The 144,179-nt window shown below is 35.4% G+C and overlaps 3 protein-coding genes and 2 non-coding genes across 5 annotated transcripts; all 5 read right to left on the bottom strand.

The window, feature by feature from the left end:
• Window positions 1-20,375: 20,375 nt before the first annotated feature.
• Window positions 20,376-30,170, bottom strand: LOC145611121 (pescadillo homolog). Its single transcript, XM_081666364.1, has 12 exons — window positions 30,030-30,170; window positions 29,864-29,949; window positions 29,043-29,291; window positions 28,839-28,964; window positions 28,638-28,722; window positions 28,229-28,339; window positions 27,840-27,933; window positions 25,883-26,124; window positions 25,237-25,344; window positions 23,972-24,093; window positions 22,262-22,481; window positions 20,376-20,876 (listed from the first exon to the last, which is right to left on the bottom strand). The coding sequence occupies exons 1-12, from the start codon at window positions 30,051-30,053 to the stop codon at window positions 20,610-20,612; spliced, it is 1,734 nt and encodes a 577-aa protein (XP_081522490.1). The 5' UTR covers window positions 30,054-30,170; the 3' UTR covers window positions 20,376-20,609.
• Window positions 30,171-39,242: 9,072 nt separating this feature from the next.
• LOC145612790 (small nucleolar RNA R71) lies at window positions 39,243-39,349 on the bottom strand. The gene has a single exon (XR_014106713.1). It is a non-coding gene; the product is annotated as a small nucleolar RNA R71 (small nucleolar RNA).
• Window positions 39,350-60,982: 21,633 nt separating this feature from the next.
• On the bottom strand, window positions 60,983-74,170 carry LOC145612111 (protein POLLEN DEFECTIVE IN GUIDANCE 1-like). The gene is made up of 11 exons (XM_081667481.1): window positions 73,421-74,170; window positions 69,351-69,502; window positions 68,737-68,840; window positions 67,728-67,816; window positions 67,480-67,553; window positions 63,680-63,830; window positions 63,425-63,592; window positions 63,013-63,110; window positions 62,797-62,919; window positions 61,897-61,965; window positions 60,983-61,715 (listed from the first exon to the last, which is right to left on the bottom strand). Exons 1-11 carry the CDS (start codon window positions 73,932-73,934, stop codon window positions 61,515-61,517), a joined length of 1,743 nt encoding a protein of 580 aa, XP_081523607.1. The 5' UTR covers window positions 73,935-74,170; the 3' UTR covers window positions 60,983-61,514.
• Window positions 74,171-77,013: 2,843 nt separating this feature from the next.
• Window positions 77,014-107,699, bottom strand: LOC145611538 (alpha N-terminal protein methyltransferase 1-like). Its single transcript, XM_081666877.1, has 8 exons — window positions 107,369-107,699; window positions 107,135-107,276; window positions 102,599-102,657; window positions 100,784-100,903; window positions 93,313-93,414; window positions 80,208-80,262; window positions 78,683-78,780; window positions 77,014-77,317 (listed from the first exon to the last, which is right to left on the bottom strand). The coding sequence occupies exons 1-8, from the start codon at window positions 107,501-107,503 to the stop codon at window positions 77,192-77,194; spliced, it is 837 nt and encodes a 278-aa protein (XP_081523003.1). The 5' UTR covers window positions 107,504-107,699; the 3' UTR covers window positions 77,014-77,191.
• A 4,284-nt stretch (window positions 107,700-111,983) lies between these two features.
• On the bottom strand, window positions 111,984-112,089 carry LOC145612903 (small nucleolar RNA R71). Its single transcript, XR_014106808.1, has one exon. It is a non-coding gene; the product is annotated as a small nucleolar RNA R71 (small nucleolar RNA).
• Between the last annotated feature and the right edge of the window lie 32,090 nt (window positions 112,090-144,179).

Genomic DNA, 144,179 nt, shown 5'->3' with positions numbered 1-144,179 from the left:
TATACAATCAATAGCTAGAATTGATTAGATGTGACAGTAATACCCTATTGATTCTCATTTTTATGATGTCATGCGCCAATTAGAATTGATTAGATATGACAGTAATACCCTTTTTGATTCTCATTTTTATGATGTCATGCGCCAAATTAAGTTTATGAATATGATATTACAAAAACATAAATGATTTTTGTGTAAATTAAACATAATTAGCAAGGTACACTAAATCACTAATTTAGTAATGATTTTTGTGTTTTAAAAACTAATGTTCTATATTAAAATTTACTGCAAAACATATATTGTAAAAACAATTTGACTTCCATGCCAATTTATAACACTTACTATTTCATATTATAATGGAAAAATTGCTCCCATTAATTTGAACTTTGCCTCGTCCGCCGAAAATAATCCCAACTTTCATTTATTATCTATTGCACCCAACTTTAGGGGGTATTAATTTCTATTGCACTCAAATGACCTGCAACCAGTAAATTAGGTAAACATTTCTGATTTTTTTTTTTGCACACGTGTCAACATGTAATTGGTTGAAATAAATAGAAAAAAAATTAAAAACAGAATTAAAAAAAAAACCCAACAGCCACCTCCCCTTAGCTTCTCTCAGCCACCGTCCACCACCGCCACCTCCCTTAGCTTCTCTCATCCCCAACCTCCACGCCGGAACCCCTGGCCCACCTCGGCGTCGCAACCCCTGGCCTACCTCGACGCCGGATGCACCCCCAGATACGGCCAAAAACCACCAGAAACGCACCCCCATTTCTCCTCGAAAACGGCCATAAAAATGGGTGAAAACGGCCGAAATTGGCCGATTTCGGGCTGAATGGTTGGAGTTAGCCCTAAATCGGCCGATTTCTACCATTTTCGGCCAATTTCGTGGCCTCCTTGCTTGTGATTTGGGAAACTATGGTGGGGGAAGGGAATGGGTGGGGGAGGGGTTTTCGGGGGTGGAGGAAGGGAAGGGGTGGGTTTCGAGGGAGGGGGAAAGCTGGGCGGTGGTTGCCGGCAGTAGGGGAGGGGGTTTTCGTGGGTGAGGGAGGGGATTTCAGGGGTGGGGAGGGGTTTTCTGGGTTGGGGGAAGGGAAGGGGTGGGTTTCGAGGGAGGGGGAAAGCTGGGCGGTGGTTTCCGGCAGCAGGGGAGGGGTTTTTCGTGGGTGGGGGTGATTTCCCGGCGGGGTGGGCGTGGGGGTGTGGTAGCAGCCGCTGGGTATGGGTGGTTTGTGGGGTTTTTATTTATTTATTTATTTATTCATTTATTTTTATTAAAAAAAATTTAAGCCAATCATACGCTGACACGTGGCTAGGTAACCTGCTACATCAGGTTAGATGACCTGTTGGGTGCAACGAAAATTAATAACCCCAAAGTTGGGTGCAATAGATAATAAACGAAAGTTGGGATTTTTTTCGGCGGACGAGGTAAAGTTCAAATTAATGGGAGCAATTTTTCCTATTATAATAGTATGTAGAAGAAATTATTATAAAATATATAAACAAAAGTGATACATCTAAAAGAACAAGAATTCTATGTAGATTTTTTTTAATACATACATATGAACTTACGGCTTGTTCACTTCAGCATAATTTCAGTTCAATTCAGCTCCAATCAGTTAAGTTCAGTTCAGTTCAACTCCAATCAGTTCAGTTCTGTTCAACTCCTAATTTCCTTCTCTCATAATATATTTCAGCTCTATTGAGTTCAGTTCAGCTCAGCTCCTAACAGTTCAGTTCAGTTTAGTTTAGTTCACCTCCAATCAGTTCATTTTAGTTTACTTCAGTTCAGTTCAGCTAGGTTCAGTAAATGTGAACAGGCCCTTATTACACGTGAAATAAGTTATAAGATGAATTGAAAAGACCATTATTAGACTTGATTATAACTTATTGAAACTTATTAGATCTTATTTAACTTGATGAAACTTATTATGCCTTATTTAACTTAATTAGTGAGGGTTTTATTCACCTGATTTTTACTTATCTTAACTTATTTGAACTTTTTTGATATTATCATAACTTATTAGCCCTTATTAAAACTTATTATAGTTTTAAATTTGGGTAACCCTAATTAACCCTTATCACAACTTATTTTTCCTAAACTTATCTTATTTGAATTTATCTGAACTTATCAACCCTTATATGAACTTATTAACCCTGAAATAACTGGAAATAAGGTAAATGGAACAAGAACTTAACCTAATTATAACTTATTATATGAACTGATTCAAACTCATCTGTACTTGTTAGACTTGAAGTTTTTTTTTTTTAAGTGAAGAGAACAAACCCTTTAGTGAACGACGGTGTGCAATTGAAATAGTTTTAAATTTGACCGCCTTTTAAAATATCTCACTCTGATTAATGTAGCTAATTCATGAAAAATGAATTCAGGATTGTAACACTTTTATTAGTATCAAATTATATTCCAATCCTAAACTCTTAACACTAAACCTACATAATTTCGCATAAACGAAAGATCATATTATATTTTACGGTGTCATATTGTGTTTAAAAACATCATGAAATTCATTTGACATCTACACGTCATACAAAATAATATATATTTCATTTATGAACGTGTTGATACCCCCTGCTTGGTTGGTTTACAGAATATACCTCACCCAAGTTCGAATCCAATACAAAGCTATTTTGAAAACAAATTCCCAAGCCAACTAATTTGGGAAAGAACAAATGTACATAATTATGAATTATGATAATGTAACATTTACATTATTTAAAAAAATTTAATGTATCAAACTCGTATTTGCAAAATCATAAATAAAATTCATACACAATATATATTTAGTTACAAACGAACAAGTGTTTTGATACGTCCTATCTTTTGTACTCATATCTTACAAACCAATTTAATCCAAGACATCATATGAGTCTTCAGCTCCTTACCTACGTACACGGCTACACCTACTCTTTTATTACGATACTCTTTCATTAACGATTATACTTGGAAAGAAAAAAAAAGTTGGTGTATGATTTAGAGAAAGTTAGTGAGAGAAAGTTAGTGCTCTGTTTTCTTGCTCTGTTTTTAGTCCTTTTCCAAATCCCCTCCAATGGAGGGGGATCCCTCTTCTACTGCACCTAGTAATAAGATAGATACTACAAATGTTGTTAAAGAAATGAAAAGTTTTAGGGAGGTGGTGGCCACCTCTTCAGAATGGTTTGATCAAGCTCGGAAAATTGTCATTGCCTCAAAGGAATGGGACGATCATGAAGATATTGCTCCTGATGGTAACTTGGCGGTTCAATTCAGCACAGAAACTTTATCCAGGCTCCGTCAACCATGGAATCTAACTCTTATGGGTAAGGCGGTGGGTATCAATATCAGACAAGAATTTATGGCTAAGCGTGCGAATATAATGTGGAAAATCAAGGGTACTCTTGAAACAATTGATCTAGGCAAAAGCATCTTCTTGTTCAGGTTTTCATTACAGGACGATTATGAGCGTGCACTTTTCGGTAGTCCTTGATTTATATTTGATCACTCAATAGAAGCCAAATTTTCGTCCAAATCAATCCTCTTTTGAAAAAATGGCGGTGTGGATTCGATTCCCTGAATTACCCGTTGAGTACTATGACAAGGCTGCCTTGTTTGAGATAGCTAGTGTTGTAGAATAACCGATTAGAGTGGACTATGCGACGGATAAGCTAACTAGAGGGAGGTATGTCAAAGTTTGTGTGGAAGTGGATTTGCAAACACCTTTAGTCACAAGGGGTGTGGGTTGGTGGCGCGTGGCAACAAGTGATCTATGAGAATTTGACTTCCTTGTGTTTCAATTGTGGAAAAATTGGACACAACTTTTCCATGTGTTCTGATATTATCAGTGGAAGCAAGGGGAAGCAACAGCAAGCTTACCCTATTTTAAATCGAATGACACCTATTAATGCTAATGGGGGTAATTTGGATAAAATATTGGAAGGTAATGTTTTCAGGGAATTGGGTCAATCTTCAAAATCTGCTGAGTTGGGCAATGCTGATGAGTTTGAAGTAGCCTATTTGTCTGTAGCCCAATTGCCAAATCAGAAAACAATTCAGCAGGCTTAGCCCAACTTGGAGGATTATGGACCTTGGACCATAGTGTCCAATATAAGGAAACCCAAAAGATCCTATGTTAACCATAATTCTAATAATAATGCTGTGAAAATTAATTCTGTTAAGACTCCTAGAATAGAGAATAGGAGTGGTCCCCCAATTTCAAAATGGTTTAAAAAATCATCAGTCCATGAAACTACTAGTGAATCAGCAAAAAAAACCTTCCAACTCCTCTTCGAATGTCGTGCTTGCCCCTATTTCTAGCTCTGTTTCTACTCCTCTGTAAGCAAAAAATCTTTTGGATTCTTCAACTTCCAAAATTTCAACATGCAGAAGAATTTGCTGAACAAGTGTCACAAATGGTGGTTGATGACACCTCTCTTCCTTCTGATCTTGAGCCTTCTAATTGTTCTCCTATTATACATATTCCTTCTTCTTGTCTTGAGCAAGGTCAAGTCTCTTTCAAAGAAAACCCTATCACTGCTTTGCATGAAAAAACTGCCAAAAATGGAGTCGAACAACAACACAAACAGCCATTCCAGCAATCAGAATCCGCAAATTCCCACCTCTCAAACCCCAACCTTGAAACCGTGGGAGATCAGGAACATAATGCCGGTGACGAGGTATCAGCGATGGAATTCACTATCTCCAGCATCATCCTCGTTGATGAATTTCGTTGAGGAGGGTGACCCTCGGCCTTCCGAATTTCGGTGCGATCGAACCAGAATTGATGAATTATGCTTGAAAGCGCAAACCGGACAGCAATCCGACGCTGCTCAACTTGTTTCCAGAGACACGGGTGTCTCACTTCATTCCACCACCGATGCAGACTCGTCGTTACCCATCCCCCCCCCCCCCCGACGGAGCTAGAGGGGGCATTGAAGCTGCTAGACTCACTTCGCCGGAGGGAGGTGATGTGTGTCATAAATGGCACACATTTGACGAGCATTTAGGTCCTTTCTATTCTCTTTTCATAGCTTTCATGCTTAATAAGTGCTTAGTTTTATGCTTTGTTGCTTAGTTTTACCTTTCTTCTCTTATTTTGTAGCTTTTGTGCATTTCGTTGGTTGTCTAGCCTTTTCTTCTTTATTTGCTCTATTTTCGTGGTTGTAGGTATTGGACGAGGTTCGGGTCTTGATTTTGGTGATCCACTATGGTGGAAGAAGCTTTTGGATCAAGTTCATGGAATTTGGGAAGCTCAAGATGCAAAGAAGTGGAAGTTCCAAGTCTTGGCTCTTCTCTTGTGCTCCCTTCAAAGGAAGTGTGTGCCCTCAATATTAAGCCTTAGCTACTGCCTACCTTGTCCTCCATCACCATCATAAATCATGTGTGCACCCCTTGAGATTGAAGAGTTGAAGATTCGAAGGAACCCAGCTGAGTGCGGCCGCACGCGCAGAAGGTGCGGGCGCACACGAAGGATGTGCGGCCGCACACGAAGGATGTGCGGCCGCACACCATGGTGGTGTGGGCGCACATCATCGTGGTGCGGGCGCACATCCTCTGTTGTGCGGCCGCACCGACGTGGGTCTTTTCCGATCGGATTTCGACGATTTTCTCTCTCTTCTTATACCTATTTGAACCCAATTTTTGTAAGAAGTTTCATAATAGAATTAGATCATATTCTTAGCTTAGTTGAGAGCTTCTCTCTCTAGATTTAGGGGTTAGTTTTAGGAGTAGATTTTAGAGAGAGAAAGTGAAGAATTTCAATGGTGATTGAGAGATTGAAGATCCAATGGTGACAATTGTATTGGAGATCTACTCTATTATCAATGAGCATTTCTAAACTCTATCTCATTTATTGTTTTGTTTAGTATTCATGTTTAGATTGTTGATTTTGGTTGGATTTTGATGATTTAATGATTGATGTTTGATTAGAGTAATTGTTCCTCTTTGATTGATTGGTTCTTGATTGTTGATTGTTGATTACTTTAGTTGTTTGTTGAATTGATGATGTTGCTAGAGTAGTTGTTTGGTTAGGGATTTGGTGAAGCTTGTATTATGTAATGGATTGATGTAGATTGGGGATTTTGATGGAGTTGATGATGTGATTAAATTGGTTAATTGATTATGTGCATGTGTGTGTTTGATTTAGGCTTGATCACCCTAGTTATTCACACTAGATTGCATTGTAAGTTCACATTGATACGGACCATTGATTTGTGGCTTGCATTTACACGATTGAGGTGTCTTGTGATGATTCCTAGCTAGAGTTTATCGTAGTTGACGCTAGTTAGACCTCTAGGAGAATAGCTTGATATGCTCTTTTGGTTGCATAATTGATCTTCCCTCACATTTCTTGACTTAGTCAACTTCCTAAACCAATTTGCATTGTTCATTGCTATTATAAGTGAATCCTAATCCCTAGCATTTTACTTGTTTGGTTTCTTTGTCTTAGTAGTTGTTAGTGTCCTCTTTTACCCTTTGTCTTCGACCTAGCTTAGGCACATAATTGGAAGCACTTAGACATTACCGTTCCTTTGGGTTCGACCTTTGACTTACCTCTATACTTGTATTTAGGTTTGTTGAGTGTTTATAAATTTTGTTTGGCTTAGGAGGATTAGTCCAACGACCTAGTTTTCCCTACGTCAGGAGGAGACATTGATTCAAACTCCACCAAGGAATCTAGTGCACGGGGGTCTTCCACTTCAAAAAAGAATGGAGGTCGTGCCCTTGGTGTTCATCACGCGAGGTCACAACATAGAAGTATCGTGTCGCCGTATTGCAATGTTCGTTACCAAGGAGGAGGTAGTCGGGGTTCAGCTTCAAGTGAGTTATTTCCCCCGTCCGAACGGTTGCCCGGAGATTCCAGTGTTACTAACACCGATCATATTGGAGGATGTTGGTCCCATGCAAGCAATGGAGTATTGGGGGGATTGGAAGAACTTCTTCCTCCCAACTCCGGTTCAAACATTTCCAACTAGCTCATCTTATTCAACCCTTGTTCGTTCGGTACCTGCTCTTAATATGAAGATTATAATCTGGAATGTTCGAGGGGCGAATAATGAGGAATTTGTTCCTCATGCAAAAGATATTGTAGACTCTCGTCACCCAAATATTTTTGTTTTCTCAGAAACAAAAGCAAATTCGTTACGTGGTGCTCAAGTTTTTAAGCAATTAGGGTTTGATAATTATAAAGCTATCGAACCAAATGCAAGCAGGGAAGGTGTTTGGCTTTTTTGGAAGGATGGGGTGGATCTTCTCTTTTTTACTGACAAAGGGAATTTGTTTCATGGACTTTCCATTTTCGTAATGACACTCTGGAGGTTGTCATCACCGGTATGCATGCTTCTAGTGTGCCTAAGGAAAGGCATTTAGATTGGCAAAAATTGAAGGAGTCGATCCCACCCAAAGATACCCCTTGGCTTCTTTTAGGTGATCTTAATGAGGTAACAAAAGAATCTGAAAAATCGGGTGGTAGGCCGTTTAGACAAAGTCAATGTAAGGATTTCAAGGAGTTTTCTAATAAAGCTGGAATGGTGGATCTTGGGTTTAATGGAGCGCCGTTCACTTGGACGAATACTAGGCAGGAAGGGGCTTGCATTCGACAAAGGCTTGACAGAGCTCTTGGGAATCTTTCTTGGTTGGACATTTTTCCACATACAAAGGTTTATCATCTCACTCACACTAATTATTCCAATCACTGTCCTCTTCTAATTGATTTATCTAATCCTACTGTAAAAGGCCCTTTTCCCTTGAGATGCAAAGAGGTGTGGCTCGAGCACCCTAATTTTGCTTCTTTTTTTTTCAATAATTGGAATTCGGTTGATAATAATTTTTTAGAGGGACTAGGTAATTTTACTAGTAATATTTGATCTTGGAATCATAATATTTTTGGTTGCATCAAAAAAGAAAAAAAGAAAATAATTGCTAGATTGGATGGTATTCAACGTTTTTTAGGATATAATAAATATACTTTCCTTGAAAATCTAGAGAAATCGTTATTAAAAAATTTAGAAGATATTCATAGGAAGGAAAGGGTAATTTGGGCGCAAAAAGCTGGTATTAATTGGAGAAAATATGCGGATCACAATACAAAATATTTTCATATTTTAGCCAAAATTAAAAAAAGTCAAGGCAAAATCTTAGCGCTTAAGGATAATAATGATGTGTGGGTAAAAGATAATGCTCAATTAAAGATCTTAGCAACAGAATATTTTAGGGATATTTTTTGTACAAAGTTACAGCCGTGTATATCTTAGTATAATCATGTCCCTAATTTTCGCATAACTGATTCTAATCGTATAGCAATGTCTAGAATTCCTTGTTTAGATGAGGTTAAGGAGTGCTTATTTAGGATGAATCCTATGAAATGTCTTGGTCCTGATGGTGTTCAACCACGATTTTATCAAGCTTTTTGGTCAGAGTTGGGTGCTTCTATTCATCAATTTGTGTGTGATTGTTTTAATTCATGTGAAGTGCCTTCAAGTGTGAATCAATCTTATATTGCCTTAATTCCTAAAATTGATAATCCTTCGAAAATTTCTAAATTTAGGCCCATAGGATTGTGTAACACTAGCTATAAATTAATAACCAAACTGATTTCGGATAGAATTAAACATTTTTTGTCAAATATCATTAATCCCTTGCAATCAAGTTTTATTCCAGGAAGGGGTATTGAGGATAACATGCATAATAGTGGTTAAGGAGGTAGCTTACGTTTTTAAAAAGGCAAAAAAAGGAAAGAATGTTTGTGCTCTTAAGTTGGACCTTACCAAAGCCTATGATAGTTTGGAGTGGAAGTTCATTGAGGAAACTCTGTATTTTTTTTTAAGTTTCCACCCTCTCTTATCAAACTAATTCTTAATTGCATTTGCTCCCCTAATATTGCAGTCTTGTGGAATGGTGAGATTTGTGAGTCCTTTAGTCCTTCTAGGGGTATAAGGCAAGGTGATCCCTTGTCTTCATACATTTTTGTGCTTTGCCTAGAAAGACTTTCAATTATGATTGAGAATCAAGTTAAGGTTGGAGTGTGGAAACCGCTTAAAATCACCCCTTCCATTTTCTTATCTCATATTTTTTATTCAGATGATGTTTTTCTTTTTGGGAATTCTTCAAAAGAAAACATCAAAGAGATGTTAGCAGTCATCAATGTTTTTAGAGATATTTCAGGATTGAGAGTGAATCAAGGAAAATCCTCTATCATTTTTCCTTCTAAGATGAATCATGTAGTTCGATCTAGCACTGCCTTATTTTTTGGCTTTAGATGTACAACTTCTTTTGGTAAGTATCTAGGTATTGAGATTAGTCCTAATAAGCTTAAAGTTTCACATTATTTGGGACTCCTAGATAAGACCATGGATCGAATCAAAGGGTGGCAGGCTAAGCTCCTAAATCTAGCTGGAAGATGCACCTTGATTAAATCAGTTTTAAGTTCCTATCCTGTTTATAACATGCAGACTAATCTAATTCCCTTTTCAGTTTTGGATAAGATAGAGCAGGGTTGTAGAAATTTTCTTTGGAACAAGGTAGATGACATTCATTATAGCCCTAGACTGTCACAATGCCTTTAGCAGCGAGTGGTCTTGGTATAAGAAGGCTTAGGGAGTGGAACTTGTGTTTTATGGCTAAATTGGGTTGGACTATTTTGAGTAATCCTTCAAAGCTTTGGGTTAGAATTTTCAATGAGAAATATTTAAAGAATTCTACTTTGTTTGATTGTGTTCCCAAGGCTTCCCATTCTCAATTACGGAAGGATATTCTTAAGGGTAGAATGCTTCTTACTTCGGGGCTTAAGGTTGGAATTGGTAATGGTGCTACTACATCTTTGTGGTATCACCATTGGGTGGGTAGAGGTCCTATTTTTTCACGGGTTATAGGAATCATTCCCCCTCTTATGGCTAATTGGTTTGTTAGTAATATCATTGTTAATGGAGTGTGGCATTTACAAGATATTGCACATCTTTTGCCTAATGATTTAATTGCTGAAATTTTAGCCACTCCTATCTCAATTGTCTCGAATACTGAGGATTTCATTCATTGGACTGCTTCAAAAACAGGTGACTTTACTATCAAATCGGCATATCATTCACTTATCTCTCCCTCTTACTCTCCCTTCTCTTATTTCTCAGCTTGGAAATCTCTTTGGAAAATTACTGTGCCTTCGAAATATAAGATGCTAGCATGGAATGTAGTACATAGCATTCTTCCAGTGGCTGAGAAATTAGCTCTTTTCCTCCCTCACATATCTCCCTTGTGTGCTAGATTTAGTTTAAGCAATGAATCTCATATGCATTTGTTTAGGGACTGTATTTCCTCGGCAATTTTGTGGAAGGATATTTTTCGCAAAATTCATCTTCATGTTTCATGTAATTTTCATCTTTTCTATGATATGGATTGGTATGAGTGGATTAATTATAATCTCAGTTTGGATGGTCATTGGAGGATGACTTTTTTAATCGCTTTGTGGCATATTTGGAAGCAAAAGAACACTACTATTTTTGATTTGAAGATGTATAATTCTAGAGTAGTGTTTAGTCGATTAATCATTGATTACCAATGCACTAACCATATTATGCAGGGCAAAGCTTTAGCTACATCTGTTGCAAGTAGCTCCAATCAAAGAAAGCCTTAGAATCCACCACCAAAAGGATGGGTGAAGATTAACACGGATGGAGCTTGGGTGAGAATCAATGTTGCTGCAGGTGGAGGAGTGGTGAGGAGGGATGATCATTCATGGATCATGGGGTTCTCGAGCAAATATAATGCGATCTCAGCTTTTGAAGCAGAGATTCTTGCTGTCAGGGAAGGACTAGAGATGGTAAAAAGGCTTGAAATGAAGGAGGTAGAGCTTGAGGTGGATGCCTTGTCAATTGCTGCCATGATTCGTTCTGCAGGGAACAATCTTCATCACGAGCTTGCTGCCGTGGTAAAGGATATTGAGAAGACAATAGAGAACTTTGATGTTTTTGAAATCATTCATGTGCAAAAAAAATCATAATGCTGTGGCACATGAGTTGGTTGCTATTGGGCTGGAAATGAGTGTCACCGTCTTCACATGGCTTGCCCCGAGAATATTCGATCCATCTATAATGTTGAGTTGGCTGCCATTGCTGCTGCACAAGAGGAAGCTCAGGAAGTGCAGGTGGATGACTAACTCCCCTGCCAAGCTAAATCACAAATGTACTCCAATTACTTGGTATAAGTTTAAGTTTAAGTTTAAGTGTTTTAATGCTTTAAGGAGGGGCACTAGTATTTCAGAAGAAACGTTCACTAATTTTCAGTGGCATAGGTTTTCGTTTGCTTCTGCTGATTTAGCCTCAGATTTTGTTTTCGGATTGAGGCTTTACTTTGTTAATTTGGATATTTGTGTTGTAAACGTTATTATTAAATAATATATTGTCTTTTATGTGTTTTTTTTTACTCTTTCATTAACACTTGTTCACAATACTCTTTCACGCATACTTATGGCATGACCTAGCAAAATCTTCACCGATTGCAAAAACATACCAACTGTTGGAGTAGAACTAGATTGTCCTTCATTTGAGCCATTTTCTAACCATCTGCTCGATCGGAGACATTTTAACCATATTTATTTATATCATCCATACTGCCATTACAATTAACTTCTTCATTAAGATTGAAATGCGAAGGTGGTTCTTCTTCTATTATATATTGTTTGATTCTATATTTCCCAATCTCCAATTGAAAGCATATCATCCTTCACCATTTCATTAAGGTCAATGTTGACACGTGGGGTTTGGTTCTCGCTGGCCATTTAACTGCCACAATTTCGTCTCTTTTAAATAATGTATTTTCAAATGCTATTAAAAACATTAAAAGCCTATAAATAAATTAAATACCAGTTGTTTTTTTTTTAATAACATTATTAATCATAATTTCATTTACAAATCAATTTCATTAAAAATAACTAGAATGTTGAAAAAAATATATAACCAAAACAATCTAAAAAAAAAAACAAAACAAAACACTTCTTCCTTTAATTAACCAGAACACGTCAAATCAAAACCACTCTAGTGATCAACACCAATCCTGCAAGCCACTCTGATGATAAAAAATCAAACCAAATAAAAACCCAAATTTAAAGGATGTGATAATCAATCGGTGGTGGATCAAACCTCAATCAACCTAAACCTTTTTATTCAGCCAACTTGAGCACCAATTATTCAACAGCTCTTAAATTTCAAAACAATATGAAATGGGTCTGGGCTACCCGAACAAGGAGGAGGAGAGTTAGGTCCACAAACAAGGCTTTAGAGCTTCCATACTAAAACCAATTGGCAATAGTAGGAGTTACTCCTCTACCTTATAAAGTAGAACCACGTCTCCTCTTTCTCCAATGTGGGACACTCATAAGTGGGCTACAATGGGATTCAACACTCCCCCTCACTTATGAGTGTCCTTAGAACTTTAGAGCTAACTGGATAAGGCCAGATCAATAATACTCTTAGGGGCTGGACATCTTGTCGAGGTAAATCATTATCCAGTAGCGATTAAATACCTAGTTTAGAAGAGACCCGTAACCTGGCTCTAATACCATGCTAAATTAGAGAGAATATGTTAAATTGAACAAACTCATTTGCTTGGTTTTCATTGATACAACCATAGCCAATATATAATACAAGGTTTCACTAATTTGATAAAATTAGGAAATATCACAAAGATCTCAAAAGATTATATTCTAGGCACAAAATGTAGCAACTAAATATTACCATATAATTTCCTAAAATATAATATCCTCAATACCCCCCCCCCCCCCCAAGTTGGAGCATGGGGATTGTAAATGCCCAAATTGGAAAGAAGATTATCAAACTGAGACTTCCCAAGCGCCTTAGTGAAAATATCTGCAAGTTGCTGCTTAGTGGAAACATAGGAAGGATCAATTAAGCCCTCTGTAATGGCATCACGAACAATGTGACAATCAATCTCAATGTGCTTCGTACGTTCATGAAAAACTGGATTTCGAGCTATACATAAAGCAGATTGATTATCATAAAACAACTTGATCGCCTTAGGGTGTTCAACACCGAAACTCAAAAGCAATGCCTTCAACCATTTCAACTCATGTGTGGTTGAAGACATGCAACGATACTCAGCCTCAGAAGAGGATGTGGCAACTGTGGGCTATTTCTTGGTCTTCCAAGAAATAGGTGATTTACCAAGGAACACAAGCCAACCTGTCAACGAACGACGAGTAAGAGGACACGCCGCCCAATCTGAATCACACCATCCCTGCAAAGTCAAGTCACTATCTGCACTCAACAAAATACCTTGTCCTGGGGTACCTTTTAAATAATGAACCGCCCTAAGAGCTGCTTCCCAATGCTCAATCTGAGGCTAGTGCATAAACTGTGAAAGAATATGAATCAAATATGCCAAATCCGGTCTAGTCACCGAGAGATAAATCAACCGCCCTACTAGTCTACGATAAGACTCAGGATTTTGAAGTAACTCACCACTAGCAAGACTTAGCTTGTGGTTCTGCTCAATCGGAAAACCACTTGGTTTCGCACCTAAGAGCCCTGCTTCAGAAACAATATCTGAGGTGTATTTTCGTTGACACAAAAACAAACCTGATTTACTACGAGCAACTTCAATGCCCAAAAAATATTTCAAAGGACCAAGATCCTTCATCTTGAAACAATCACCAAGAAAGCTTTAAACACATTTAATGCAGCGGAATCATTCCCAGAAATAATAAGATCATCAACATAAACTAAGACATTAATCTGAACATTGCCTTTAGTGTATGTGAAAAGAGAACAATCAGAGTAAGACTGAATAAAACCGTACCCTTTTAGAGCCGTAGTGAGTTTTGCAAACCAACATCTCGGAGCTTGTTTCAAACCATACAAAGACTTTCTCAAACGACACACCAAACTCAAATTCGAGCTCTCAAAACCTGGGGGTAATTTCATGTACACTTCCTCTTCTAGATCACCATGTAGGAAAGCATTATGAACATCCATCTGCTTAATCTCCCAGTTTTTTGAAAATGCTATTGCAAGAAAAGCACGAATAGTAGTCATTTTTGCAACTGGAGCAAAGGTCTCGCCATATTCAATGCCTTCTCTTTGATGATTACCAAAAATAACCAAACGAGACTTGAGACGTTCAATATCACCATCAGACAAAAATTTCGTCTTATACACCCATTGACAACCTAGAGATTTCTTGCCGAGAGGAAGATGCTTCAATGTCCAAGTCCCATTATCTTCCAATGCCCTTATTTCTTCTTTCATAAAACGTCACCAACCTTCAGATTTCATCGCTTCTTTAAAGGATTTTGGATCCTTCCCAAAACAACGGCTGCAAGAAATTTGCGATAATTCACAGAAAACATGTCACAATTTATATAGTGTGCTAGAGGGTAAGGCGTACCTGAAGGAGGGATTGGAGACAGAGTGGATGGAGACGGACTTTTAACAAAAACTGAGCGAGTCACATAGTCACGATGACGAACATTGGGAATTTTTTGTCGAAATCCACGACCCAATTGATGATCATTGGAGCCACTTAAATTATCTAACCCAAGTGAAGTGGGCTGATTTGGAGATGCTGAAACGGGCTGCCCAAGAGGCCCAACATGCGCTGTGTTGTCAGCGTGAGCAATGGGTTGCGTTGGATCAGAGGCAGCGTTGGGCTGCGTATGAGAAGGCCCAGCGACCGATGGGTTTCCAGCGGCCTGAGCAAACTCCAACTCGGGCTGTTGGTTTGGAGATACATTGGGCGCTGGTGATGATGGTGGGCCTGTCATTGGGTCTTGACTTGGGCCTAGTTCGTTGGACGACCTGGTCTTCAAAATTAACTCTAACATTTAATTCCTCCGCAAATGTAATGTCAGAAAAATCCTCATGAATTTGTTGAGCATCATACTGACTATGTGAAATGTTCACAGCTTCAGGATTTTCAAAAGGGAAAACCTCTTCAATAAATTTGACATCCCTCGAAACAAAAAATTCTTTCGTAGTCAAATCAAACAACCTCCATCCCTTTTTACCAAACGAATATCCTACAAACACACACTTTCTACTACGTCTAGTAAATTTGTCTCCATTTGTTTTCTGATTATGACCAAAGCACAGACATCCAAAAGTACGAAGGGCATCAAATAAGGGTGGTTAATTGAACAAAATTTCAAATGGAGATTTATTTTGTAACAAGGGAGTGGGTGTACGATTAATTAGGTGAGCAGCGGCAAGAACACATTCCCCCCAAAAATAAATAGGCAAATTAGCTTGAAACCTCAAAGCTCTCCCAACTTCAAGAATGTGTTTATGTTTTCTCTCAACCCTTCAATTTTGTTGTGGATTCCCCACACAAGAGGTTTGAAAAATAATACCGGTAGCACTAAAATAATCACACAAGCAATTAAATTCCGTGCCATTATCACTTTGCACAACTTTAATGGTCTGAGAAAATTGTCTATCAACCATTGCAACAAATGCTAAAAACATTCTAAAAACCTCAGTTTTATCAAACAATAAATAAATCCAAACTGCTCGGAAATAGTCATCAACAATAGTCAAGAAATAACGAGCTCCGCACGACGAGACATGTCGATATGGACCCCACAAATCACAATGTATTTTCTCAAAAATCCTAGAAGCTCTACCATCACTCAAAGGAAATTTATCTCTAGGATGTTTAGCACGCATACATACCTCACACCCTTTAGCAAGATTTTGTTTATTGCCACTAACATGAGGAAGTAACTTAACTACTTTTTCGGAGGGATGACCCATTCGACGATGCCACAACTCCAAGGTTGAGGTTGCTTCACCCACATCAACATGATTCACCGAATCTGAATTGCTAAAATAGTATAGTCCGTCTCTCCTAGCTCCCGTTCCAATCAGCTCCTTCGTTTGATCCTGTATAGCACACATATAAGAGTTAAATTGGACAATACAATTAATCTCATCGGTAAGTTGTGACACGGAAAGCAAATTACAACTCAAGTGATACCATAAGTGGGACACTCATAAGTTGTGACCACCTTTCTCCAATGTGGAACACTCATAAGTGGGCTACAATGGGATTCAACAACAGCCAACAAGCAATTGCATGCTTAATAAGAATCCAAAAAAATAAAATAAAAAAAAACTTGGTAAAACTTTTATATTCAGCCAACTTTATTGTTTTCAACCAAAAAAATTTATTGTTGATGAATCAAACTGATTAATGGAAGTTTCAATTTAATCAAATATAAAATTCATTGACAAGGGATTAATGTTAAAATAAGATAGTGGCCTTGTTTGGCAATTGGCTGTTGGCTGCTGGCTGTTTAACTTGGCTTGTTTGACTGGCTGTTAGTATTGGCTGTTTGTAGTGGTTGTTTGACTATTTATTGTATGTAAACATGTTTGGTAAAATCAGTTGTTAGATATTGGCTATAACTATGCAAAACAACCTTAAAGGGCATTATTATGTATTCTTATACATTTATTATCAGTATTATTAATTATTAATTATTAATTACTGATACAAAATATTAACTACTAATTTATAATTACTTATTATTAATTATAAACTACTAGTTATTAAGTACTAATTACTAATTACTAATTATTAAGCACCTATTATTAATTACATATTACTAACAATTGTTAATTACTAGTTATTAATAATTAAGTACTAATAATTACTAATTACGGAGTACTAACTATTAATTTTTAAGTACTTATAACTACTAATTTTCTAATTATTAAATAATAATTATTAATTATTAAATAATAATTATTAATTATTAATTACTAATAATAGATTATTAATTACTAATTGTAAATTATTAATTAATAAGTATTGTTTATGAATTACTAATTATAAATTATTAACTATTGATTATTGATTATTAATTACTAATTATAAATTATTAATTACTAATTATTAATTACTGATTACTTATTATTAATTACTAATTACTAATAATTATTAATTATTAATAATTAATTATTAATTACTGATTATTAATTATTAATTATACATTAATAATTAATAATTATTAATTACTAATTATTAATTATCAATTATCAATTACTAATTACAAATTAATAATTAATTATCAATTACTAATTACTGATTATTAGTTATTAATTACTAATTATTGATTGATAACTATTAATTATTAATTATTAATTATTAATTATTAATTAAGGATAAAAAGTAATTTGTTTAATGAAAAGCCAAAAGCCAAAACCAAAAAGCTAGTAACAGTAGCTTTTTGTTTTTGGCGGAAAAGCCGGCTTTTTCACCTAGCTGAAAAGCCATTTTACCAAACAAGTATTTTGGCTGTTTGACCAAAAGAAAAAGCCAAAAGCCAAAAGCCAACCAAAAAGCCAACTAAAAGCCAATTACCAAACAAGGCCAGTATCTTTAGGGAATATATCTTATATATCTATGTGATTATATTGTATTATCTTTATGTAGGATAGGATTTTCCCTAAGCTAGATTAATTAGAATCCTACGTTGATTAGGTTTCTATGTCATTGTATAAATATTTGATTGATGATGAATGAGAAAATCACGACTTTGTGATTAATTTGACAATTAATTACCTACAAATCCTTACTGCTTGATGGATGTACTTATTCACAACACTTTCTTCACGCTTTGTATACGTAGTATTTGATATTCAAATAGCTATATATGTTCATTGCAAATATTTTTGGGGGAGAAGATAAATATTGCCTAAGAATTAATAATATTGTCTGGGAAATGAATTCTGAATTATACATAAATTGTCTACCTATAGTTGGAGCCCAAGTGAAAAGAATCCCGCCAAGTCCCCTCCTAGGCGCTAAATGGCGAAAAATTTTCCCGCCTACGCTTCCCTCCTCTATATTGAGGAATTTTAAAGGGAGGAAAATTAGGCATTTGTAAATGCATAATATTGATTAAAATATTTTTAAGACACATGATAGAGAGAGAAAATAGGAGAGAGATAGGAAGAAAGAGGTCTGTAGGTGGACCCCACCGAATTTTTGGTCAGATTGTATCACGTGATGAGGGACCACATGTTGATTATTCCACTGAAAGTTTATATAGTACCATTGAATCATCAATAGTACTATTTATGCATAAATTTAGTACAACTAAATGCATATATAATACGGCTATTTCACCAAATGCCACTGAGTAATTTAAAAATTCACCAAATGCCATCGGACTTTTCAGAATTCACCAAATGCCACCCGGTTTTTTAAAAATTCACCGAGTGCCATTAATGACCAACGGCCGTTAACTCCGTTAGTCATTAGGGGTTAATCATGACACATGTCATGATATAATTGGTCAATTTATCTTAATTCATAAAAATTAAAAAAAAAACAAAAAATAAAAAAAAATAAAAAAACAAAACCCCAAAATTTTCCCAGCCACCCTCACCACCACCAAACCCTAGCCCCACCCTTATCTCGCCGGAAAACGGCCGACCACCACCTTAACCATCAAAAATCGGCCGGCCGACACTTAAGCGCCCCACCTAACCCACCGCCGACCCCCAAAACCACCCACACAAGGTGGTGGTTAAATCCCAGTCCCAATCCCCTTCCCCTGCGCGCAACGCTACCCACCGCCAAATCCCAATCGCCGGCGACCCTAAACTGGCCCCCAACCCCTCCCTGTCCCGACTCTTTCTCCACCTCGACCACCACCTGAAATCACATCCCCCATTCCGCTTGAAAATCGTAACCCATCCTATCCCCTTTTGTTGAAACCCGTAACACCCAAAATTAGCCATTTACATGGGTTTTAATCCAATTTCAACAAAAAAAACAATCTTTACACAAATTAATTCATGGGAGAGGGGGTGGTCGAATTTTGCAAGGGACGAGGAGGGATGGTCTGATTTTGTAGGGGAAGGGGTTAGGGTGGTCGATTTGGGGATTAGGGTGGTCGGTTTTTCATGGGATAGGGGGTTGGGGTGGTCGGTTTTCATGGGATAGGGGTTAGGGTGGCTCTAATTTTGGGGGGGGAGGGGTTAGGGTGTGAGTTCTGGGTGGTCGTGGTGGTTAAGGTGGTGGCGAGGGTGGCTGGGAAAATTTTGGGGTTTTTTTTTTAAAATTTTTATTTTTTTGTTTTTTTTAAAAAAATTTTTGTTTTTTTTTTTAAATTTTTTTTGTTTTTGTTTTTTTTTTTTTAATTTTTATGAATTAAGATAAATTGACCAATTATATCATGACATGTGTCATGATTAACCCCTAATGACTAACGGAGTTAACGGCCGTTGGTCATTAATGGCACTCGGTGAATTTTTAAAAAACTGGGTGGCATTTGGTGAATTCTGAAAAGTCCGATGGCATTTGGTGAATTTTTATATTACTCAGTGGCATTTGGTGAAATAGCCGTATATAATACCATTATGTGCATATATAGTATCATTGTATGAATAGTGGTACCATTTGATCATCCAATGATACCAGAATATGCATTCGTTTGTACATATGCATAATTACATGAATAACCCTTGTTATGCTTATGCATTTGTAAATGCCTAACTTTCCTCCATTTCTAGTTGCTCTTCTATATTTATTTTCCCTCTAGTTGAGTTGGCATGATTTTATTGGTGGTGTACAAAAGACTATTGTACACTAAGTGTACCCCTAGCCTTTTACAACATTTTGAGACACCCAAATAGTATATTTGCTTTAATTATGGGACGGAGGGAGGAAAACATTAACAACGTAAGTGTCATACCACTACTTGGTTGTTAGGTCCAGCGCTCACAACCACAACGATAAACGAAGGTAGATGATTGTATGTCTTCATTCCTACACAGGTTTGAGCACAAAAAATTGCAGCCTAAAACCCAGCCTGAGGAGTGGGCCATTTTTCATCCTCAACCCAGCCCAGCCCGGCCCGTCCAATAATGACCTCTACTTTAAAGCATTCATTTGCAATTGTCTTAATATTCTGCAACCCAAGCAATCCATGTATATTATTCCACACCCCCATATAAACGAAACATGTTATTATTCCATATTAACATGTATTTTCTCGTCTGTTGTCCAAGTAGGTTCAGAGTGAACATATGTTCTTTTTATTTTTGAAGGGTTAAACTGCTATCCAATAGTGGTTAAACTTAGTAAAACCGGTTTTATGGTGGTGGCCTTACCTTGTACTAATTTTCGCAATTTTACTAGATAAATCTGCTATTTTCAGAGGTAAAATTACTTTCATGACTCACGAGTAGCAGTTTTGCTACGCAAAAGCAGTTAGTGATGAATCATGAGTTGCAGTTAGTGATGAATCATGAGTTGCAGTTAGTGATGAATGAGTAGCAGTTTTGCTTGGTAGGTTATGCAGGGATCAACATCTACATTCGCCTTATTCTATTGACATCGCTAATAACGAGCATACACAAAGAGATCTGGAAACAACCTTAGCAATAAAAAAAAGGTGAAATAAACAGCTACTAGAAAATTAAGAAATGATTTGTCTCAAGTAAAACTGCTACCAAAATTTCAGGACAATAACATAGAATGCATCCCTCTGTCAAACCACAAACTATACTACATTTTCCAAACAGATTTACTTAATTTCCAGTACCAGAAATGCAAAGCCTCAGTAATAATGCATTTTGGAGCTGCTTCAATCTTCTCCTCACTTTTGGTTTTTTGCAATACTTCGTTTTCTAGACTCAAGATGGTCAACCTTAGCCTTCCTTCGTTGCTTACTGATACGTATCGATTCATAAAGCCCTCTTTTACGTCGAGACATTGTCAATTCTGACATGTCAGGCTCCTCAGATATCTGATCATCTTGATCTTGATCTGGAGCCTGAACATTCTGAATAGTACCAGTTGCAGGGCTGACACCCTGAAGTTCCATTTTCATCTCTTCGTGATGCTGTTTCTCTTGTTTTGACATCTGCACCCATCAATCAGGAGCTTTAAGATCACATAGAGCAAAGCAACACAAAGACAACTAAAAAAGATATAATTTTCAGATTTTGTCCCTTAATGGACATTAAAGTTATGAATAGGATTATAAAGTGAGTAGCACAAGTCATCCGGTCATTTTCTGCCCCGCCCATTGTTAATAGTAAATACGCAATCACCAAAAAAAACAAAAAAAATAAAAAATTACTCAATATGAATCCCATGTTAAATAAAGAAATTAGGTTTCGACACAAATGACAGTATAATAATGTCACCAAATAGGCCCTTTTCAGCAATAGCCGTAATAATGCTCATTAGTATTTGTATCAGGCTAGTGATAAAATGTCAAAATCACTGATCAACCCATATTTAGTTAAATCAATTATCGCTCATGAACATAACAAGGCAAAATATAAGTGAAGTGGTACATATATGGCCTAATTTTACAAATTAGGAAGCACTGTACCCCCTTTTGTAGCTTTCTTATAAACTGCTATAGTCTAGCCTCTAACCGCCAATTGCCAAAATTGACACCACGCATTTTTTTTTTTTTTGAGAAAGACACCACACATTTTAAAACAATTGATAAAGACTTCCTCCATTTCTTTTTAATTGACATATTTTGACTTATGCATTGTTCACCTTCCCTTTTAACTGCCATTTGTGAGTTATACACAAAGACAACATTATCACGTAGGATCTTGTTATATTCATCTTGATACATGAATTCAAAAAATGACCTTCATAATTTTTCAAGTTTTGATAATTATAGATATTAATGGTTAAAGGTATACATTAGCAAGTGTAACTAAGGTAGTGTCAACTAAAGAGAAACATAGGCAGATAAAAGAATATCAAACATTTCCTCTTTTTTTTTTTAAGTGAACCATTTGGGTTGGGCACAAAGTTTAAGAAAGAAATAAAATAACCAAAATGCCCATGTGAGTGAGGTGACTAAAATAAAGGAGAGAGAGTAAAGGTCAGGTAACAAGGATAAATATCAAATGTGAGTAAGGGTGAAATAGGAATTTGGTGTGTGAACACAAACAAAAAGTAAATGAAAGTACACCCATTATAGAATTGGTGCAATTATTATGCAACATCCCTATAAGAAAAATGGTGCAAATATAAAACGGAGGAAGTATGGAGTACAATTTGCAGCCAACCAATAAAGCTTAGTCAGATCTCAAGTGCAGGCTAATCTTTATAAATGGGACAAAGGATTGAAGGAAAAGAGAATTTAGCTAAGACTAGCCATTAATAGCATGCCATCCACGGTTAAAACTTTTAAACCACAAAACCTTCAATGGAATTGAATTAAGTGGAAGTCAATTTAGCTGTAAGCAAACAAACAAACTGCCAAAAGAAATGTACCTGTTTCTTTCTCTCAGCTGCCTTGTTAGCTTCTACACGACCCGCAACACCCTCCAACAATAGATTCTGAGTGTCATTCTGATCTTCATTCCCAATTGCTGGTACTGGCAATACTTGTTTTCTAGCAGCAGCCTGAAGCTGCTTAATTTTCTGTGCATAATCAGGGGTGTACCCCTCTGCATCGTTGTCAACAAAGGGAGAGAGATGTGGTGGCGGGACCCTGCACATAATTTGCATTAATCTACAGCAAACCTAAAGTTTCTTCCAGTCTTATATTAACTTACTGCAACATCCCAAGTCTGCAGATTAGATTTTCATGATATAAAAATATGGACATTACTCATTTTTACTCATCCCTTGGATCATGAGGCTTAGCACTAACAACTAATAAACAAACACATAAGACAGTCTTATAGGCAACATCAGCTTTCACAAGTTAACTTTATGCCCTTCTTTCTCTACAATCTCCACGTACAAAATAGAATATTTGGGTTTTTCTACACTATACAGCTGTAGTATTGCACTTTCTAAGCAGCACCCAATGTTTTTAAAAGTTGCATGTAGTACCATTTAGATTCAAAAAGTGAACACACCATATTATTTGCAATAATTCGTATAAAAAAATACAATAAAACTTAACCACCCTCACTACACTCCCACAGCAACAAGCACCACCACCACCCCCTCACTCCTTTCAATCTCTTCCTCAAACCCACCACCACAATCCTCTCCCACTCTGACTATTAAAAGCCCCACTTTCTCTTTCCTCAACTACCCAACTCACCTTTCTTGCACCAAAAAAAACATGTCCCACCTAAAAAACTCTAGGATTCCATCCCTCCTTGAAAAATTGACGAGCCACCATTTGAGCGATGGATAGCCTACAAAGAGGGAATGCTGATTTTGTTTAATCGTAATTGAGTATCATTTTTTGTCATTTTCTCAGTTAATTATTGGGTTAATGCTTAATGGAGATGTAGATGTGTGTATTAATTAAGAATGCCATTTCATAGAGGTGGATTTTTATTGGGAATTCATAGGAATTGTATGTGCATATCAGCAATTGTAGAGTGGCGACAATTCTGTGACCGTCGAGTTGATAAGTCGTACGATAGAATAGCCATTGAGGTGCTAGTTGCGGCGGCGGATGCAATTAAGGGAGAGGGTGTTAGTGACTCTACTAGTTGTGCTAGAAGTGGTTTGGAGGTTGGAGTTTATTGAAAGAGGGGGATAGGAGTGAGAAGAGGGATGGAGGAAGAACGGATGTTATAAACTTATGATGATGCTTTCCAGCAAATTGGAGTAATTAGAGGAAGATGATAATGAATAATGAACAAAACAATGGAACCTAATGTCGATGTGACCGCAAGGTTATGTTGTGTTCACTTATTGGACCTAAGGCACAGCATGTAACTTTCAAAAACATTGGGTATAGCTTAGAAAATTCAATACTAGAGGGGTATAATGTAGAAAAACCCTAGATATTTTATATCCAAATATGCTTTCATTTTTTTTAGAATAGTATGTGCCAAGGCCTCTAAGGCCCTTGAAATGAGGACCAAACATGCCTTTTTATGTTGATTGCAAAGTCAAAATAAGTGAGAAATCCACAAGATAGGTCAAAATTATTGCAAAAAAATAGCAGCCATAAAGCATTCTTGGAATCAACGGAGACACAAGGAGGGTGGGGGGAACTATTTTAGTACATACCTTCCCACCAGATAATCCTCAGTAGGCAGTATTATACGAGCGTTTACAGAATCAAAGACCCATTGAGGCTGAATATATTCTCTAGAGAGAAACAAATGACTTTGAGTCGGACGATCAACAATCTACAGGAACAAAATATGATATTATAGTAAAGTCCATTCAAAAGTACGAACAGCAATATGAAGGAAAAAACAAGAGAAGGGGGCACGTGAGACCACAAGATACAATCATCATAAACCCATGTACATTTTAGGCAAGTCCTACAGCCTAAAACACAATCTATGATGAAATGGCATGCCAGCGATCCTACTTAAAAGAAAATCGATAGACCAGCAAGGACCATGATATGTGGTAATGAAAATGTTCTTTAGGATTATTAAGTATTTACAGCAAAATTATTTATATCCTGATGGTAATGCAATCTTATCTAGTGAACAAATGCATACCAGTTTCCTAGTTTTAACTTAATAAAGAGAAGCGAGAGTTGCAGGAGTAACCAAAAAAGAAAAGAACTTGATGGCATTCTTTATTCAGCAATCAATCCAGAACTTCCACCATAATACACTTGTAACCCTTTATGAACTTTACAATAATCACAGATGCAAGATGCCGGCCTAAAAAATTCAATTATTTAAACAGATTCACCATTATTATCACTATCAATCTAGAAATACTGAATAAACTATGTGGTTCCACCATTTTAATAGTTCTCAAAACTTTACTATTGTCCATTTTAGAAAGTTCAAAGCACTTCCCTTTTATTCCATTTTTGGCAAACCTTTTTTATTACCTTACCCCTCTGACCCTCACAATATTTACATCTTTTCACTGAATCGCTCCTACAATATCCATGTTTTACTTGCAACCCACCCACCTTTTTACACTCTTTTATTTTATCCACCTTCATCTTACACTCATTCACTACATCAACACTTTCTCCAATTGCATTAATTTGTGAGCAAACAATAATCATGTACTTCTGAAATGAAGAGTATTTAATGGAGTTCTTCACCACTAAAGGCACTAAATGAGGACCCGAAAAACACACAAAAAGAATCCCTTCTGTTATTCCGTGCTTTATATCCCTTTTCACATAGTTATTTCTTTTCTTATTATTTTCACACTTTTGTTAGCTGGGTCCGAATAACGTTATATAATTCAACATTCTACATTTAGAAACACAAATTGTAAACCATAGGACACAACTACCCTTCATGTGCCAATATCACTACACTAAACATGGGAAATCAGGCTTGCCAGCTTACCTGATGAGTGATGCTTGTGTCAGACTCCTCAAATGGAGCTCCATCTCCCTCCCAAGAGACCATTCCACCAAAGGCAGAGATCACAAAAAGTAACGGCTCCCGGGGAACCTGTGATCAAATAGTTAGACATACGCAAAGTGAATCCGCTTTGATGCAATTACATAAGATAAAGAAAAGTAAAGCAAAAACTTGGAATACATGAGCAGGAGAGGGAAAAAAAAAAAAAAAAAAAAAAAAAAAAAAAAAAAAAACCCTTTTACCAAAAGCAATTAGTAATACTAAGAATATATACAAGAAAACATACAAAGCAAACAAGTAGTAACATAAAAATAGACCATGCCTTAATAAAGCCAGGACACTTAAATAATCAGCGCCTCCCCTTGGGGGAGGCCTAACACACGGCCACAAATTTTATAAAATAATTCATATCTACAATCTACAGAAGCTGAAAAGCACACAAGGATGCAATTACACAGTCAGAATTAGTGGCCGAGTAATTCATCAGTAGTTAGCTAAGGGTAGTAAACTTGTAATTCTGGTAGCCACTTCAGGTTATTTTGGCATACATGTGACGCATGAATGGAAATGAATATTCAATTGCATCGATTCTAGGACTAGAAAAATATTGCTAATATGGATTTTGTACCTCTCGCCCCAAGAAGAATCTCATGTTCTTAAAAAGTGATCTGCACTCCTTCGTTTCTTCATCCGCATCATCCTCAATCTCAGTTTCTTCAACAAGATGCATTAACGCTCCAGGCTCACAAGGGACCAGCTGATGTTGAAGTTGTGCAAGCGTTAGCTGCGATTCATCTAATTTACTTGATATTTCATTGCCTCCTTGCTCCTTGGATCTATTGGCAATGTACCTTGAAAGTGCATATAGATCTGTAGCAGAAAGGAAAATAAATATTAAAAAAAAGATTATAAAATTAGATACATATTAGCCTTTAAGAAACCTTATGTACATGAAGCATCCTGCAATATCATATTTGTCAATTTGATTGTGGATTTTGCAACAATATGTTTGGTAGATATCTGTGATTTCACAGCCTTTTTACCAGATTCAGCAATGAAACAATATTCCCTGGTCATGCCTAATCACAAAAAATTATCCCTGTATTATAAGGCAAATGATAATCCCATGAAAAATTTAAGCCTAAAACTACTTTCCAAGAAGATCAATTGTAATTACCAATAGCAAGGCAGAGTTCCATATCTAAATTGTATTCTACCATGCAGTATTGAGAATTTACATAATTCAATTTTCTAAAAACACTCATCTCCCACTCAACATGTCAGCAACATATTTCCCACACTTATAATCTCCCAATAAATGAAAGCAAGTCATCATTGGGATGTGATATCTGTTTGAGTGAACAACATGAAAAAGGAAGTTGATCACCAGTTTTTAGTAATTCTCAGTTTCACTGCTTCATCACCATATCTACTCAGGGTGATTCATATGAAAAACATTTCCTCAATGACTTCCTCTACTAAAGTCTCCCATAACAAAGGTACTAAGAGAGGATTACTTTCAATGTAGAATAGACATAGTTAAAAGTTAAAAATGAGATATTAAATATATATATATATATATATATATATATATATATATATATATATATATATATATGCAACCTCATAGCATTGGTATATAGTTTCAATTATTTTAAGAAAATAAAAGAAACACTCTCACCCAAGTATACACCAAATTAAGCAATACAATTAATAGTCTCCCCTGATTAATAATTAGCTTCCATGAAGGGACTTATGGACTCTCTCTTCTTTAAAAAAAATAAATAAATAAAATCATAAAGGTATTGTTGCCTTTCTCAACTTCACCACCAGCTATGAATGGTTATTCATGTTTCAACAGCAACAACTAACCCATAAACCCTCAGCTTTATTCATGTCAAATCCAAGGCTAGGAAGCAATTACAAGAGTATACATCAATTATTTGATATTGAATGGTTAATTTTTTAAAATTAACTAATTAAGGTTTTTTGATATTACATACAGCTATAGAAGTAATAAAACACATGAAAACTAACAACTTCACATGTTGAGTTAAAAGTGGATAAGCCACAGAGTCACACACAAACAAGCAAAAAAAAAAAAAACAAAACAAAACCCTTAGGCAAACAGAAAGGTTTCTCTTAGCTGCCTATAATATTACATCAAGATAGGTGGGAATAAAGAGGAATGCTAGAACCTCTATCATAAAGCCATATCACTAGCTGAAATTTTCAAAGGATTCTCTTGCAAATCAGCAAAACTAACAGCTTTACTACTCCTTAAAGCCCCACACATCGGTACTTTACATGGTTTCACTTAATCCAAATTTAAGTTACTCCATCCCTGTCTTAAAAAAAAAGACTAAGTTACTCACTTAATCCAAATTTAATACCATATTAACCCAGGTTAAGACTCCATATAACTATCTCAGGCCATGAAATATTTAATACGATTGCAGATTCAACAAAGGCGTATTTACCACTGGCTCAATTCTGGAAATTTTAACACTACTTGTCTTGAGAATGTCCAATTAAGTGAAAGGGGAGGAGCCGAAGAGGGGAGAGAGCTCAGAAGGGGTTGTTACCTGCTGCTAATGCTTCCAATCGAGGATCAAGAATTGGTGGATACTTCACATCTATGGAGTGGTAAAGTTTGTAGTTCACAAAAGCAAGAAGAGTCTGCAGAAATAATAATAAAAATAATGATTACAAGCACAGAGAGGCCGGAATTATTTTTTAGAATGCCAAATCCCAATAAATTCCACAAACAGCCAAAATCTATAGAAATAATGTTTACTTGATGCAAGTCATGGAGTAAATCAATCAATAGCAGTACAATCAGATATTACAGGAAAAAATCATACCACCCTTTTTACTTTTGGCACAGTAAGATATTTTTTGTCCAATTAGCTAAAATAAAAACCATAAACCCAAAATAGGAAAGAGAGAGAAAAGAAAATTGAAGCATTGTTACCTCATAGTATTCCAGAAAGGTTAGCATGACATTAAAATCAACATCATCAGTCACAACTTGTTGAATTGAATGAGGGGCAATCCATGTTATTTTTTGTCCATCCACCTCAACCTAACACATAAATATGTTAATTATAACATGATTAGCAGATATAATGTATGTAGGACTTAAAAATATGGCGTAAAATCAAATTTGTCAATGTTGGATCTATTCGCACCAAGATATTAAATCTCAGATTCAATAACAATTGCAATAATACAGACAGTGCAAATGTTTCAAGTTTTTCCAGCCTAAAATTACAGCTAAGGTAAGCTCCACATTTACACTACAGTAGCAGTGCAGTAATGTGGCTGAAATTCAATACCCTGATTAAGACTGGAAATAGATATTGTCAAGGCATGCTAAGTACCTGATAATAGATGCCTTTCACTGAAATGAAAGTCTTGCGTAACTTGTTGGTCCGAGCAATGAATGCTTGCCATTCATGACTCAACCTAAACAAAGCCAACAAAACATGAGTATGAAAGTCAACAATGAGTCGATGACAAGCTAAGCAGTGAGAAGGTAAATGTTATGAGCAAACAAAGAAAAATAAATAACCATTACTCACCTACGGCAATTATGGATACGTTTTACATCAACTTTTTCATTTTGTAATGTTGGCAAAGAAGCAAACAGGTGGATCATAGTAAGACAGTCATCCAAATCCCCAAGTGCGTCAATAAACCTTGGGTACCTAATCACCACACAGCACAAGAAATTTAGATCGATGAAAACACTATAAACCAAACAAGGTCAAAACACAAATACATACCTCTCTAAGATGAGCCTATCTAGAGTGTAAGAAGGTTTATGTTCTTCAAGACGAACAGCACGGGGTTTATTCTTCTTTGACAAAGCCTTTTTAATTTTCTTGTCATGCGCCCTAATATCACGGTGTATATCCACAAGTGGATCATGATGAAGGAAAGATATGTCCTTAGTATGATAATAAGTCTGATGATTCCCTTTTATTTTCTTCTTCGGATCACGAGGGAAAATACCCTTCCAAATGCATATTTTCCTGGAGAAAACAAAGAACCATGCATAAATCAAATTAAAAACCCAACACCCTGTTCCACAATGTGACAGAAACAGCTACAAAATCAATCATTCCTCGGACGAATCGAGGAATACCCATTTCCCTAATTCCCTCCACAATCATTCCCATTATCAATGAATAACTATAACCAAGGGTTTTTTTTTTAAACAATTTTAGTGAAATTCTGGGAACTTATAGTATACTAGCTCTCAAATAAAAGAAATTTCATAGCAATTGAAATAAACCCAATATTATAAATTGCGAAAAACATTAAAATCCAGGTTTTTAACAAATAACACAAAGCAGATAATAATTTCTCGTGTTAGCAAATAAGATATACAATATTATAAATTGCGAAAAACATTAAAATCCAGGTTTTTAACAAATAACACAAAGCAGATAATAATTTCTCGTGTTAGCAAATAAGATATACAATATTATAAATTGCGAAAAACATTAAAATCCAGGTTTTTAACAAATAACACAAAGCAGATAATAATTTCTCGTGTTAGCAAATAAGATATAGAAACTCAAATTCAACAAAAATTGAATACCTAAAAAGAGGGAGAGTGACTTGGAGACTTTTGACAGCCTGAGAACGAGTAACGTATTTGGCGGCGTTACCTTCCTTTTTCTTGCCCTGAAAAAATGGTGAGAATAATATGAGGCATTCGAAGAAGAATGTCAACAAAGAATCAAGAATAGAGAGATGAAACTGACCGCTGGTCTGTAATGCTTCGGCATGGTAGCTTTGAATGTCGAAGACTGCAACTAAGGGAGGAAGGAGAGAGTAGGAAACTGATGAAATATCAACAGCTTTACAAAAACCCCCTAAACCCTAAACCTGATTTTTTTATTTATTTTTTTTTTTTTTTTGCATTTTGTTTTTTTATTTATTTATTTTTTTTATATATATAAATTGGGATGAGAGGAGAAAGAAAGAGGTGGACATCGGTTGCCGATGAGCTTTCTGAGCTTGCTCTTTTTCCTTATTTGAAAATCTTTTATAATATGAATATTTAATTAATTTCTCTCATCTAGTGGAACATAAATTATATGAAGTAATTTATTAATTTTATACTCCCTCTATCCCAGTTTACCTGCAACATTTTAACTAGCACGCTTGCTGGTGTATATGTTTGACCGTTAATATATTTTATTATGTACTTATATAAGCCATAGAAAGTTTATATTAAAATACTATGCATTAAAATAGATTTAAGAGCATCTTATATAATTACATTGACTTTCATATAATAGCTAAAAAGGATGATGAAAGGGATATATGTGAATAGTACAAAAAGTCAAAACGTTGCAAGTAATTTGGGACGGAAGGAGTATCCTATCCTTCAATTATCTCAACTACTTTTGCTTTTTTACAATTTTTATTCATTCTCCTACCCTAATGTCTCAATATTTTATTACAATCTCCAAATTCTCCTAAAGCTCCGCGCATTGAGAAATGAAGCAAGTATTCAAAAACGGAGGAATAGTTGTCAAAGTAACGGTTGATAGTATGAGTGTTTGGAAAAATTAGCGGTTGTAATATTAAACTATTAATTAATAATCTTAAATTGTTTTTTTTTTTAAAAAAAAAAAAAAAAAAAAAAAAAAGGTAAGCAAACATTAACAATCGCTACCAACTACTCTTAAACCCTACTATGTTTAACGTTTGAGAAAAGTTATTCAAAAGTTACCTCTACCGCTAGCCGCTACTCACACCGCTACCTTGCCAAACACTTTTTTTTCTAGTAGTGTTTTTGGTTGGTCCAAATACTAATCTCCACCTCAAACGCTACCACCAAACAAGGCCTATGTTTTTGTTTTTTACCCTACTTTACCCCCTTAAACTTTTCTAATTTCATTTACCTTTTCTTTTTGTTTGGAAATTAATATTATACTAGGTTAGTTCCCGTGTCTTGCACGGAAATTTTCAATAATCATTCTTAAACTATCATTATAATTAATTTTTTATTAATAATATAAAATCTAAAAGAAAGTTGATAAATTTTGATCAAAACAAAGGATTACGAAAGATTGTTATAAAATGATGTAAATAAATTATTAAACTTATGTTAAGAATTTTTGTTATAGCTATCTAGATATTTGTGTTAAAGATAGGTTAATTCTTTTTTTTTTTATTTAAAGTAATTATATTGTATAAGTTTAGGGAAATAATTTTGTACTTTCTCCGTTCTTTTAATATAGTCTGTCTTGCATGGACCCGGTCCATATTAACTTAATCTGGATCGAAACCCATTACTCCATTACTAACATATACCCAACCATAAATCAGTCGTTCTTCTTTACTTCTTCCCTCTCGTTCTGCTCTCTATCAGTATTAGGGTAAAATTTTCTCTCTTCTCAAACAATTTATGGGATTTTTACTCTCTCTTATCACTATTTTTTTGCAAAAACAAGTCAAATTCTGTATTACAATTTACAAGAGATCTAAATCATTATATATACGAAGACCATGTACAATTACAATCATTATTCAACTTCAATTTGATGCAATCGGAAGCAATTACAAAGGTAAAAATCAATATATTTGTTAAAATTCGTTCTAATTATACACAATCTGTTGATAATTATTACTATTTGTAATGTAGAAAACTTAAATAATATATCATCTAATTGAATCTGTAATTCAACAAGAAGATAAAATTGTAGAAGATGCAGAACAAGGTGTAATAATGATGTATTTAATTGTAAATCAGGTTGAGAAGGAAAATCAACCTATAATACAAGCTCATGCAGAGATTTGTTATAATTAGGTTTTTTTAGATTTTAACACCTGCTAAAAACCCGAAAATGGTTTTTAACACCTCCAAAAAAAATGGGTATTAACACCATACAAATTTCCAAAAAATTGGTATTACCACCACTTAACGGTTTCCGTTAAAAAATTCCGTTAAATGTGGTCCACAGTGACACGTGTCACTGTTTTATTTGTTTAAAAAAAAATAAAAAAATAATAAAATTAAAAACCTAAAACTACCCCCAGCCACCCCAGCCCCACCAACCGCACCACCACCGCCGTCCCCAAACCCACCCCCTGCCGGCGTCCCAGAGAATCGCCCGGCGCCGGCGACCCCACCCCCACCATTCTTTCCTCCACCTACGCACCCCACCCCTTCCCCTTCCCCATTTTCGTTTCCCGCCCCACAACCCCGAAACCACCCTAAACGGGTTTTAGGGTTTCGTTTGGGGTGGTAGGGAATCGATTAAGGGAGGGGAAAAATAGAGGGAGGGCGTTTTTGGGGGAGGAGGAAGGGGAGGAGGGGCGTTTTCCAGGGGATGGGGGGTTTAGGGTGGTTTCGGGGTGGTGGGTCGAGAAACGAAAATGGGGAAAGGGAAGGGCTGGGGTGCATAGGTGGAGGAAAGGGGAGTGGGGGTGGGGTCGACGGCGCCAAGCGATTCTTTGGGACGCCGGCAGTGGGTGGATTGGGGGACGATGCTTGTGGCGCGGTGGTGGGGCTGGGGTGGCTGGGGGTAGTTTTAGGATTTTTTATTTTATTTTTAAATTTTTATTTTTTGTTTTGTAAATTTTTATTATTTTTTTTATTTTTTGGCCAATAATAAAGCGACACGTGTCTATATGGCCCTACTTAACGGATTTGTAAACGGAATCAGTTACGTGGTGGTAATACCAAAGTTTTTGAAATTTGGGTGGTGTTAAAATCAATTTTTTTTTGGGAGGTGTTAAAAACCATTTTCGGGTTTTTAGCAGGTGTTAAAATCTAAAATAACCTTATAATTAGTTTTGATTTAGCATAATCAATTTTGTATCAGTACAATCAGTTTTACAACACAATCAGTTTGATATGATATAATCACTTTTTATTTCTTATAATCACATTTATTTTGATATAAGCACTTTTCATTTTTTTTTATAATCACATTTAGTTTAATATAATCACTTTTTATTTTTTTCATAATCACATTTAGTTTAATATAATCACTTTTTATTTCCAATAATCACATTTAGCTTGATATAATCACGTTTTATTTCTTATAATCACATTTGGTTTGATATATTCAATTTTCATTTGGTTTACTCCAATTGATGATCGTAATCCTCTTCGTTTACTCTAATTTTATGAACTTTCATTTATAGTTTTGATCGCCATTATTGATTTTGATGAATTTCCTCCTCTCGTCTTCACCAATGTTGAAGAGTAATAATACAGAGAACATCAAAGGAGGAGAAAGAAAAAAAAAAGTAAGAAAAGATTAAAAAAAAAAAAACTAATAATTTATCAAAGAGGAGAGAGAAAATGAAAAGGAAAGACAGAAGATAGAATGAGCGTGTGATTAAAGCTTCCAAAAAAGCGCGTGATAAATTATATGATATTTACTCAGTCCACATTAATATTAATGTGGACTAGGTTTATATTAATGTAGACCGGGTTTATTATAGTCTTTGTCCTTTTTATATTGCACCACTTGCCTTTTAAGGGTGTTTCACAAATATTGCACCATTTCTATTTTAAGACAAAAAAAAAATATCTCTGTTCACATTGTAAATACCCAACATACCCTTACTTTTTTCGCACTTGTTATTTAGTCTATGTTACATCACATGGACACTTTTGTATTTTTACATTTCTCTCTCTTTCTTTTTTCCACTACCAAAATTATTGCTACCAACTTGTATGCACTTGGCGAAAAAACTAATTGGCCACCGGTTCAAAACCCCCCTATGCCACCGGTTTTGAACCGGTGGTCAGTTGGGGGGTGGCAAATCCTAGAACAAAAGGCCACCGGTTCAAAACCGGTGGCAAAATAACTAATTGCTACCGGTTAACCGGTGGTATTAATTATTTTGACCACCGGTTAACCGGTGGCAATTATCCTTTGGCGCCTTTTTTTTTGGAGGGATGGCAGGTAATTGCCACCGGTTAACCGGTGGCAATTAGAGGATAAAATATTTTTTTTCCCTGCAATAGTTCCTGTAATTCCTGCTATATTCCCTGCATGTATTGCTGCTATTATTTCTGTTGTAATATAATTATATATAACAAGATTTATAAATATATATTTAGACATTAATTATTAAAAACCAAATGCAATACAATAAATAAAGTATCATATACATAAGTACAAATTTGCACCATACTAACTTACTAACAATAAATAAAGTAGTCTAAAGTTTAATCAACAAAGTTTAAATTCAAAATGATGTAACATTTACAAATTGAAAGTGATGAAAGATGCCAACATGTCTCGTACTTCATTAAGGTCCTTGCTTGTTAACGGATCACCCTTTAGCACCTTGCAAAACTTAGAATATATAAACATTATGTTAGAATAAATTAGTTAAGTTAAACATGTGTAAATAAATATGCAAAAAATTAAATCACATAAAAAGAGCAACTTACTAATTAAGTTTTAGGACGCATTTTTAAAACATGTTTTCTACCTTGCCCATTTTCAACATTTTTTAACTAATGAGCTAGTTCTTTCTCATAACATGTCAATTATACTTAGTTTTAGGTGGCTAAGCCTTTTAATCACATAAAAAAGCAACTTACTAAGTTTAAGGGCGCATTTTAATCCTAATTGGCCTATATAAGGCCTAAATGACTTCTACCTTGCCCATTTTCTACATTTTTTAACTAATGAGCAAGTTATTTCTCATAACATGTCAATTATACTTAGTTTTAGGTGGCTAAGCTTTGAAATCACATAAAAAAGCAACTTACAAAGTTTGAGGACGCATTTTCATCCTAAATGGCCTAAAAAAGGCCTAAATGACTTCAACTTTGCCCATTTTCTACATTTTTTAACTAATGAGCTAATTCTTTCTCATAACATGTCAATTATACTTAATTTTAGGTGGCTAAGCTTTGAGATCACATAAAAAGAGCAACTTACTAAGTTTTAGGACGCATTTTTGTACTAAATGGCCTAAATAAGGCCTAAATGACTTCTACCTTGCCCATTTTCTACATTTTTTAACTAATGAGCTAGTTATTTCTCATAACATGTCAATTATACTTAGTTTTAGGTGGCTAAGCTTTGAAATCAGATAAAAAGAGCAACTAATTAAGTTTTAGGACGCATTTTGGTACTAAATGGCCTAAATAAGGCCTAAATGACTTCTACCTTGCCCATTTTCTACATTTTTTCACTAATGAGCTAGTTATTTCTCATAACATGTCAATTATACTTAGTTTTAGGTGGCTAAGCTTTGAAATCAGATAAAAAGAGCAACTTATTAAGTTTTAGGACGCATTTTGGTACTAAATGGCCTAAATAAGGCCTAAATGACTTCTACCTTGCCCATTTTCTACATTTTTTAACTAATGAGCTAGTTATTTCTCATAACATGTCAATTATACTTAGTTTTAGGTGGATAAGCTTTGAAATCACATAAAAAGAGCAACTTACTAAGTTTTAGGACGCATTTTCTTCCTAAATGGCCTAAATAAGGCCTAAATGACTTCTACCTTGCCCATTTTCTACTTTTTTTTAACTAATGAGTTAGTTATTTCTCATAACATGTCAATTATACTTATTTTTAGGTGGAAAAGCTTTAAAATCACATAAAAAGAGCAACTTACTAAGTTTAAGGGCGCATTTTAATCCTAAATGGCCTATATAAGGCCTAAATGACTTCTACCTTGCCCATTTTCTACATTTTTTAACTAATGAGCAAGTTATTTCTCATAACATGTCAATTATACTTAGTTTTAGGTGGCTAAGCTTTGAAATCACATAAAAAAGCAACTTACAAAGTTTGAGGACGCATTTTCATCCTAAATGGCCTAAATGACTTCAACTTTGCCCATTTTCTACATTATTTAACTAATGAGCTAATTCTTTCTCATAACATGTCAATTATACTTAGTTTTAGGTGGAAAAGCTATGAAATCACATAAAAAAGCAACTTACTAAGTTTTAGGACGCATTTTGGTTCTAAATGGCCTAAATGACTTCTACCTTGCCCATTTTCTACATTTTTTAACTAATGAGCTAGTTATTTCTCATAACATGTCAATTCTACTTATTTTTAGGTGGCTAAGCTTTGAAATCAGATAAAAAGAGCAACTAATTAAGTTTTAGGACGCATTTTGGTACTAAATGGCCTAAATAAGTCCTAAATGACTTCTACCTTGCCCATTTTCTACATTTTTTAACTAATGAGCTAGTTATTTCTCATAACATGTCAATTATACTTAGTTTTAGGTGGCTAAGCTTTGAAATCAAATAAAAAGAGCAACTTATTAAGTTTTAGGACGTATTTTGGTACTAAATGGCCTAAATAAGGCCTAAATGACTTCTACCTTGCCCATTTTCTACATTTTTTAACTAATGAGCTAGTTCTTTCTCATAACATGTCAATTATACTTAGTTTTAGGTGGCTAAGCTTTGAAATCACATAAAAAGAGCAACTTACTAAGTTTTAGGACGCATTTTCTTCCTAAATGGCCTAAATAAGGCCTAAATGACTTCTACCTTGCCCATTTTCTACTTTTTTTTAACTAATGAGGTAGTTATTTCTCATAAAATGTCAATTATACTTAGTTTTAGGTGGAAAAGCTTTAAAATCACATAAAAAGAGCAACTTACTATGTTTTAGGACGCATTTTCTTCCTAAATGGCCTAAATAATGCCTAAATGACTTCTACCTTGCCCATTTTCTACATTTTTTAACTAATGAGCTAGTTCTTTCTCATAACATGTCAATTATACTTAGTTTTAGGTGGCTAAGCTTTGAAATCACATAAAAAGAGCAACTTACTAAGTTTTAAGACGCATTTTGGTACTAAATGGCCTAAATAAGGCCTAAATGACTTCTACCGCGGCATAGATTAAATAAGAACAAGAAAGATTAAATTTTTTTTTTCGTGAGCCAACCACGGCAGCAGTAGCCACTGCGGCAAGGCTGGGCTGCTGCCGCCTGCCGCTGAAGCTGCTGGCCGTGCGCCGGCGGCTGTGGTGGTGTGCGGTGGTGGTCCGGCCACGTGTGTGGCTGAGGTGGTGGCCGGCCGTGAGAAAGGGGAAGGGGAAGAGGAGGAAAAAAAAGAAAGAAAAGTAAGGAGAAAAGGGGAGAAGCTTACCTTGGGTTTTCTCCACTCTGGGCAAAGTTGATTTGCCTCATAAGTGGGATATTTATACCCCTTCTCTATCAACCCTTTTACCCTAAATTTTCCTCTTTTAATTCTCCTAATCCCTTCCCAAATAAAACTTGTTAAAAATAAACTTTCTTAAATTAAAACCCCATCTTTTAAAATAAAAATAATTAAATAAACTTTCCTTTTATAAAAATATTAATAAAATGCTTTAATTAAAGTGATTATAACTAATTAAATATTTCATTAAATACATACTTTAAATAAAATACGTATAAAAATACGGGGTATTACATTATATTCCTTGGGCCTAACTCTTGTTATTTTGCTGAAGTCGGTTTCGTGACGAGGGAATCTTGGGTTTATAAATACCCAAGATTCACGCAGCTTGATGGGATTTTTTTTATGTAGGCTTTTCTTTAGTTTTAGTTTAAGTGGGATTTCATAGTTTTATTCTTGAGAGTTGACTTTTGTTTCTTTTAGTTTTCATGTTATCACGCAACTTTTGGGATTAGCTTTCAGAATTTAGCTTATTTAGTTTTCTTAACTTTGCTTTTATTTTCTAGTTCTCTTTGTTGTTATTAGTTTTAAAATTGTTATTTACTTTATTTTAATTCTTGTTTTTATATGTTTGTTTTAATTGCTTTGTTTAGTTTAGTTTTAATTATGCACGAGTAGTTTAATTTCTAGGGTTTGTGGGGATCCATAAATAATATGAAGAGGTAATTTATTATTGTTGATTGTCAATGCTAGATTAATTTCCTATTGATTGATTTAATACTATGCAATTAGATTAGCGCTGGTTTAATTGTATGAGTTACGCAATATTGATTCGAGATTCGAGAGATGAGAATTAATATTAAGGCCTAGTTTCAATAGGCAGTTTAATTTATAAATGGTTAAGTCGAGATTCGAGAGATGAGATTTAATACCAATAAATTAACTCTGTGATTGTAATACGTAGCGAAAGCCCTTTATGATCTGATTAATTGATACATTGATGATTGATTAATATGTTTTACCCTGGAGTATTATTTATTGGTGAACCTATGCCCTAGGCCTTTTAATATTTGTTTTTTCTCCTACTTTAATTTCTCCCTAATTTTATTCTTCGTAGTATAGACTTTAATTATAACAACATTGGTTACCTTGATAATTTAGATTATAATAATTAATTAGGAATAAAAAGACTTGTTTCCCTATGGATTCGACCCTACTTCCCTATCTACTTTAGTTAGAGGACCTAGGTATTACTTTTGATGAGGGGATACGATTTTACCTTGTCAAAAATTTGGCGCCGTTGCCGGGGAAACGGTTTTATTTTTATTTCTGATTATTTTTGTAGTCTAGATTATTATTTTTATTTTATTTTTTTTTTCTCGTCTCAGAGAACGCAAGTTCTTTAAGATAGTTTCTCATATTTGTTTGTTTAGTACAAATCAGGAATGAATCAAGCATGAATCCACCGCCACCACCTCCACCTCGCAAGCTTAGCGATTATTCGCAGCCGTCCCTGACATATTTTCCACATCTTTCTCCTACACCAAATCTAGAGGGAGTACAATTCGAGATCAAACCCCAGTTTATTACTATGATCGAAAGGAAGCAATTTAGCGGAGCTAAGGGTGAAGACCCAAATCTTCATATTGCAGATTTATGTCAATATTGCAACACCATTAGGCAAGCTGGGGTCACACAAGACCAAATCAGGGAGATTCTTTTTCCTTTTTCTTTGTGTGGTAAGGCTAAATTATGGTATAATGGATTGAATAGAACTGCACTTGGTATTACTGACTGGGATACTCTTGTTTTGAATTTCTATAATAAATATTACCCTGCAGAGAGGACAGCTTTGTTAAGGAGTTCAATCCTAAATTTTTCCCAAGAAGCGGATGAATCTTTATATGAAGCTTGGGAAAGATTTAAGGATTTGCAGAGAGAATGTCCCCATCATAAACTAGAACAGTGGCAGATAATCCAAGCTTTCTACAATGGGCTTGGATATAATTCAAGAATGATTTTGGACTCTGCAGCTAACGGAAGATTTATGAATTTGGATGTGAATATATCGAGTAATGTTGTCGAAGAGATGGCTATTCATAATTCCCAATATGGGAATCCCAGAGGATTTGCAAATAAGGGAAAACATCAAGTCGATTCTATATCCTTTTTGCAAGCACAATTGACTTCTATTAGCCAGAAATTAGACAATATTAATAATTCTAATTCATCTTCCGTTGCTAATGTTTCTGCTATTGGTACTAACCCTGTAATATTTTGTGAAAATTGTGGTCTTGTAGGTCATTGGGCGCAGAATTGTAGGAGCTCACTTGAGAAGGTTAATGCTTTTCAGGCATATAAGCAAATTAGTCCATACTCCAACACCTACAATGCAGGGTTGAAAAATAACCAAAATATGTCGTACAATAGTACGAATGTGCCTAACCCCCCACCACAGGTACAACAACCACAGCAGAGGTACTACCAACCTCCACATCAGAGACCACAACAGGTTGTTACTCCTCCATTTGATTCTGACCTATCATATTTCAAAACGATGTTAGGTACTATGCAGAAGCAGATGCAGAGTAGAGATGCGCAAATTGACTCATTGATAGCACATAATAAAATGATAGATACTCAGATTGCGCAACTTTCGGCTACTCTGCAAACTCGCCAGCAGGGAGCCCTACCATCACAGCCAGTACAACCTACAGAATATGCGAATGCAATTATCCTGAGGAGTGGTTCACACTATGATGAGCCTCCTATGCCCAAAGATGATGAACCTGTTATAACAAAAATTGCTAATCCTGATTCCGTTATACCAAATGATGTTGTTAATAGCCCTGCAGGGCTCCAGGGTAGCACTAATATTTCTGATAATTCTTTGCAGGGTAGACTCCATGACAAGAGTGGAGATGTACAGAAACCAGTTATCAAACTTCCATTCCCTAATAGGCATTTAAAGAGTAAGTTGGATAAGCAGTTTGGTAAGTTTTTGGAGGTTGTGAAAAATTTGCAGGTAACGGTTCCTTTCACAGATTTAATTACTCAAGTTCCTGCATATTCTAAATTTATGAAAGAAATTTTAACTAGAAAAAGATCTATTAGTGAGGTAGAGACAGTTGCTTTTACCGCAGAATGTAGTGCTATATTACAGAATAAATCTCCACCTAAACTAAAAGATCCGGGTAGTTTTTCTATTCCATGTCATATTGGTAATCTGATGATTGATAAAGCTTTATGTGATTTGGGTGCTAGCGTAAGTGTTATGCCATTATCTGTGAGCTCTAAATTAAATATAGGTAAATTAAAATCTACCAATATTACTCTACAAATGGCCGACCGTTCTGTTAAATATGTAACACCCCAATAATTCTCTCTTTAAACCTCTGAGGACCCTGAACAATATTCAAGAGAATAACTGGCGTGCTACCGCCACGTGTTCAAACGTTAAGGCTTTATCAGAAAATAGCAGCGGAAAAACTAAATCAGTTATAAATAAGTTTCAAAACCAACGAATGAAACCAAATTAAGTCATACAACTTGGAACCATTAATGCCCTTATTCAAAACCCAATAAAAGTAGTAAGTGATTAAATTCAGTGTTCAAATAAATTCAAACCCAAAAGAAATAGTGTCGAATAAAATCGAATTAGAATAAATTCAAACTTGCAAAAGAAATAAAATGAAACAACCAACTCTCTAATCAAGATCCCACAACCCTGATGAATGCTGCATGTGTAAGAACCTGTGGTAATTCTGCTCCCCAATATTACAAGTGTAAAAATTGGATCGTCACAGGGTCATTGAAAGGCAAAGGCCATGACCAAAGAAAGACACACAAAGCACGCAATCAACAAAGCTGAGTACATACAAGCTGCAAAATAAATTAAGAATTCCATAACATGCTACTAATAATCAATCATCATGCATCATTAAATTATAGACTCAACACACGACTCAACTATTTATATTACTAAGACTCCATTAATTAATAATAGGTAAATCATTATTTTTATTCATTGGATTACGCAATAGACAAGGTTGTCCAACCCATGCTTCATTTGGAACATCAGTAAAAGAAAAACCCCATGCCTCCTTTCGGAAACATCAATAAACATCCAACGACCACGGGCGCGACTCCGTGACCGTAGTTAGTATGAGATCTCACCTAACTCCTAGTTTTGAAAAATATTTGAAATAAGAGACTCGTAGATCAGACGACCTCGAGAAAAGTACACGGCTAATACCCCATGTACCCCAATCCCTGATTGTCATTACTCCAGAAGTGCACCAATCCAGAGTTTTATTGCTCATCCATCTTGCACTTTACGTGATTTACAGGTTTAGACTTGGTGATGACTCATATGCATAACAATACAATCAATCCAATATCAATTCAATCAAGTAAAACAACTTTTCAATTTCAATTCTTGATTTATTAGTGGCAAGCAACATTTATTATTTATTCCTTTACTACCTCGGTGTATAAACACCTTGAGTGCATAAGGCACCCCAAACTCTTAACATTGTCTTATAAGACATGAACCATTCCTTTACTCATCCTATTTCATTAAATCATGAATGAGTAATAATTAAGTCATTTCACCAATCACATACCTTTGCCTCTAAGCGCACCTTGCATAATTAGAACATAATCAATAATTACAATAAGGAACAGTGCACGTCAAAGGAAATTCACAATGTATAACCAAACAATTTAACCCAGTCATCCCTAGACATGATACTAAGTTCTCGATCCGTCCTTAAACATGCACCTAAAAGCAAGGTTTTGTAACTTGTACGTACCTTGAGCAAACGAATTGGTATGCCACTTTACTAACTAGAAATCACCTTCAATAAACTCCTCTCCTAAGCCAAATAATAACATCTCAATCAATACCCAATCAATTAAATTTACAGCAATACTAACTTACTTTAAAACCTTCAAAACCAAATCAAACAACACTTTAAAACCTTCCCTTTTGTTAAAAATTAAAGGCTTATATATAGTTCTTTAAATTTTTCTTCATAAAAACCTTAAAATACACTCTTATACATGAAATTACAACAAGTTCAAAGTCTAATAAAAATCTGAAAATTATATAAAAACCCCTAAAATCTCTCTTTTTAATGGGTGATTAAACCCTCTTTATAAAACATCAAAAGTAGTACTTAGAAACTATTTCCAACACTTGAAACTTCAATAAAAACATATATTTATGCTTAATTAACTTTAAACATAATTAATTTTATTAATCAAACTCAAGGATAATATTTTAAGTATGTAAAAACTTCGTTAAAATCAAAAACTGCCCGAAAATCATATTTAGAGGTTGAATTTGGCCTCGAGAGGGTGGTGCTCACTACCATAGGTAGTGAGTCTTTCTTAAAACGTGGTTTCCACATGGAAAACACTACTTTTTTGTCAAAATCGGATGAGTTTAGAACCTGATCGGGATTAAAACGGGATTAATATTAACGAACGGAAATCTAAAAATTAAAACACGAATCTATGTGTTCAAAATAATCTGGAATTAAGTTAAATAATCAGTAGTTATAATCACCAAAATTTCAAAACATCATTACTATAAAAGCCCTAAATCAATTGTTCATAAAAATCCTAAAATCATGATTTTCAATAAATTGAAACCCTAGGTTTATAATTCATAAAATATGAAATTTATAACATAAATATAATCTGAAATTTATAATCTTTATACCATTAAAATATAATTTGATACTAAAAATATAATCTTTATACTAAAATCAAAACCCAAAACAATTAAATTAACATTAAGCAAAATAATGAAACAAAGGAGGATGAAAATAAGACTAACCTTTTTGTGTGGGAAATTTTTGGAGATTCATGGGATATTTATAGGAGAGAATTATTGTAGGGTAAAAAGAAAGATTGGGCCTCATAAAAATAATGGGTGGATTAAGTAAACAAATGGGGTTAGGCTTGTATGATTGGACATAAATTGTAGAATAAAGGTGCATAAAATAATTTGTTCAAATAATTTTCGACCCAGATTAATAATTTGAAACTTTTGAAATTAAATTATGAAAAATAACAAATAAATATTATAAATAAAATAGATTTTCATTTATAAAATATTTAAAAATACGGGGGATTACAAAATATCCTTTAGGTATTTTAGAAGATGTTCCTGTTAGAGTAGGTAAATTTTATATACCTGTTGATTTTGTTGTTCTTGATATGAAGGAAGATTTGCAAATTCCGATTTTTTTGGGTAAACCATTCCTTCATATTGCAGGGGCAATAATTGATGTGAAAAGTGGTAAACTTACATTATGTGTAGGGGATGATAATATTACTTTTAATTTAAATAATGTTCCTAAAAGCCCCATGTTAGAGGAAAAGTGCTATAGTGTTGATGTGGTTGATGTAAATAATTTTTCTAATAAGCCCCAAGCTCTCGTTAGAGATCCCTTGGAGGCGGTATTTTGTGTTGCATCTTCCGCAGGAAAAACTAATACTTGGAAAGATGATGTGGATGCTATAGAAAGAGCTCTAAATTGTGTAGGACTTGGGTTTGAGGATGAACAAGTGGAGAAAGAGAAGCAAGTTGTAGAGTTTGAGGCCGTAGTGAAAGTCCCACCCGATCGGGTGGCATTTGCTCAAACAAGCAAAAATACGAAGGAAATTAAGGCCAAGAAGAAGTATCGAGCAGCAACTGGTGAAAAACCACCTGGTCGTAGCTTGGAGACGGGCCCGGTCGGGCGCGAGACCGCGGCAGCAAAACTGGCCAACTTCAAACAGCCATAACTTTTGCGTTTCTTAACGAAATTTTGCGTGTGACCTATCATTGGAAAGCTCTTCAAGTCTACTTTCCAATTCAATTAGTATCACGTCATTATAATTTGTATAAAAAAAGTTATGAGCAAAATAGTAGACCTGACTCGTTTTTACCTCTTCTCTTACTAACACTTTGTTTCTATTTTGTCCAAAATTGTACCAAGGTGATGCATTGCAATGTTTGGGATGGTGGTGGAGACAAGTTTGATGATGAAGGGTAGTCATTTGGATTACAAGCTTCCCTTTAAGCCAATGAGGACATTGTCTGATTTAACTTGGGGGGATTTCTTGTATATTTAGGTACTCTTTCTTTCCTTTTTCCTTTTTTTTTTCTTTGGTGTGTTTAGTTTAGTTTTTAATGATTTCTTAGTATATATTTATTGCTTTCCTATATGAGAAAAATACAAAAAAAAATGAAAAAAATTAAAAAAAATCCAAAAATACGTTCCAATGAATAATGAATCATACTTCTCTGTGCCCCTTGATGAAAATTTTTCGAAATTATTTTGATTCTTGGTTATTGATGATAAATATTGAGGATTAGTTGATCATGATTTGAAGTTTGATTGCCTTGGAACCTTAACATGCGTCAATTTTGTCCAACTACTTGTGAATATAGTGCTTGACTAGTTGATTTGGTTAGGAATGTGTGATTAGTTCCTAGTATGTCAATGCATTTGAGTATTGGTTTGCAACTATGAGTAGTGTTTCATAACTCACTATTATGCACATGTGGAGGACGAAGGCATTTGTTCTTTTAGGTGGCCTTCAGATCTATTTAGATACATTTGTTCCCTTCTTGCTACCCATGTTGTTGCTTGTGCCCTTTTATTGTTATTAACCACATTACAAGCCATGTTTTCCCCATTGGTTACTAGTCCCAAGCTTGGCTTAGGGGAGCTATTAGTGAGTGAGGTGATGGAGTTTGTAGTGTGCACATTATTTGCACAAATTGGGTGGGTTTTGAGAAGTAATTTGTTCTTGATCATATTTTTGTTTTGATGAGTTTAAAAGTTGAATATTCTTGAAATAAAATAAAGTATGATGATATGAAAAAAAAAAAAAAGAAGAAGTTCAAGAAAAAAAAAAGTGAACTTCTAATGAAAAAAAAAAAAAAAAGAGCAAAAAGAAAAAAAGTGTTTGATGTTCAAATTATTTAAGTGAAGGTTGATCAAAAGAAAAGAGGAAAAAAGTTGAGTTTCAATGAAAATATTTCAAGTTTGAGTTCAAAGTTTGTTATTCACTCTAGTTCCATTTTATCATATTTTTATGAGTGAATATTGTAAGAGTTGGGATTATTTGATATTTTTGGAGTTGTATTTGGTGGATTTTTGTTGGAGTTAGTTGTGTTGGAGATGTATGATCATCATTTATTTTTGATCATGGGTTTATCAGGATTTGGCTCCCTTAATGCATAACTTTTCTCTCACATTTTTCCCAAATTTATCCTACCCTTTACCCTAGCCTTACATTACAAGCTGTAAAGACCTTCCAACCTTGTGCATAGAGTTGTGTAGATGTGAAAGTGTTGCTTATCTATACAAGTTATGACTTGACATATTCCGAGTCGACTAATAGGTCGAGTGTATGTCTTTTTAAACACACGAGTGTTGTGAGTTTGAGAGGGCATTGCTCACGTTAAAGGGGTTGATTGGAGAGCGATTGAGTACATTTTTTTTACTCGCCACATAAATGAGAGTTGAGTGTGTGAGCATTAGTCTTGAATTCTATATGTTCTTGTGGTTTGCTCTATTTGACAATTGTTAGGGAAGATTGGTAGTTGGATGGATTTAATTGGTTGACTTTGATACATGTTTGTCAGATTTACCTTGAATTATATTTATTGATTTTAATTGTATTTGGGGTGAAGTTTTGATTTATTTATTCATTACTTTGCTTAGGGACAAGCAAAGGTTTGGCTTGGGGGAGTTTGATAAGTCTATTTTATATATATATTTATTCCCCGTCCCACGGTCATAATTGTACTTATTTGGGCTCTACGGAGCTATTTTTATTACTAATATACGTTTTCTAGTGTTTTTGTAGAGTTGGTATTATTTTGTAAGAATTTGCAGAATTATAATAATTCCCGAGCTTATTAAACCACTACGAAGATATTGGAATTTGATCGTATTTCATGATCGTATATTTGAAGCCCAAGACCGAATTAAAGGAATTTATTTGGTGATTAAGGGCTCGATTAATGAGAAGTTCGAATAAATATTACGGACCAACCAAGAGTATAATTGGGCCAAAGGTTGAAAGGGGCCCGGCTTGCAGTTTCAAGCAAAGAAGAGCTGAGCGTGATTTGTGGACCAGCTCGATCAATGAAGAAAGGAACGGGCTTATATTCCTTGGGCCTAACTCTTGTTATTTTGCTGAAGTCGGTTTCGTGACGAGGGAATCTTGGGTTTATAAATACCCAAGATTCACGCAGCTTGTACAAATTTTTACCTAGACTCTAAGGCAGGGAACACTGCCTGCACCCCCCCTTCCGCGCGCGCCCCGCCCCGGCCCTTTTCATTTATGAATTTTCTGTAAATTTTTTATAATATGTTCATTTCTATATTGGTAAATGTTCATTTATATATCATTAAATGTTCATTTTTATAATAAGGAGTTTTTGTTCAAATTAGTATATTTTGAATTACATTTTAAGAATTTTTTTATCAATAAAAATGAGCAAATTTATTTATATGGATTGCTGCATTCAAATCATTTTTATTATTAGAAGTATTGCATCATCCAATGTACATTTTTGTTTATTCGTGTTTCAACATATGTTCATTTTTGTATCATTAAATGTTCATTTTAAGAGTTATGTGTAAGTTTTATAGTAAGATGTATGCAAATACATACATCTTAGAATTGTATTTATGTAAATAAAGAGTTGTTTAAAATAATTTCCAATATAAAATAAATTCAATTTAATTACAATAATAATGCATTTCCATACAGCTATACTATTACATGTAATTGTTTCATAAACACGAAAGTGAACATTTCCATCATCTAATGTTCATTTATGTTTAATGTGTGTTTTTTGTAGTAAACTATAGGATTATTGTAGTTGTATTTGAATATAAATGTTGTACACGTGAATTTCAATGATTTTTATTCTTTTAAAGGCGCTCATATATATTTTAACTAGTGAACATATTTTAAAATTTGTTATTTTGTAATAATTCTTTTAAAGACGATCATATAAATTTGTGTTTATGGGATTATAAGTTGTGCATGTGACTTTTAATGTTCATTTATATACATATTTGTTATGAATATTTAGTTTTTTGTTTATGAGCATATTGTTTTCCTAATATGAACATTATATAAGTCGTCAAAAAATATGAACATTATATATACTTTGGGAAAAAAAAAAGCTTATTTCCTTTTAAATGTTTGCTTTTGAAGGATGTGATTTGTAATAATATTTTGGGAAAAAAAAAAGTTTATTTCCTTCTTGTTAAAATCAAATAGAAATTTTATATCACCAAAAATTGAAATATTGGATATTAAAATATACAACACAATTCCACACATATTATTATACATACTGAATTCTCGATCCAAAATTGAAAGATACAAGCTCGTGTTATTGGTTCATGTTGCACAAATACATGTCTTCTTGATTAATTTCCTTATTTTTGTCGTCTTCTTTTTTCTCCTTGATATTATGTGGTGTAACTAACTCACTATATCCACGATTCTTTGTTTAACTAATAGACAAAAACAAATGAATTTTCAGTTAAATTTGAGGAAGAATAAGTGTACGTTGAAATGAACATATAATAGTATAGAAATGATCATCCATTAGTATGGAAATGAACAACTCTTAATACATAAATGAACATAATCAGATAATTGAATATTAAAATGATCATCTATTAATATATAAATTAACATGCATTAGTTTAAAAATGCCTATGAAAGATATCAATCAATGAACATGAAATACAAATGAACATTCATCAGAATAATTTTCCACCCCAAACTATGAAAAAGATTTAACATTAATACAATGACTATACATATATATTAATCATCTATTAACAAGTGAATGATTGTATACTAATATACAAATGATTATCTATCAAAATGGAAAAGAACATTTATTAAATAAAAAACCCGCTACGAACTAGTTTAATTAATGCTTATTTTTCTTCAGATTTTTTATTTTCTTTTCTAAAACTATTTCCTTCGTACTGCAATAAAAATGAACATTCATCAAACACCTTTGATGTTCTAATAATCGTATGTTAATATGTGAAATTTTGAATGACCATGTATTATTATGTGATTGAACATTTACCAAAATAAAAACGAATATTCATCAAAATAATTCTCCACTTCAAACTATGAAAAAATGAACATTGTTACATGAATAACTATAAATTATTAAATACATATGAATTGAATGAGCATTTGTATTAATTAAATGAGAGTTTTTTCGAAAAAAAAACATGTGAATGATAGTATACTAATGTATAAATGAGCATTTATCAAAATGGAAATGAACATTCATCAAAAGAAAAATTTCACTACGAATTAATTTTATTAATACTTACATTTTTCCAGAATCTTTGTTTTCCTTTTCTGGAACTGTTTTCTTCGTTGTACAAAAAAAAATGAAGAATGTAATGACTTGATTTACTAGTTTTTGAACAAAAATTACTAAAAGTATAGTAAATACTTACATGATGCATTTTCCACAGTTGATGTTTTAATAATTGTATTGAAATACAATCACAACAAAAAAATTTTAGTAAAACCTTGGTTTCATACTTTTTTTTGAATCAAAAATATAAACAAAACCACTTATTCTTTCGAATTTCAATCTTGTTTTGTTGAATTTTGTAGTGATTGAACAATTTTTATTGATAATTTGTCTCAAATTCGTAGAAATTTTGGGTTTGAAAAAGTAGATCAATGGGTTTAGGGAGAGAAATTGGGTGAAGAGAGAGAAAATGGGTAAGGAGAGAGAAAATGAAATGAAATGATGATTTGAATTATTTTTTTATTATTATCTTTTTTTTAATCTATAGATGGGTAAAAAGTGTGATTACTATTCAGTTACTACACAATTACAAGGGTTGTTGGGTTTGTTTATGCATTGTTTAGGGGTGGGGGTGTAGGGATAGATAGCTACACTAGAGTCTAGGAGTATATAATTACGCAGCTTGATAGGATTTTTTTTTATGTAGGCTTTTCTTTAGTTTTAGTTTAAGTGGGATTTCATAGTTTTATTCTTGAGAGTTGACTTTTGTTTCTTTTAGTTTTCATGTTATCACGCAACTTTTGGGATTAGCTTTCAGAATTTAGCTTATTTAGTTTTCTTAACTTTGCTTTTATTTTTTAGTTCTCTTTGCTGTTATTAGTTTTAAAATTGTTATTTACTTTATTTTAATTCTTGTTTTTATATGTTTGTTTTAATTGCTTTGTTTAGTTTAGTTTTAATTATGCACGAGTAGTTTAATTTCTAGGATTTGTGGGGATCCATAAATAATATGAAGAGGTAATTTATTATTGTTGATTGTCAATGCTAGATTAATTTCCTATTGATTGATTTAATACTATGCAATTAGATTAGCGCTGGTTTAATTGTATGAGTTACGCAATATTGATTCGAGATTCGAGAGATGAGAATTAATATTAAGGCCTAGTTTCAATAGGCAGTTTAATTTATAAATGGTTAAGTCGAGATTCGAGAGATGAGATTTAATACCGGTAAATTAACTCTGTGATTGTAATACGTAGCGAAAGCCCTTTATGATCTGATTAATTGATACATTGATGATTGATTAATATGTTTTACCCTGGAGTATTATTTATTGGTGAACCTATGCCCTAGGCCTTTTAATATTTGTTTTTTCTCCTACTTTTATTTCTCCCTAATTTTATTCTTCGTAGTATAGACTTTAATTATAACAACATTGGTTACCTTGATAATTTAGATTATAATAATTAATTAGGAATAAAAAGACTTGTTTCCCTATGGATTCGACCCTACTTCCCTATCTACTTTAGTTAGAGGACCTAGGTATTACTTTTGATGAGGGGATACGACTTTACCCTGTCAATAAGATTTGTTTCTTTAATAGAATTTTATTAAGGAAAAATTGTGGAAAATAATACAACCTTTGGCCCGTTCTTTTTTAATAATACAGCCTTTTGATTAATTCTTAATAATATAACCTTTGGGGGGTGTCAATTTTAAACAAGACATTACTTGTTGGTAACTTGTTTTTGAAGGTTACCGTGACACGTGTCATTGTTTTATTGGTTTTTCAACATAATTAATAAATTAATTAATTATAATTATTAAAGATATTTTTTTTTAAAAAAAAAACAACCCAAACTACCCAACCACCACCATGCCACCTCCTCTCCCCTCACCCAAACTTACGTGCGCGGCACCCTCGGGCCTCGACGGTGACGGTACGGCCGGTGACCAACATCCTCACCGTCGGCCGACCACTGCCCCCTTAACCCCGACATTCTCCTTTCCTCCATCAACAACATCAGGCCAAACCCTAACCCCTGACACGCGAGCCTCACCACGATTCAACACAACAGGGGACGTTTTTTCGATGCAAGGGATGTGGAGTGGGGGTGATTTTCAAGCAAGGAAAGGGGTGAGACGTTGTTATCGGGGTCTGAGAAAGGGAAGGAGTTAGTTTAGTGGTGTTTCGGTGGGTTGTGTGGTGGCTGGTTGCTAGAATTAGGGTGGTTTTGGTGGTGGTGGGAAAGGGGAAATCGACAGGGGGAAGGGGAGAAAGGGGAGGTCGGCGTAAGGGGGTAATTGGGTCGGTCGACGGCGGAGGAGTAGGTCGCTGTCATGGATGCTACGTGGGGGAAGGGGAGAGGAGGTGGCTTGAGGGTGAGAGATATGGTGGCTGGCTGGGTCGAGGAGAGAAAGGAAATGGGTGGGTTTTTTTTTTTTTTTTTTTTTTTTTTTTTTAATTTGCTAAAATAATATAAATTACAATTAATGTCTTAATTAGGAACTAATTTAATTTTAAACATTTTATTAAAACTAAAAATTAAAAGTTATTTATTTTTTTTAAAAAATTTATATTCAGACCTATTACATGATAACACGTGTCATGGGTAACTGGTTTTAAAGGTTATAAGTTTTTTGTCCTGTTTAAAATTGACACCCCCCAAAGGTTATATTATTAAGAATTAATTAAAAGGTTGTATTATTAAAAAAGAACGGGCCAAAGGTTGTATTATTTTCCGCAATTCTCCTTTTATTAAAAAAAAACACCTAAGAACACACTAGGAGATGACACGTGTCAATGCTAGTATGTCTTTTAGTATGTTGTTATTGATTGATTGATTCTGGTATTGGGCATGCATTTATGGTCCATACCAGATTACCAGGTAGTGGACTACTCTTATAATTTCTCGGAGTGAGAGTGTACGACTCTTTCTGCTTATCTCATATGTAATAATCAGGGATTTTGACGCGTGCTATGTGCGCAATGTGGTTAGTCTTTAGGAGAGTTTTTTTTTTTTTTTTTTTTTGGCATTTTGCTCTATTGCCCTACAATTATTTGCATAACATTTCATTATAAGTATTTGTATATATATAAGCAATAAATGGGATGGATGCTGTGAAGTTGTGTTATATTTTCGAAACTTCAATATAATTAATTAATTTAGATTTATTGAGGAAGCGGCAAAAAACATAGTATAGCTAATTAATTTAGATTAGTGAGGACGCATTAAAAATTAGGGAAAAGGTAAATCTTTTTTTTTTTTTTTTTCAAATGAGGCATAAACCAAGAAAGATAAAAAACATACAACCAAATAATTTACTAAGGAGGTACAAAGCGTGGAGTAGTCACACCTTGCACATCCTCACTAATAATCCTACGACGCTCCAACGGAGCACTACCTAGAATAACAAGACTATTCGATTGAACCACTTCACAATTGGCAAGCCAGTCAGCCACACGATTACCTTCATGGAATAAATGAACCACCATAACTTCCTAGTCATCTTTATTTAGCAGATTGTGGCAATGTTGAATCAAGTGAGCACACTCACTACTTAATTGTGAATCTGGCCTTAAAGCTTAAACACATGCTTGATTATCTAGTTAAACTTGTAGCTTGCTTACGTGTAGATTTCGAGCAAGTTCAAGCAATCAAGCCCATGAACTAGAGCCATCACCTCAGCTCTAAAGGCGTTACACCTTCCATAATATGCAGCGAAAGCCGAGATGAATTGACCTTCATAGTTACGAATAATCGTTCCTCCCCCTGCTGCACCAAGGGAGCCTTTGGCTACCCCATTAGTGTTTAAAGCATACCAGCCGATATGTGGTTTGAGCCAGGTGATCTGCTTCTCAATTCTAGCATGCCTACTGACCTAAATGTTATCCAACGGATTGCCATGAATGCAACACCAAGTCTCTTCAAATAAAAAATGAAAATGTTTGGTATAGCTAGAGTATTTAGTAGGAAATGTAATTATTAAAAAAAAAAAAAGCGCTTCTCAAACTTATACATAGGGCAAATAATATGTAAACAAATATTTTTTAGAGGTATAAACGTTTGCATGCTTTTCATAAGAGTTTTCTCATACTTTTAAAAGATGTGGATCTTTTTCATTATGTTTCTCTCTTTCTCATCCTATACGATTTATATTTACTCCGATTTTACTCTTCTTTCGTGTTTTTGTAAGCCCAAGGCTTGTTTTTGTTTGTGGCCCAAATGTAATTGATAGTTATTCATACCCAAATAGTTTTTTTTTTTAATTAAAAAAAAAGTTTCTTTTTTGACGAAAAAAAGAAGTTTAAAAGTCATCTACAATTGCTTGTAATATCAGGTTTGCTACTCCTTATTTTTTGCAGAATATTTTACATATTTATAATAATAAAGTGTTATTTCAAAAAACAAAGTATAGCTCAAAAATTATCTTATTTATACTCTATGAGTGGTAATTAGAATAAGGAAATTTTGTTTAAAACCACCCGCTAAATACTGTTTTTTGTCAAAAACCACCCACTTAAAAAATTGAGTTGCCTAAGATCACCCAAATACAAAATTTTGCTGTCAAAGACCACTGGGCTCAATATCCCGGCATTGACCATCAACTCCGGTGTTGACACTGACCACGTGACTTGCACATGACTTTTAATGACCCCCCTACCTTTTTTTTCCTTCGAATTTTTTGCATTATCCCATTCTCTCTCCTCTCTTTGCTCTCTCATCTCCTCTATTATCTTCAAGCTCCATTGTTAGCCCTTAAGTTCTACAATATTATCACCCATTTTTGAATAATAACAACATCCTCCGATAATCCCTAATTTTTTTAATTCAATAACAAGGTTGTAGGTTTGGGTGAGGTATTTGGGGTGGTAAGTGAGTAGGTCTAAGGTTACGAGTGGTGAGGGTAGGTCTTCGAAGTGGTGTGGGTAAATTTGGGGAAAAGGAGAAGAGCGATTATAGTGGGGTTTTGGTTGGTGGGCTTAGATCTGGAGAAGGGGTGGATTTAGGTAGTGGAGGTAGATGGGTTCTCAAAAATTTGTGATTGGTGGAGGTGGTTGCGATTCATGGTTGGGTAGGTGGGTTTTTGTGGGTTGGTTTCCAATAAATGTAGATCTAGGCGGTGGAATTTGCTGGTTTTGGGGTGGTTGTGGTGGTTGTGATAGTGGCTGGGTTAGTGATGGTGGTGATGTGGTTTGGTGGGTGATCAGTAATAGTCACGTGCAAGTCACATGCCCAAGTCAATGCCAGAGTTTATGGTCAACGTCGGAATGTTGAGTCAGGTGGTCCTTGCCAACAAAAATTTAAATTTGGATGGTCTTGGGCAACAATATTTAAGTGGGTGATTTTAGACAAAAAAAGTATTTTTTAGCGTGTGATTTTAGACAAAATTTCCTTGAAATAATGAAATTGAAATGTAAACACTATGTTAATAATTTAGTATCTTGGTAATTTGATGATTTATATACACAAAAAAAAAGGGATAAATATAACATTTTTTTTTTTGAAAAAGGTGTCTTTATTTTAATTTTTTTGGGTGCTATTATTTAATACCTTTATCTAAAATTCCTATAACATTTCTTTCAAAAAAAAATTCTTATCATCTATAACTAATTCTAAAGTAGCTACGCTGATGTCATTTTTTTTCAAAGTTGTACACGTGGCAATATATCATGAAAAGATTTCCCGCTCAAATACTAAATTTTTAAGCAAAATGCTACTTAATTTTAAATAGGTAGTAGCTATTATTTAGGTAATGAATTTAGAATAGATACCTATTATTTTGGTAATTTATGTTGATATTAGGTTGTTGGAGTCTTTATAGGAGTTGTTAGCATAGTTGAGGTCAAATATTTTTTTTTTTTAATAAAAAAAAATAAAATTGATTCATAAATAAGTCATATGACATTTACGAAGAGATTTAGATCTAACAAATACATAATAATTGAATCAAATAATAACATTCCGTAAGCAAAGCTACGATCGTTGTTGCAAATCGTACATTCTTCATACCCTCTTTCATATCGCTGTGATTTACAACCTTTTTCAGCGAGGGGGTCTATCGATCTGTTGTAGCTGTGCGGAAACTTTTCGTCTGATTCGTTATATTGTTGTCAAAATATTAACCTCTTTTTCAATCCTGCACAAAATTTTACCCATGAAACAATTTTATAGCAATCCATGACATAAAAAAGCAAATCCTCCCTTAAAAGGGAGAAGAAAACCTGGTCTTTTGAAGGAGCCAAATCCTCCTATAGAAGAAGAAAAACCCTGTTTTTCGAGGGAATGATATTCCTCTGAGAAGAGGAAGAGTTATTATAAACCTAAAACAAGAAAAAAAAAAATAAAAGCACACAGAAACAACGATTGGGGCTTTCCACCGGTAAAAATTGATGGAAGCCCCTTTATAATTCAACAACGGAGACTAGGGTTTTAGAGAGAGAAGAGAGGAGAGAGAAGCTAGGGTTTTATTATGCTCTAACTTCTTTGAGGTCAAATAAAGTGAACTTATGAACATTTTGAACTCAAAAAAAATATGAAAATAAAATTTACAAAAATCCAAAGATAAATTACTGTGAACCCGTGCATCGCACACGGGTGCTATCCTAGTAATATTATAATTTTTTCCTCTTGTTTCAACTTAACTACTTTAGCAATAAAGTTAATTCAATTTTTTTAAAAGGAAAATTTGATTTAAATAATCCAACCTTTGACGTATTTATTTTTAATAATCCAACCTTTTGATTATTCTACAATAATCCAAGCTTTAGGAGGTGTCTTAGATTATCTGGCCTAGCAAGTCACTTAACCTAAAAGTGCAGGTCACCTTCCGCGTGTCGGATTGTCATTTGTCCAATAAATATTTTAATTTTTTTTTAAAAAAATATTTTTTTTTTAAAAATCCCTTTTCTTTCCCCTCCTTTTTCCCTTCAAACCTCCATGACAGCACCACCACCACCACCACCGCTTCCCCTCCATAAATCGACCACCACCACTCCTTCCCCTCCAAAATCCAACAACCACCACACACGACACCACCCTCCCCTCCAAAATCCAACCACCTCCACGCACGACACAGTCGGTCCTCCCAATTGCCGAGCACGGAGCACCCCCCCTCCTCCTCCTCCATAATTCCCAACAGGCAGCAACTAATTCATTCCTCCTTCCTTCTTACTTCCTTTCTCTTTCCTTCCTCCTTCCCTTCACTCTCCATTGATTCCGATCCCCTCCACCCAGCCACCCACGACTGACCACGCACCGCCATCCGCCCTTCATCGTCCTCAATTTCTCTCTATTCGTTCTCAATTTCCGGTCGCCGCCTACCCTCTCTCGACACCGAAATCTCAGCTCGCCCCCTCGAATAGCAGAACCCTTTTTCGATTTCTAGGTTTTCGGTGTTTTAGGTTCTGGGTTTTAGGGAATTGGGGTGGATTTCGAGGGTAGTCGGTAATTGAACAAGGGAGATGGAGGGCAGCAGCGCAGAAGGGAGATGGAGGGGCAGCAGCTGCGCTGCGGTGAGGGGAAGGGGAGGGTCGGCAGGGGGGGTAAGGGTGGTGGTGGTCGGAAACTGGAAAAAGAGAGTGGGAAGGGCGGCAGAGAGGTGGGTGGCTAATTTTTATCTTTTTTTTTATTTTTTTTATTTTGTCAAAAAAATTAAAATGAAATGAAAAAAAAAAATTACCTGAGAAACAGGTTGCAGGTCACTTTGGCCTGATAATCTAAGACACCCCCTAAAGCTTGGATTATTGTAGAATAATCAAAAGGTTGGATTATTAAAAACAAATACGTCAAAGGTTGTATTATTTAAATCAAATTTTCCTTTTTAAAAAAATCATTTTGGTAACATATATATGTACACGGTACAAGTACATCCTTTTTTTTTTACACTTAAAATTACTATATATTAATTATAGCACGGGTATTAAACTAGATTTTTATTTTTTTTAAATATAAAATCCCATATACGTAGTATTTTTTTTTACTTATATCTCCCTGACTCCCTACCTTATAAAAAGCACAAGCCTACTCTTATGAATAGTGCTATGCCAATTTTACCCTTTAAAATGTGATTTACATATATACCCTCATTAATATATACTACAAGTTTTATAAATGAATAGTGTTTGGACAATTATACCATCTAAAATGTTTATTTATTTATTTGCCTTTATTAATGATAATTAACACTTTATTTTTAACTCTTAAGAATAATATGTGGACATTTATACCCCTAAATATATTTCTTTATACATTTCTCTCATTATTATTTCTATCCCTACCTTATAAAAAGTGGTTGGAAAATTATACCATCTAATTAAAATGTTTATTTATTTATTTGCCTTTATTATTGATAATTATCACTTCATTTTAACTCCTAAGAATAATACGTGGACATTTATACCCCTAAATTTATTTCTTTATATATTTCTCTCATTATTATTTTTATTTCTTATCTTATTTTTTTCCCTACCTTATAAAAAGTAGAAAATAACTCTTAGGAATAGTGTGCTACCAATTATACCCTCACTATTGTGTACAAAATTGTGTGCAAAATGTGTATTTACTTTTTTACCCTCAATAATATGTTTACTATCATTAATACATTTAATGTTTTTTTTCATTAAACATATATCATCAATTAATTTGGTTTTTTTAAACAAAATATATGTAATGCTTTTTTTATTTATTAAAAAAAAAATTAATGATTTACACTTCATATGATATTATTATTATTATTTAAAATGAAAAAAAATTGTATGTACGAATAGATGATTTATTACCAACTACCAAGGGACTATTTTATCTAATTGTTGCCTGAATGTTAATGTTTATGCGAGTTGCAGGGTGTAATTGTTTCTCTTTTTTAGTTTCATATAGTTAATCTCATATAATTATTTATGTAGAGTAATTACTAGGTTGGGTAAGAGTATAGACTTTCAAATAGTAAATGTTTCGAAAAATTGCTCTACTATTGCATATGTAATGTTAAATTACTTCTTTTAGTATATAATATGTGCTCTATGATTTTTGAATTGTATTTAATCCATTTCTAATTAAGTTTGTAAATGTTTTTGCAATATTACACTGTTGAATAATTGCATTGATGTTTCTTGAAGAAAGGTTGTGCAGGAAAAAACGAAAACTTTAAATACACATTCCATTAATTTATCAAACTATTTTCCCTAAAATCCCAATGTTGCGAAAAGTTTAAACACAACCCAATATAGACATCAAGAAAGGGCAAATCACTTCGCGCGCATCGCACGCGTCGACTGCCCTAGTTATAAAATAAAAAGTACAAGCTTACTCTTATGAATAGTGTTACCTTTCAAAATGTGTATTTACATATATACCCTCATTAAAATATACAAGTTTTATAAATGAATGGTGTTTAATTTAAACAATTATACCATCTAAAATGTTTATTTACTATTGTCTTTATTAATGATAATTACCACTTTATTTTAACTCTTAAAAAAATGTGTGGACATCAATATCAATATCAAAATCAATCATCAATCTATATATATATATATATATATATATATATATATATATATATATATATATATATATATATATTAAAAAATGGAAAGGATTGTAATCTTGTCACGTGTCGCCAATCTCGCTACGTGTTGCCATGTCACCTATTATTAATAATCATACATTAATGTTTCTCATAAAAATTTATAAGTTATTATCATTAATATTTGAACCCAAAACCTCATATTCATTGAAATTAACTTTAACTAACCACCGCTCCAATTACATCTTATGATGATTAAATTGTATAAAAAAAGTGTTATTTATGTTCATAAATTCTAAAATTTTAATTCTGAATTTATATGTGTATATTTTAACAACAAAATGATTGCAAAATTTATTTCGTTCATTTCTTTCGGTTACTCAACTATAATTCATATAGGTAATAGTTAATTAAAATATACGGCTATTTCACCAAATGCCACTGAGTAATTTAAAAATTCACCAAATGCCATCGGACTTTTCAGAATTCACCAAATGCCACTGAGTTTTTAAAAAATTCACCGAGTGCCATTAATGACTAACGGCAATTAACTCCGTTAGTCATTAAGGCTAATTATGCCACGTGGTGTATTCTAATTGGTTGCTTATTAGATTAGTAAATTAATTACTTAATAAAAAACTTTAAAAAAAAAAACAAAAACACCCACCATGACCCAGCCCCAACCACCATCTGTGTCACTGCCACCACCATATCTCCACCTCCAGCCAGTCCCCACCACGGCGCAACCCAGCCCTGAACAACCGCACCGGCGACGACGCAACCCAACCTAGCTAACCCGCGCCAACGATGCAACCCACGCCGACGACGCAACCCAGCCTAGCCAACCCACGCCGACGACGCAACCCAGCCGCGATTCACAAACTCTCTTTCTCCCTCGACAATCCCTCCCCTCCCCACCGCCGATGACCAAACTTCCCCCCCCCCCCCACGCCGGAGAACCCAAATCAGTTCATCCCCTCCGAGCTCCACCCTTTCAACCATCACGCCGGATCCCTTAATTAAAAACCCCAAAAATCGAAATCTAGGGTTTCGACACCTTAAACCCCCAATATCGATTTCCCTTAATTCGAAGCCCCTTCCCCGCTCCGACGAACCCAAACCAGCCCTTCCCCTCCCATCTCCACCCCTAAACCACCTCACTCAAACCCCAAAATCGAAAACCTTAAAATCGAAATTTAGGGTTTTGATTTTGGAGATTTCAATTTTGGGGTTTTAGGGTGTCAAGGATGGTGGTTTAGGGGGGGGGGGGGAAGTGGATGGAGATGGTAGGGGTAAGGGGAAGGGTGGCCGCCGACACCAAAGAGGATGTTGGTCGTCGGTGGGGGTGGGGGCAAGGGGTTGGGCTGGCGTAGGGGCGGTGGTGCCGTGGTGCGGAGGGAAGAGTGGCTGAGGTTTAGTTTTTTTTTTGTTTCTGATTTTAATTTTTTTTTTTTTTTTTGAAAACTTCTGATTTTATTTTTTTTTGATAAATAAAATAAAAATAATAAAGTGAACCAATTAGAATACACCACGTGGCATAATTAGCCTTAATGACTAACGGAGTTAACTGCCGTTAGTCATTAATGGCACTCGGTGAATTTTTTAAAAACTCAATGGCATTTGGTGAATTCTGAAAAGTCCGATGGCATTTGGTGAATTTTTAAATTACTCAGTGGCATTTGGTGAAATAGCCGTAAAATATATAACCCAAAAATGCAAAACAATTTTAAAGGTTTTTTCTTTTTAACCACAAAATACTATTACTAGAAGGAATTTATTATGATAGTTGAATAATATAAAAAACACCCCTTTAACAAGTAAAACAAACTGATACAATATAACATTTAGGTTGCTGCATATTAAATAACAAATTTTGATGTTCAATTATATTTAAAATATATAACAAATGATATTATTTTTATAAAGCCACCAATTTATGTTTCATTTGCCTTATTTTGTTATAATTTTTTATATACAAACAATGACCCGAGGCATTGCTCGGGCCAAAAACTAGTTTATACCCCTAAATATATTTCTTTACATATTTCTCTCATTATGCTGTCAATGACAAAATTTATAATGTGAGGCGAAACCGAAAGAGATTCCGAATATAACTAGCTATGGGCCTATGGCCGTGCGCGTTGACTACCCTAGTATATATAAAATCTCAGATACCTTATTATTTTTATTTTTAATAATAAGTCTAATGCTTCAACAACCTTGATAACAGTATAAGTATAAAAAATATTGATGTAGTCGATGTACCATTATTAATGAACTTGTATTGCCACAACTTCCGTAGAAAAATCGTGTGTTGTATAGGACTTAATCTAGTTAAAAAGTAATACGGGGTACAAAGTAAAAGTATGTGCAAGAGAGAAAGAAAGAGAGGTAGATGGTTTGGCCATCACCTACTTATATCAGAGAGGAAAAAAAAAGTGAAACAGACTACAATCTAATTCCACTTGAAACTTATAGTGTACCACTCGTTTTAATAAGTATCATTGGAAGTGTCATTGGTACAACTACGTACCACTGGAATGACAAGTGACGTTATTTGACAATTCAATTTGCCAATATTTACGAAAATGTCTCGCTAGGCACTTATCAAATGCCTATCAGTTCCCGTAAAAAAAAATGCCTATCAGTTAGCTGCTAGAAATGCCTCGATATGTTGAATATTTTGAAGCCAACTAGGTGTTTCAAGAAACCTTTCAGTGAGATTAATGTATGACTTGTGCTAACTGAAAACCAATCAACATGCTCATCTACATTATATAAACAACGTTAAAGGCATCGATCTCTTGCTAACCAAACATTGAACCCCCCATTTTCTCTCCCATTCCATACGCTGAAAATCTCAATTTCATGTAAAGAACCCCAAACTGGTTTACAGCTGTGCATCCTCTGAAGAACAAAGCACAACCTTTTGCCCTATCACCGTGTTCAACCATTTGGCCTTGTGCATTTCTCTCCTTCACACCAAGCAAGAGTAGCAATGAATGATCAATTTATGTCTGCTTGCCACTATATACACATTGCTGTTCGAGACGATTGCAGTGGCTGGAACTATGAAGGTTTTTAAGGCAATACCATCAACTCAGGCATTTGTTCATCATGGTTCACACAATATCTAAATCAGAGTATAACCCATTCAGCAAGATTCTGCCTTTCAACTTGTGTTGATCCCCATACCCAAAAGGTAAGACATTTACCTTGGTGACCCTCCACTTCCGATCATCAGCAATCAGTGCTTTCTCATAACAATGTCATTTAGTCAGAGTGAACTTTCCTCTTCTGGCACCTTTTGATGTACCAAGCTGCATGCTTTTGAAGCCCCATCCCTATCATCACCTTCAGGCTCACAAGCATCACATAGGTCAACATTGTCAAACATAAAATCCAGAAAAGTCTCCAAACCAGAGGACTGCAGGGAAGACGAGCAGCATATACAGGGGTGAGAACCCTGATGACCTGGTGTTTACAAGTAAAAGATAGAAGATTTATCCAGAGCCCCATACATACCACAAAAGATATTCATCAAATAGAAGATATGCAGTCTAGCGCTCTGCCTCTAAGTACATTACACAAATAGATGACAGATACATATAGGAAGAATTTCCCCAAGGTACAACATAAAAGAAAATGAACTTACCACACAAGCTGGGGCCACAGGAACGAAAGTGAGTGTCTTTTTTTCACCATCAGTCTGAATGTTCAGAGTCTAAAGTAAGAAAAACATAAGCAGTGGTAAGTACAAATTCAAAATAATAAAAATAATACTAACACTACACATGCGGAAATAAAATCTTAAAGATTAAGGCCTTATTTGGAGATGGAGTATTTGACAAGATGCGCTGAAGACAATGGGACCTTCGGCGCCTGTTTGTAGTTTTGTACCAACTATTGCCTTCCTTTTTACAGAGTAGTTCTTAATACTTTCTATCTTCAACCGTCATAGAAAGTTCACACTTCACTTTATTGCATTTTTGGCAGACCTCTTTTACTACCATACGTCCATACCTCATCTTACCCCACAATGGTATTACCTTCTTCGTCATTTCTTAGCAAAGCATCTCTCAGTACCTTGTCATACACCTTTTAATTAATAAAGTCCATGTGTAGGTCCTTCTTTCTTGCACTATAGTACTCATTTTTTGTCTAATAGGGTAAATAGCTTCGATTGTAGATCGTGCAGCATGAATCCAAACCAATTCTTTAAGATACTAGCACACTTTCTCATTTAATATTTTATCACGTTCTTCCATAACTAAAAGTCAATAGCCAACAAATAAGTGGTGAACAGTCCCTGTCCCTCTGTATCAGTGAGAAAAGCAAAAAGATGAAAAGCTAAGGGAGTTATCAAGGTCAGCTGGTCAATATTCTAGTGGTCAATGTTTAAAAGGCATGAGGTACAATGCATACTTACGCAATATGAGTCCTGGAGTACAGGCTTGAAACAAGAGGTGAAGCAAGGCCAATAACATAGAATAACGCACAATCTCCCTGTTTACATGCATGCACGATATGCAACATAATAAAGCAAGTAGTGTACCTGTTTGCAGAGGTCTTCAAGAAACTCAGAGTACACAATGGGTTTAATGTCATTAAATTTGGCAATAAATGAATGCTTAATGACATCAATTGCCATTTCGGAGAAATAAACTAAGAGAGCATTCTGTCAAAAGTAGCACATTCAGTAACGTAAAAAAAAAGGTGAGAGTAAATTATTTGTAGATTAATTTAATGAAAAAATATTCTTCAAACTCACTGAAAGGAAATTTCCGAACCATGGACCCTCAGCTTCCTGAATATTTTGTGCCAAAACAAATATGACAAATGCTGTGATATGGAACCTCTCGATTGAATCTGATCATGTAAAAGAACAAAGGAGACACAGTAAGTACCATCAGACATCAGTGATCAGTCACATCACAACCACCTAAATCAACAGGGAGATGCAGTAATAATATTTAATAACACCAATAATACTCATTGCTGCAATTATATAAAATGTTACATTGACTACTAGATTACACTTGCTCATTGGATCTTATTTTAAAAATATTTGTTTACATTTATGAAAAGTTCACTTTTCTTTTGTACCCAAAAGAAAATAAAAGAGAACAGAGTTAATTGATGGTTACTGGTGATAGCGTTACATATGTAAAAACAATGCTTACCAGAGTATACAATGCTATGAACATTATCTTTACTGAATCTCTTGAACACATTGCTTTTAATCTCCGCAAAATTATTTGAGACTAGCAGAGCAAGTAAAGCATTATTATGAGCCACTATACAGGTTGACAAGGTTATTGCCTGAGCTAATAATATAAAAGAATGAACAAGTAAGAATAAGAGTCAAGGAACCCAACAAAACTAGAACTACAACCATAATTTCAAGAGCAAACATATATATTCGAAATGAAGGATATTTGAAGCAGCTGCAGCCAACAACAAATCAATGGTATATCTTTCCAGCCAATATCTTGATAATTCTGGTGAAGAACATGCAAACCCCTCAGCAGTATTGAATAATGTCTGAAACACATCACCTCCAAAACTTTGCCATAGTTTATCAAATATCTGCCATGGATATGAAATAAATTGAATTTGTCAATACCTATAAAAATTAATAATGGTAAGCAACAGACACATTCACAAAATGAGCTTAGATATGCAATGCCACATTCACAGATGCATTCTACTTTCTCCCCTACCAGAATGAGCAATAGGAAAAAGAAACATATCAAAAGCAACACGTACAACAATCTTGGTTTTGGATCGAAAGTGCCAACAACAAAACGAATATGCCGGAACCATCAGTACAGCACCTATTATAACAAAATGTAGTCATAAAGTAGAGTGGAAGAAAGCCTTATCAGGAGGTCATGCTAAAAAAAATCTAGTTGGTGTGGAAGGGGAGGTAGATAATTCTATAGATCTCATCCATCAAGCATAGGAAATGTTCTTCCCCAGCTGTAAGTTTTGAAACATTCAAGTATGGGTATGAAATGCCAGAAAACTCAAGCTGGAAAACAAAAGGCTTCAGAAAAGGGATGCTGAAACGAAGTTTAAAAACAGGCATAAGGGCCTTATGTGTGTTTACAACCCAGCAATGTCCAGCCAAGGTAAAAAATTAATTGAAAGTCTTAACTGAAAACCCTAGCTGCTGAAAAGAGACATATAGGCCTGTTTCTCTTTCTGTCCAAGTCTTGGTCTCTCTAACGTGCACACAATAAGAAACGATTATATCTAGCAGTAAGGTTGCCACTCTCATCTTTCCTTACTCCTGTATTATGAAAAGCTTCCCAATGAAGAACCCACCCACCTCCCACAGTGGCGAGCTCATCAATCTCATTTTCATGGGATGCCTCCGCATGTGATAAACCCAAAAACTGTCAATATAGCATATAGGTACTAGAGGCCAAGCACCATATCAATTGAAATATTATATAATAATGGGAAACAGACACAAAAATGAGGCTGCCATCCCACACATCCTGAATGTGTTACCCATAATGAGTCTCCCATCCCACACATCCTGAATGTTTTACCCACACAAAGTGCAATGACTAATCTTGAACCTAACAGCGAAATAAGAAGAAAGAAAGAAACACCTGAGAAACAAAATTCCATGGGCAAGCATACGTCACTGTTTCACCACACAAAGCATCTCACCTGTTTTATAGTAGCCCATATTGACTTTGGTTATAAGAGTGAGTACCAGTAGGTTTTGAAATAGATATGTATTTATCTTCTGTTTTGCTCCTTCACCATTACTCTCATTACAATCATAAAATGATCAAACTATTTTCTCATCAGAAAAAGGCTTAAAATTTTCAAATTCCAAGCAGAGTAATATATTAAATTTAATAACTTTTTCTCCATTTTATTCAAGATATTTGTTCTGTACTTTGTTTCTAAGTTTTCCCAGTTTATTAGTCATTGCACTTTGTCATTTTCTTGTTTCAATTTCTGATTTCATCAGTAGTATAGAATAATAATGGGATGAAATCATAAAGTTAATTAGACAGGTGAAGGATACAACAAAGAAGAAAGAAACAGAGAAGAGAAAAAAGATATAGAGAGGGTGAAGCAACAATCTAGAGTAGGAATCTTAATTTATCATTATGATGCTACCATTATCAATCATCAATTATCATAAACGGTTATAAATATCCATAGCTGCAGGCAACCATGATTTATACAAGTAATAAGTTAATTCTAGAAGTAATAAAAGAGACTTGAAAAGAAAGGACTTTCTTGTCACAAAAAAAAAAAAAAAAAAAAAGAAAAAAGAAAAGGACCTTACAACAACAACAACAACAAAGCCTTAGCCTCAAAATGATTTGGGGTCAGCTAACATGCAATGTCATAAGGAACTGTCCGAAAAGCAAAATGGGTATAGCAAAATAATCGATCGAATAAAAGTTGGAAAAAAGTGTGTAAAGTGAAAAATAGAAAGAAATACAAGTAAAATTTTCTAGAGTTTTTTTAAAGAAGTGGTAAAGGGATAAAAAGGAGAAAGATACTTGATTTCCTCTTACTCTTTTTAAGTCATTCATTAAAATTATGACGATTGATTCCATCAATTAGAAAAGTCAGAATTCATTTATAGTGTAATTGGTCACTTGAATTTCATTAGAAATTCCGGAATTGGATAAATCAAGTGTTTGGAAGATGAAGAATTTCAAATGTAGAATAGGCCCAATTCCAAACGCAATCAATAAGGATCATGGCTTTGAAATTACAATTTTACAATGTCATTTGAAATTACTGTACTCCTCTACAGCATACTGCACAACCTAATTCTACAAGCCCACAGCTCAAACCTAAAACAAAAACTAGGATTTCAAATTTTCAATTGCCCTCTCAATCTCTCTTTCCTCTGCAATTCATACCCCCAATTTCTCTCTCCTAAGGAACCATATATATTAATGCTTATCGACTTTGAGAAAAAGCTTGAGAACGAGAGAGAATGAAAATGGTGTATAAGAGTGTGTGGATTGGAAGCTATTATGTTGAAATTGAACAAGAAGAAGGGATTAAGCTTCTAACCTTTGTTTTTTTTTTTTTTTTTTTTTTTTTTTTTTTTTTTTTTTTTTTTTTTTTTTGAGGTCATTGCGAATTTTTGAAATTCGTTTTCTTCATCACTTAAAGAATAAAATATCAGAAGATCCAATGCACCATTTTTTTGTTTGAATCTTACTTATTAGTGTTGATTATTATGGTTTTGGAGTTAGTTTTCCTAGTCATTAACGTATTCGAAATATTTCAGAATCATATAAATTATTCAGTGATTAGGAAGTATTTAACTTTAAGTCAACGTTTAAATTTCTTCCAAAATAGCATAGAGGATCTAAAATAATGGATTCAGAATTCTTGTAATTTTTAAACAGGTTATTTGGAATCAAAACTCAGAATTTGAAATGAGATGAAGAATTTGAAATCAAAGCCTTGTATCCAAACTTCAAAACTAACTTAACAAATTGCAAAAATGAATAAGTACATCAATCAAATTTATTTAGTATATTTCTAGGACTCCTACATAAGTTTTGGCAGCCATAAAGACTAAAGAAATCTTTAGAATTCAGATTCTATGCTGATATTGTAAGAGATTTGGTATTGATGAATTATAAAATTTCTGATTCAATGTGTATAGGAAGACTTCATAATAGATAGGGTAGTTATCCTAACACCTTTTCCTCGAGCTAAAGGCCTATTGGATTTCTACAAGTGAAGTCCAAATAGAACAGCAATTTTGGCATAATTTCAAGTAGTATCTTAGTATTCCCTCCATTCCATGAAGTTCTCATTTGCCTTTTATGCGGTCTGTGATGCACACAATCGACCATTAATGAGAATCATGACCCGGCAAAGCAAGGCTTGCAGTAACATAACAATTTAAATGAGTTGACTACGTGCTAGTTCTATATGATAAAAATAAAAGTTGATACATTTCACATAATGAATCCAACAAGATCCTACATGATATGATTATTTCTATACAAGTATATAAGTTACTAAAGGTCAAATGTTCTTATCTTTGACTAAATAAAAAGTGAGTAGGAAGAACATTATGAAACAAAGAAAGTATAATATCCAATTAGAAACACATTGCCCCAGTTCTGCACATCACAAAAATGGAAATCTAAAAGAAATGACAAAAGAACCTTGAGATAGGAACTGTCTCCAAATCTTCACTATGCAGATATCTATGACTATAGCTTACCTCTAAAACATTATAGACAACATAAAGCTTGATAATTCCTTGACCACGAATCATATGGTATATGAGGCTTATATCTGAAATATTAGCAAAGAAGGAAATCAGATCAAAGATTAATGAAATACAACCAAGTTACAAACACCAGATTCCTTTACAAAAATGTTATGCTTAATATTCCCAAAATATTATGCTGCACACAAACACGCACATGCGAGAGAGAGAGAGGGAGAGAGATGAACTTATAGTCATACCTGTCCGCCCCAAAAGCGTAACTCCAACAGCTAGAACAAAGAGACAACCAAAATCTGACAGCTCTGCGGCAGAAGGTGTTTTGGGCTGCCTGCCACAAACATGGTTAGATTATCATGTAAATTCAAGGAGCTACCAATACATCGAACCAAGGAAACTATAAACTATAGCAGTATTCATTAGTGATTATGAACCACAAAATTGCAACATCCTATATCACCACCTACGACTAAAAAACAAAGTCCTTGAAAATGCTGTGAAACCATTGGATTTGGACAAAACCATCATCCTTATCAACCTTTTGTGGTTGTTTACTACCCTAGATACCAAGATTGTCATCAGAATCTTGTATTAGCAAAGAACAGTGTACTTCTGTGCTTCTTGGAGAATTCCAATAGCTTGCAACTGAATGGTAGATAACTCAGATGCAGGAGATTCCTAGATCTTTTGTTTTTCCCCATCACTTATCATCCTTGACCTCAAAGTAATAAGAGACATCTCCAGTTCCCATAAACAATCATCCCCCATAAGAAACTTTAATCGTCAGCTGAACTGGCACCATCATTTTTTTTTTATTCCTTTGCACAAATTTCTGCTGGATTGGGCGAAGGTATTTTGAACAATGAGTGTTGACCATTACAAACCAAATACAACCTCACCAAGAGGGAATTTGGGCATTTTTCACACCTGACCCCAAAGTTACACTAGCGGCAGAAAACGGGTAATTCAAAACAAGTTCAGTTCTTTCAGGTGACAAGTCATTCATTCCCTTTTAGGCCAGTATGGGTCATCTACAGGTCTACATCCTATTATGATAGTGTGATAATCTAATCAATACCTATCACATTAACTTTTAGATCAAATAAAGTGGGTTTGGGTTGGGTTAATTATGGTTATGTCACACCCTTAGAGCAGGCATGCACTAGAGCACCTTATTAGTTACTTAGCTGTCTTCGATTCACAAATAACCACAAGAACCTTACAAAAATGAAGCAATGGTAAGCAACAAACCTTTTACTAAGTAGCCTCCATAGGGTTACCAGAGCTCTCATAGGTATGATAGTCAGCAACGACAAAAACGAATTCAAACAGACGAAGAAGCCCACGTCAATAAGCTGCCAGAAAAAAATGTATTCTTAGCTTTAAGTAAACATGTAAAACATAATCTCTTCTACATCAATAGGCCCACAACTACTAGTAAAAATTTTCTTTCCCGAAAAGATACAAATTAAAATGGATAAGGAAACAGGAACGACAACCAATGCATAAAATAAATTAATGAATTAGCAATAAAGATGATGAAATATAGATAAAATCCTAGTAGCATTAATGAGCTTATTAAAGTCACCAGAGCACTGAGAAACTTAACAAGAAACCTTACCATCAATATATGATAAATATTAGAAAATATTTAGCAATAATTGAGCTTTAATTCACGGCATGAAGCCAATAGTAATACTTAATAACTAACGCAGTATGTGATTGAAATGTAGTGAAAAACTCATGATATAGCACTTAAATATTGTTATTATAACAAGAACAGCATGCATCACAATACACATGAAGCAACATAAAAATTGACTTTCTCCAACATAAATACAAAGAAAGAGAAGCATAACAAATACCAGTTCACACCTCCATGGCAAGCGGAAGATAGTGTCATAAACTCTCTCTCTTTCTTTCTCAGTTCCTCGTGTCGTTGTGCTTCTAATAGAATTTCCATTGTGCATTTCTTCCATGAAGAATTTTATTGGTGAATTCTCCACAGGAAAAGGATCTAGAGGATAGTGAAGGAGATGAGATAAATAAATCCATGATTATAATATAAAAGACATACCCCACCCATCACATAATAAGTAGCTCATTGAAGCCTTAAGTTTAAAGTAGCGTGAGAAAGTCACAACTAAGATATTACAAATCTACAATTAAATGAAACTAAACTATTCAATGGAATATTACAAATTTATTAGTAACCCTAATTCAATTTTCCAGACACTTTATGATTTGCAATAAAAGAACCAACTATTTGTACAGAAAATTTTAGTATTTTTACAAGGAAATTTTGACTTTTACCACCAAAAAAAATCAAAAAATTGTTTTTTACCACCAAAACTTCTAAAACTTTTATTTTACCACCAAAAAAAATTCTAAAAATTGTATTTTACCACCAAACGTCAAGAAAACCGTTAAATCTAACGGTTTAAAAAACAATTCTTCGAATTTCGTGCGCAAAAGATGTTTTTCATAGGTTTAGGGGGGCACTTTGGCCCTATGGGTCCAATTTGAGGTCAGAATTGACAAAAAATGATCGGAAATGCCTCGTTTTGCGTGTTCACGCAAATCGAGGTTTTTTTGAACACGCAAAACGAGGCATTTTCGAACGTTTTTTGTCAATTCTGACCTCAAATTGGACCTACAGGACCAAAGTGCCCCCCTAAACACTTAAAGAGCATGTGTTTGACACGAAAAACGAAAAATTAAAAAAATTCCGTTAGGTTTTTGACGGCAGGTGGTAAAAAACAACTTTTAATTTTTTATTTGGTGGTAAAATAAAAGTTTTAGAAGTTTTGGTGGTAAAAAACATTTTTTTGATTTTTTTTTGTGGTAGAAGTCAAAAAATCCTTTTTACAATTAGTTCATCAATCTTGAAATTTATTTTTGACATCCCCATTTATATAGAGATTATTATCATAATCTAAAGGAGCTACCCAACTAAAGATGGCTGTCTTAGTGTCAAGCCTGTGTCTCTTAGAGCTCGCAGGCCCACCAGTCAAAATTTTCAAAAGGGCAGTCCAAGCACAGCCCAAGTCCACATGCCACCATGTTTTGCTTATGCATATAAGCCGAATTTCACTAATTATAACATGTTTTCTTAAACTATAATCCTTGTTACCTTAATTGGAAAATTTACCTAACCCCTTTCATTCAACCCATGTGATAAGGGGCCCACCACTATGTCACCCTCATTATCTCTCTTACAAATTATGTGATGTGAGACTCTCCACTATCTTTTCCGCAATCACATTTTCATACTTTTTTCAATATATACCAAAAAAGACTAGACTAACCTACAATCTACTCTTGATATGTGTACCTAAGCCTAAGAGGACAATAGTTGAGGACTGAGGAAGTAACACATCCACACAAAAGAATGATTAACAAGCCCACAACACCATATGAAAGTTTGAACAAACTTTTCTATATATGCCCTATTGCAGAAAAACAAATAGAAGTATACCAACTAGACATCAGGCATGAGAGGCATCTAGGTAGAGAGACTAGGAACCAAGCTCCTTTGAGCCAAAAAAAAGCTGACATTACTCCGCAAAACTACTAATTGAAAGGGGCTTTGGTGCGTGAATCAGACAAAAGTTAGGCCAATCTTGGCTCTTTTGGTACCCTACAATATACGGAATTCAGCTCTACAGGGATTAAGTTGCTTGAAAAAAAAAAATTCTCACGACTTTGAAGCCATCTAACATGCCATGTACAATGGGTTTGGAATATGTAAAATGAAGCTCCTACTATTAGTTGAAATATTTTACATCAAGACCTGATATCAGCCAAAAGCGTTGAATCTCTAAGGGTGCATTCTGTTCATCTTAAAAAAAAGTTATAAGGCTAATCAAATCTAACATTAAGTTCAAATGAAGAGAACACAACCAAACTTTTTTACCAGGAATGATTTAGCCTCCAAGAGGCTTTATTTAGAAGGTTGCCAATTTCTAAATCTACTTGAAATCACAATTTCAAAATGAGTTAACCAATAAGGATGGGAAGCAATGTGGTATAGGTTGATTATTAGCATTTAATGAATAATGAGAAAGATTAATCACATGTAATGGGTGGTAAAGCAACTGTGATGTGACATATTACTAGCCGACCCTTGCCTGCCCATCTACATGCTTGATATCTATTAAAGATTCAACTATAGTTTTAAGTTTTAAAGGTTACTTAGATCAATACTAATTTATCAGAAAAAACCTCCTTAGCCGATTGAGGAACAAGAAATCTAATATCATTATTGATATCTATAATAGATTATAGTTTAAAGAAGTTTGTAATTTGAAGTTGAAAAACATTAGAAGGGTTCTTCCACCTCAAATTGGGATGAAATGAAGAATACACATCACAGTTCATTTCTAATTTTTGGCTAATACATATGGATAAATGAACAAGTACATGCAGGTGTATCAAGGACCCATTAAGTGATGGGATGGATTATTTTATTGTTTACATACATATGTGTTTCCATCCTGATATGCCAGCAAAGTAAAAAAGTATAGTGCTAATGAGCAGCTCTCGGTCCAAATCAAAGGCAAACTATAAGAGAATACCATGCTACCAGCATAGCCACCACAAATAGTATAGATACAACTATACAAGTATGAAAGACCCTCTCTTTGCACATACATCCTACACCATTGCTAATTTTATCATGAAATTGGCTAGGCCATCTCTACTCAATAGGAAGTACAATTATCCTACAAAGAAAATTAGCATTGAAGTACCAAAGGTTTGCAAAGTGCACGTCAAGCAAAGAGTCTTACAAATAGTGTCATAACAAAATATCTTAGCAATAGTGTGGCAAGATATTGGCTCATTTACCTATGGCTTAATGTGAAGATTTAAAGTACCCAGTAGTTGCCAGCACATTGAAGTGAAAATGTAGAGAGAATGCATTTGATTGGAAAGGCTTATATTAGCAGCCCAAGTATATTAGGTAACACAGAAATGTTTTTGAAAAGAGAAATAAGCTATCTATGAGTATTAAAAAACATAGCAGAGAGCAAGAGCAAGAGCATATCATTGGAGAAGGAAGTTTATTTCAAATTAATTAGCAATAATCAAATTCTCGTCTGCATTGCTATAAGGATAATTACCATTCTTTGCTGAAAATCTATAAACAAGTTCAAGACAACCCAATGATAGAGGAAAGTTACAAGCAGATGAAAGCTAACAAGCATAAAAGCAGATCAGAAACATAACATGACTTCATTTGTATATGGATGTGGTGTGGTTAGCATCACACAGGGATAAAAGATGACAGCCTGATGCGTGTGCAAGACAAGCATAATGATCATGTCAACATACAAGATGAGCTTAAATTTGCAAAAGATATACAATGTGTATGCAACCTTCAACTATGTAACTTATCAAGCACATCAAGAATTATCAAGAATGTACAAAACAAAGTTGAGGTGTATCTCATGGAGCAAAATTAATCGAGGTGTATCTCATGGAATAGACTCAACAAAGCTGCTTATCACGAATGTAAAAAAATAAAAAGTTGGAAATGGTATCAATCACTCGATCAAACTCTTTTAACCCTACAGCTCATCATAGCTCTTATAACTACAAATTTAGACAGCGAATTGACTAAAGCGATTTCAAGTTACTAGCAAGAATCTCATTCGGTTATCAACTCTAACAAAATCAACAATGCACCACTTGAAATAAACAAATACTTATATCAATCATCAAATAATTCTGTAGAGGGCAAACTGACGAATGCGATTTCAATTCTACTAACAAGCAATCTAATCAAGTTTTGGTTCAGCTCATACAATATCAACAATGCACCACTCCAATTAAAACAAAATACTTGTATCAATTACCAAACAATTTATAAAACAGAACTCTAACCAATCACTTCCAAGAACAAGAATAGCCAAATTGAAGTAAAAATTCTTACAATTAGGATCTTCCTCTGCCATAAATCGGCTCCAATCCAAAGACTCCGCAGTATCCAACTTCCCATTAACAAGATTCGATCTCGAATTAGAATTCGAATTCGAATTCGCCTCGGGTTCCGGTACCTCTACAACCGGAATAGAATCTCCGCCACCACTTCCGCCACTACTGACATTCCTCTGGCGTAATTCCCCCTGCGAAACCTGGCAAACCGTACTCAAACTCTCCTCTCTCATCTCACAAACCACGAAACTCGGCGCCGAATAGCTGTGTGAAGTCATCGATGGCTCCTCCTCCAATACGTCAACACCACCATTTTCAAAGATGGTGTTGAATTGAAATGGTGAGGGTGAATTAGGGGTGGATTTCTTCCGCTTTCGCTTTCGTCTTCGACGATTGGACTTGTTGTTTTGAGGCAAAGGATCGGAGTTTGAACGATCGATGATGGTATCATCTGGAAAATTGGAAGAAAGGATCTCGAAAGAAAGCTGTTTTCCTTTGGATTTCAACGCCATTGATGAAATTGGCTGTTGAATTACTCAATTGTTTGATTCAAATCATCGGATTCTTGAATTAGTTAGGTTGGGTGGTGCGCTGCCGAGTGCGGGCGGTTGGGTGTTTGGGCGCGAGAGAATGAGTAGTAGTGTGGGTGGTCAGGTGGGATTGTTAGTTTAGTATGGTGTATGGAGTAGTGCCCGCCGAGAATTGGTCAGATGAGCCAATCTCAACAGAGTCAAATCAAGTATTTGTTAATTGGGAAATGTTAAGGGGTTGTCAGTTTGATTAATGAGACATGTTAAGATTATAAAACATATTCGTGGATCTTAACTATCAGGTTAAGCTTTTAGTTGAATTGGTTCTCTAACATTATGATTTTACAAGGATTGGGGATTCAAGTTTGAACACTCCATCAATTACAAATTAAGGTATTGTTCACTTTAATCAATATTATATAAATTTTTGGCTACTTGTCCCTCATTTTAAAAAATGAATATTTAGGATTTCTGAATTGAACATGTTATGATTGAACATATTTTGTGGTAGAGGAAATTCAAGTCACTCAATTTGAGTAACATGATTTGCTACTCTAAGGGCATGTTGGTAATGTGCACTAGCATTAGTAAAGGTAAATTTGACTTTCCATAATACTCATTTAACAGTCTCTCTCCTCACTCCATCCAACCACCACCATCGTCATAGCCACCACAATCATCACTTTGTCGTCGCTGATCATAATTACACACCACCACCACCACCTATGATGGTTGAAACTTGGAAGTGCTACCGTGAAGTATAAGTTTTCCCTAAGGGGTTGATATGGCCCTAATTTACACTTTTACAACTAAGGTGTCTTTTTGTTCTTGCCGCGAAGCGGCTTTTGGTTCGTAGTGGTTAGATCAGCCAGAATGGACACCAGAAATGATGGGGTCAAAGCTTATGAGTGGTGTCGGGGTCGTTGTTGAGAAAGGAAGACGGGAAGAAGAAGACTGAGGATGGTGTTGGTGGTGCGGTGAAATGATGGTGATGGTTATATAGATTTTCCGGAAATGATGGTGGGTTGGGTTTGTGTTTATAAATGAGAAATGAGGGAGGAGGAAGAAGGGGAAGAAAAAACAATATTTACACAAAAATGTCATTTGAATAACACAATATGTTTGATTCAAATATATACCTCCTCCCGGTGAAAAAAGTTGCCGGAAATTTTCATTTATGGCACATGATGTACCTAACACCATATTTGGTGGTGTTTTGGTTACTACTCAAAGTTCAGGGTGCTCAATGCACCTAAGCCATACTTCAGAATGTTGCGGCCAATTTTACCTTATAAAAATGAACATTATATTGCATGAAAATGAACATGTATATATTGAGAAATACAAATGTAATTGAACATCTAATTTCATTGGTTTATATATTTACATTAATGAATAAATAATATTATTTAATAACTTGATACAAAAATAAACATAAACTTATAATTATGAACATTTTGCAAATATTAACATAAACATCATTAATATACGCTTCAATAGTAAATTATTCACAAAAGAACGTACAACATATGATAATGATCATGGATTTTATAATAAACAAAATTATAGAATATGTTCATTTTAAAAATGTTTATAGTTGTTACATACGAAGTATATATTAAATTTTTTTATTTTTTTTTATTTTTTTTAAGGATTGGCTGGTCATGGGACTAGCCGGTCATGGGACTAGCCAATACTAATTGATGGATTTGTGAAAAATTGTTTTCCACTTATTATCTTTGATAAACGCCTTAGTCAATATCAGCCAATAATAACTTATTAATTTTGTATAATGTTTTATTAATTGCAATTTTTGATTAAATTTACAATAACGATGTTACAAAGTGAAATCTAGCATTGTCAAAGTAAAGGTCGATTGTGGGCAAAATAGGCACTCATGAGTATTTTCTTGGGAAATTTTGTCAAGAACTACTAATTAAAGCGCGTGTTTTGAAAATTACTATTAATTTTTTTAAAGTTCTTTTTTTTTTTTTTTTTTTTTTTTTTTTTTGTGGGCAAAATAGGCACTCATGAGTAATAAGAAGTACTTATTATTATTTTTTTTTTATTTTTTTTAAAGAACTACCATAAAGTTGTAAAAAATTTAAATAACACTACCACTCTAATAGATTCAACCTAAAATATTCGGCATGTAGATTCCACTTTTTCCCTTTACCTCATAAAATCACCATATAAATTGACTCAATTACCCTTCATAAACGTAAAAAGTGAGATCTGAGTGGTAGTTTTACTTAAACTTTTTACAACTTTGTAATAGTTCTTTTATAAAATAAAATTTAATCGATAGTTGTTTTCAAAACACGTGCTTTAATCGGTAGTTCTTGACAAAATTTCCTAATTTCTTTTATCCTTTCCACTTTTCATCCCCATTCATATCCTGTCCTGGTCGTATACTAGTGCCGCTTTTGATGGCTTAATCATGCATTGGTTAACAAGTCTATTTAAAAGATTTATTTGACTTCACACTTTGACTTTTACAAATTTTATGCTACATATCTATGTGTTCAATCCACGTACGTAAATTATCATGCTTACAATAAATTCTCCCTATGATGAATTAGAATGAAGCATCACTTCCTTGCCTCAAAAAACCCTTAACATTGATTCAAACGCATTTTCTACCTACCAAACCTTAAGACTTTAAGAGAGATGATATTCCAACAATCTAAGCAAACATCCTCAAGGCGAATTCAATTGTAACGATAGATACCTACATAGAGATGACAATTGGAGGCCTCAATCTTTGTTCTTGATCCAATTGTCAAAAGAGAACAAGCGTCAAGAATAACTCTTGCACGAATCATGATAAATCTATATATGAAATCCTAAATAATGTTGTTTTTGTATGTTAATTAGGTAATCGTAAAACACAAACACGGTATGGTTCAGCTTCATGCGTGCCAGTACAAATGAGAACTAAATATAATTAGCTCTTGTTTTGACATGACCAACAATATCACTTGTTGAAGCACATAAAAAACTGACATAAAGCAATTGCTTATGCAACATTCACAACAAGTTCCATAGTGCAAAGCAAATATAACGAATTATTTTCATAGCATCTCCAAAGACAGGCACTTTGCTTACAATAACTCTTACACCAATTGGCAATTCACCACCATGCACACAGACAATGAACTGTGCAATTAAGGGATTAAAAAGTGAAAATTTAAACCCAAATCAGTCATAAAAATCGACACTTATACATAAGAATATCATTACTTGATGATGCTCGGTCTATTAGCATGTTGCTTACACCTGGACAAACGACTTCTCTTTGGCACTTCTGTGGTTAGCGCATACATCTTCACCGGAAAGAGTTCTTTAGGAAAACCTCTTTGATCCTGAAATAAGAAGTGCAAATACAAATGATATTTGATATGATTTTATTTTATTATTTTTTACCTCAAATTGATGGTTCCATTACACAATCATAATTAGGATACCTTAACTACACTTTGAATTTCCTTTGATCTTGCAACAAAAGGTCTCATTGCAATTCTACTATAGATAAAACTAGGTTGGAATCCGTACGATGCACGGTTTATATAAAATCTATTTTTATAATTTGTACATTTTATAAAAAAAATAGATAAATATAAATAAGAATTATGCACCTTGTACACAAATTTATGTAATTTTAAAATTTTAGATTTTCATCAAAATTATAATATATAATACATGTTAAACATTGCCTAATACATATATTAATGTAAAAGTCCATTTATTAGTGTGCTACTTACAATTGTTTCATTTTTGTAGGATAAATTGATATATTGTAGTTGTAATATAGAAGCTTCGAATAGTCAAATTTCAAAATTATTAGATATGGTAGCTCCATAAAAAATATAAAAAAAAAAAAAAAAAAAAAAAGATGACATCACCTTGCATTTAGGCGGAAAATTTTTTAATATGAGAGAGACATATAGACAGTGATGACATCAGCAACATTTTGTTTTAGTGATAGTGAATAGATTTATATCCCACATATTCCAATACACATATAGTAGTTCATCCATGCAACATACAATTCTTTAAAAACCTAGTCATTCAACGAGTTAAAACCTAAATTGCCGAAAATTTTCTTATAAGTTTACATACAACAATAAAAACCTTCCTAAAATGAGGCAAGGTTCAACTTCAATACTAAGGAAAGACAAAAAAGCAACTTATGGATATGAATTGAAACTTCTTCTTAAGCAAGGTCCTTGTTCATCTAAACTTAAGCAAGGGTATAACTTATTTACAAATTTAAATTAAGCTTAGCAAACATGCAAATCTTATGTACCACGAGGAATGTGTATGAAATGGTCTTGGTAGTCATGGAAACCATTAGAAATTATACACACATCTGGAGTCCTAATTACCATAAAACATTTTAGGTCTTGAACAATGAAATTTCCAACCATAAAAGCCCAATTGGCAAGCAGTCAAAAAGGAAACTAACTTTGTTTAAGTTTGATTAATTGTTGTCGCTTGAAACCAAAGGTGATAGCAGGATTACTCATTAGAGGAAGTATTGACATAGAGAAAGGGAGAAAGGGTGGGCAGACCATGACCATGAGAAAGGGTGGGCAGACCATGACAAAATTTATTTGGTCTTAGTAATTACAAAATTTTATATGTTCTACGCTATATAGCTGACATCTGATGATTACTTGAAAAGATGGTTATATTCTATGTTAAGCATGGGGGTATGTAATAGATACCTTATTTTTATAGAGATGCAGCCCACACTTTTTGAAAAGTTCCTTGTAATATAAATCTGACCTTGTTATGCTGCAATCCTCCTTATCTAACACGAATCCTGAAAGCAAGCAACCCAAAATTTCACTTAATAAAAACTCAATTGACTATGTGACGCCACCAAAAAAATGAGGCAAACCAGCTTTATATCTATAGCCCAAAACCATGATTGATCACAAGATATCTTGTCAAATTTTTTCCAATAGGGCAATCACCCATAATCCAGTCTAATACATAGTAAAAAGATTGTGTCAACCATTTAAAATTATAATCCACTTAGGTGTTAGATTTTCAAAAATTGCTTACACATAACAGACATGGTGCTAGGAAGTCGTATGGTTTGTATTTTTTGATGCAGGTGCAAGATGAAATTTCTTATCTAGCAAAGCTTCAAATATAAGCTTCTTTTGGTAGCATCGATGTTTTATTTTTTGTATTTCGCAATGTGGCCAAACCACATCAATTTTCACGTGCAAAGGCTTTATAACTTCATTTAAAGTTGCTTGTCTAGGTGGCACTCTTTGTTTTCGAAAGTTGGCTAAACAAGGTGGAGATGTTACTTCCTCAGCAGCAACTTTGCTAACACTTTTTTTAACAAAATAATGTGAAATTCTAGGCCAACCTTCTCAGGCAGAAGCACATGTATTTAAAGATATAGAAGTTGCTTGAGTCAACAGTTCTTCAATAATTTGCATAGGGTTTCTCAAGGGGACTAAGGATGTAACTCAAGTAAGGAGTGGTTTAAATAAATTATTTTGCATTGTTCTTAGGAAAATTTGTCAAAAATAAGCCAACCTTTATGCAATTAGCTCAAAATAAGTCAGCCTTTCATTTAACTAAGAATAAGTTAATTTTAAAGGGTATTTTCTTTGAATAGGTCAAGTGACCTACAACCTACCAAACATGTCATTTTTTCTTGTACTAGTATTTTAATTAATACTACCTTCATCCCATAATACAAAGCCTTTTTTGGTTTTTACGCGGGAATTAAGAAAGTTGTAAATTTTTTAAAACTAATGATTACAAGTACATATATGCGTGTGGGGTTAGAGAGAAAGAAAAAGTAGATGGGCATAATTGAAAAAATAGAGAAAGAAACTGTTGGAAATTGATGTTAAAAGTACAAAAAAGTAATGGAAAAACGATGACAACCCATTAAAAAGTGGGTAATATTGTCAAAATATACAACCTTTAAATAGAAAGAGGCATTGTATTTTAGTTTACCCAAAAAGGAAATGAGGCTTTGTATTAAGGGACGGAGGGAGTAGTTATTAATTTAAATTAAATACTTAAAACTATTTTTTTTACAAAAACAAAAAAAAAAGCATAATAGGTAATCAAGAGAAGTTGGAAGCAGAATAGACTACTAAAAAAGCATCAACAAAACCAAAAAGACAGCAAAATGTTAGCAAGTTTCCAATGAAACTGATTGTTAAATGTAATGCCAGAGCATTAAAGGAGCTTAAATGTTACAGAGATTGTCCGTACCGTTTCTGGCAGTGTTCTCCTTAACGATAAAATATCCACCGGGTTTGAGACCAGCCTGACATTAATTACAATAATATGAAAATTTTGTGTTGTGAGAACTATATATATATATTCAAATGAGGCAGAGGTAAACATCAGCTACTAATACATGAAAAAAAAAAAAAAAAAAAATAGAGAGCTTATATTGCAGGCAGAACAACAATAGAAACAAATGGCACTGCCTCATGTTGCAGGCAGTACAACCAAAACACACACATTAAAAAAATTACATAATAGAATCTACATTTTTATAGTAACAGGTATTATCTGTCATAGTCTCCTGCAAATCCATGGAGTACCCTCCAATTACAGATGTACCATATTCCACATAGCTCCATTTTCACCGGGAAATCCTTTCATCAAAAAATAAGATACAGGAAGCCAATTGGAATCAATGCGTAAAACCATAGCTTCTTATTTTCTAATTATGTGATATAGAAGCATCCCCTGATCTATATTTATTGCTTTATTAAAATAGCTACATGGTTTTACTTGCTCCTCAAGGGTGAAGTTCTACTAGTGAGAAGAGATGTCTTACTTTTAGTAGCATTAGTTTTAGGAAAAGGGTTGGTCATTTAGGAGTCAAGTTTTGTAGCTCATAAAAGGGCCTAAACTAGAAAAGTAACTTCACATATTGAAGTTAATAAAAAATGATAAGCATTTTGCCTGTTTATTCGATTTTCTTAAAACCAAACACAAATTTGTGTTCATCTTGTTAATTGTAATCGACAAGAAACCCTCAATTTCCGCTAGAGTTGGGATCTAAACTTGTTGCTCATGGTTCTAGTTAGATAGATCTACTTCAATTGGTATCACGAGCAGGATTGTGAGTCTTCCAGCACTTTGTATGATCTTGGCAGCATGAAGTTTTTTTTTTTTTTTTTTTTTTTTTTTTTTTTATGTTTATATCTCATAATCATACATTTTGTTTGCAACATTGCATTGATCAGATCTGCACCATAATTGTATTGTTGGAAGCCTGGAACTAAATATTGAAGGGAAGATATAAAAGAGAGTGAAAAAAAAAAGAAAAAAAAAAACCAGATTGTTGTGTGCACAACCCTTTTATATGAGACTAGATTGCTGTTGCCATGTTGGGTTTGTTAGAGCAGTAATTCACAATCACGTGTGGACTACCCCTTGACTTTGATAGTTTGGTGAGATATTGCCGCTGTATTATTCTCGTCATTACAGCAACATACATATATTTGTTGCTAAGTTCAAACTTACTTAGCAATTTGGCATGAAATTTATTCTTCATAAATTTCTTTCATAATATTAATATTGCTACATAGTCATGAATATGAAAATTGAGGCCAATGAGAAAGTTATTCTTGATGTTGGTATTCTTGGTAAGCCTAAATCAGCAAATGATGTTTATACACCTAGATCCAATTACTGTAATTTTGATTAGAATAGAGGATTTAAACATGATCTTTCATTATTTACAGTGATAAAATCCCACAAACAAAATTTGATTGGTAGAAAATTATAGAACATGTTTTTGAGTATAAGGAATATGATGAAAACAAGAATTACAAATTATGTGTCTTTATGGTCTGAATTATTAAATCTTAAAAGAGAGTTGAGAAACCAAAGATTGATAATTGACAAAAACATAAGAAACGAATAATAAGATGTTTTCTTCCAAAAGATTTTGCAAGACAAGTAACTTAAAAAATACATGATGAGACATTTTCTTCCAAATGAAATTGCTTGGGAGTTTATTATCAACCCCGTATTCATAGTGTTAATGAGAAAGGCTATGAAAAGAAGAATTGAAGATTGCTTGTTTGGTCAAGATTTGATTCCTTCCATTGCTCAAGGGGTGAAAACTTTAAGTTTCAAAGGATTTGATGAGGTTGCATATCTAGCTACGAGATTTAAAAAGTCTGAAAAGGAGAGAGGAACCTAAAACTCTGTACTCCAACTCAAAATCTTAATTTTTTACAAGGAAGAGAAGGGGAAAAATAACGATTACACCAAAACAATAGGCTATGAAAGACATGATATGCTTCAAGTGTCATGGTAATGAGATCATTGCTACGCAATACCCCAAATAAGATCATTCAAGCCTTCCTGAATTATAATCATCATGCACTTTAGATGAGTCACATGGAGGGTAAAGTTAAGAAAGATCATGCCTTCATTATGAAAGAGAAAGAAGAAGGAAGTGGTTCCTAATCTAATTATTCATAACATTACAAAGGTCTTACATTTGAGGCTCCCCCATACCACAAAACTCTTATTCTTTAAAATTATTCCATATTAGTAAATCACCAATTGAAGATCGAGCATACGTGTACTAATTTTTGTAGAACTAGACCACTAGTACATCACCCATTGAAGGTCAAGCATATGTGTACTATTCTTAGGTAAAATTATTTTACACTAGGTGTTTGGTTAATGTTTGTAGTCCTCCTCTCATCATTTATGATCATACGTTTACAAATGAATTAGTACATCAACCATTGAAGATTAAGCATATGTGTACTATTCTTAGGTAAAATTATTTTACACGAGGTGTTTGGTTAATATTTGTAGTCCTCTCATCATTGATGATCGTACGTGTACAAATGACTTTTAAGAAATTGTTGATAAATTGGGTTTGTAATCAAAACCCATCCTAGTCCCTACAAGTTGAATTGGTAGAATGATGAAGGTGATCAATTGAGTAATTTAGGTATGCAAACGCAGCACCATCCTAATCCCTAGAAGTTAATCAATTGTATGATGAAGGTGATCTTATAGGTGAATAAAAAAGCATTAGCTATTCAGGAAAGACGAGCTATGGAGTGATGTTAATGTTATACTATGATAGCACAATATATTCTTTATTTTTGGATCATTCATGACAATGGGATAAGGATTGAGTTCATCTTTGCAAGAAAAGCATCAACAAAATTTTCTATGGAGATACAAATTGGCTCGCAACCACTACCTCCAAAATTTCAGCAACCTAAGCAAGTAAACATCACATCTAGTGAACCCAATTCCATTTTCTTTTACACTTTGTTTGGATCGAAGGTAATGGAGAGAAAGGAAAGGAAGGGAAATGGAGGGATAAAGTATATTCATTTGGACAACAAATGTAGAAGGAAGAAATTAGAGAGGAGAGAAACGAAGAATTGATCCCTCCAACAATGGAGAGATTTGAAAGGAAAACTAATCGTTTTCCTCTACCCTCCCTTCCCCTTCCCACCCCTTCTTTTACTACCCATTTCTCTATCTAAGCACACTCTTAGATTTTGATGATCTACGAGAAAGAAGGGAAAAAGGGCATAAAATCAAGAGCATCTCTTAAAAGCTGCGTAAATATCTCCATTTGAAATTGGTGATTATGTACGGCTTTCACATAGTGCTCAAAAGCTGAATAATTCAAAGGGGAAGAATAAGCCTATTGAAGAAGGTCCATCCAAGATTATGCCTATACACATTAAAGTTTATAATAAGGACAAGCATTTTATTGCTTATTTAGTTTTGTTTGTGGAAACCAAAAATTCATCATGACTGCAATTATTAAGTGACCCCCAATGCTAACGAGTTAGGGTCTATCTTTTTATTTTCAATTAAGTCTAATTAGATCTACATCAATATGGAAAAAAGGAAGAGACATGGGGAAAAAAATAGGGAAAAAAAAGAATAAAAACTAGTTGCAAAGCTCGGACTCGGCCAATCACCCCACCGTACTGATAAGTGTTTTATTTGTCCACTTATCATGGCTTTCTAAATACAATTTTGTACTCTTTCCCCTACTTTAATCCCTTTTTCTAACTCCTCTTGTGCTAATTTGCATCTTTTGGCTTCCCCGTTCCTTTTTATGTGTGTGCCCATGTTTGAAGGTGCAATGAAAAATGGGTTAAATAGCATAAGCATGAAGTATTACCTTTTGGAAGCAAAGAAAAGCAGGAGCGGGCGTGCAGCCAATAAGGAGCGGGCGCTCCTCATCCCAGCACCACAATGTGCCTCCCCTTGCACATATAGGAACGAGCGCTCCTCCCTGTTTTCCTACATTCTGCCCCAAACTGCTCCAAGAGGAGAGGGCATGCAGAGAGCGCTCCACACCCAGGCGCTCCTACTTACTGGAGCGGGCGCTCCTCATGTTCTGAAGCCCGATTTTGACGGATTTTACGATGTAACTTTTGGGCATATAAATAGGACGCTTGACTTCAGATTTTTGGATCTTCTTTCCCTTTAGTTTTCTTAGGCCCTTTGTTTTTCTCAACCCTCATTAATTAGCTTAGATCTTCTCAAACTCAATCATTGTAGTAGATGAATTGAAGATTGTTCTCTTGAATTCAACAATTTCTCAACTTTGAAGCATTTTAAGTAATCTCTTTCCTCTATCTCTTACTCTTTAATTTCAGTTTTTATTTACTTTGAATTGTTAAATTCCTCTCTTGATCTTGCTTAATTGTTGTTGCATGTCCAATCTACCTTATTCCTACTTCATCTCTCAACTTGTTAATTTAATGTTTGAATTGGAACTTGTTATTTTGATGTCCCTCACCATGTTTAATGAGTAGTTAATTAGCTAGGGGTCAACCAAGCCATGGGTTGATTGATGTTTGTGCTTGCATATTCATTTTGGGTTGATAATTGATTGTTAAAGAATTGGTTAATTGCATGTGTAATTGGATGGCCGCTTATTGCTCATGTATTCACTTCTATGCTTGCATTAAGAGATGGAGTCTAATTGTGAGCCTTTTCTTATATGATTATGCTAAATTCCTCTTGATTATGGTTCCTTATTTGAATGATGTGGTAGATTAGTTGCAACAATTAGGTGAGAAATCCCAATTGCTTGTGCCTTAATGCTTTCTTGGTCCGATCGAAAGACAAACCCGAGTTAGTAGTCTACTTCTCATCGTTAAGACTTGGTTGGCCTATCTTGTTAGTTGAGTTTGGTTTAGGAATGCTTAGTGTTGTGGCTTCGAAAGAAGGCAACATTGAGTGCCCTCTCTATCACCCAATTTGTGTTCATGCTTGCCTATTGTTTTGATCCGTTGGTTTGGTTGGGGTGATCCCTATTTCCCCCTAGTGTTTGTCTCCATAGTAGTTACCTAATCAAAACCCCCAATTTGTGACCGAAGTAGATTGCAACCGTTTCATACTCTCGGTGTACTTACCCATTCCCTGTGGATACGATCCTCTACTTATCCTAGGCTTGTGTTAGGTTAGTTTAGGTAGAAAGAGTGTTTGGCTTGAGGGTGATTGTCCAACGACCGATATATCCCTCTACCAAAATGGCGCACCTTGCTCACCCCAACCACCATCATAGTCGGGTGGAAACCCGTAATGCCCCCTTAGGGGGGGATCGAGTACCTCCGAAGATGAACTATCTCCACTAACCTCGGGGACATAGTAATAGCTAGGGTCGCCCCTATAATCACTTCCCCCGGGTTGTGTGTAGTCATAAGGTGGAAAGGAGCGAAGCTCCCCAATGGAACTACGCGGGCCTTGCCAAAAGGGGTAGGTGGGTTGGCCATTGTTCCAACCCGCGACCGACCCTTCTTGAACGGGACGGTTGGGATAGTTGAGGTAAGGGAGAAAGTCTCCCCTCTCAACTTGATGTTGGTAGCTTCTCTCCGCTACAAAACTTTGGTACTCATTTTGTTCAAGAAGTCTTTGATTAGTTAGATTTAATTGGTTGAATGCATTTTCCAGATCGAAGAGAGAAGAGGAGGAGGAGGAACCATCTACCCTAGATCGGGGAATGGAGGATGTACTTATACGACGAGATATAGGTACATTCTCGCCACCACCGGCCATACTTCGTGGGAGTTGATCACTTGGCGCTTGTCATGTTGTCCCCAATGAGTCATTTACCGCGGATTTGGGAGAGTGCAATAATGCGCCCCATTGACCTTCCAACTATAGCGAAGATTTCGGCCCGGAATTTCATTAAGGAACTTCATATCACAAAGTGCCTTAACATCAAGCATGTTAGAACCTTGGACCGAGGTCATTTGGTCTAGATAAGACCCAAACCCTAGCTTATTCGCAATAATTGAAATCATTCCCCCGCATCTAATTTCTCCACTCATCTCTCCACTTTCCCTTATTTCGATACATCTTTTGATGAACAAGTATCCCATGTTCACATACCCTTCCACATTTCCTTCGAATCTTGAAGCTAGAAAGAGGCATTTGATCTCCTCTTTAGTTAGCTTCCCTAAGTCTTGTTTAGAGAAACAAGCATAGCTCATGATTCGCATAAAAATTCGAAGGACGGGGTGGATAATGTGGCTAGCATTGCTAGACCGGGTTGTGAAATTGGGATACCCCGCAATGGTATTCCACCACACTTGCTTCTCATAGCTTGAGAAGTAAGTACCATTGGGGTGATAGACTTGGTTGAGGGTGGGCCATTCAAAAATTTCGTTCAATCTCGTCAAAGTTAAGGTTCTTTCAACATTGAACATTCTAAATTTTATCTCACATTTCAATGGCTCATCCTCAAGGCTAATGCGCTTCATAGAGACCGATGAAAGGAATTTAAGTGTTAGGGAAGAAAAGGTTTCTTCCCCAAGGTTCAAGAAGTTTAGCCAACCGAAGTTTTCGGCTACTCTTCTAATTCCATCATCGATCCCTAGAAGGCGCATTGATTGTTGATGATAGAAGCGGGTTGGGATAATTTTTCGTCTGGAAAGGAGAGTAAGGATTTGTGAATTTTGAGTGAAGAAAGTGAAGGATTGATGATAATTTTGACGAAAAATTATCCCAACCCGCTTCTATCATCAACAATCAATGCGCCTTCTACGGATCGATGATGCAATTAGAAGAGTAGCCGAAAACTTCGGTTGGCTAAACTTCTTGAACCTTGGGGAAGAAACCTTTTTCTTCCCTAACACTTGAATTCCTTTCATCGGTCTCTATGAAGCGCATTAGCCTTGAGGATGAGCCATTGGAATGTGAGATAAAATTTAGAATGTTCAATGTCGAAAGAACCTTAACTTTGACGAGATTGAACGAAATTTTTGAATGGCCCACCCTCAACCAAGTCTATCACCCCAATGGCACTTACTTCTCAAGCTATGAGGAGCAAGTGTGGTGGAATACTATTGCGGGGTATCCCAATTTCACAACCCGGTCTAGCCATGCTAGCCACATTATCCACCCCGTCCTTCGAATTTTTATGCGAATCATGAGCTATGCTTGTTTCTCTAAACAAGACTTAGGGAAGCTAACTAAAGAGGAGATCAAATGCCTCTTTCTAGCTTCAAGATTCGAAGGAAATGTGAAAGGGTATGTGAACATGGGATACTTGTTCATCAAAAGATGTATCAAAATAAGGGAAAGTGGATAGATGAGTGGAGAAATTAGATGCGGGGGAATGATTTCAATTATTGCGAATAAGCTAGGGTTTGGGTCTTATCTAGACCAAATGACCCCGGTCCAAGATTCTAACATGCTTGATCTTAAGGCACTTTGTGATATGAAGTTCCTTAATGAAATTCTGGGCCGAAATCTTCGCTATAGTTGGAAGGTCAATGGGGCGCATTCTTAGTTTAAAAAAGCGCGCCTAGGCGCACTTGAGGCGCGAGGCGGCCCTCAAATCGCCTCAAGGTCTTGTAGCGTGGCGAAGTCAGGGAGGCACGCGCCTCCGCGCTTTTTGCTTGAGACGTGAGGCGCTATGAGGCGTCATTTTTTGAGATTTGAGGCGCTTTGAGACACATGCTACTATAACTAATTTTTTTTTTTAAAAAAAAATCAGGCTTTAATTAAAGAAATAGAAGAGAGAGAAAACATATCTATTAGAATATTAAAACCCTAGCTTCCCGATTTACGTTGGGTCTCAGCCGGATCTCGCCAGAAACTGTCGATTCTCGCCAGAAACTTATCTATTCTTGCCGGAACCTGTCGATTCTCGCCGGAAACCTGCCGATTCTCGCCGGAAACGACCCAAGCTGTGGTGGATCTCACCGAAAATCAGGTTAGCTTCTTCGTTCTCTATTTCTTTTTTTTTACTTTTTAATTTTTTCGTTTTTTTTGTACTGCTTCTTCGTTCTCTGTTTTTTTTTTCTTTTTTTTCTTTTTATATTGTGTTTTTAAAATTTGTTTTTGTTTTTTAATAAAGTACTTGTATTTATCTTCTGTGTTCTGATTTTATATTCTGTTTTTTTTTTTTTTTGGCTTTCCAGTTTATATATTTGTTTTTTGGTTCCAAATTTTTTTGTTTTTCTCTGTTTATAACTTTATATTTATTTTGTTACTGTTTTCTGATTATAGGAACATGGATGAAGAGTCCCTTCCTTCCACCGGATCATCCGATCCTGACCCGGCTAGAAAATATGGAAAACCGGAACCTAATAATAATATGGAATACCCGCCTTTTAAGGATATCTTGTAGTTCCTTTGTTAATTTATGCATTAATAATATGTTATTTTGATTATTTAAGGCTTATATTTTGGTCTGGAAGTAAGTTATAAGGTTTTGGGCACTTAAGGTGCGCCTCGTATCCAAGAGGCGCGCGCCTCCGCTTTGCCCCTCGCGCTTAGGCTCTGGGGACCCTTTGCGCCTCGGTGCGCCTCTCGCTTTTTAAAACCAAGGGCGCATTATTGCACTCTCCCAAATCCGACGGTAAATGACTCAGTGGGGACCACATGGCAAGTGCCAAGTGATCAACTCCCACGAGGTATGGCCGGTGGTGGCGAGAATGTACCTATACCTCGTCGTATAAGTACATCCTCAATTCCCCGATCTAGGGTAGATGGTTCCTCTTCCTCCTCTTCTCTCTTTGATGTGGAAAATGCATTCAACTAATTAAATCTAACTAATCAAAGACTTTTTGAACAAAATGAGTACCAAAGTTTTGTAGCGGAGAGAAGCTACCAACATCAAGTTGAGAGGGGAGACTTTCTCCCTTACCTCAACTATCCCAACAGTCCCGTTCAAGAAGGGCCGGTCGCGGGTTGGAACGATGGCCAACCCACCTACCCCTTTTGGCAAGGCCCGCGTAGTTCCATTGGGAAGCTTCGCTCCTTTCCCCCTTATGACTACATACAACCCGGGGGAAGTGATTATAGGGGCGACCCTACCTATTACTATGTCCCCGAGTTAGTGGAGATAGTTCATCTTCGGAGGTACTCGATCCCTCCCTAAGGGGGCATCACGGGTTTCCACCCGGCTATGATGGTGGTTGGGGTGAGCAAGGTGTGCCGGACTTTGGCCATTACCGCACTTGCCCCAACTATGATCTACCTCCTTATGTAGACGCCCCGGCCACTTCTAGTGATGTAGATATTAACTACAATTATCACTATTCGCCGGGACGCCGACATAATTAAATGGTCTAGACATTCTAGTTACCGTTTCATTGCCCCTTTCACTTCTTGGGACACCGAGGACGGTGCCAATCCCAAGCTTGGGGGAGGTAACTTCATTACCTATTTTGTTTCATTGAAACGGTGACTAAATGTGGCCTTGTATAGAGTTGGGATTTGATGTTGCTAGTTTTGTGCTTAATTTGATTACCGTTTATCTTGGTTGGTTAGTTAATGGTTGAATGTTTGCATTTTGATGAGCTTGGTTTGGTTTATGTGCTTCACCTTTGATGATGATTTTTGTTGATGAGCCTCCTCTCCTTCCATAAACTCCAAAACCCAAAAATCTAAAGCCCTTAATCCAAATTCTTTAGTTAGTTTCTCCTCTCCTCCTCTTCTCCTCCCCTCTCCTAATCATCTTTAGCAAGTTCCTCTTCCCTTAATCCAAATTCTTTAGCTAGTACCTCTCTCCCCCTCTTATTTCAAAAAAAAAAAAAAAAAAAAAAAGTGTTTCCTTTAATTAGTTTAGACTTTGTATATATAATCTTTGCTTGTAGTCATTTGGCTTGATGATTCGATTAGTGTCTTTGATGGTAAAACGAATTCAAGTGAGCTTGTGATATAATTGCCTTAGTTTTGCAAATGACGGTTTATTTATGAATTGTGGAATGATTGTTTAACTCTTATGTACGGCTTTCACATAGTGCTCAAAAGCTTTAGAATAATTCAAAGGGGAAGAATAAGCCTATTGAAGAAGGTCCATCCAAGATTATGCCTATACACATTAAAGTTTATAATAAGGACAAGCATTTTTATTGCTTATTCAGTTTTGTTTGTGGAAACCAAAAATTCATCATGACTGCAATTATTAAGTGACCCACAATGCTAACAAGTTAGGGTCTATCTTTTTATTTTCAATTAAGTCTAATTAGATCTACATCAATATGGAAAAAAGGAAGAGACATGGGGAAAAAAAATAGGGAAAAAAAAGAATAAAAACTAGTTGCAAAGCTCGGACTCGGCCAATCACCCCACCGTACTGATAAGTGTTTTATTTGTCCACTTATCATGGCTTTCTAAATACAATTTTGTACTCTTTCCCCTACTTTAATCCCTTTTTCTAACTCCTCTTGTGCTAATTTGCATCTTTTGGCTTCCCCGTTCCTTTTTATGTGTGTGCTCATGTTTGAAGGTGCGATGAAAAATGGGTTAAATAGCATAAGCATGAAGTATTACCTTTTGGAAGCAAAGGAAAGCAGGAGCGGGCGTGCAGCCTATAAGGAGCGGGCGCTCCTCATCCCAGCACCACAATCTGCCTCCCCCTGCGCATATAGGAGCGGGCGCTCCTCCCTGTTTTCCTACATTCTGCCCCAAACTGCTGCAAGAGGAGAAGGCATGCAGAGAGCCGCTCCTACTTACTGGAGCGAGCGCTCCTCCTGTTCTGAAGCCTGATTTTGACGGATTTTACGATGTAACTTTTGGGCATATAAATAGGACGCTTGACTTCAGATTTTTGGATCTTCTTTCCCTTTAGTTTTCTTAGGCCCTTAGTTTTTCTCAACCCTCATTAATTAGCTTAGATCTTCTCAAACTCAATCATTGTAGTAGATGAATTGAAGATTGTTCTCTTGAATTCAACAATTTCTCAACTTTGAAGCATTTTAAGTAATCTCTTTCCTCTATCTCTTACTCTTTAATTTCAGTTTTTATTTACTTTGAATTGTTAAATTCCTCTCTTGATCTTGCTTAATTGTTGTTGCATGTCCAATCTACCTTATTCCTACTACTCCTCTCAACTTGTTAATTTAATGTTTGAATTGGAACTTGTTGTTTTGATGTCCCTCACCATGTTTAATGAGTAGTTAATTAGCTAGGGGTTGGGTGAAGACCCAACCAAGCCATGGGTTGATTGATGTTTGTGCTTGCATGTTCATTTTGGGTTGATAATTGATTGTTAAAGAATTGGTTAATTGCATGTGTAATTGAATGGCCGCTTATTGCTCATGTATTCACTTCTATGCTTGCATTGAGAGATGGAGTCTAATTGTGAGCCTTTTCTTATATGATTATGCTAAACTCCTCTTGATTATGGTTCCTTGTTTGAATGATGTGGTAGTATTAGTTGCAACAATTAGGTGAGAAATCCCAATTGCTTGTGCCTTAATGCTTTCTTGGTCCGATCGAAAGACAAACCCAAGTTAGTAGTCTACTTCTCACCGTTAAGACTTGGTTGGCCTATCTTGTTAGTTGAGTGTGGTTTAGGAATGCTTAGTGTTGTGGCTTCGAAAGAAGGCAACATTGAGTGCCCTCTCTATTACCCAATTTGTGTTCATACTTGCCTATTGTTTTGATCCGTTGGTTTGGTTGGCGTCGATCCCTATTTCCCCCTAGTGTTTGTCTCCATAGTAGTTACCTAATCAAAACCCCCAATTTGTGACCGAACTAGATTGCAACCGTTTCATACTCTCGGTGTACTTATCCATTCCCTGTGGATACGATCCTCTGCTTACCCTAGACTTGTCTCAGGTTAGTTTAGGTAGAAAGAGTGTTTGGCTTGAGGATGATTGTCCAACGACCGATATATCCATTTACCACGTACCGGTGTCGACACAACGCGACCCGGGTGCGGACACGGAATCCGGGTCGGACGCTTGGAAGAAAAAGTGGACTCGTCGGTCATAAACCCTAGATCTAAAATAGAAGGTCGGATTCACCAAAACAAGAGTCGAAATCTTAGGGATTTTAATCGGAAGGGAAAGACGAGGTGGCAGCACCAAGAAGTTGCCTTTTTTTAGTTGGCAACGGGAGGCTTGTTCCAGTTCTTCGACGTTTTCAAATTGCAATTTCTGTTTTCTTTTTCTTTTGTTTTTTTTTTTAATGTGGAGGTGGGGGTAGGTTGGGAAAAGTACTCACTTCTTAGGTGGGGTGAGGGGTAGGTGGGGATAACATGATAACTCTTCTTTACTTTTTCTTTTTTCCCACTTCTTTTATCTTTATTTTAATTTGAACAATAGATGAACTTTGACTTTTCTTTTTACTTAAATTTTGTGTTTTTTTTTTGTACTAAACAAAAAGATTAAAATAAAATTAAAAAAATCATTGAATAATTAACTAAAATTTTACTTATAATAGTTTTTTTTTTTTCTTTTGCATTTCTGTGTCCCCGAGTCTAATTCCAAAATTTGGACTCTTTAAAAACGTACCCGAGTCCGACACTTGGACCCATACCCGAGTCCGACACCCGTACCCGAGTCTGAGCATCCTAGAAAAAAGCATAAACAGCAAGAGGAGTGATTGGTAAGAGAGAGAGAGAGAGAGAGAGAGGGAGAGAGTAGAATATGACAATTGTGGACGTTACACATCAAAAATTATAATGGAAAACTAGGTCATAATTGACCACTAAAGCTTTTTTCAAAACACCCATATTTTGCCGAATTTTTAAAAGACCAAAATATGTAGTATGATTCAAGAGGATATTTTAAAGTAATCCTTAAGGATAATCGGCCTTGTTGAACTTATTTAACTTATTAGCCTCCCTTACCCTTGTGGCCATGCATTTGCTTTTTCCAACTCTTAGACTCCACAGACGTAACGAATCCTTGAATTATTATCATAAAAACCTACTTCACTAAACCAACACTCCCGATCATACCATTACCACCATATCTAATTACAAGCCCTAACAACTAACTCACATGTGTGATTTCGAAAAATTAGCTCACATCACCAAAATTTGTCCATCTCCAAAACTTTAACAAAAAAGCTATTATCGATATAAGCATAACAAACACTAACTCACCTTGGCTCGTTTAAAGAAAGATACAAAGTCATCATCAGTAAGATGGCCAATGCACCATTGCACCCATATCACATCGTATCTTCCAGAATTTGGCGTAAACTCCTAATAAAATACAAATACAAATCGTTAAAACATTACAAACTCATATTGCTATTAATAAAACTAACAAATATTTTTCTACACATCCAAATCAATATAATTGGATCAATCTTCTCTTGTCAAATATAGACATTCAGTATCAAACCAAAGGAATCAAAATAATCCTACATTTGCTAGAAAGAAAGGCAAACGGTTGATGAGAGATTGTTGGTAAGATGTTTGTCCGGTGTTAAATTTGGATATGAGCCAAATACAATCCAATCCGAATTAAAATAAACCACCATTTTTTCCAAGCCAATTGAACCATTATTGTTTGAACGAATTTAAAAAATACAAAATACTACAAATTCGCTGCATCAGGTCACAATCCCAAAATAAATATGTCATATAGAGGATTAGGATAGCTTCATTGCGTTATCTTATTGTGTATTCAATGTTATCAAATTCAAGTAGCTTTTAAACTAATATTGGACTCCTGTAAAAATTCCAAACCCCTTAAATTAGATCCAATATGAAAAATAATTTCTTTCAAAAGTTTAAATCCAATCAGAATTACCGATTCGGTTTGGATTAGATTAGATTTTGATTCTTATCCAAAATATGGACACCTTGTGGAGACAATTACAAGATCCCGAAAAAAAAATTGTTAGGATAAAGAAAACAAAGTTAGGATACCCCGGTGAGGCGGCGACAAATAAAACATCTCATTGTTTAACATCTTCATCTCCGGCATAGCAATTGGAAAGTAGCCGATGATTTTCTTCACCAAAGCCCTATGGATATGGATGAGGACATGACATGTCACAGATGGGTCCAAAGGATATAGGGCGGTGGGGAGGACATTGAAGGAATAAGATATAAGAAGCCAGATCCACCTCTCTATTTATTACAAGTCATATGATATTTTGTAGATGTAGATTGATTTTGACAACATGTTTGTATTTTAGGTACTTCTGTCAAAAACCACTTTTTAAATCCTTGTTTTTGTGAAAAAACACCTTTTAAAAAAAATGTTGTAATAAACCACCTAATTTAAAATCATTGTTGAATTCACCACCTGGTGCAGGAAAATGAGCTTTGACTACTAACAATTCAGTGGTCATTTGATCTAGTGTTGGTGGTTAATTACAACAAAAATTTAAAATTAGGTGGTTTTATAGAACATTTTTTTTTAAAAGGTGGTTTTTTTTTAAAAAAAAAAGGATTTAAAAAGTGGTTTCTAGCAAAATTTCCTACTTCCTCCGTTTCTAAATAGATGACCCATAGCTATTGGCACATTTTTTAAGATAGAGGAGAGAGAGTGACTAATAAGTTTTTTTAACGCTTTGTTTTAACTTAAGCAACTCATTAATTAAACTACTAACCCATTCTTCCTTTCTCTCTCCTGGCTGACTTCATCCCACCACCACCATCCATATCAAACTAGTAATAAGTCTACTAACTACCACTACCATAAACACCAACCTCCTCACCTTCTACATTCTCTGCCATTGGCCCGTTGCCAGATTTCTTCATCTTCAACACCATATATCTTTCAATTTCTTTCTTACGAGTTACTACTCTAGAAAATGAACTAGATCGAAACTCTTTAATCAATGTTTTTCTCTCTCCAAGACAACAAATGTGGTGGTTGAGTGGTGGGATTGATTTTGGGTTATAGATCTAGTGGTTAGAAGGGAGGAGAGAGAAATTATAGTTGGGGTTTTCCTTTATGACGCTTTTAAGTGGGTTTGCGCTAGTTAGGGTCCAAAGGACGGCAAATTTGTGTGAAGGGGTGTTATTTCTGGCGAGGATGGAAGATTTCAACGGGTTAGGGGTGGCAAATTGGTCACGATGCCACGTAATATGACATTTCTTTTATAGTATGGGTCCAGTTTTATGAAATTTCCTTTTAGGAATGTTAGTCATGTAAATAGAAACGGAGGAAGTATATTTTATTTGAATTTGTAAGTAGCTGATATTGCTCTTATAAAATCACTAGAGTTTGATGGATTAGAACGATTAAGTTCATATATTTGATTCTTGTGGTGGTTGTGTTTATGAGATCTTCATAGTATATAGAGGTTGCTTTGGAGGTTATAATGGTGGCTTTTACTATACAACAGCTTTTGCGTGTTTTATGGCTAGCTTGCATACTTTCAAAAAAAAAAAAAAAAAAAAACACCAAAAACCGCTACTTCAAGTGGCGGTTTTCTGATATAAAGCTACTAAAGTAGCGGTTTTTAGCAAAAGACACCCCTTGAAATAGTGGTTTTCATTTGGGAAACCACCACTTGAAGTACTATAAACCGCTACTTGAAGTAGCGGATTTCAAAATAGAAACCGCTACTTCAAGTGGTGGTTTTCTGATATAAAGCTACTAAAGTAGCGGTATTTGCTGGACCGAATAAAATTATTAAAAAAAAAATAAAAAATTAAAAAAATTTTAAAAAATAAATAAACGGTTTATTCCATCAACTTATGTGGACGGTATAATGGGATCTGATGAAAGATTGACCGTAATTTGGGAATCAGGTCTTTTCCTAGCATTATTTAGGGAAAGGGTGGGCAAACTTGTAACCTCATATTTAACAAGACCCATTTATATGGCAATTGACCTAAGACATTATCAAAGGGGAATCCCACCTTAAGGTATTCATTGTTGAGCTTACTAAAGTACAAAGGGAGATTAGTGATCCAAAAAATCACCAATAACTACATAACTCATGAGAGAGTATCATGACTCTCTTATACAGGGTCATTCATGGGTTTTTAAGATTGGTTGTAATCTTATCACAATTGCCAACAAAAGGCTTCTCAACAAATTTCAAATGCAATCTTGCTTTCCATTCCCTTAGAAGACACGTCTAAAGATTTTGTAGAAAGGCTCCCAAATACTAGAGGATTTGACATGGTCATAAGGGTAATAATTGGACTCGCCTAATACATGCGTTTTGGGCTCCTGATGCTTCATTAAAGAGGTGGTGAAACCTATGATTTTACTTCCACCATAATGTACGACAAAAAAACAAAGTTTTCATGAGCCTATTTTGCAGAGATATAAAATGAATAAAACTACATATTATCCTCGATCTGACGGCCTATCGAAGTGGTGTAGAAGACTATGGAGGGATACCTTAGGTGTTTGATCAATAAACAACAACATAAAGCCTGAACAATGGTATAACACACCTTAACACATATCTATACAATGTTCACCCATCAAAGCACGCAAAGCCTTACGAGCTCTCATTAGGTTTCAAAAGGCAAGCACTTCAATAGCTACAATGGAGGAGCAATTACTAAAAAGGGAACATATATTGGTTGACACTAAGACTCGCATGGTACATGGTAGTTGCATATATTAGGCAATTCATTGCTTAATTTATTCATATCTTACCCATTCATTTCAGCATAGTATTCAAAAGCGTGAGGCACACTGGGTTCTTAAATCCCAAATCCCAGGCGCAAGGCGCAACTTTAATTTATACTAGGTTATGTCCCATTCCACTAGGGTTTAAAAATGCGACCATATCATAACGTATTGAGTGAGTTGTAGCGGTTTTCCATTTAACCGAATCGATATTTACCGATTTGATGCGGGTTATGAAAATACACCGCATTTTTGGACTGAATTGCCGATACACCCATATAACTATGAAATACCCAAGAAATCGCATAATTTCGCGATATTTTCTTTGACTCCATTGAAAAACAATGATAAAAGGAAAGAGAAAGAGAAAGAGGGGAAAGAGAGGAGTGCTCTCATTGTCAAATAGGTGAGGTTTGGGAAGTGGGTATTGGACAAGTGTCATTTTATATACCATTACTTTTTGCTTTGACTTTTTGACTACTAAGTAACTTAACAAGTTTTCTTTTAGTCTTTATTTTTGTCATTATGTGTTACCCATTACGTACAGTAGAAGGAAATTTATTTCAGAGGAATTGAATTAATAATGAAAATAATACTAATTTTAAATAATAGAAAATGATAAAATATATATATATATATATATATATATATATATATATATTAAAGTCATTTTTAAAATTTATGAGTTGTAATATTGATAAAACATATAAAATTATAAAACTAAAATTCAGTCTCCACATCGGCGATAACCGCATCAATTCCGTTCCCGCGACACGTTACCGTTATCGCGATCGCGACCGAAACCGTGTCCGAAACCGCATTTTCAAACCATGCATTCCATGCACGCTTCAATAACTATTTTTTAATTTAACACTTTATTAAATCTTTTGACTTTCGTATGTTATATTCATGTCAATTGAAATGCTGAAAAACAACAAAAATGGCAGAAAAAATCACAGTAAGAGTAATACATGTGTCGTTTTTGGCAAGTATTATTAAAGTATCCAATTGTTAATATTATAGATTATTAATTGATTGAAATTTTAATCATAAATTATTCTTTGATATTCGCATTTTATTGTTTAAGCTAGTAACTTCTATTACATATTTAAAAAATCAAGAAAAAAAATATATAATCTTGTTGTAATAAATATAGTACATATGTCTTTCCTAACAAAAATAGTCCACATGTCACAAATTATGTTAAGAATATTATTTTTTATTTTTTTTGTTTAAGTTTTTAGTTGTCAATATATTTTTTTTTTTTGGAAGTATACATCAAATCTTCTATTATACTTTATATGTGATTACTACTTTATATTATGTAAAAAATTTGTTTCTTAAATAGAATTTAAAAATAAAAAAATAAAAAAGGATTTTTAGAAAATAACACAACAAAATTGTCACGATTTGGATTATAACACCAAAAAAAAAAAAAAAAAAAAAAAAAAAAAAAAACCCTTTGAACATAACATCATAAAAAAAAACCCAAAAATTTGATTTCACCACCACTTAACAGATCTATGGATGGAATCCTTTTAGTGGGGCCGCCATGTACGCGTGTTAGTTGTTAATTAGTTTTTTTATTAAAAAAAAATCCTAAACCCTAACCCAACCGACAAAACCACCGTCGGCTTCCCTACACACCACCGCCTGCAATCCCACTGCCGCAAGCCCAACCACATAATTTCACGCCACCACCACGTACCAGAGCAACATCACCACCATCGTCGCCAAACTCACGTTCGACACCCTAGCCCTGAGATGCATCAACCCCGAAATAACACCATCACCCTAGCCCAACCCAAGATGCTGCAACCCCGAAACGACCCTCCATTACTTTTCACCCTCAAAACGACTAAAGTCGATCATGGCAGCCCGCGATTGGTCAATTTCTGCCGCCGATTTCAATGGTTGTTTCAAGGGTTGGGGTAAGGGGTGGATTTCGCAACGATTTGTGCGGCAAGATAAAGGGGTTTGAAGGGCTAGGTCATTTTTGCGGTTGTTTGAAGTTCTTAGGGTGGTTTTCGGGAGGGGAGGGGAAGAAGGGAAGAGGTGGAATTCATGCTGGTTTTGCCGGATTATGTGAGGGCAGGGTATGCCGGGGTGATGGTGCCAGTGGTGGGGCTCGCTGGGTTAGGGGTTAGGTTTTTTTTAATTTTTCTTATCTTTTTATTAATTTATTTATTCTAACCAATAGACACTTGACACATGTCTTCTTGGGCCAACTACTGTTAGGTGGGGGTGAGATAAAAATTTTGAGTTTTATTTTTTTCTTTTTTGGTGTTATAATAAAAGTTTTTCTCTTTTTTTTTTTTTTTTTTTTGGGTGCTATAATCAAAATTGTGATTTTTTTGTGGTGTTATTTTATAAAATATCCAAATAAAAACTAAGGACATATCAGAAGATAACACGTGTCATTGAAGGTGTATCTTTTAGTATATTATTATTGATAGGTTTGTTTTTATGTATATGCTTTTATGTATTAAATATTGAATACACAATTAAAAACAAATTGGGTGGCGGCACATGATTAGAAAATCACTAAATCTGAAAGGTTACTTATCACTTTATCAATGAAATAACAAAATAAATAAATAAAAGCCCTTAAATTTTACTAGTACTAGTTCAATCAGTATATCAAAAGGAAGAGAGAACAAAAAAATAAAAAGACACAAAATTAGAGAAGAGAGATTGAAGGGAGGATGAAGGAAGCAAAGAAAATTGAAGAGAAAGGACAGTGCTTACCTAGAAAAGCTTAACCAACGACACTAGCGGTTTGGAAGCTTGAATGTGAATATTTTATGAACACTAGGGATTAGATGAAGCTTGATATACTGATTGATAATGGCTGAAAGCTCACAATAGGATAGGTTAATAGCTTTAGGCTATTACTCTTGATAGCTTTAGGTTATCACTCTCTTAGAAACTTGAGGTTACCATTCTCTCTCATTCCACATTACAAATCTCATGCCTTCTACTGCTATATTACTACTCCTTACATAACAAACAAGCTACACATAGACAACAAAGATACCCTAATATTAATTAACTTTGCCACTATTCCACGAAGTATCAAAATAACAGGCTTTTGTTACTCCTCCCCGTAGTGTTTCATTTATGAGTTGTGTCCAATAGTGGCTTGCTGTCCTATCTCCTATGCTTCCCATTACACTTAGGACTAGGTGGCAACCCCATTGAGTCTATCACAGAACGCTCAACAGCAATATCTATCACAGCCACCAAGTCGGCAAATGTAATTGCAAACATAATGAAAATTCGGGTTTATTAATCGAGTTGGGAATTTTGATTTTATCTTGAATTAGATTATATATCATGTAATTGATTGTGGGCTTTTGCACAAAGTGCATTGTAAAGCATTTGTAACATTAAAAATGAGCGTTTGAATAAAAGGTGGCCTAAGTGCATGGCCTTGCGAGGCGAGGTAAGGCACGCTCCTTGGCTAACCACGTCTCTCATGTTCAAGGTGATTATCTCCACACCTTGACTCGCCTTGCGCCTAGGCACGCCCAATGCGCGCTTTTTAAAACTAAGTTGTGATAATGATAGCTAAGCTTTGAATATACAAAATTCGATTTATAGCAAAACCAAATCTTTCACCAAGTTCTAATCAAAGTCCAAAACAATTACATAATAATTATGCTGCAATATAAGCATGGCAGCTTTAGCACTGTGTTATGGTTACTAAATAGGCCAACAAAACCATACTATATGCAGAAAAGTGGTAAAAAGGTTTGCTAATGCAACAATCGCTACAAAAAAGTCAAAAAAAAACCAAAGTGCAGGCCCCCAACTCTACCTCGTTTCCCTCCCAAATAAACAAGGAGAAACTGCCAATCTCAATCATACAAGTGTTCTATGTTCATGAATGCACAAAAGATTGGCCAAGTAATTTAGTTCATGACAACCTAGTATTAAATTTCATAGTTGAATTTTGATATGGAAATGTATCTAATTCATACTGTAATAATTAAACAAGTCAGTCCAAACTAATATTACCTGGAGTGGAACACAATAGAAATTTGTAGCTTTGTGCTCATCAGCACCAATTTTACCATCAAACACCAAACTCTGTCGTGCTGCTTCTAGAAAATGAGGCACTGGCTCAAGAAGATCAACCTGAAGTAAGTTGAAAATAAAAGGCTACTTAATTACTAGCCGACAAAGAACTTGAATCCCAAAAGACTAATTCAACAAGTAAAATATTGAAATTACAATAAGAAAAGCCATTTACAAAATAGCAACTGACTGTAACGAATCAGAGCAAGCCACCTGTGTCTTATACAAACAAAAGCCAGCAGATAAAAAGGACAGGGTCTGAGAACTCTGACCACTATCTCAAACAAGGTGGTGAGGCACAACCATACCAAGCAACAGTAACTAAAGGGGTGCAGCCACTAGTTGGCATATTAGGATAATGACAAAGGGGTAGTAAAGTTAGTAATTAAAGCTGTACCATTTAGCTAAGTAGTATAAATAGGTAGAGAGTGGTAGAAGGAAGATAGACAGAATTTTGGAGTGATTCCTCAGGAGAGTTGTGACCTAAAGTCGCTATTGGAGCTTTGTAGGTTAAACCTACTACTATCGTTTGAAAGAAACCATTAATTTGTTTAATCAAATTTCTGAGTTTCCTCTTTCGTTGTACTGTTATTAGATCGAGTAATATCAGTCCATTACACTGACTAACTGGTAACTCGGATTTTTCAGCTTTGCAATTTAACTACATTTCTTTTCAATGTATTTTAAAAGGCTTATAACTATGCCATATAGATTTCATGGTAGCATTTAAAGAATGTTCAACTAGAGAGCAAATAAGTAATTTGAGAAGATGGTAACACTATACAACAAAGTAGGATAATTCTTCTATATCCCAACCTAAATATAAAGGCAATAATTCTTCTATAGTTCTAAAATAAATATCACTGGGGTAGAAATGTAAAAAATCGGCATATTTAGCAAAGAACCCGAGAGTCACTGAATTCGCACATCCATCAAATTTGAGCCTCGGTCATAAGTCAAAACTCCAATGCTTGGCAACATTGATTTACTTCACTTTTAAAGTACTCTAGACCAAAGTCTGAAAGGAATAAATAATAAAATAAAAAAAATAAAAAAAAAAAAAATAAAAATAAAAAAACAACCGATGTAAACATCATTACTGATATATAGCTCATCGGTCCATTTGGACAAACACATATTGCCTTTATTATTTTCTACCTTCAACACTTCTCATTTCACGTTTTAATCAATTTATCTATTATTATTAATAAGAAAATTATAAAAATTTGATATAATGAAAGTATATATGAAAGACGAATCTAACAAGATCCCATATGAATATTATTTTTCTGAACTATAAATCATCAAAGCTATTCAAAGTACCATATGTGAACAACGTTTGAGTCAAAATTGCAAGTAAAAAATGAAGGAAATATGCAATAATAATGTAACTACCATTTCTTAGTATTTATTCTCTATGTAACATAAATGCAAGCTTTTATCAAGATTGACTCAATAATTTCACCATAAAATTTTGGTCAGTGGTAAAGATATAAAAGTAGAGCACAAGTTTATGAGATTAGGTCCTTAAGTTCCTTTTTCCAGTTGCTCAAACCCAAAAAATATCAACCACCAGCCAATATCTCTAAGTGACTGATTCGTTTCTTGGACAAGTCATTCTGAAGATGAAGATCACACAAGCTCTTTGGTCCTCTCAAGAACAACTTAATAGTTTTTTAGGGGGGAAAAATTAGCCAAATAGGAGGAACAAAAAACATGCAAGAGTCACCACACAGGTAAATAAGCAAAATATACCTCATTAAAATATCTTATAAGGAGATTCTTAGTCACTCTACCAATGCCAGAGCCACAATCTGCAGCAAGGATAACCGCTTAGAAAAACCAATAGTATTCCCCAGTTGCAATTGTACTGCATATTAAATGCCACAAAGACATGAATCGGATTTTAGGCACCACTCACACATAATTTATTTATCTTTTATTTTAGTATCATTTACTGAAAACTTAAATTAGACTCTAACCATCTAAGTGTAAATTAAGTAATATAGAAAATAATTATTCCATAGTTTGCAAAAGAAACAATCTCATTATTGTTAATCTCTGAAAAAAGATAATTATATATAAATCTTCAACAAATGCTACACTAATCTTAGGAGATGTTTGGTTGGATAGTTTGGAATGGAGTTAGAATCCAATTCCATCTACTTTTTTGTTTGGTGAGCTTTTTAACTATGGAATTTCATATCAAAGGGGTTCTAACTCCACCCGAAACCCGTATAAACCCATACCCACCTTCCCCCCCCCCCCCCCCCCTAAGATTCACAATCCATTCCATTAATGAAGTGTATAACCCATTCCAACTTTAAACTAGTATGAGGTTTAAGATCCATACCCCCCTATTATGAGATTCCATACCAATCCATTCCAATAAAATAAAACAAAAACCACCTTAAATTTAATACTCCCATTTTTAAAAACAAGGAATAATGGAAATTAAAAATCCATCCTTTGCACTTTCTTCTCTAAAAAATTCAACCTTCATTCAATCCCACAAAGATCCAACCTTTATACCCCACCTTCATCTAAAGATCCATTACCTGTTGATGACCAAGATTTTCAAGTTACATGCCACGTGTTAGCTATTAATAGGTCAATTAATTTTTTAATTATTAAAAAACAAAATTAATTAAAAGAAAAAAAATTTAAAAAAAAAAAAAACAGAAAACCCAGCCCCACCACCCCATCCCCCAGCCCACCGGAACTACCAACCCCATTCCCTTCTCCACCGGAAAACCCACACCACTCCCCCCGTGTAATACCCGAATATTTTATGATTTTATATAATATAGTTTTTTTTTTTTTATCTATTATATAACTTTCCTAATCTCTTTTTTTTTTTTTTTTTTTTTATTTTAGGGTTCAGAAAGTGTTAAAACCCTATTTTAATTTAAATAGGACTCTTTTATCAACATCTATATATATTACTAAACCCTAATTATTTTAATTGATATTGTTGCTTTATGATTTATTTTCTACTTCTGCCGTTTGCATATCTTTTGTGATTGATTTCTTTACCAAGCTATACCTCTAAACCTATATTATATTTATCTTGATTCATTATTCAACCAAAATTTTACCCATCATCACACGATCATATATACCTTGATCTTCATCATTCTATAACTCTTCTAGCATAAACAAAGTCAACTCATCAAGAAGCCCAACCCATTACTTATCCTAAGTCGTAACCGCAGTCATGCAAATTATAAGCACTTTGCATATTTCATATAAGTCATCATATTTCTTGTACGAGTAATTCTTTGTGGGAGTCTAATCAAGTATTCTACAAGGAGCATCAGCCTCATTTATGTATGTAGATTATTGCAATTTTTAAGATGTATGCTCGTGTAATCTTGAATTCGGCTTTCCGGAAGGTAATCACGCTCGGCCCTTTGGAGTTATTTGATCATATTAATTATTATATGTAATCATACTATTAATTTATTGGAGTTGTTTGATTATATTTTGTATTATTGCATGTAAATTTTATGAATTGTTATTTGTATGATCAAGATTTACAATTTTACATATATATAAATGTGTGGTATTATATGATTTGATTGGATTATTTGAATATCGTATTATATTTGTTGTATATAATTAATTGTACAACTATTTCTAGAGTTTTAATGCTGTTGTTATAGGGAGTATTGTTCTATCGAGGTTTTCGGGTTGTTAATGCAGAGTATAATTTTTTTTGGGTCGTGAGTTAATTATATTTGGGTATTAGTTTTATTGTCATATCAGAGTTGAGATATACTATGATTGAACGGAGTTTGAATTGTCATGTTATTTGGGAACCCGTGCCATTGTTGAGATACAATCTATTAGTTTGAGAATGATTATTTGATCGATGTATGAGATCAAAAGATTGAGAATTATTATATTGTTCTTGGTTTAAGGCTCGGCATTATATACTTTGGTCCTTGGCATGTTGGTAAAAGGATGATGATCATGGGTTAAGAATGAGGTACAATCTTTATTATTTATTTTTATATGGTCCCCTACAGTGGGAATTGGCCCGTATGTGGTCTGGTTCAAGGTGTTTTCTGGTTATTGAGAGTATTCAAGTTTTTATACTTGTTGGTTTGTTATTCGAATTACCCATGTCCAAGGCTAGGTATAAAACAAAGAGCATGGCACACTTATTGATTAGATGAGTTAATTGAGCAGAGTATCATATTATTATTTTTGAGGTGGGATTTTATCAAGGTTAGTCATGTGGAGTGTCGTAATTAGTTTGATATTTTGGTGAATGTAGTTTCGAACTACATAGTCACTGAGCTAATTATATTATTAATTATTATATTATTTCATTGTATACTTTATAAGCGGTGATTACTCGGCTTTTTGCTGACGTGTGTGTGTGTGTTGTTTTGTTATGCTACTTGTGTTCCCGGCCATGTCTTTTTCTTATGGTGGCCCTGCGACGATCTATTTTGGAATTTGTCCTTAATGGTGAGCAGACAAGATTGTTTTGGCAGGTTGATCAGGTGATCGTAGCTAAAGGAGCTCAAGTGTTTCGATTAGTTTGTTATAACAAGTTTGTAAAGGTGTATAAATAGCTCACCTAGATGTATTGGGTTGTAATTAATGGGATTTTGTAAGCCTTAACACTTGACAGGTTGTCGAGTGTGGCGGTAATACCTCCGATTTAGGTGTATGCTTCCGCAGTTTAATTCAAACTTGTTTATTTTTCCTTTAATTCTTGTTTATTATTAGTTAGTAAATCGGGGGTGTTACACCCCGCCAGCGAGCTGCCTCTGCACCGCAAAACAACCCAGCCGCCCCTGCACTTCGATCGATTCTTTTCCCTTGTTAAAGTCGCCGCCGACTCTTGTTCCCCTAGTTACAACCGGCGATCCTCCTCGAATTGAAACCCTATTGGTGAGAGGGTGTGTAAAGGGGTGGTTTGAGTTGGCTGAGGTTGGTTTTCAGTGGTTATGGAGGGGTTTCAGATCTTGGTTGTGGCTGCGAATTAGGTGGGTTCGGGTTTCAGTGGTTATGGGTTGGTTGTGGCTGCGGGTTGTTTGGGGTGGTTACGGTGGGATTTCATGTCATGATGGTGGTGAGAGTGGTTATGGGATGGGTTGTGGTGGTGAGAGAGTGGTTAGACTGGTTACGGTGGTGTAGCGGTGTACTGGTGGTATGGTGGTATTGGTGGTGTACTAACTGGTGGGTTGTTTTGAGGAGAGAGGAGAGAGAAAGAGGAGTGAGAAAGGAAATTGAGAGAATTCAAAAAAAAAAAAAAAAACTTTTTAACCTGTTTAACGGTCAAATGGATTTGTGGATGAAGGTGGGGTATAAAGGTTGGATCTTTGTGAGATTAAATAAAGGTTGGATCTTTGTGAGATTAAATAAAGGTTGGACTTTTTAGAGAAGAAACAAGAAAGTGCAAAGGTTGGAAATTTAATTTCCATTTTTCCTAGAAACAATTAAGGTTGGCTTGATGAAGGTCAATTTCACAAGTGTTACAAGAGTGTTCTCTTACTTTCACACATGAGTTAAATTTTGAAAACTCTTAAGGGAACTATTTTTGAAGAGCACCCTTTGATAGTTACGGAGTATCTGTTAAACATATTGTTCAATATTCCTAAAATCCTAACCACAAGTCACAATACTCCAAGAGAATCTATGCACCTTAATTAACACCCTAAACCCCAAATGTATGAAGCATAGAGTAAAATAAAAATAAAACATCATCCTATGATGCAAAGAATCAAAGATAATTCGATAATGAATTATCAGCTTATTGTTACATTTGATAGATTTTGTATGGATGTATACCATAGAATAAGTAGTAGTTTAGCTTCTAGCAAAGTTAAGGCTAAGGATTTAGCTTGGATTAGAAGTAAATGTTTAGGGGCTTAGTAGCCTCCGTGTATTTTTGTGTGATTTTGATTAATAAAACTTTGCCTTTTCTCAAAAAAAAAACAGCTTATTGTTACATTAAAACTTGCAGTGTAGCCTGTTTTTTGAAGTAACACACCAAGACCTCTATTACAACTATAGTGTTATGCTTAGGAAACAAATTGGCGAAGTAATTAGAGCGAAAACATACAACAAAATCTCAAACTCCAATATACCCTAGTACATTATTCAACATTTTGTTAAGAAAAGACCTCATGATCAGCCGTACCACATTCCATATGTTAAAAATAGCAATTGATTGAAATGCACATGTAACAACATTCCATTCCTATTTCAACAAGAATCATGCAACTAACCGAAAAACCAAGTTAAACGACAAAAGCCGAATTCAGAGCATACCAAGAGCAACACGATGACTAGTCCCATTATTGAGCAAAGGGTCTGACAAAAGAGAGTTAAGAAACGCCTCACTACCCTTTATATCAGGTTCGGTGACATGCCCATATCCACCCAATACACCATCCAGTGATGCATCCACTTCCTTGAACACAAATCAATGCATTCAACAAACATCACAAATTATAATTATTGTTTAAAATTGATAAAATTGAGTAAACAAAATAAACAACTGACTTGCCAATAACCAACGCCATTGCGATACCAATCGACTTTCTTGTGAGAGTCTACGCCATCGCCGAGTTGTTCTTTCCACATCTCGGCAGCGCTCTTGAATTCGCGGCCTTGATTGTCTGATCCCGCGACCTCCATATTTAGCTTTAAACCCTAAAAACGGTTGAGCGGAACTTGTAGTTGAATTGATAGGTGATGAGGTTGTACTGGTTTTCTCGACGGTTAGTATATAGGTTTCGCAACCCTTTGAACCACCCTCAGTCCCTCTGTCAGTCTCTAGTGTATCGGCTTATGGGAGACTGAGAAGTGAAACTTTGTCTAGTTGTCTTGTCTTTTGAAGCTAAAACATAAGCTAGAAAATTTCAATTTTAACAAACATAAATACATACTCCTTAATTCTATGTTCACGATTTCACGAATAAAAAAAAGAATCGATGGTATGTTCTCTTATGTTGAAATTCAGTTCAGGTGAATTCTATTCAGTTCAGTTCAGCTGAGTTCTATTCAGTTCAGTTCAATTCAGTTCAGCTTCTAATTTCTTTCTGAAAATTTTTACCTACAACCCCTTTAGCCAATTCTGCCTACTCCCACCATGATACTACATCGTTTTACTCTTGTTTCTGTTTTTTTCCTTATTATTTTATTTTCTTATCTCTCAAGTCATTTATATATATGATTCAAAACCAATTTTTTTGTTTTTCGTCAGGTTATTTTTTTTGGCATTTTCTCTCTCTTCTTCAACATTATTTCTCTTTCGATCATTTTTTTCCCTCTTATTCATGGATGAATCATTGATTGCAGTTGTTGATTGTGATAATGAAGTGTTGCATTCTTCGATTGCCGAATTTGATCGTGATTGTGAATTTATTTTTCGTACTTCTAGTCGATTGCTTGATTCATCCGTTGATTAGTGTGAGTTGTTTTATAATTTTGATTAATGTTTGTTATTACTATTCAATTTAATTTAAGTTCAATTTTGACCAATTTTGCCTCTGATTTCGATTAATGTTTGCTGGTCAATTGTTTGAATAATTTTGTTAGCTGTTTTGCTTTAAATTGTTTGCTGATTTTATTTTATTTTTCAAGTTTTTTTTAATCAATTTGGCCTCTGTTTTAATTCAATTTGGTTTGGTGTTATAATTCAAGTGAATTGAAGTTTTATTTTAATAAATTTTGTCTCTTATTTTGATCTATATGCTTTATGATTCAAGTTTGTTTGCTGTTTTTGGTTTAACGATAGCTGATTGTGATTTGTTTTCTGTGATTGATTATATTTTTTATATACGTTTTCGTGCTTTTTTTAGTAGTTTTACAATTTTGATCAATTTCATAATTCTAAATGATCATCATGATTCAAACTAATGTTCTGCTATAGATGCTTTAATTATATTTTAAATATTTGGTACTTTATTTTATTTTATTATTTTGATCAAATTGATAATGCTAAATGATCATTTATATATGTACTGTTTTGTATTTGTATATATCTGCTATTGATTATGTTCATTTTTAAAAACTTGTGTAGTGGGTGCTAGTGATGAAATTTTGTATAAAGAAGCAACTAAATCAGAATTACTTTTTACAGATTTTAATTCTGAACAAGAAGCTTATGGAAGGTACAATGAATATGCTTTTAAGAAAGAATTTAGTATTGTCCTAGTGCGTGCTCCAAGAAAAGGCCAAGTTCCTTCAAGTGCTCCAAGTGATGTCCAAGTTTCTTTAAGTGTGCCAAGAAAAAAGGTTCAATTACGTCCAAGTGTTCCAATAAATAAATTTTCAGCAAGTTCCTCCAAGTGATCCAAGAGATGCTCAAAGAGTTCAACGTCGTAGCTATTCTTCAAAGTATGATAGGTTGTTAGCTTTTCTTTTTTACACTAATGTAGCGAATAGGTTGGCAAATAATAAAAACTAAGAATTTGGATTGAAATAACATATATTTGTTCCAGCTTATTTTTTTTTCCTGATAAGTGATATATAATTGAACATGTTTTGTTTTGACACTGAACATTTGCCTCTTTGGTTATGAACATTTTATTGTATTTCGTTATAACTGTTACGTAATTGAACCGAAAGAATAATATTTGTAGTAAATAGCTTCTTTTTAATCCAAATAGCATCAATTGAGCAATGTATTGTATTCTCAACTTCTTGATTTGGTATATCTGTAAGTCAAACAAATTACAATGTCAATGTATGTATTCATTGTTATGAAAATGAACATTATGCTGTATGTCAAATTAACTTACTTGTGGTTCAACATGATTCTATCAAAATATGATTTCCACCAATTACTATGTTGTTCATTTTTATCTTTCAATATAATTGATGTCATTATCTCCTTATAAATATAGGCTCAGAATTTTCATCTCTAAATTATTGCAATGTGTGTTTCACTCTATATAGAACATAACTATAATATATTGATGAGTGACATTTTTGGCACTCATTTGGTTCCTTTTTGGATGATTTTTATTTCTTTTTATCTTTCTTTTCTTTAGTTTCCCTTAGTTTTATTCTTGTTTTCTTCATTTCGTGCTTTTTGTGGTTAGTTTCTCTATTTCGTGCTTTTTCTTGTTTACTTGCTATTTTTCCCTTTTACTTGCTTTTTATCCTTTGATTGTAGGTTGTGATTGATTGTCCAAGGATTCCCGGGCTTCCTTTCCATAGTTTTCTATTGATTTTCATGCCTAAAGCTTGTGCAAGAAGTTTCAAGTCAATGAGAGGTTCAAGGAGCATGCTTCAAAGTCTTGTTTATGCCTTCCTCATGGCTCATTTTCTTCAAGAAATTCAAGGAAGTTGCTGCCTACCTTGTCCTCCATCATCATCATCTAGGATGCGTGCACCTCGTGAGCAAGGGCAAAGAAGAAAGGAGGAAGCTGCAGCTATGTGCAGGCGCACTTGAGGAGTGTGCGGCCGCACATCTGTCGTGTGCGGCCGCACATCTGTCGTGTGCGGCCGCACATCAGGTGTGTGCGGGCGCACCATCCTGGGTGTGTTCCCGTTCGCACCATTCTCTCTCCTTCGAGCGCCCGCACCAACGTGGGTCTATTTTTGGACGTCTTTCCCAACTTCCTCTTGGGATTGTTAGTTATTTCATTCCATTTATAGAGAGAAGTTTGGGATCTTCATGGAGAAGAATTAGATTAGATTAGATTTTAGAGAGAGAAAACATTAGTTCTTAGCATTTTTAGAGAGAGAAAGTGTGGGTTTGATGATTGATGATTGAAGATTGCTTCATTTGATTTGATTTCTATCAAGTTTGTAAGGATTCTTTACTCTTTAATGCAATTCAAAGTTTGATTTCATTAGTATTGTTGTTTGATTTGATTAATTGATAGTTTGATTGATTTTGTTGATTTCAATTTGATTTCAATTGATGAATTTGGGAATGATGATTAGTTTAGCTTTGATTTTGTTGTTCTTTATGGATTGTGAGTAGTTTATTTGCTAGGGTAGTGGTGAAGCATGTATTGATGATGAATTGAGGTTAATTTGGGGGACATTGATTGAGTTGATGATGTGATTAAATTGGTTGATTGATTTTGTGCATGTGTGTGCTTGATTAGGCTTGATCACCCTTGTTATTCACACTAGATTGCATTGTGAGTTCACATTGATACGGACCATTGATTTGTGGCTTACATTTACTCGATTGAGATATCTTGCGATGTTTCCTAGCTAGTGTTTGATGTAGTTGACGCTAATTAGACCTCTAGGAGAATAGCTTGATGTACTCTCTTGGTTGCATTTTCGGTTTTCCCTCACATTGCTTGACTTGATTGGTAAATTCCCCAAGTTGATTGAACTTCATCGTTGATGCATGTGGATCCATTCCCCTAGTGCCTTAGCATTCATTTAGTACAAGTCTTTTGCATCGTCTAGCTTAGCCTTAGTTTCTACCATATACCCCTTCTAGATTTCGGAATAGCTTAATTTTGGCATCGTGCATTTAACCTCCATTCCCTTGGGTTCGACCTTGACTTACCGCTACACTAAATAGGGGTTTGTTAAGTTACAAATATTGTTTGATAGGGTGGGGTGGTAGTCCAACGACCTACCGTTCTCCTTCTCATCAAAATGGCGCCGTTGCCGGGGAATGGTGTTTTGTATGCATGTTGTTGTTGAGTCTATTCCACTCTATTTGCAAAATACAAAAAGATTTTACACTTAGGCTACACTTGTAGCCGTGCTACTAATATTGTCTTTGAGTTTTGTGTGTGTAGATCCCAAGTCATGGGAGGTAGTTCAAGAGTTACCTTGAAGGAGCTTGGAGTGCCCGGGGCTTATAGGTATGAGAGCGCCATAGCTCCACCTATATCACCGGAGAATGACTTTGAAATAAAGCCGGCAATGATCACTCTTATTGAGAGGAGACTATATGGTGGGGCGAAGAACGAGAGCCCATTGAACCATCTTAAGGAGTTTGAAAAATATTGTAACACAATCAAGATTAATGGGGTGTCTCAAGAATTCATCCGCCTTAAGTTGTTCCCTTTCTCCCTCATAGGAAGATCTTTGGAATGGCTAGATAAAGAGATGAAGCCCAATTCATTGAAAACTTGGGATGATGTCACCAAAGCTTTCTTGTTCCGTTTCTATCCTCAAAAGAAAACGGCGGAGGCAAGAGCTTTGATTCAAGGGTTCAAGCAAAAGCCTAATGAAAGCCTTTATGAAGCATGGGAAAGATTCAAGGATTATCAAAGGGAGTGTCCACACCATGGGATTCCTACCTATCAAATCATACATATCTTTTATGGTGGGTTGAGTTCTCATGGGAGAGCAAGTTTGGATGCCGGAGCCGGAGGCCCAATCATGAACAAGACGGAAGAAGAAGTGGTTGATGCTATTGATGAAGTAGCTCGTCATTATATGAATTGGCAAGAAGTGGAAAGAGAACCAACAAGCAAGGGTTACTCGATCGAACAACTTAGTGTCATTAATGATTTGACCACTTTGATTGCGGATTTAGGGAAAGAAGTTATGTCTCTCAAGGAAAAGCTTGAGAAGCCTCCTTCCCAAGCTCCAATTCTTCCCTCCCAAATTAAGGGGAGAGGTACATCTTCTCACTCTAACTCCAATCTTTCAACTTGTTGCATGATTGTGGAATGTTGGCCATGTCAATTATGTGGAATGAATGATCACAATGCTTCTATGTGCCCAAATGTTTCTTGTAGTGAATGTGATGGAAGTGAAATGGAACACATGAATTATGTCAATAATCATGCTTGTGAACCTAGAAATGATGTTCAAAGGAATATTGGAAATAGGAATTATCATATGAATCATGATGATTATAACCAAAATGGAGGTTATAGAAATCATGATTGCCAAGAGATTCATGGTAACTATAACCATCATGGTTGTAATGGTCATGGTCATGGCTATAGACATGGGGATCATAACCAAGGTTATGATAACTATGGTCAACAAAGGAGCCAAAATGAAACTAGGGGTAATTGGAATAATCAAGCTAGGGGATATTTTCAAGCAAGTTTTCAAGATGGTTCCCCAATTGATTTAGTTCCAAATGCTCAAAGTTTAAATGATAATTCCCATGACCAATCATTTTCTTCTAGAGAATTTTTGGAAAGTGTCATTGAGAAACAAGCCAAGACTTTGGAAATGTGTATGGTTTTGAATGAAGAGAAGTTTAATTACATGTTGGCTTATAACAAAGATTTGAGTGAAAAACTTTCTCAATTGACTAGTATATTCAAGGAATATGCACACTCTTCTTCTTTGACTCCACCTAGCTTAGATTCTAGGAACCCTATGGATGCCATTGATACTAGAAGTGGTAAGGTCCTTGAGGGAGGTGTGCCTAAGAAGAGTGTTGCTAATGAGAGAACTAGTAAGTATTCCATTGAAATTGAAGGTGATGAATGCCCCTTGAGCGAAAATGTTGGTGAGGAACAAGTAGAGAAGGTGATAGAGAAAGAGAGAGAGGTTTGCAAACAAAGGCTCCCCTATCCTCAAAGATATAATAGATATAAGTTGGATGAGCAATTTGGGAAATTTGTAGAGATGCTTAAGCAACTTCATTTAACTCTTCCTTTCACCGATGTTGTTGAACAAATGCCAAATTATGCGTGGAAAAAGGACTTGTGATGTGGTGGAGACCATTAGCCTTACCGAGCATTGTAGTGCAATCATCATGAATAAGATGCCTCCTAAGTTGAAGGATCCCGGAAATTTTTCCATCCCTTGTGCTATCAACAAGACCCAAATTGATAATGCCTTATGTGATTTAGGAGCTAGTGTTAGCCTTATGCCATATTCGGTTTATCAAAGATTAGGTCTAGGAGAACTTCTACCTTCAAAGATTACCTTGCAATTAGCCTATAGGTCAATCAATATTCCTAAGGGAAAGGTAGAAGATGTGCCTTTAAGGGTTGGAAAATTTGTTATTCCGGTTGATTTTGTAGTGTTGGACATGGATGAAGATGCTACAATACCTATCATCTTAGGTAGACCTTTCCTTGCTACATCGGGGGCTATGATAGATGTGAAAAGTGCTAAGATATCTCTTAAGATAAGAGAGGAAGTAATTGAATTTGATTTGAATGAAGGAATGAAATATCCTTCCTCTTCTTTAGAAAATTGCATGAGAGTTGAAGTGCTTGATAATATTGTGAATTCCATGCATGAGCACTTGCTCACATCTAACGATCCTCTTGAGTGTGTCTTGTTGAACAAGGAAAAGATAGGTATCTCAACCAAGGAAGAGCAATTGTATGAAAATTTGCTTAATGAAGGCGATATAGGGAGTGGAGAAGAAACTTGCATGGGGATATCAAGTCAAGATGCTTTGCAAGTGGCCTCAACCAAAGAAGGTAAAGGTGTTCCCATGGTAGAGCTAAAACCTCTACCATCACACCTTAGGTATGAATTCTTAGGCCCTAATTCTACATATCCCGTTATTGTTAGTGCATCCTTGAGTGAGATCCAAGCTCAAGCGTTATGTGGTGTTTTGAGAAAGCACCAAGGTGCTTTGGGGTACACAATTGATGATCTTAAAGGCATAAGCCCCGCCTTGTGTACACACCACATAACACTTGAGGAAGGCACCCTTCCTTCTATTGAACGACAAAGGAAACTACATCCCCAAATGGGAAAAGTAGTCAAGAAAGAGATCACCAAGCTTTTGGATGCGGGAATTATATTCCCCATTTCAAGCTCAAGGTGGGTCTCTCCCGTGCACGTCGTTCTTAAAAAGGGGGGTATGACCGTAGTTGAGAATGAGAAAGGTGAGCTCATTCCAACTAGAACGGTCACCGGTTGGAGGATGTGTATAGACTATAGACGTCTAAACACATCAACCAAAAAGGATCATTTCCCTCTCCCTTTTATTGACCAAATGCTTGAAAGGTTGACTAGGCACAAATTCTATTGCTTTCTTGATGGATATTCGGGATTCTTTCAAATTCCTATTCACCCCGAGGATCAAGAAAAGACAACCTTCACATGCCCCTATGGTACCTTTGCATATAGAAGAATGCCCTTTGGATTGTGTAACGCTCCGGCGACCTTTCAAAGGTGTATGATGAGCATTTTTGGGGACATGCTTGAAGAGGAAATGGAAGTCTTCATGGATGATTTTTCCGTGGGAGGTGTTTCATTTGAGGATTGCCTCAAAAATCTTGAAAGATGCCTAGAGAGATGTGAAAAGGTCAACTTGGTGCTTAATTGGGAAAAATGCCACTTCATGGTGGAAGAAGGGATTGTTCTAGGCCATAAAATTTCCAATAAAGGCATCGAGGTTGACAAGGCTAAGATTGAGGTAATAGAGAAGTTGCCTCCCCCGGTCAATGTGAAAGGGGTAAGATCATTTTTGGGTCATGCCGGATTTTATAGAAGGTTTATCAAAGATTTTTCTCTTATTGCTAAGCCCTTAAATGATCTTCTCCAAAAAGATGTTGATTTTGTCTTTAATGATGCTTGCTTGGAAGCTTTTAATAAATTGAAGAAAGCTTTGACTTCTAATCCTATTGTCCAAGCCCCTAGATGGGATTTGCCATTTGAGCTCATGTGTGATGCAAGTGATACGGCTATAGGAGGTGTGTTGGGTCAAAGAATTGACAAAAAGCTCCATGTCATCTATTATATGTCAAAGACTCTCAATGGTGCTCAAAGAAATTACACAACAACGGAAAAGGAATTCTTGGCTATTGTTCATTCTTTTGAGAAATTCCGTTGTTACTTGTTGGGGTCTAAGACTATAGTTTTCACCGATCATGCGGCTTTGAAGTATCTCTTTGGGAAAAAAGAATCCAAACCGAGGTTAATTCGTTGGGTCCTTGAGCTTCAATCTTTTGATCTTGAGATCCGAGATAAAAAAGGTGCTGAAAATGTTGTTGCGGATCATTTGTCTAGACTTGAAGATTTTCAAGTTCAAGACGATGGGTCTCCTATAGAGGACCGGATGTTGGATGATTCTTTGTATGTTATCAATATGAAGGAGCTCCCTTGGTTTGCCGATTTGGTGAATTTTCTTGCTTCTGGGGAGTTCCCTCTTTCTTTTTCCAACAATCAAAAGAGAAAGCTTAAGAGAGAAGCAAGGCACTATGTATGGGATGAACCAATCTTGTACAAAAGAGGTGTGGATGGATTGTTGCCCCGATGTGTGCCAAATGAGGAAATACCAAATGTTTTGAAGATGTGCCACTCGGATCCTAGTGGTGGTCATATGGGTATTTCAAGAACGGCCTCTAAGGTGCTTCAATGTGGATTATGGTGGCCTAACCTCTTTAAGAATGCTTGGGAATATGTCAAAAGTTGTGATCAATGCCAAAGGACCGGGAATATTTCGAGGAGGAATGAGATGCCCCAACAACCAATACTTGAATTGGAGATATTTGATGTTTGGGGTATAGATTTTATGGGTCCTTTTCCATCTTCTTATGGGAATCAATATATCCTTGTTGCCGTTGATTATGTGTCAAAGTGGGTGGAAGCCATTGCTTCTCCCACTAATGACCATAAAGTGGTGATGAAATTGTTCAAAAAGATAATATTCCCTAGGTTTGGCATCCCCAAAGCGGTTATAAGTGACAATGGCTCGCATTTTGTGCACTATGCTTTCCGGAAGATGTTGAAGAAGCATGGAGTGAACCAACGATTTGGTCTTCCTTATCATCCTCAAACTAATGGGCAAGTTGAGGTATCTAATCGTCAAATTAAGTTAATTCTTGAGAAGACGGTTGCAAGGAGTAGGAAAGATTGGGCAAATAAGCTTGATGATGCTCTATGGGCATATAGAACGGCTTTCAAAACTCCTATTGGTACCACTCCTTATCGCTTGGTTTATGGGAAATCTTGTCACCTTCCGGTTGAGCTTGAGCACCGCACTCATTGGGCTATTAAAAAGATCAATTTTGATTTGGCTAGTGCGGGTGAGCAACGTTGGTTAGATCTTCATGAGTTAGAAAAGCTTCGGTTGGATGCTTATGATTGTGCTAGCTTGTATAAAGCTAGAACTAAGGAGGTGCATGATAAGCTCATTGAGAAGAAAGAGTTTGTTCCGGGGGATAAGGTGCTTCTTTTCAATTCCAAAATGAGGCTTTTTCCCGGAAAATTGATGTCTCGTTGGACCGGCCCTTTTGTTGTTCAAGAGGTGTTTTCAAATGGTTCTATCGAAATTTCTCCCTTGGATTTTTCAAGAACTTTTAAGGTTAACGGACATAGACTAAAGAGGTATTATGACGGAGTGTTCGTGGGGGTCATTCATGACATGACTCTCTATGATCCGCCTTGAAAGAGGTGGAGGATGTCTAGCTTAAGACTCTAAATTAAGCGCTTCACGGGAGGCAACCCGTGCTTTCTAACTTTTTCTTTCTTTTTCTTTTGGTTTTTCTTTGGGTTTTGATGATGTTTTTGTGATCTAATTTTGTTGTGTTTGATGTTGTAGGATGGTTTGAGTCGAATTCCAACAATTTTGATGCAAACTTTGAGGTAAACTTGTCCCAATTCTTAAGTTGGAAAGGTGGGTAAGAATGGAGAATGGTAAATACTTGTGTTTATTTTCATGATTTCAAGTTTTTCTTTCTCCAATATGAAGTGTAGCTACTGCCTATGTGGTTCCTCATGACCATCATGGGGTGTGCGCACATGATGAGGGAGGAAGAAAATCGGGAAAAAGAGCCCAGTTTTTGTGCGCCCGCACACGAGCACTGTGCGGGCGCACATCTCTCTTGTGTGGCCGCACATTGCTGGGTGTACGTGGGGTGGTTTTCCCTCCTCTCTTAAGCCCGATTTTTCCTTCTCTCTCTCTCCTATTTCATTCTACTTCCTCCTTAAGTCTATTGTGGTTGCTCATAGTTGCTCTCCATTCTCCTCATAATTTTTTTCATTTTTCCTCATCAAAATTTTCCATAATTCTCATTACTTTGCTCCCCAAGTCTTCATTCTACATCCTTAAAGGTAATTTTCTCACTCCTAGTTTGAAAATTTTGGGTACTTTTTAATTGAAACTTGTTGGTATGATTGTTGGAGATGTTTATGTGTAGTGGTGTTTTTCTTGCTTAATTGTTGTGATTTTCAATCAATTGAAAGTATAATTGCATGTTTTATGTGATAAAGTTTCAATTTTCATATCTCATGAGAATTTGAGCATGACTAGTACTACCCTCTTACTCTCCACCATTACTACCACTTGTTTTTATGATGATGATTATGGAATTGTTGATGATGGTTTTGTGAAATCTAATTATGATGATGATATTACTTGAGCATTTACGAATTTTGGCATGAACCTTGTTGGATTTTCATATGTTTAGTTTTAGGGTGTTTTGTTGATGTTGATGGTGATAATGGAGAAAGTGGTTGTTGATAGTATGGTATATAGTTGCTTTTGTTAATTGTGAATTGGGGTAATACTTGTGTCAATTGTGATGCTTTGATTATGCATTATTCATCTCTATTGAACTTTTGCTTAACTCATGTCATATTGTCCTTTTATTTTTCCCCATGTACATGATTAATTTTTGGCACACCATTCCTACTATTGAAATCATTTTCTTTGTGCTTTATCTTATAGATGGGTGGTTCAAGACAAGCTAAGCGCGCAAAGGTTACAAATTCGAGGAAGACAATTGATCCACCTTCTTCCATCAAACAAACTTATGGCATCAAGTTCACGGTTCAAGAGCATTGGGATAGATTTGAGAGTCTTTCTTCACGGAAATTGTATTCTACAAGATTCTATGATCGAGACACCACTACTCTTCTTGGGATAGACGACGATGTGCGGATGTTAGCTCGAAATTTGGGTCTTGAGCAATTCATTGACCTTAATGCTCCCACCTATGCAAGGCTCACCTATGAATTCCTATCTTCGCTCGAAGTGCAAGAGGATGGTGACGATAATGAATGTCCAACACTTACCTTCCAAGTATTCAATGAAGACTATTCTATTCCCCTTTCATTCCTAAACAAGATGTTTAACTTTCCGGAGCCTATTGATGGCAAGCCTTTGATTTATCCGGCCTATGAAGCTCTCCATCGCAACCATAGGTATGATGAGAATGATTGGTGGGATGATATTTCTATTGAGGATACTTATTGTGCCCAAACTTCCAAATCGACCTCTATAGTCCATGGAGCGATGCGCTACTTTAGCCGCATACTTACTTATGCATTTTTCTCCAAGGAATCTCTTGGAGCTATATCTCAAGAGCAATTAAGTTGGCTATGGTTGGCTCATCGATATAGGGATGATATGTTGGAGGACTTTGATGTAATTGATTTTGCTAGGCATTTGCTCGACCGCTTCATCGATATTCGTGACGGTTTCTTTCTCTCGGGAAGCATTCAAATTGGGGGTATGATCACCCTCATCGTGCTATCACTTAACAAAAAATATGCTTCCATGATTGGAGATCTTGTGGAGATTAAGGATCCTAGAGAGAAGTCTCCGTCTTGTTTGTTGGGCACGTTTGCCTTAATCAATCAAAAGTTCATTGAGCGCACTATCATGGACGATTTGTTTATTTGGAAGGTGTCTCGGACAACCGATTGGTGCCTCATTCCCTACGAAGGGTCGATGGTGAGAGATAAGAGTTCGCCCTATCCTTGGAAGCCACCCAAGAGAGATATTCCGGTTTCTTTTCGTCGGGTTTCCATGCCTTCTTCGGGTAATGCTCTTCCAAAGTCTAAGGCCTCTTCATCTAAGGGAGGTATCCCTCAAACTTCTTCTCCTACTCCTCTTCCTCCTTCATCCCCTCCCTTGCATGATTTATCTAGCTTGCATGCCAAGATGGATGCCCTTTCTATTGCATTGTCTTCTTCTTCTATGGGGAATACTTGTTTTGTGGGTGGTTATGATTATCATGCTAGGAGGGTGTATGACTTTCATGTTTCTAGAGGGGATATTGAGCTTTATGTGAATTATCCATATCTCCCGGTCCAAGAGGGCCCTGTCCCACAGTGGGAGCCTTTTGACAAGGCGGTGGGGCCCCGTCTTTGCTATCCCTACTGGGAGGGCCCGCATATGGCGCATAGTGCCATTTGTGGGACCTCTAAAGGGGATTACGATAACAGGAGGCCGGGAGGATGTGACTGGACTTATGATCCAGCAAACCCTGCTCCTTTCCCTTCCCCTGAGACTGAGGGGAGATGGGGTCGTTCAGGGCCCCCTGTCTTGGATGACTGGTCTGACTATTTTGCTGCTGATGCCCTTAGAAGGTTGGGTAAGGCTAAAGGGGAGGAAGTTTTTTCGTCAGGTGGGGGGAGTACTAGTTCTACCCCCTACTTTAGTGCCGAGTGAGCCATTTTGGCTACCCCCCCCTCCGTATGCATGCTTTATGATTGTGCTTTGTGTTTGCCCTATGGTTGGGTTTAGCTTGGGGGAGGGGTGGCTCATTTCTAGCTTTGGGGGAGTTGGTTTAGGTTGGTTATGGTTTGCATGGTTCTCCTCCTTGTTAGTGGTTTACTTCGCAATTTTCCTTCTTAGCCTCTATGTCCTCTGTCTGCTCTGATGTCTCTGTGATATTTTATCTGCTGTTCCTTTGATGATGACTCGCTCTGTTCTTTATCTATCTGCTCTGCTATTGTTGATGATGTTTCCTGATGCTGATATATATTTTTCATTTCCTGTCGTTATGCTGCCGAATTTTCGGCTGTTTTCATTTGGAAGTTACTAACAATTTTCTTTGTATATAGATTCTTTTATTCTCTTTTTCTCACTTGGTCTTTGGTCAAAGCTTTTGTTTATGGAATGCAACGAGGTGGCTTCTACTTACTTCGTTTATTTTTGCTAAGCTTGGAGCCGGTGAGATCTTTCTTATTTTTCTCTTTATTTTTCTTGGTTGCATAGAATAGGTTTAGTTTAGGGGATGTTGAATGGTCCGAGGATGAATGCTTGTTAACACGTAATGTGTTTGGGATCGATGACAATGATGTCATTCGATCACTTGTCTGTCGATTGGGATTCTTATGTGTTTAACTTGCATTCTAGTGCTTTCATGTTATCTCTCCTATTTTCCTTTTCTATGTTCCATTACTTCGCTTTTATTTTCTTTTATTTTCTCTTTCTTTTATTTCCTTTCTTTTTCTTTGAGGTATAATTTTGAGGCTTTAATTTTCACTTTTCTTTTGAATTGGACCTTGTACATTGGACTTTGTCTTTTGCATGATTTTCTTCCTAGGTTATAAAGGTATGCACGGTTTGAGACTATGTTTGGTTGACTCTAGGATAGTGTATGCTAGGGTAGTTGGTTTGAACTAGAGGGATCATGAAGCCGGATTCTACTTGTTTGTGGCACTTTGGTAGTTGCTTCCCATAGTTGATTTGACACCATTAGTGAGTTTTTGCCACATCCTTGTGAGGTTACTTGTTTTTCTAGCCTTCAACATTCTTTGATTGAGCGGCGTGGATCCTTGACTATGCATACCTAATCTAATAAAGCTTGATGTATGATTCTCAAACACGAGACCGAACTATCTAGGAAGGACAAAGGCACATTTTTCGGGGTGGTATCTTCATTTTTGTTATACTTTGTTATTTTCTCTATTTTTGGGTTTACATTTGCCTTCTTGCAACCATTTGAGCCTTATACCTTCTTTTCAAGCCACATCTTTAGTTCTTTGGCCTTTTGTTTCATTTTTCTTTCTTTTCTTGGTTTTTGGTGAAGCAATTGATCATACTTGATGGAGTTTGTGGTGGAGAAGTTGATATGTTTGGTATGAAAGCATGTTTGTGTTTTGAATTCTTTGTGAATAATGGCAAATGAGTATGAGTAAAAGCCGTCCTACATTATAAAGGGCATGGACATATAATAAGTGCAAAAGTTGAAAAAGCCGTCCAAAGTTACAAGAGGCGTGGACAAAGCACTATCTTTATAAAAAAAAAGAAAAAAAGTGAAAAATGAAAAATTCAAAAGTATTTTGATGTGAGTTTTCTCCCTTTTTGAGCATTGAGGACAATGCTCCATTTAAGCTTGGGGGGAAGCGTTCTCACGCTTTTTGTATATATTTTTGTGAGTATAGCTTCGAGTAAGCTTGGGGGTGTTGTTTTTGTTTGGTGACAACTTAGTCTTGGTGTAAAGATATGCGCAATCTTTGCTTCACTATTAGGAAAACCACCAAATTTTTAAATTTTAGCCTACCTTCACCCTTTATGCCTTACGTTACAACCTTGGGGAAAGACCTTTTGACCTAGATAGTTGAGTCACTATTCGAGGGAGGGCATCATGGGTCATTGCCTAAGGAAAGGGGATGCATAGTCAAGATGTCGAGTAGCCTTAAAATATTTCTTTTCCGGTTCCTTCGAGGAATCATTGGGACACTCACTAAAGGGAGATTTGAGACTAGTGGGAAGAACGCGGTAAGATTGTTTGGGATGAAAGTGAATTGTGATAACTAGTTCCTATGCCTAGCATACCCTATGTTTCAATCAACCTTGGATATCTTGAAACGTGCATACCTTAACTACTTGAGAAAGATTGTCATTCATTTGCTTTATAGTCTTTATGTTGATTCATTTCGTAAAGGTTTGTTTTTCTTTCTTTTTCTTCTATGGTTTGCCTCATTGATGGTTTGGTGGAGAGTTATGGGTCAAACTCTTAGGATATCCTTACGAGACCTCACTCGTCCTCATAGGCGACTTTGGGGTTTAAAGGGCTTGTTGTAGCTAAAAACAACCGTGATTCCTACGACAATGAGTCTTAGTGTACATTCTTATCTTAAGTCTTTCTTTTTCGTTTTCAATAAAATTTTCATCCTCTCTTTTTCTTGCTTTGTTTTGCTCGAGGACGAGCAAAAGTTTATCTTGGGGGAATTTGATGAGTGACATTTTTGGCACTCATTTGGTTCCTTTTTGGATGATTTTTATTTCTTTTTATCTTTCTTTTCTTTAGTTTCCCTTAGTTTTATTCTTGTTTTCTTCATTTCGTGCTTTTTGTGGTTAGTTTCTCTATTTCGTGCTTTTTCTTGTTTACTTGCTATTTTTCCCTTTTACTTGCTTTTTATCCTTTGATTGTAGGTTGTGATTGATTGTCCAAGGATTCCCGGGCTTCCTTTCCATAGTTTTCTATTGATTTTCATGCCTAAAGCTTGTGCAAGAAGTTTCAAGTCAATGAGAGGTTCAAGGAGCATGCTTCAAAGTCTTGTTTATGCCTTCCTCATGGCTCATTTTCTTCAAGAAATTCAAGGAAGTTGCTGCCTACCTTGTCCTCCATCATCATCATCTAGGATGCGTGCACCTCGTGAGCAAGGGCAAAGAAGAAAGGAGGAAGCTGCAGCTATGTGCAGGCGCACTTGAGGAGTGTGCGGCCGCACATCTGTCGTGTGCGGCCGCACATCAGGTGTGTGCGGGCGCACCATCCTGGGTGTGTTCCCGTTCGCACCATTCTCTCTCCTTCGAGCGCCCGCACCAACGTGGGTCTATTTTTGGACGTCTTTCCCAACTTCCTCTTGGGATTGTTAGTTATTTCATTCCATTTATAGAGAGAAGTTTGGGATCTTCATGGAGAAGAATTAGATTAGATTAGATTTTAGAGAGAGAAAACATTAGTTCTTAGCATTTTTAGAGAGAGAAAGTGTGGGTTTGATGATTGATGATTGAAGATTGCTTCATTTGATTTGATTTCTATCAAGTTTGTAAGGATTCTTTACTCTTTAATGCAATTCAAAGTTTGATTTCATTAGTATTGTTGTTTGATTTGATTAATTGATAGTTTGATTGATTTTGTTGGTTTCAATTTGATTTCAATTGATGAATTTGGGAATGATGATTAGTTTAGCTTTGATTTTGTTGTTCTTTATGGATTGTGAGTAGTTTATTTGCTAGGGTAGTGGTGAAGCATGTATTGATGATGAATTGAGGTTAATTTGGGGGACATTGATTGAGTTGATGATGTGATTAAATTGGTTGATTGATTTTGTGCATGTGTGTGCTTGATTAGGCTTGATCACCCTTGTTATTCACACTAGATTGCATTGTGAGTTCACATTGATACGGACCATTGATTTGTGGCTTACATTTACTTGATTGAGATATCTTGCGATGTTTCCTAGCTAGTGTTTGATGTAGTTGACGCTAATTAGACCTCTAGGAGAATAGCTTGATGTACTCTCTTGGTTGCATTTTCGGTTTTCCCTCACATTGCTTGACTTGATTGGTAAATTCCCCAAGTTGATTGAACTTCATCGTTGATGCATGTGGATCCATTCCCCTAGTGCCTTAGCATTCATTTAGTACAAGTCTTTTGCATCGTCTAGCTTAGCCTTAGTTTCTACCATATACCCCTTCTAGATTTCGGAATAGCTTAATTTTGGCATCGTGCATTTAACCTCCATTCCCTTGGGTTCGACCTTGACTTACCGCTACACTAAATAGGGGTTTGTTAAGTTACAAATATTGTTTGATAGGGTGGGGTGGTAGTCCAACGACCTACCGTTCTCCTTCTCATCATATATATTGTGTTTGTAAATCAATATATATGCATAAACATTATATTGATACTACAAATTTAATAAATGTTCAGTTGACAATACAAAAATGTACATTCTGTTCTATATAAATGAACAAATTATCACAAATAACATGAGTGTATATATATATCAAAAATAATGTAAGTGACAATATGTGATTTATTTTTGAACATTTTTAAAAATAGAATCATATTTTAAAATAGAACCATCAAAGGTTTATGATGAAGGAGCAATATGTGATTTATTTTTGAACATTTTTAGACATGTGAATGAACACACATTAACATATGTGTGAATAATATACACTTATCCAAATGAACATCTATGTATCAAATTCGAATAAGCATCTATCAATATTAGAGCGAAAAATGTATCTAGTATAATATTCAAATGATGTTCATGATCATATAATTTAATATAAAGCTAAACATTTCAATATGAGAATGAACATGTACGTATTTACATTCGAATAATCATATGTTTAAATACCAATAAACATTCATTAATATGTAAAGATTATAAACAAAATTAGGGTAATATTCTCTCAAGAATGAACCCTAGTAGATGTAAGGTAAGAATGTAAATGATCATATACTAGTATCATAATGAACATCTATCAAATTGAAAATGAACATTTACTGAAAATGAATATTTGTTCAGCAATCATCTCTCCGACGGAACCTTCGAAGTGTTCTTCTCTGTTTCATTATTTCTACTAATTAAAAATACCACCAAATATAGTAGATTATAGTGTATTATGCACAAAAATAAGTGTAACTATAGTAGAGTTTGTTTTAGAATATCAAGCGTAAAAAAATATAAAATAGGTTTTACATTCAAAATTCTACTTAATGAACAAATTCTTACTTTTCTTTTTCGGAATTTAGTTGCGATTGACGAACTTCATCACGAATGTAAGACATTTTTAGATGTTTTGATGCAATTTGTAGTAATTTTGAAGATTTTTTTTCTTGAATTGTAGCGATTTTGAGTATTTGAATAGAGAGAATATGGTGTTGAAGAGAAATGGAGAATTAACTGCAAGTTCTAACTAGTGCGGTTAGTGGGATGCGGTTAGTGGGGTGTGGTTAGTGGGGGTAAGGGTTTTACGGTAATTTCAGGGGGGGAGTAGGTATTAATGGCTAAAGGGGGGGTGTAGTGAATAGGAATTATCTTATAAAATATTCAGTTCAGTTCAGTTCAGTTCAGCTGAGTTCAGTTCAGTTCAGCTGAGTTCAGTTTAGTTCAGCTGAGTTCAGTCAATGATAACAGGCCCTAAGTAAATCAACATACAAAATATATTTACCACATTATGCATAAAAATAATCTAACTAAGTATTTTGAGAAATCCGAGCATGGCTCGGGCATTAACTATTTCGTAATAAAGGGCTTGTTGAGTTAAGTGCACGATAATCTATAGGAAAAAATAAAATAGGGTATTATTAGATTCGTAATACGTAGTAAATTAATAATGTTTATTTTATTAATATGTAATTTTCATAATTTTTTTATTACGAAATTAAAGATATTTAACGATAAAAAACTACATATACAAATTTGATCTGAACTTATTTTTTCTGATCTGATCTGATCTAAAATAAGTGAAAACAAATTGAACTAAACCACACCTAAGTACGTGTTTGTATAATTCTGAATCAAAATTTTTTTTTTTAAAAAAAACAAGAATTCTGTTTGTTAATATTGTATTCCCTCCATTTCGTAATAATCGCAATGGTAGGGAGTGCACATAGTTTAAAAACATATAGGGTGACTTGTAGGCTTTAATAAATTAAGAGCACCAGCAGTGGCAAGGATTGTAATCCTTTCAGAGCCACTTTAGGATACGTTTTGGTATCCTTACCAATGTTGATTTATGATCTAGGAGAATCCTTTTACACAAAGGAATACACTATTTCCTTTTTATGGAAAGGATAATTTCCTCCGCCCAGGCGCAAGATTGAGCAAGTGAAGACAAAAAGTGGGTCGTCATGTATTTGACAAAGTGGACGAAATTTACATTACAACGGTAACTTAGCTGACATGCAAGGCATATTATTGCATTTGAATTTTTTTTTTTGCTTCAATTTTGTATAACGGCTATAATATGTAACTGTAACTTATTTGGGAAAACTTAAAACATCAACGGTCATGAAATTTTTTTTCTCTATAAAATGAGTATAATTTATCCATATTTTTCACAAACTTTCATTTTCAGTTAGAAATTACTCTCCATATTTCCAATTCATATTTTCAATTCCATATCTCCAAGTCATTTTTTTCACCATAACACTTCTACTGCTAATTTCTTTTTTTGACCAACATATCACTTCCAATTTCAAATACCCTTCAATATGGATCGTAATAATTCAAATTACGGGAATAATATGAGTTTTGAAAATAATCCAAATTACCAATATTGTAACACCCCAATAATTCTCTCTTAAAACCTGTAAATAATATGGACAAAATCCAAGAGAATTACTGGTGTGTTACCGCCACGTGTTCAAACGTTAAGGCTATACCAAATATTAGCAGCGGAAAAACTTAATCAGTTATAAATAAATTTCAAAACCAACAAAAAAAAACCAAATTAAGTGATACAAGCTAGAACCGCTAAGGCCCTTATTCAAAACCCAACAAGAGTAGTAAATAAATAAAACCAGAGTTCAAATAAATTCAAACTTATGAAAAGAAATAAAATGCGTATAATAACCAACTCTCCACTCAAAATCCCACCACCTTGATGCAAGTCCAAACTATGTAAAATCCTGTGATGAGTCTGCTCCCCAATATTACAAGTGTACATCATTACAGGGTCATTGAAAGGCGAAGGCCATGACCAAAGAAAGACACACAAAAGCATGCAATCAGCAAAGTTGAGTACATATAAGCTACAAAAAATAATAAGAAGTTCCTAGCATGCTACTAACAATCAATCATCGAAAACAATTTAATTATAAACTCAAACACATGACTCAACTATTTACATTACTAAGACTGCACTAATTAATAATAGGTAAATCCGATAATTTCATTTTATTCATTAGATTAAGCAATAGACAAGCTTGTCTAACCCATGCTCCATTTGGAACATCAATAAAAGAAAAACCCCATGCCTCCTTTCGAAAACATCAATAAACATCCAACGACCACGGGCGCGACTCTGTGACTGTAGTTAGTATGAGATCTCACCTAAATCCTAGTTTTTAAAAAAATATATTTGAAATAAGAGACTTGTAGATCAGACGGCCTCGAGAAAAGTACACGGCTTATACCCCATGTACCCCAACCCCTGATTGTCATTACTCCAGATGTGCACCAATCCAGAGTTTTATTGCTCATCCATCTAACACTTTACATGATTTACAGGTTTAGACTTGGTGATGACTCATATGCATAACAATACAAACATTCCAATATCAATTCAATTGAGTAAACCAAGTTTCCAATTCAATTCTTGATTTATTAGTGACAAGCAATATTTATTATTGGTTCCTTTATCTACCTCGGTGTAAAAACACCTTGAGTGCATAAAGCACCCCAAAACCTTAAATTCGTCTTATAAGACTTTAAGAAACTCCCTCTACTCAAATCATAATTAATTCATGAAAAGAGTATCAAAATTAACCTCATGGAACCATTATCAAAATTAATTCCACTTATAGACAACTAAGAATTCATAACCTTTAATTAGTCATATCATATCCAATTGATAAGCTAGAAAATCACTTTATACATCACCCACAACCGTAGTCATATACTTATATCTCAAACATGTCACATACACAACATACGGAAATCACAATGTATAACCAAACAATTAAGACCAGTCTTCTCTATACATGATACTAAGTTCTCGATACATCCCTAAACATGCATCTAAAGGCAAGGTTTCGTAACTCATACGTACCTTGAATAAACGGATTGGTATGCCACTTAACCAACTAGAAATCACCTTCTATAAAGTCCTCTCCTAAACCAAACAATAAGATTTCAATCAATTCCCAAACAACCAAATTTACAACAATATTAACTTACTTTAAAACCTTCAAAATCCAATCAAACAATACTTTAAAACCTTCCCTTTAGTTAAAATTAAAGGCTTATATATAGTTCTTTATATTTCCTTTATAAAAACCTTAAAATACATCATTATACATGAAATCACATCAAGTTTTAAACTTTATAAAAATCTGAAAATTAACTTTATGCATAAAATCTTGGAATTATAGTAATCTTTGAAACTATCAACATTATAGATTAAGTTAGTAGCTTTAAACCCAAAAATACACCAATTTAATGCATTTAGAGGTTTCAAAAACAATAACCTAAAATCTGAAAATTAGTTTTAATCATCAAAAATATAATTTTAACATATTAAAAACACTAAATACTTAAGAAACTTGACTAACACGTTTTAAGCCCTAAAATCATGAAAAATCAAGTTTAAACCCTTAATTTTTACTTAAACCAGACCTGAAATTTTATTAAATAAATTAAACATAATAAAACTCATAAATTTATAATCTTTTATAATTCATATATATAATCAAACCATAATAACAATTAAATAACAAAATTGCTAAAGACTTAAACTTGGGTTGAAAAGAAAACAAGAGGGAGAAAGAAGAGAGGGGCGAACTACTGTCGAGGGGGGGGGGGGGGTCGCGGTGGCGGCATCGGTGGTGGATGGTGTCGCCGGCTAGCAAGCGGCAGCGTTTTTTTTTTTTTTTGGCTGTTCGTGGATGCGGGGAACAAGCAGAGATTTTTTTTTTTTTTTGGGGGGTTTCTTTCATGTACGTGAAATAGAATAGGTGAGGGGTTTAGGGGTTTTTATGGATTAAATATGGGCTTAGTGATTCTCTAGTTCTAATAAGGCGAAAATTGTAGTATTGGGCTTAAAATGGGCAATTATGCTTTTATAAATTTGCTATTGAAAAATAGGCCTTCAAATAGTAGGTTTATTGGAAAAACATTGATCAAAATATGAGTAAGTAAACAATATTGCTATTGTTATATATAAATCATTAATTTTATTTTTATAAATCATTCCAAAATGTTTAAAATATTGTAAAGAAAATAAAGAAATATAAATATAATTTACTAGAAAGTTTGGGGGATTACAAATATAATCAAAATAATCCTCTTTTTTGACCCAAATTTATTGAGTAATCCTCATTTTCAAGCTGCTTTGCAATGGTTTAATAGTCAATCAAGACCAGTAAATGTCAATAATATTCCACAATGTCAACCTTCTTACCCTTTTCCTAAAAGTAGCTCATCATCTCAACAATCTCTTGGTAATATGCCGGGTTTTCCCATTTTTGAACATTTCACTCAGAACATGCATCAATCACCGGGAGGTTTTGGTGGTAGCAATGCAACTCCAATAGAGGAGAGTGGTGATGAATACGTGGAACAATTAGTGGGGGCGCAACATCTAGAAGACATTAACGATTTTGATGTCGAAATTGTTTCCAAACAAAATGTCAACACCACCGAGCAATTGAAAAACCAATCATGGAGCATAGCTAAAGACAAAGCGCTTGTATCGGCCTACATAAACGCAGAGGGTGACGTAGTGAGAGGAACCAAGACAAAGAGAAGTGGGTTATGCGTTGACATCTATAACTGTTACGAATGTTCTAGAATAGAAAACCCCGATGAAATAAAGGTAAGAAACATTAAATCTATGCAAAATCGATGGGATCATATCAATTTACATTGTAGTAAATGGGTAGATGCATATGAGTATCATTATCGAACCAAGGGAAGTGGTGAGTCCGAGCAATGCCAAATTTGGAGAAATTTGCTCACAAAGATTATTACGCAACTAACACTAAGATGTTTTATTTATTGCACTGTTTTGAGGAATTGAGAAAATATCTGGAATGGGATCCATCTTTGTCCATAGATCAATAAAATATGTTACCCGGTGGCCAACTAACGTCAACCGAAAGTGGGGGAAGCGGTAAAAGATCACAACCTGATTCACCATCAAAGGTTGGAGGGAGAGGTAAAAGACCTGCTGGCATAAAACAAACAAAGATGAAAGGTGAAGAATCTACTACTTCATCTTTAAGTATAAATCTTGAAGCATTAAACACAAATTTTAACGAAGTTGGTGATAAGTTGAATGATTTGGGTGGGCGACTTTTGGATCAGATGAAGGAAAGAAATGAACTTAAAAAAGCACAAGTTGAAGAAAAGAAAAGGCAAAAGGATGAGGCCATGAAGCTTAGAATGTTAGAAAGGTTAATGCAGGAACCCGTTCTTGATGAAGTTGAATTAGAAATGTATAAGAAACTTAGAGATGAATCCAGTAGTAGATTTTCGATTTGATTTAATTTACCTGATTGTACCAAGTAATCATGATTTGTTATTATGATTGTGAGTTGTATGTTTTATTATTATTGTAACTTTGCAGAATTATTGTCAATGTACCTTTTTAATATGAATGTAATTTCTATGTAATAATATGAACTTTATGTTTACTAAATTGAGTTCAAGTCTGTTAATGTTACTTTATATTATTGTGATAATGTATAAGATTGCTACCCATGACATTTCATCTAACCAAAACCTTATCTTCTGACATCCTTTGTTTTATGACCACATATCATTATCTGAAATCCTATCTTCTGACTAACCTTTTCGTTTTTTTGTTTGAACAATTTATCAGATTGCTCCAATGACATTTCATCTAACCAAAATCTTATCTTCTGACATCCTTTGTTTTATGACCACATATCATTATCTGAAATCTTATCTTCTGACTAACCTTATCGTTTTTTTTCTAGACAATTTATCATATTGCTCCCATGACATTTCATCTAACCAAAATCTTATCTTCTGACATCCTTTGTTTTATGGCCACATATCCTTATCAGAAATCTTATCTTCTGACTAACCTAGTAATCCCCCGTAATTTTGTGAAATTTATAATTATATTTTACTGTAACTATCTAAATATTTTTATAAATATGTATTTGTATAAATTATTATAATATAATTAAAGTAGTGATTTTTGCATATTTTACCAATTATTCTTATCTCCTAAAACTCACTAATTTGAGCCCAACTAAGATTTCGAGTCCTATTAGGATTAGGAAAACCCATTATTAACATTAAAGCCCTTAATCCATTCTCTTAAATCTCCATAAAGCCCACAAACTCTTTCAATTCCCTCTAATTTCACGTAGTGAATACATACCACTACTACTATTTTGCTTCCCCTTGTTTTCACGACTTCACCCAAAAAAAAAAAAAAAATTCGTTGCATCCTTGTTGTTGCTGCTGCCGAGTTCACACCACCGCCGCGCCGCCCTTGCTGCACCGGCGTCCTCCAGCCACCATCGGCGACCACCAGTTCGCTTCTCTTCTCTTCTTCCTTCCTCTTTTCTTCTCTTTTGTTAATTTAATCAAAGTTTAATCTTTTTTGAAATCTTGTTCTTAAATTGTTATTATTATGGTTTGATTATGTAAAAGGGTTATAAAAGATTGCAAATTTATAAAGTATACAATATTTGAATTATGGTATAAAATTTCAGATTTATTTAGATAAGAAAATTAGGGCTTAAACCTTGATTTTTTTATGGTTTTAGGGTTTGAAACGTGTTGATTAAGTTACTTAATCATACTATGTCTAAATTATGTTTATGCATAATTATTTTGATTATATATAAAATTTCAGATTTATTAAAGTTTCAATTTTATGTTTAAATTGTAATTTCATATTTTTATGTTCCTAATCACATAAAATAGTGATTGTGGGTATTTTATGATTATAAAGCCTTGAACTTCAAAGTCAAATCTCAAGAATAAATTTTCAGATTATTGTTTCATGTTTTTGAAGCCTCTAACTACATTGAATTAGTGTATTTTTGGGTTACAAGCTTACTAACTTAATCTATAATGTAGATAGTTTCAATGATTACTATAATTCCAAGATTTTATGCATAAAGTTAATTTTCAGATTTTTATAAAGGTTTAAACTTGCTGTAATTTCATGTAGGAGGGTGTATTTTAAGGTTTTTATGAAAAGAAACTTAAAGAACTATATATAAGCTTTTGATTTCAATTAAAGGGAAGGTTTAAAGTGTTGTTTAATTGGATTTTGAAGGTTTTAAAATAAGTTAGTATTGCTGTAAATTTAGTTGTTTGGGTATTGATTGAAATCTTATTGTTTGGTTTAGGAGAGGACTTTATAGAAGGTGATTTCTAGTTAGTTAAGTGGCATACCAATTCGTTTATTCAATGTGCGTATGAGTTACGAAACCTTGCCTTTAAATGCATGTTTAGGGATGTATCGAGAACTTAGTATCATTTATAGAGAAGACTGGGCTTAATAGATTGGTTATACATTGTGATTTCTGTATATTGTGTATGAGACATGTTTGAGATATAAGTATATGACTACGGTTGTGAGCGATATAAGTGATTTTCTTATCAATTAGATATGATATGATTAATTAAAGGTTATGAATTCTTGGTTGTCTATAAGTGGAATTTTAATTCTCTTTCATGAATTAATTATGATTGGAGTAGAGGGAGTTATTGAAGTCTTATAAGACGAGGTTAAGGTTTTGGGGTGCCTTATGCACTCAAGGTGTTTATACACCGAGGTAGTTAAAGGAATAAATAATAAATGTTGCTTGTCACTGATAAATCAAGAATTGAAATTGGAAAGTTGTTTTACTTGATTGAATTGATATTGGATTGATTGTATTGTTTGCATATGAGTCATCAGCAAGTCTAAACTTGTAAACCACGTAAAGTGCAAGATGGATGAGCAATAAAATTCTGGATTGGTGCACATCTAGAGTAATGATAATCAGGGGTTAGGGTACACGGGGTATTAGCGGTGCACTTTTGTCGAGGTCGTCTGACCTATGAGTCTCTTATTTCAAATACTTTTCAAAACTAGGAGTTAGGTGTGATCTCATACTAACTACGGTCACGGAGTCGCGCCCGTGGTCGTTGGATGTTTTATTGATGTTTCTGAAAGGAAGCTTGGGGTTTTTCTTTTATTGATGTTCTAAATGGAGCATGGGTTGGACAACCTTATCTACTGCTTAATCCAATGAATAAATGAAATGAGTTAGCTACTATAAACTAGTGAAGTGTTAATAAAATTGATAGTTGAGTCGTGTGTTGAGTCTATAATTAATGATGCGTGACGATTGATTATTAGTAGCATGTTAGGGATTTCTTATTATATTTTGCAGCTTATATGTACTCAGCTTTGCTGATTGTGTGCTTTTATGTGTCTTTCTTTGGTCATGGCCTTCGCCTTTCAATGAACCCTATGACGATCCAATTTTTACACTTGTAATATTAGGGAGCAGATTAACAATAGGTTCTTACACACGCATCATTCACATCAAGGTTGTGGGATTTTGAGTGGAGAGTCAGATATTGTTCGCAGTTTATTTCTTTTGCAAGTTTGAATCTATTTAAACTTTGGTTCTATTTATTTACTACTTTCGTTGGGTTTTGAATATTACCTTAATGGTTCCAACTTGTAACACTTAATTATGGTTTTATTTGTTGGTTTTGAAATTTACTTATAACTGATTTAGTTTTTCCGCTGCTAATTTCTGGTGAAGCCTTAACGTTTGAACACGTTGTGGTAGCACGCTAGTAATTCTCTTAGATTTTATTCAGCTTATTCACAGGTCCAAAGAGAGAATTATTGAGGTGTTACAAAGTGGTATCAGAGCGAGGTTTCGATCCTAGGACCTGTGGGTTATGGACATTTGAGGATTCTGTTGACAACTTTTAGGGACGACCTGTAATATGCTAAGTTTTCGAAGTGTGAGTTTTATTAAAAACTGAAAGTTACATTTTGGGACATTACGTGTTACGTAAAAAAAAAATTGAAGTATTTTGATTTTAAGATTTAAGCAGTGAGTTAGTGGCCTATACCTAACAATGTGACCGATACAAGGAGTTTATTGGGATTAGATGTTTAGGGAGGTTTGTAAAGGACTTTTGTAGATTGCTAGCAAAACTGCCTTGATAAAGGCGAGTTAGTTTGAATGGGATGAGAAGTGTAAACAAGTCTTTTAAACTCTTAAAGAACATATAACCATTGCATTTGTTTTAGTCTTACCTAATGGGAGTGGTGGACAAAGTTTATGCTTAATGGGTATGTGTTGTAATAAAATGGGAAATGATAATGCTTCTTGCCAAGGCAAATCTTATGAGACCAATTACCCTACCATGATCTTGAGATTGCAGATATACTGTGTACATTGGAGATTCATTTGAAGACACTATCTAAACAATGTCACTTGCTTGTAAGATCTTTACGGATCATAAGATCCTTACGTTGTTAGCCAAGGAGAGCTAAAGGGATTATTGAATGCCATGTGAATTGAACTGTTTATAGTTGAGAAAATTATAGAAGAGCAAGTTGAGAATAAATCATTGTAGAAAGAAGAAATGAAAAAGAAGTGCCTAATGATGTTATTGAGGTGAGTTACGGGGGCGTAACTCTTTTCTTTAAGAGGGGTAGAATGCGATGTAATTCCACGCTTTTTACGTCATTTATGCAATGATTTGCTTGAGTTTGCATAATTTTTGCTTATAATTGAACAAAATAATTGTGTTTGCATGCTATGAAAGTATGTAAACTTTTGGCCAATTACGAGTTTATTGAGTATAAGTTCAGTTTATTGAGTATAAGTTCAGTTTGTTGAATATTCATATTGAGATGCAAGTAATTTACAGCAATACAAATGAAATTTTCTAAATTCATTTTTGAGAAATTCTGGATTTTGGGTTAAGTTTCGGGGATGAAACTTCTTTTAAGAGGGGTAGATTGTAATCCCCCGTAATTTTGTGAAATACATAATTATATTTTATTGTAATTATCTAAATATTTTTATAAATATGTATTTGAATAAATTATTATAATATAATTAAAGTAGTGATTTATGTATATTTTACTAATTATTCTTATCTTCTAAAACTCACTAATTTGAGCCCAACTAAGATTTCTAGTCCTATTAAGATTAAGAAAACCCAATATTAACATTAAAGCCCTTAATCCATTCTCTTAAATCTCCACAAAGCCCACAAACTCTTTCAATTCCCTCTAATTTCACGTAGTGAATACATACCACTACTACTATTTTGCTTCCCCTTGTTTTCATGACTTCACCCAAAAAAAAAAAATCGCTGCATCCTTGCTGTTGCTGCTGCCGAGTTCACACCACCGCCGCGACACCCTTGCTGCACCGGCGTCCTCCAGCCACCATCGGCGACCACCAGTTCACCTCTCTTCTCTTCTTCCTTCCTCTTTTCTTCTCTTTTGTTAATTTAATTAAAGTTTAATCTTTTTTTGAAATCTTGTTCTTAAATTGTTATTATTATGGTTTGGTTATTGTAGACACCTAAAAATGTCTCCCCAAAACCAAACCCGATGATGAACAACCTTTCACCGCCACTATTGGTCGGGTTTAGTATTTAATCCCGAGAGTGCTTAAAAATCATATTTAATTAAATTCGTATTTCTGAACAGCCCGTGGGTCAGTCTTGATGTTTGGTAAAAGCATAGTTTTAATTTTAGCCCAAAACCGTTTTTATTGTGCTATTATTGATTTTGGCCCAAACCTTTTATTTATCTCTTTTTAATTATTTCTTATTTTAGCCCGATTTTAATAAATCAGAAAAATGGCCCGAAATTATCAATCGGCACCTAAAATGCTGATTAAAATTAGGGTTAAAAGTGAATTTAGACGGAAAAAAGGACAAAACTGTCCCGTGTCACGGCAAGGAATCCCGCGCCACGGGAAACTTTCCCGTCTGACGGCAAAGTGTCCCGTGTCACGGGAGACCTGATGTGACACGGTACATGTTGTGTCCCTTCCGCGTAAACCCTAACGCGTTTTCTTCCCCCGTTTGTTTAAAAGTCTCCCGCGTCACTCAAAAGAGTACCGTGTCACGGGATATTCTCCCGTCTGACGGTAGAGTCTACCGTGTCACGGTACACTTTGCCGTGTCACGGGATACTGTTTTAGGGTTTCTATCATTTTAGGGTTCCGTGTGTTCCCTCAGCACATTTTTCCTATAAATAACCCCTCATTTCTGATGTACGGGGCATCAAATAATTCTCTCATTTTCTCTTCTATGCTCTAGCCTAAACACTAGCCTACCCTTCTCTCTTTCAAAATACCTTCCTTAAGCACTCCAAGGAGTCCATACTTTACCCGGGGTTCTGTCCTTAAGCCACGGTGTGAAAGGTAGAACTGTTTGAGGGTTTGGCCCCAAATCAATTCTCATTTAATTTAATTTAATTCATTTTAATTATTGTTTAATTATTTTCCTTGAAGTTACTAACACGTTTATTGTTTTTATAGTAGCAAGCAAACAAAATCAAAGTAAGGAATTATGTTCCTTTTATTTCTATTATTTTTCTAACGATTTTATATTGTTGGATTTATTGCTATATTGCTTCCAATATTAATGTTTGTTTATTCTATATTTTTGATCACCGTATTTCATGTTAAAGGGAATATGTATTTGAAAATCACGACTAATAAGATAATTTGAACGACCGGTTTAGGTTCCTTTAATCTTATTATTAATTGAAGTGATCACTAATAATTAGAATTATGTGTGCATTAATATTAAACCAATTTAGCATAATAATAGTTTGGAGCAAATTGAATATTTTGTTTGTATGCCTTTGAGATCGCAGGAATACTTTTCACTATAAGAATCGAGTAGAGGCCAATACGGGCGAATGTGACTCCATGACTCACTTCGTACCATCATCCCCGATTCTCCTTTCGTGGTTCCGAACCATATGGAGTTAGTAATCTCATGGATTATGAATGGGGTGTAACCTTCACGGGTCAATCGTTGTTGCCTTCGTTGTCCCTTAATCGTGGTTGCCTTTTATGATCCGTGAACGGTTTACAAGTTCCACAAAAACTTGTTGGCGGCTCCCTACTTTCCTTGTCCCTAATCGTGTCCCTAATCGTATATGTCAATTCCCACTTCCTATGAGTGCCAAGCATATTCACACCATGCTTTAACGTAGGCGCACTTCGAACGACGCCTACAATTTGGCGACTCCACTGGGGAGGATTCTTGGTTATTTATCGATTTGAGTGATCGGTATTTAATCGAGATGAGTGGATGAGACTTGAAAGATTCTTGAAAAATATTCTTGTGATTAATTTGGCATTTTTGCATAAGCATCGACGTTTTAACGTCGAATTTAGATCTGTCCCGTAGGAAAAATTGAACAACTTGATTGCGTACGAAGAAAAATAGGGCATTAGTCAGATTTTCTGACTGCCGTGTCACGGCAGAGTCTGCCGTGTCACGGTACAATGTACCGTCTGACGGTGCACTGTACCGTGACACGGGAATTTTTGCCGTGTCACGGCAGTCCTAAAATCAGTCCGGTGGCTTATTTTCTCTTCTCACAGTTGACTTCCTTCGATTTTTCTGAAAAACAGTATGTGTTCTACATACGTCTTAGCCCCGGGGGATTTAAGCTCTATCAACCCAAAAACGCTCATGGCAATAAGGGTTCATCCGAGTTATTAAATCCACCCAAACCATGGAGTCGAGTTCGATTTCATCACGAACTCGCGGAGCCGCCTGTTGGCATACACCCTCAAGGGAGGCTGCCTTGCTAACGCGTCCAAACTCTTAACCATGGTACCCTTTTGACACCCAAAGCTTGACCATAGTCGAACATAGAACTTGACTTTAGGTTGAGAACTTTTTTGCATCATCGTGACTAAATGCTATGTGGTTTGTTTGGTACTAACCCACATGTGTTTGTTCATTTTTTTTTTGGACTATTCTATGACCGAGAGTTTTTATTTCCACTTAGTAATTAGAACGGACCATAAAATCAATTAAAATCTGGAAAAATGTCACAAAAGGCCTGGAACTGAGCACCGCGTCACAGCAAGTCTGCCGTGACACGGTGAACAGTGCCGTGACACGGTACTTCCTACCGTCTGACGTTGGGTTGTACCGTGTCACGACAGTCAGCACCGTGACACGGTGCCCAGGAAAATGTCTCGTCTGTCCTTTTTTGGTTCTGTGTGCGTACGTTTGTGTCGAGTTTGGTATCAAGTATAGCTGTACGGTCATAACACGTGTCCATAACCTCACATAATCACTCACAAGTCGTGTCGAGTTCACACACTTTTTCCTCGAGTCTTTCACTATTTTGTTCGTGACCGTACATTAGGAAAGTCTTGCGTCTTATTTTCGTTTTTTTTAGGAGTAAGTCGGATGGTATCCTCCCATACATATTTTCTTTGTTTTTAAAACTCTTTTTCTTTCCCTTTTTATTTTCCGGATGGGTCAAGGATAAGTCTAGTCATTAAATGTGCGTTCATTTCAATGTCACAGCACTTGGTCAAGAAGCAGGGGTAGACTGTTACGGTTTGAGTCGCTACCTCAACAACCTAAGAGGCGTACAAGAAAACCACCACAAGCATCCCCACGAAATCCATCTCCCATTTACTTTCAACCAATGGCCACTAAGGAAGATATGGAAAACCTTAACCATGCCATTGACAGGTTATCTGCTATGATGGAAGCACTCAATACCAGGGTTCACACGGTAGAGCAGAACAATCAAAGCAATGCCGCTACAGCTGCGATAGACAAAATCAGAGAACAAATGAGTAAGATTTCTGAGGAGTTCACCTATGTAGAACAACCTGCCACTTCTCTGAACATAAGGGACAGGCTCCCTGAGAAATTTTCCACTGCTGACATTCCCAAGTTCAAGCCTACTGATAACCCTATGTTTCACTTGAAGGCCTTTTCTGCAACTATGGCTCTTTAGGGGTTAGATGTAACACTCTTCCCTACTGTGTTCCCTCTCTCCCTGGAGCATGCCTGTCAGCAATGGTTCTACTCTTTGGAATCCAAGCATGTTGCAACTTGGGAGGACGTTACTGAAAGTTTCATGAACCGCTACAAGTGTAACATCCAAACCAAAACTTCTGAACGTGAACTCTCCATTCTCAAACAGAAAGAGAATGAAGGCTTCACTACTTATTTAAGCAGGTGGAGGGAAACAGCTGCTCTCTTGGTAGATCCTCCCAAGGAGAAAGAGATGGTTCGCCTGTTTATTGCAAATCTGACTCATAAGTATAAGCAGCACTTGAAATTCCTGCCGCTGAACACTTTTGAAGCTGTATACGATATTGGAATCAATATCGAAGATGAACTGATGAAGACTGCTGGTAGCAACAACAATAACAACAATAATACTTGGAAAAACAAGAAGAACGACAGTCCTTCTTATTCGTCTTCCAAGCCCAATAATGCTACCAACAATGTCAACATCAATGATGTGCTGGCTCTTAATGCTGCCCCTCAGAGATTCCAAAGGCCAAGGAGGGTTTACACGCCTTTGGGAATGACATATGATGTGGCTTTTGATCGCTTGCATAGTCAAGGATTGATTATGCCAATTGGACCTTTTCCAGAACCTCGACCAGAGAACAGAACCGCTAGCTATGACCCCAATGCTCATTGCAAGTTCCATCAAGGCAAAGGTCATACTACTGAAAAGTGTTGGAAGTTGAAGGATGCGATCCAGGATTTGATTGATGCTAATCAACTTCCTGTCCCTCCAGGGGGCAAGAAGCCTAATATTTAAACAGGTCCTCTTTCTGATGCTTTGGCTATCATGGGAGATGAAGTCTCCTTTGATCCGTCAACACTCATCCAACCTGTGGATGAACCCTTACCGAAAGTTGTTTATATTTCAAGCTGTGAAGAAGTTAACGGAATTTGGGATAGTGATGATGAGGACGTCTATCTCAAAGACATAGTTTGTTCATCTCTTGGCGTTGTCAGTCTGAAAGATAGCGAAGATGTTTGGGGAGATCCTGAGGTCAAGGTTCTCACTAGAACTGGAAGGTTACAGCAACCTACCACACCTCCACCGCAATCACAACCAATAGTTGATCCCATCGACCCTGTAAGCAACGATGTGATCAAACAATTACAGAAAACCAAGGTGGAAATGAATGTTTGGAAGCTGTTGGCTACGTCTCATGAGCATCGGAAGGCTGTGATGAATGCCCTTGTGAAGATAGGAGTTGATAGTGACATGACTCCTTAAGGACTAGTCAGCTTTCTCACTACTGAGTTGCCAAGTCCTAGCAACTCGATTTCCTTTTCTGACAAGGATTTGCCCCCGGATGGGGATCAACATAACAAAGCCCTACACCTTATTGTGGTATGTAGGAAAATGAATATTCCCATGAGCCTAGTTGATAATGGCTCAGCAATTAATGTATGCCCGTTGCGCACTGCAAAGAAGTTGGGCATAAAAGATGAAGAATTAATTCCCTCTACTCAGGGAATCCGAGCTTATGATAATACTCGCCGTCAAGCTGTGGGTACTATCATGTTGAATATCACTACTGGAGCCATTGAACGTCGCACCAAGTTTCAGGTGGTGGACATCAAGGCTTCTTTCAATCTACTGTTAGGTCTCCCTTGGCTTCATGAGTTGAAGGCGATTCCATCATCACTGCACCAGAAAGTTAAGGTTATAGTTGGAGGAGTTCCAATCACCATTGATGCTTCTCCCATGCGTATCCAAGTCATTGATACCCCTATTGTTCATGTCGAGCATGATGAGGAAGATGAAGACCTCTGGGGATTTTCTTTAGAAGATGTGCTTATGATCGAGGAAGACGAGAAGTGCCACCTCGAGTTTGACCCCTATTCTAAAGATAATATCAATGCAATTATGAAGAAACAAGGGCACTTCCCTGGAATGACCCTTGGCATCAAGAAGAAGATAGCTGAACTATGGAGCCATCAAGGCTCGTTAAAGAAGGACACCTTTGGCCTGGGGTTCATACCAACAAAAGAAGATGTGAAGCAAGCTGTGATCAAGATGGTTGCTCGGAACGCAGCTCGAAAAGAGAATAAGGAGATGGCTATAAATCCCTATCCCCTCACGCTCAATGGTCAATTCGTCAAAGAAGGAGAGAACTTCCCGTGCTATGAATTTCCTGAACCTTTCGTCTACAAGGGAAAGTGTGAACCAGGTTTTGAGGTGTTCATGGATTGTGACTTCATTGACGAAGGTGATGTCTCCTCAACAGCTGAAGAACCAACCAGCCCAGGTTCCGATGATATGAGCATTAGTCTTCTTTTTGGGTTGGAAAAGAATGAACCTAGGCCCACCAACAATGACGACTCTGCGCTCATTCAAGCGGTCATGTCAAGCAAAGATTTTGATCCTTCGGAGTTAATTGCCCCAGCTGATGGTGCTCTGAAAGGATGGAGCAAGACGGTGAAGGTCACTGTGCCAAATGGAGAAAAACTTGAAGTAACCGCTGGCGAAGGCCCCATGTTTGATGAACCTGAATCGTCTGAGTCCGAGTTCGAGTTTAAGTCTGTTAATGAACCCTTAGGATCTAAGGCCGACCCCCTTTCTGCTATCGAGTCTTTTTCTGTAGTTCCCTCTAGTGCTGAGCCTCTTGTTGAGTCTTCCCTTTCTTTTCCAAATAATTCTGGCGAGGTCGCAGCTGACCTTGCCCTCCTTGATGTAATAACCAATGATTTCAATGAAATGAGTACCTTTGCTTACGATGTGTGTCATTCCCCTAACCTTGATCAATATTGCTTTGCTAATGATGACAAAGAAATAATAAAAGTAATGGAAGAACATGATAATAAAACAGCAATTATCGAAGATACAGAAACAATCAATATTTCCAATGATACGACTACCAAAGAAGTAAAAATTGGATTAACACTAAGTCAAGAAGAACGAAAAGAGTTAATTAACTTACTTAGTGAATTTGTTGATGTATTTGCTTGGTCTTACCAAGACATGCCAGGTATTGACAGGGATATTGCACAACATACTATACCACTCATTCCAGGTATGAAGCCCGTTAAGCAAAAGTTGCGCCGTATGAAGCCGGACGTAGCTCTCAAGATCAAAGAAGAAATCAGAAAGCAACTAGCTGCAGGTTTCATCAAAGTGTCCAAATATCCGGAATGGATAGCTAACGTGGTTCCAGTCCCAAAAAAGGATGGAAGGGTCAGAATGTGTGTTGATTACAGGGATCTCAATAAAGCAAGTCCAAAAGATGGGTTCCCTCTACCTCACATTGACATTCTGGTCGACAACACAGCAAACCATGCACTCCTTTCCTTCATGGATGGTTACGCTGGATATAACCAAGTGCTTATGGCCGAGGAAGACATGGAGAAAACCACATTCATCACACAATGGGGAACATACTGCTATACGGTAATGCCATTCGGGTTGAAAAACGCGGGTGCCACCTACCAAAGAGCAGCCACAGCATTGTTACATGATATGATGCATAAAGAGGTGGAAGTCTATGTTGATGACATGATCGTCAAATCAAAAGATCGCCCAGGCCACATCATTGCACTTCGCAAGTTCTTTGAAAGACTTCGCAAGTACAACATGAGATTAAATCCAGCGAAGTGTGCATTCGGAGTTACATCAGGCAAATTGCTTGGCTATGTGATCAGTTCTCGAGGGATTGAAATAGATCCCACGAAAGTCAAAGCAATCATGGCCATGCCACCACCCAAGACTGAGAAGGAGATTCGAGGCTTTATTGGAAGATTGCAATACATAAGTAGGTTCATATCCAAACTCACAGCGATATGCGAACCTATATTCAAAAAGCTCAAGAAGAATGTTCCAGTGACATGGGATGACGATTGCCAAAAGGCTTTCGACAAGATCAAAGAGTACCTGTCAAACCCACCCGTGCTAGCACCAGCAATGCCTGACTTTCCTCTTCGACTCTACCTTACGGTCACAAGAGAAACGATGGGGGCAATGCTAGCACAAGAGATTGAAAGCAAGGTGAATGCAATTTACTATTTGAGCAAGAAGCTTCAAGGATATGAGACACGATACACATTACTTGAGAAGTTGTGTCTCGCACTTGTGTGGGCTGCACAAAAATTAAGACATTATATGCTTACTCATACAGTACATGTCGTGTCCAAGATGGATCCTCTCAAATATTTGTTCGAAAAAGCAACACTCAATGGTAGGTTGTCAAGATGGATAGTTAACCTTGCTCAGTTTGACTTAAAATTCGTACCACAAAAGGCCATCAAAGGTTCTGCGGTCTCTGACTTCCTAGCGGACTTTCCACTGGAAGAAGTTGAGAAAGAAGAAGATGAGTATGATTTCCCTGACGAGGATCTACTTATGACTGAAGATGATAGATGGAAGCTCTACTTCGATGGAGCTTCAAACCAAAGAGGGTGTGGTGTAGGGGTTTTGTTGGTATCACCTAGTGAAGAACACATCCCAATTTCCATGAAACTCGACTTTGATGTCACCAATAATGCCGCAGAATATGAAGCATGCATTTTGGGATTAGAAACAGCGGTGGCCTTGGGAATTAAGAAGCTCAGAATTTACGGTGATTCATCACTAATCATTAACCAGATCTCTAAGAGATGGAAGGTGAGAAGTGAAAGTCTCGCTACGTATCAAGCTCATCTGGAAACTCTCACGGAGCAACTAGATGAAGTGGAATATACGTATTTGCCTAGAGAAGAAAACCAATTTGCTGACGCACTGGCAAAATTAGCATCAATGGTGCGCATTCCAACGGGCACAATTAGGATGCCGCTAACTATAGAGCGAAGATATGAGCCAGCCTATGTTCATGCACTTGATGATGAACAAGAGTCACAAGAAGAAGATGAAGAACCATGGTATATGGATATCCTTAACTACGTGACCAAGGGTGAATACCCTCCTAATACTGATAAAAGGGCACGCCGTGCTTTGAGGCTCCTGGCCTCACAGTATGTGCTCATCAGGGGAGAACTCCACAAAAGGACTGCGCTAGGGAGAAAT

Source organism: Chenopodium album, chromosome 24 (genome assembly GCF_948465745.1).
Source record: "Chenopodium album chromosome 24, dcCheAlbu1.1, whole genome shotgun sequence".
Taxonomy (NCBI): domain Eukaryota; kingdom Viridiplantae; phylum Streptophyta; class Magnoliopsida; order Caryophyllales; family Amaranthaceae; genus Chenopodium; species Chenopodium album.
This window is presented reverse-complemented; position numbering and strand designations above follow the sequence as displayed.

Coding starts and splice junctions, on each gene's coding strand:
- LOC145611121 (XM_081666364.1), bottom strand. CDS start 30,053: ATGCCGAAGCATTACAGACCAGCG. Junction 26,125..27,839: donor ATTGGAAGCATTAGCAGCAG/GTAACAACCCCT, acceptor TTTCTGCTACAG/ATCTATATGCACTTTCAAGG. Junction 22,482..23,971: donor GAGGATTATCTGGTGGGAAG/GTATGTACTAAA, acceptor AATTATGTGCAG/GGTCCCGCCACCACATCTCT.
- LOC145612111 (XM_081667481.1), bottom strand. CDS start 73,934: ATGGCGTTGAAATCCAAAGGAAAACAGCTTTCTTTCGAGATCCTTTCT. Junction 67,817..68,736: donor TGGAGGCTACTTAGTAAAAG/GTTTGTTGCTTA, acceptor TGTTTGTGGCAG/GCAGCCCAAAACACCTTCTG. Junction 63,831..67,479: donor TTGTCTATAATGTTTTAGAG/GTAAGCTATAGT, acceptor TATCCATGGCAG/ATATTTGATAAACTATGGCA.
- LOC145611538 (XM_081666877.1), bottom strand. CDS start 107,503: ATGGAGGTCGCGGGATCAGACAATCAAGGCCGCGAATTCAAGAGCGCT. Junction 100,904..102,598: donor TTATAAGATATTTTAATGAG/GTATATTTTGCT, acceptor AACTTACTTCAG/GTTGATCTTCTTGAGCCAGT. Junction 93,415..100,783: donor TCTATTGTGTTCCACTCCAG/GTAATATTAGTT, acceptor GTATTTTATTAG/GAGTTTACGCCAAATTCTGG.